Source organism: Calypte anna, chromosome 14 (genome assembly GCF_003957555.1).
Source record: "Calypte anna isolate BGI_N300 chromosome 14, bCalAnn1_v1.p, whole genome shotgun sequence".
Classification (NCBI taxonomy): Eukaryota; Metazoa; Chordata; class Aves; order Apodiformes; family Trochilidae; genus Calypte; species Calypte anna.
In genome coordinates this window covers 581010-719459 of record NC_044260.1, presented here as the reverse complement: position 1 = coordinate 719459, position 138450 = coordinate 581010, and the positions used below count along the sequence as shown (strand labels likewise).

At 52.8% G+C, this 138450-nt stretch overlaps 5 protein-coding genes and 3 long non-coding RNA genes across 16 annotated transcripts in view; 3 read left to right on the top strand and 5 right to left on the bottom strand.

Annotated features, from left to right (window-relative positions):
• RAI1 (retinoic acid induced 1) overlaps nucleotides 1–34213 on the bottom strand; it is a 72043-nt gene extending 37830 nt beyond the window's left edge. For 3 of the 5 annotated variants that reach the window (XM_030460157.1, XM_030460160.1, XM_030460161.1), the window contains exon 1: nucleotides 34134–34213. The gene's annotated coding sequence lies outside the window, so the exon portion shown is untranslated. Of the gene's footprint in view, nucleotides 1–82; nucleotides 147–34133 lie in introns of those variants that run through there. The other 2 variants (XM_030460159.1, XM_030460158.1) reach the window with 2 other exon arrangements.
• A 19898-nt stretch (nucleotides 34214–54111) lies between these two features.
• Nucleotides 54112–94442, top strand: PEMT (phosphatidylethanolamine N-methyltransferase). Of its 4 annotated transcripts, none has more exons than XM_030460235.1 (8): nucleotides 54112–54209; nucleotides 56911–57018; nucleotides 76255–76370; nucleotides 83571–83716; nucleotides 87564–87675; nucleotides 91470–91544; nucleotides 92327–92387; nucleotides 93069–94440. In XM_030460235.1, the coding sequence occupies exons 2-7, from the start codon at nucleotides 56926–56928 to the stop codon at nucleotides 92379–92381; spliced, it is 597 nt and encodes a 198-aa protein (XP_030316095.1). In that variant the 5' UTR covers nucleotides 54112–54209; nucleotides 56911–56925; the 3' UTR covers nucleotides 92382–92387; nucleotides 93069–94440. The 4 variants fall into 4 exon arrangements, with proteins under 4 accessions (XP_030316095.1, XP_030316093.1, XP_030316094.1 ...); XM_030460233.1 differs by lacking the exon at nucleotides 54112–54209 and adding an exon at nucleotides 54388–54565 and having other exon boundaries at nucleotides 93069–94442; XM_030460234.1 differs by lacking the exon at nucleotides 54112–54209 and adding an exon at nucleotides 54414–54565 and having other exon boundaries at nucleotides 93744–94442.
• On the bottom strand, nucleotides 71871–89598 carry LOC115599190. The gene is made up of 4 exons (XR_003988198.1): nucleotides 89523–89598; nucleotides 88370–88376; nucleotides 83391–83394; nucleotides 71871–71881 (listed from the first exon to the last, which is right to left on the bottom strand). It is a non-coding gene; the product is annotated as an uncharacterized LOC115599190 (long non-coding RNA).
• Nucleotides 94443–97115: 2673 nt separating the features above from the next.
• Nucleotides 97116–97553, bottom strand: LOC115599191. The gene is made up of 2 exons (XR_003988199.1): nucleotides 97462–97553; nucleotides 97116–97374 (listed from the first exon to the last, which is right to left on the bottom strand). It is a non-coding gene; the product is annotated as an uncharacterized LOC115599191 (long non-coding RNA).
• Nucleotides 97554–102205: 4652 nt separating this feature from the next.
• Nucleotides 102206–103463, top strand: RASD1 (ras related dexamethasone induced 1). The gene is made up of 2 exons (XM_008498886.2): nucleotides 102206–102591; nucleotides 102885–103463. Exons 1-2 carry the CDS (start codon nucleotides 102306–102308, stop codon nucleotides 103433–103435), a joined length of 837 nt encoding a protein of 278 aa, XP_008497108.1. The 5' UTR covers nucleotides 102206–102305; the 3' UTR covers nucleotides 103436–103463.
• Nucleotides 103464–106051: 2588 nt separating this feature from the next.
• Nucleotides 106052–110416, bottom strand: MED9 (mediator complex subunit 9). The gene is made up of 2 exons (XM_030459912.1): nucleotides 110238–110416; nucleotides 106052–106872 (listed from the first exon to the last, which is right to left on the bottom strand). Exons 1-2 carry the CDS (start codon nucleotides 110399–110401, stop codon nucleotides 106656–106658), a joined length of 381 nt encoding a protein of 126 aa, XP_030315772.1. The 5' UTR covers nucleotides 110402–110416; the 3' UTR covers nucleotides 106052–106655.
• Nucleotides 110417–110621: 205 nt separating this feature from the next.
• On the top strand, nucleotides 110622–129648 carry LOC115599161. Of its 2 annotated transcripts, XR_003988178.1 has the most exons (4): nucleotides 110622–111034; nucleotides 128031–128310; nucleotides 128883–128958; nucleotides 129270–129648. It is a non-coding gene; the product is annotated as an uncharacterized LOC115599161 (long non-coding RNA). The 2 variants fall into 2 exon arrangements; XR_003988177.1 differs by having other exon boundaries at nucleotides 128883–129648.
• Nucleotides 129649–131371: 1723 nt separating this feature from the next.
• NT5M (5',3'-nucleotidase, mitochondrial) lies at nucleotides 131372–137921 on the bottom strand. Its single transcript, XM_030459792.1, has 5 exons — nucleotides 137340–137921; nucleotides 135042–135142; nucleotides 134556–134616; nucleotides 133941–134055; nucleotides 131372–133741 (listed from the first exon to the last, which is right to left on the bottom strand). Exons 1-5 carry the CDS (start codon nucleotides 137601–137603, stop codon nucleotides 133584–133586), a joined length of 699 nt encoding a protein of 232 aa, XP_030315652.1. The 5' UTR covers nucleotides 137604–137921; the 3' UTR covers nucleotides 131372–133583.
• Nucleotides 137922–138450: the final 529 nt, after the last annotated feature.

Genomic DNA, 138450 nt, shown 5'->3' with positions numbered 1-138450 from the left:
GCCTGGGTGTGCAAACGCCCATCCCTACCTCCTCCCACCACTCTGCTCTGAGCTGCTCTTTAATTGAACTAAAGCTGTTCACCTTGATAACGCAGCACGGCAGCAAGTTTCCAAGCCGTATGCGGGGGGCTGGAGAGCTATTTGATCCACTTCCAAGGTGCTGCCTTTCAATTCAACCCCCTTGCTCTTGAAGGATGGATAACCAGGCCCTCTCTTTTCCCTGTTAATTACTCCAGATAGTAGGCATCGAGCTGCAAAACAGAGCAACCCTCAGAAGGGGACCCAGCGTCTGCCAAAGCAAACTGCTTGCATCTCCCCTGTCCCCTTTCTCCTCATCCTCATCCCTGACCCCATCCCAACCCCAGCCTGGATGTTTCTAGCTAATACACCACAGCAAGCTTGCAACCACCTCCCAACTTCACAACGTGCTTCTCTGCAGAATGGTAAACTGGGCCAGGACCTCACAGCTCTCCTGGGACTCAGTATTTATCCCCATAACCATATATTCCCCCTGTCCTTCATGAGGAAAAGCTCCTTCACCATTTGGCACCACAGGCTGTGACTGCCACCCTAGGGAATCCAACTGGGCATCAGCCCCAGCTTCTCCTCTGGACCTGAGAGAACACTAAAATATTTGTTATTTTTACACTACAATACCATAAATTCATTGATCTGGTCCATCTGGGTCATTTCAAAGCTCTGGTATGTTTGAAATCCCCACCTTCAGGAGTGCTGTGATTTAAGGAGAACCTCAGCCCTGCTCTCCTTAAACCCTGACCTCACCCTGACGAGGAGGAAGGTTGAAGCCACAAGCCCCAAGAGCCCCATATGCAAATTAAATCACTACCTGACACTTTGTATTTTAAATGCTGTGATTCTTCCCGCAGCTTCATAGATCTGGGACTCCCATTTGTGAGTTCACAAAGGCCAATTTCAGTGACTTCTGAGGTGCCAGCACCCACGTCACCTCCATTTGAGTAACATGGCTTTATCTGTCTCAGCCCAAGCACCAGCTGGGTGGGAGACCATCACCTACCCCAGAAATTAACTTCAAAGCCTCTGAGCATGTAAGAGGTGGTGATGCACACTTGTGTGGATGGGAAAGTTTCCATCCTCTTGCTGAAGTCCAGCTCTGTGTGGCCCACAGCCCCCACCAGAGATGCAGATACAGCCACATACCCAATGTGTTCTCCAGCTGCAGAGCAGATCTCACCCACACCTACCACAAACCCAGTGGGACCAGCATCAAAAAGCCTCTTCCCTGTCATGAAGGCAGAGCTCACCTTGCTGATCAAAGTCATAATCATAGATTCCCAGATCGGTTTGGGCTGGAACAGACTTTAAAGATCACCCAGTTCCAACTCCCTGCCATGGTCAGGGACACCTCCCACCAGCGCAGGGTGCTCCAAGCCCCATCCAACCTGGAGCAACACTGCCAGGGATGGGGCAGCCACAGCTTCTCTGGGCAACCTGGGACAGGGTCTCACCACCCTCACAGGGAAGATTTTCTCCCTCAGATTGCACCTCAATCTCCCCTCTTTCAGCTTGAAACCATTCCCCTTTGTCCCATCCCTCCCTGCCCTTGTCCCAAGTCCCCTCCCAGCTTTCCTGGAGCCCCTTCAGGCACTGAAACTTGGAGCCTTCTCCAGGCTGAACAACCCCAACTCTATCAGCCTGACTCCAGAGCTGCTCCAGCCTCTGATCAGTCAGAGGCTTCCCTGGAAATACTCACACACACTCCACCAACCTCCTGCCCTGGGGAGGGGGGAACTAAAAAACAATGATTCATTGCAATGTCATTTCTGGAGCTGCTAAAACAAAGGCACTCCAGCTCCCTCAGTGTCTCACCACTGCAACCTACAAAGATAAAGCTTCTTCCTCTGTGCTGACAAGAATAAGCTTTCCAAACCCAGCCTCCCTTTTTGCCTGGCCTGGGATCCCAGGGACATCCCTGGCACCTATGTGGGATGCTGTGAACTGGCTGTTTCTCCTTCCTCATCTCTCATTCCTCTTTTTGGATAATTTTCCCCCAACCCTTCTCCCTATGATCCTGATGGATTGCTCTGGTGACATGGCCCAGGAGACAATCTGGGACTCTGTGCAGGCAGGGAGCAGGCAGCTCTGTCCCAGCTCCCATTAAACTCTGCGCACCGGCTCCAAGCGGATCGGATGGATTTTCATTTTCTAACTTTGCCCTTCAGGCTATTTCTAACAAGCTTCCTTGTGCTTTAAAAAAAAAACAAAAACAAAAACAGAAAAAAACCCAGAAAAAAAAGAAATCCTTCATCTCGCAGTGCTGGAGCAACACTTGGGACAATTGTGCCTGTGAGGAAGCTCAAAATTAATTATATTGCGGTCACTTCAGGTAGGAGGGTCATGGCACTGACCCGACTCCCATGTGGGCACAGCCAGAACCCCCTGTCCCAGAGCAAACAGGCTTTATTTGGCCTTGAGAAATGTATTTGCTTGGTGTCATGTTTGGCTGGTGCAGCACAACCCCGGGCAAGGAGCCACCGATGTCCTCCCACAACCCCGTCCCCTCCTCGCACCCCATGTGTCCCCCCCCCCCAGAGCCTCTGCCTGCAGCACTGGGTCCATCCAACCTCCTGGACTCATCTCTCCCATCAAGAGAGAGGAATCAGTCCTGGTCGCCTTCATTTCCACTAATCAGATGTTTTAATGAGTTTCTCAACACTCAGCACATCACTGCCACCCCCGAGGCTGGCCCCGCTCCCGTGGCGTGCCCAGGCCCCCGCCATCTCAGAGGCTTTCCTTGGTGGGAGAGCAGTGATTATTTCTCTCAAAAGGTCTCTTATAATGGAAACCATCTCTCCATCCCTCCTTGGTCTCCTCCTGCCGTGACCCAGGCTCCGTCGAGAGGAGCTCTGCTCCGAGGCAGCGCCGTGTTTCCATGGAAAGAGTGAATAGCTGAGTCTTCCCAGCGGTTTATTAGAATTCCTTTTACTTCGATGGAGAGTTTTAGAGCAAAGTAAAAAGGCTTTAATGTGGGGCTAATGGAGCCCCTGGGAAGTCCAGGAAGGAAATCTCCCCTGGAGAAGAGGAGGCGTGAGGAGAGGGAGGGCAACTTCCAAGACAAATTCCTGGACAGGTTGAAATTTTTTTGCAGAAGCCATCTCAGGCAGCGAGAAATGGAAATGAATGTTTGTTTTAGTTTTAACAGATGTTACAAAAGACCTGCCAGGAATTCAGCATACGATGCAAAACCTAAATCCCACTCACTTTTCCTGCATCCCCTCCTTCTCCTGCTTGGTAAGAAATGCTTATTTGCATTTAGCATATCATATTTTAAAAAATAAATAAATAACACAATAAAATAACAATTGCAAGCCACTTCATTTCCTCCCTCCCTAAGGCTTTGGTTTCAGTTTAAATCCTTGCTTGTAGCAGCTATTAATTGTTTTTAATAAACTCTTCTGTCTCCTCACATTTCCCAAGCCTATCTACTTGCCTGCTTTGGGGTTCCCCCCTTTTCCCATCCCCCCATCCAGATCTCCCCCTGCTGTTCCCCCAAGGGACAAGGCAGCTCTTGACTCTGCTAAATGTTTGGAACTCAACGATGGCTGCTCTCTGCCTGGGGATGCCCTGGTGTGAAGCACAGCCTGCAGCCTCCCCTTTGGGGGAAAATACGGGAATATGGCTGCACTTACGAGATGGAGAAACAGAAAGGGGAGAAGGTACGATGGAGGGGTCTTAAAACCAGTCAGCCTGAAACAGGAGTTAAGAGTCTGGTCCTCTGAAAAATGAGATGCAGAGGTAGTACCTGGCCAATCAGTGGGCAACATCGAAGTCAACCTAAAACTGACCCTGATGCCAGAGAGGTATTTGGGGTGAGACGTGACACTTGGGAGTGTCACACACAAAAACCAGACCTGGGAGGCTGATGACATCCTGGGCAGAGGAACCCTGAGGCCCACAGAAGCCAGACCTCCTGAAAATGAGCAAGTTTGGCAATTCTTGGTTTAACCCTTGCTGGCAAAACACAAGTCACAATGGCTCCCCCTCTTCACATCTAACCACGGAAAACCACTGTTATCCTCCTGATACTCAGCTTTCCAAACAGCAAGGTCCCACACAAACCTGGACCAGCCGAATCAACGTGCAAGTCCCAAACAAGAGCACCTGGGTGAGGCCACGGCTTTTTTTTGTGCAAAGGAAGATGCCCTTCTTAGCTCAGACTGATGAGATGGAGGGCAGGAAATACAGGGGGATTTTCTGCCTCTTTTCTTGTTAGCACCGCTGCATGCACAGCCCCAAGCAGGGCACGCTCTGCAGCCCATCATCCCACACATGAGCACAGCTTGTGCCAGACTCATGCTGCATCCCTGCCTTGTTTGCTGGATCCCCAGCTGGAAAGGAAGGGACGGGTTCTGGAGAGCAGCTGCAGGGCAGCACTGCTACAAACGGGGTGTCCCCATGCCCTGTAGAATTCCTAAGCCCTGTCTGAATTTCAGGCAGAAAATGGCATCCGCGTGCGTTTCCAGGTGATGGAGGAAAACTGGCTGTTTCCACCCAGCTTTCTCCTCTTCCTGTTGCAATCCTGCACCTGGTTAGCAACTGTCGGAAAGAGGTTAATCACAGTCCTTAAATCAGGAACCTCATTGCAGTATGCTCGGGATGCACATCTGTGCTCTCTACAGCTCATCTCCAGCGGCATTTGGGAGCAGGCACTACGCCAAAATAAAACAAACAACAATCCCCAAGAAGCCAAATTCCACCCCCGGAATGAGCAATAAGCATCCCAGGGTGGTGGGACCCCGCTAATTCCTTCGGTGAGTCCTGTGCCATATGTGAAACACTCATTGTGCCCCCCACCCAGCCATGGCATCTTGGTTAAGGTAGTGTTGGCACAGCTGTTACATTGCAGAAAAGGGGCTTTAAGGGTTCAGCTTTTGCTTGCTGGCCAACCTTGTGATGGAGGGGAGAAGGTGTCACCTCGAAACACCTGGGGAACAGGAAGCAATCTGCAGGGACAATTATTTTTCTCAGCCCCTGACCCTGACACAGAGCTCAGCTCCAGCACTGGGTCAGCCCTTGGCAGAGGAAAGGTTGGAGCTCCAGCAACCAACTGTGCAGCTTTGTTTCTGTTTTTCAAGCACTGCAAAGCTTGGCCTTGCTATTTCTAGGCTTATCCCAGGTGATCACCCTTCTTCCCCTATTTTGGGAAAAAGAAGCATTTCAGAGCACTGGAGCTCTTTGGGGAAGGGCCTGGTTGGTGCTCAGTGGGGTATCCTGGGCTGCTCATGCTGCAGAGCTGGTAGCACAGAAGGAGGCTGTTAGGCGTGTGCATGCACAGGCAGCCCAGAAAATGGAGAGGAATTGATCCCGGAGGCAATTCTCTTTTGTTCTAACCCCGTTGCTGTAACTGGATCTCCCCAGGTTCTCAGCTCAGGAGGCGCAGTGGATCACATCCCTTTCATGCCTTCTCCCACTGCCAGCTTGTCACATCCTCCCGTCGCCGACGGCGGGGAGAGGATGAGGGAGAAGGGGAGGCATCACTCACAGCACTTGTTTACCTCACTGCCACGCACGAGGGGTGTGTGGCAGCAACAAGCAAAAAACCTGAGCGGGAGCAGATTGCAGAACCACCCCACGAGACCACCCTGGACTCACAGGCTGCCCCTTTTTAACCAGGTCCCCTCTCCATCCTCCTCCCTGTGCCCCAGCAGCCTCCTGCCTCTCCCCGCCGTTGCCTTTCGGCTGCAGAAATGCTGATTCACAGAGCCCAGCGCGGGAGGGGATGGGGAGGCAGAGAGAGGAGTGAGTGAGCTGCGCTGCCTCTGTGCATCGCTACCCCAAAGCACCCGACCTCCCCGGGCGCTCTGACGGTGGTGATGAGAGGCAACCCAGTGGCTGCTTAATCCACTCTCTGTGCTTATTCCAGCATCTCTTTACCCAGAGACTCCCTCACCTCTCAGCAAGGTGAATTCATCCCTCCCCGCTTCCCCGGGAGAGCTCGCACGCTGGTTTTTTTCCTCCCCTTTCCACGCAGGGGAAAGCAAGGTGAAAGATTTCACACTGTGTGCCCAGCACCAGGCAGTGGGATGTGGAGAGAGCCAGGATGGCAGGGATGGAGAGGGAGGTGGGTGGGTGGCACATGTGTCCCCAAGGAAGCACTTGGCTTTCCAAGCCATGGAGCAAAGCAAAGAGCACCCTGACCTGCTGCTGTGTCAGAGCCCTTGCTCACGGATGCTTTATTAAATCCCAGTGATCCCTTCTTCCCACTGGAAGAAGGGAAATCCCAGTGATCCCCAGTGTCTCTTCTAGGACAGCAAAACCTGCCTGCCTGGAATAGCCTTGCCTCCTCTCTCCTGCTAGTGTGGTGCATCTGGTGTGGTTCCACTTCTTCAAAGTCGAGGTCCCTTCTCCCTGGGAGAACCACTCAGGTAAATACATCTGACCATCTGACCTGTTTTACTCCACCCTGCATGTTCAGTGACCCCCCTCACTTCTCTTCCCTGAGGCCACCCTTTACCCCAAAGCCACCTGCAGTGCCACAGTGGATACAAACGCTCTGGGATCTCACAAGCACATAAGACACACATCTTCCCATCACCCTCACATTACTCCCTGGGCCATATTCTTCTGGACAGATTAAACCAGGTAGGATCCATCCTAGACTGGGCCTGGGGACACCATCAGCAGAACATTCCTCACCACCACCATGCTGCTGCACCTACAACCTTTGAAGCTCAAAAAACAAACCCACCTTTTACTTTATTCCTCTAATTTTTCTTGCAGGGCTGTATCTAAGTGGTGCTGGTCTCCTGATCCCTTCTGTCTGCCTGCAGCTCGTGGGGTGAGGAGCTGGGCCTGTTCATCTGGGCTCACTGAAAAAGCCACGGGGCATCTGAATATCTGCCCACCATGCAAATATAACAGCCCCAGCAGGGTTGAATAGGAGCTCTTGGGGTATTATCTTAGCAGTGCCTCGAGGCAACCACCTGAATCCTTCTGTGACTGCTGCATAAGCCCAGAATGTCTCCAGCAGCTGGGGATGAAGGACAGACCATGCAGAGGAGCACCCAGGTCACTGCAGCCTGCAGTGTCACTTCTCAGATGTCCCCACGTGTGCCCAACCCTCAAAAAACAAGGCACGGTGATGCTAAGATGACTGAGGCCCAGATGCTAAGGCAGGAAACCAAGCTAAAGTTTTCACATTAATCATATCAAGCTCTATTCTTTTTCATCTATTTCAAGGCAAGTCAAAAAGAGGTTCACACTCTCCCCTGGCAAGCCACAGAGGATGACGTGAGCCTGTCTCCTGCATTGCAAGTAGAGTGTGTCAAGCAATTAGCAAGTAATCAGGAATTCAGATAGGGTGGGCAGGATATGATCCCTCAAAGCTCTGGCAGGAGCAAAACCAATCCTGGAGTTTCCCATCAGGCAGGGAAGGCAGCAGAGGGAGCAGGGGCTGCTGGTGAGCTCTGGGTGAGCAGAGTTGAGCAGCTCCTGTGCCAGCAGAGCCCAGAGCCATAAACCATCCTGCATTTAGTGTGTGCTGTAGCTAAAAGGCCCCAGGCGTTCAAGTACAGATTTTCCTTCATTCATCCCCAACCTCAGCGAGGTGATCAGAGCAATTCAAAGCACTGGTCTTCAGGGATCCTGCAGAACTGCAGGGTCACCTGAGCACCCTGGTGCAGTCCTGTCTGTCCCTGGGTGTTCTGGCATTGCATTAACTCTTGCTGCTGTTACCCGTTTTACTCCCTGACCATGCCGGTTTCTGCTCAGCATCCTCCCAGCAGCCCAGACCCTCTTCTCCTGGAAGTCAGTGGGCAAAAGTCATATGGGAGCAGGAGCCAACCTCTGTGCTCACTTTGGGAAGCCATTTCCACTTTGGTCCCCTGGCTCTGCCAAAACCATGTCACACAAAGCCCTGGCACAGCACACAAGCACTACAGAACCATCTCACTGCGGTGGGCTCTGTCGGTGTGGTGGCAGAGCACCTTGGAGGGGGGACAGGCCTGCTCGTAGACCCTCCAGACACCTTGCTGGTCCCCAGCTCTGCAAGAAGGGAAGGGGGGGATTACCCCTTGGGGTAACCAACCTGGGTGCACACCTCTCTCCAGAAATGGGGCCTGGGTCGCAGAAGGAGTGGGCGCGACGGGTGGGTTGCAAAGGGGATGCCTAATGTGCCACCCGCCCTTTCTCCTCTCCATTGCCAAGGTAGCAGCAGACAATGCTATCTGCTGGGTTGTCAGCCATCCCTCCTCCCGCCGTCTCTTTAGCCAGAAAACTCTCCATCTGTCTCCAGATGGGGTGTTTCTACCACTCCAGTCAAACTGATTCAGAGTGGAACAATGATGCTTTGTTAACAAAACAATTTTTGTGTGTCAAGCCCTCCTTCTTGCGTTTCTTTCCCCCCCCACAAGTCCCCAGTGGGTCAGCTTTGTGTGGCGTCCTACATTTTGTTGTTTCTTTCACATTTTAAAGGCTCCGTATTTTAGTACAAAAGGTGCCTGCGGAGCAGCTTTTATCTGCAAGGCAAGATTTGACACATACGCAGATCACAATTGCGACAGGAGGTTCGTGATGTGGTGGTTAAGGATGGTGTCAGGACCTTCATAGTGATGAAGTGTTATTTCCAGTGATTTTTGCCTCCAGGATAAAAAGCTGGTCCTGTGCTGCTTATAGGACTTCTGTAAGATGGAATCCCCCAAGAGTTCATGGAGGGAGCAGTGAGAGAAACTTTGAGGTCATTTTGGTGCAGGGCAGACATCAGCCGTGTCCACCTGTCCTTCTCGCATCCTCCTGTCCTTCTCCCGTCCTCCCGTGCAGGACACAGCATCTCTCTCAGCTTGTGAGGGGAAGGGACAAGCACACAGAGCAAATCTGAGTGCCTGTGAGTAAACCACATCCCTCTCCCCAGCACAAACTTCAGGGTGGTCAGGAAGGCAAAACCTGCCGTGCTCAACCATGCTGTAGCCAGAGCATTTTGAGCCAAGATCCTGGGATGTGTTTGACTTCCCCCCAGCTACCTGGGCTTGGATTATCTCCCTCAACCCATTCCCTCAGCCAGCAGAGGAAGGAGATCTCTCTTTTCTCTTCCAAAGCCACCTCCACTGCACAGACCTCCAAGAAAATCAGCTCTTCCTTTTTTTTTTTTTATTTTTTTTTTCCCCTGAAGCAACAAGCACACAAACCACCTTCTGCTCTGCACATAACCAGCAACTCGCAGCAAATAACCAACTCGCTGGCTCCAAAGCAAACAGCTTTGTGTTCCTAAGCAGGCTGGCAATTTCTACACAAGTGGGACTTCTTCTTCCAGCTCCCCCCACGTTTGCAGGGAAGTTCCCTCCTCCCTCCTGTCCTCAGGTAACAGCGTCTTCATGGAAACACCAATATTTTTATGAGTCACCCTCTTTCTTTCCCCCCGCCTCCTGCTCCGTGGCCAACACCCCTTTGCTTTCGGGATCAAAGCCGAAGGGGACCAGCTGTGTCGTGTCCTTTCCTCTCCAGCCCTTTTCCATCTCCATTTGCAGCCGTTGCCAGCGTGAGCCCCTGCTGTTCTGACAGCGCCGCAGCTCCGTGCCCACCGTCTGCTCCCCCTCCATCCCACTCCTGCCATCCCTGCTCCAGCCACATCGGGAACATCGGGAACAATCCAGAGCTCTGGGATCAGTGCCCTCCAGGGCACAAGGGAGCTGCCCCACCGGCCACTTTGGCTGCTTCCCTGCCTTGTTATGCGCTGCTTGGGAGGAAGAGATGTGCTCAGAGAAGGGAGAAACGGGATAATCCACTTCCACTCAAATCTCATCCTAATTCCTCACATTTGGAAACTCTTCTGCAGACCAGAGCCTGTGTCTCCCTTCCAAAACAGTTCTGCGAGGACCTCTGATCCAGGCTTGTATCAGCCCGGGTGCAACTTCAGCTGGAAAAGTCCAGGAGCCTCTGAGCAAACAGCCAAGAGAACAGAAATCTCCCTCCATCTTCAAATGCTGTTGAACATCTCACACAGCCCTCCAAGCTGCAGCAGGGATTTGCAATGCAACGGGGGATAATTAGTGCCAGAGATGTGCTTCTTGCTGTGTCCAGGAAAACCTGCCCATTTTTGGCCTCTGAGGGAGCGCAGCTTGTGCATGCTTGATGGAATCATTGAATAATTCTGGTTGGAAAAGACCCTTAAGATCATCAAGTCCAACCGCTAACCCAGCACTGCCAAGTCCACCACTAAACCATGTCCCTCAGCACCACATCTACACGGCTTTTAAATACCTCCAGGGATGATGATGACTCAAAGCTACTTCCAAACAGCTTGGAAGCCACTTTCGTCGCCAACGACTCACAGGTCTGATGGGTCCACCTAAGGGCAGAGCACCCTGACCTTTGTGGCTTCTCATTTTGAGCACACCACCTGCATCCCCCAGGTGCTGTGATCATACGGTGAGCAGTGTTGCAGTCCTCACTTCCCAACACCTCGCTGTAACTCTTAGCCAAAATCCAACTTGGAGTTGTCTCTTCTCCAAGGACTACACAGAAAGCATCGTGCAGAATTAAGTCTCAGTGCTTTTTATATGTAAAATGCTGAATTTAGCTTCTAATGGCAATTCCCAGCAGAAAAGGATGGTTAGCAGTGGAGGGTGTATTTATGAAGACTTCTTAAGTAAATGCTACAAGGCGGGAAATCTTATCAGTCCTTGTGGTAAGCTCCCTGGTTTGCTGCTGCATCTAAATGCAAAGTTTCAACATGGCTTTTGTGTATTGTGCTCTGCTACACACAGCCCTCTCGAATCCCTTCTCTCAGGAACAGTTTCTCAGCCTCTCTCCCACGGTCATGCGTGTGTCACCGTGACCTGCCCGGCTCAAGGAGGGAGGCAGCATCTCTGTCCCTCACTCCACTGATTTGTTGGTAGATAAAAGTCAGGGGATCTACTTGACTGGTCTCCTCAGCTGCTCTCTCCAAAGTGGTAAAGGGCTGACACATAAAATACCCATGTCCTGGATTTCTGGGAGGTTTTCACTAAGAGTTCATTGTTTTTCCCCAGCAAAGCCAGGGAAGAATTTACAATCGGTCAGCACAGCGAGGCTGCTCTGCTTTCTCTTCCCTGGGACAGAAACCCAGTTTGAAACACATTGCTAGCAGCTAGATGCAAGTTCCTTAGCAGCTTCCAGGGTGAAAATATTCCCTCTCCAGATCTCCATTTATGTCCACAACACATTATTCCGGTGGAGGGCTCTCTTGCTAAGAAAAGCTCTGAAAACTCCCAGCCCGGTCTCCAAAGTGCTTCAGGTACGGGAGCCAGATCCCTGCCACGCATCTCTTGGTCCTACTGCCCAGCTGAGATGTCCTTAATTCCTCCATCTGTCCCCTCCAGGCTGTGGCTGGCTCAGCTCTCAGACAGTGAATACATACAGCAGGCTGCAGGGCTGTTTCTCCTAAATATACTATGCTTTTCCAGACGTTTCAGAAGAAACCATGTCTGCTGTGTCCCCCAGACCACTCCTGGGTGCTCCTGGAGCTTTCCATGCTAAGCTGCCTTTGTCCCGCACACCTCATGTGGACAGACAGGAGGTTCACACCAACATCCACCTCTCCTCTCTGCTTTTAACTGAACCAAAACAAAAAACAGATGGAAAAAGCAAATGCTGGCAGCATGAAGCATGTGGGCTGCACTTGCATCAGCTCTCCTGGAGCTGTGGAGTGTATTCCCTCCTGCTCCAGGGTCCCAGGGCAAAGTCAGCCTTCCCAAAAAGGTTACTGCTGGGGGGAGGGTCCCACTACTCCCCCCTGCCAACCACCGAGCAGCACAGAGGTGGAGGAGACAGAGGGAAGGAAGGAAAAGCAAGAGCCAAGAGAAGACTTAGAATTTTGGTATAGTCCAGGAGGAACAATTTTGTCCTCCAAGCAGAATTTGCACGATGCCCAGTGAGTGGGGCACCGGGGCTGCCCCAAAGTGTCACCAAGCTCCATCCATCCCACACGCTCCAGAAGGAGTTTGTGGCCACAGAATTAAGCCTACACCCTACTGAAAACATACTGCTCTGCCAGGCACAAGCCCCTCACGTGTCTTTAATACTGGGATTTCTTACAGGGTCAGCACCTAACTTTGTAACTTTACTCATGTATTTTTTCAGTGCCATTTTTGTTTACAGGAGCTTATCATCTTTTACCGCAGCCTCTTTCCATCTTTCCATGGATGGCCTTTTTCCATCACCATCTTCCTAAGTGCAAACAACACCCACTCTTCCATGTCTCTCCCTGGGAGCACATCAGTGCCCCAAAAACTCCCTGAGCACTCCCTCAACTTTGTGATTGCCCCTCGGAACCGGGGTGAGCCGTGCAGTGTGGGCAACAGGGATGTCTCAGACTCAACTCCAGCTCCTGCTGGAGCCTTTCTGGTCCACTGATGCTGGGAGGTCTGTGCTACACGTGGATACGTGCTCGATAACCCCCTTGCCACCCCAACACTGGTCGAGCGGCACGGCGGCAGGAAGAGGGGGAGTGGAGAGAGGCTGTGGTGGGGGCAGGGGCTGACAGCAGTGTTTGTGGAGAAACGCTCAAACTGCCGTAACTGATTGCCTTGTTTACACTGGGCCCAGGGAAAACCACTCTGGGGATGGAGATGGAGAAGCATCCAGAAGCCCCTGAGAGCAGAAGAAGCTCCGCAGCCTCCCGCCTCTCACTTTGGCTTTCAAAACCAACCCTCTTGCGTCGCTGTCAAGGCGCAGAAGCTTTAAAATCACTGTCACAAGCACAAAAGGGACGAGGGGAGGAAAGGAAAAAGAGTCTGATGGGAATGTGGCTCCTCTGTGGCAGCACAGGTTTCTCCTTGCTATGAGGAGCTTTTGGTACCCAAGGATGCACCAAGAAGAGTTGCTGAACCGGGAGGTGCCACGAGGAGTTACCATGACATGCTGGGAGAGAGGGAGAAGGAGAAATAGGAACCACCTTAAGGGAGGGGAGCCACCGTCAAAACAGTTAAAAATGACTAAATACTTTCCCAATATCACTTCTCCACGTAAGCACTGCTGTAATTGCCCTTGGGATGTTGCACAATTGTGAGAGGGAGGGGCAGGTGCTGGCAGGGCCAGCCACAGGACCAAAAAGCATGCAAACATCCATCCCGGAGCTGCTGTCATTGAGGAGAGATGCTCAGAATTGCCATAAGGATATCTCTGACACCCCGGGGCCCTGCTGCTGGATTTAGCCCCCCTGAGGGGCCATTCCTCACAGGAGCTGGAGGACTCCTGGGAGGACTCACTCCTCACGCCTCTGAGACACAGCGGGGCTGCCCCAGGGAGCAAGAGCAAAAGAGGAGGAAGAACAGAGCCCAGGCAGCACTGTGTGGCAAAGAAAAAAAAAAAAAGGCAAAAGAAAAAGAGGGAGATATAAGGGCTTCATTCAAGCACTCTCTCTCTCTCTAGAAGTCTCACACAGAGCAGCTGGTCTTTCAGACAGTCGCAAGCACGACATGCAAGCACAGAGCGGTTACATTTCTGGGTGCTTTCATTAGTGGCACTCAGACAGGGGCATCCACTCGACCCCCATGAGAAGGAAAACAGCTGACTCATTCCTCCAGCGAGGCTGGAGAGCAGGACACAGAGCTCTGCAGCAGCAGAATGGGTCCTCTCCAGCTTCCCAAGCCAGATCACCAGATCCGAGCTGGGACACCAGGCATGCACACACACACACCAATCTGAGGCCTGGTCCCTGGATAGAGCAGCCGCAGCAGTTGCTTCCAAGAGCAGCCCACTGATGCTCAAGTCAAAAGGGAAACCTCGGAGAGCTTTAAAACCTGAGGTTTAAAACATCTATGGGCCACCAGCCATTAAATAGGATGCTATGCAGGTTTGCTGCTATCAGGTCTTACGCCAGGTTGATCGCTGTGCTGGCTGGGTACCGTCCAGCAATGCATTAAGTGATGTGACTATTTCTGTTCTCATCACATGTTTGTTCTCATCCTCTCCAGGGTGTGCGTGGAGGGAAAAAAACACATATTCATTATGGAGTGTCTTATTTTGGTAAGGCTTTTCCTTTCCCAGTTGTTGGCAAAGGAGAATATCCACGCTAATATCCATGTACTCAGGTATTTTTGTTAGAGGAGGCAAAGTCAAAGAAATGCTAATCAAATATCCAGGAGTGCACAGTGCTGACATCTGCACCTTGCTACTATATGGCCTTTCATTAGCATTACCTAAATGTACAACCATACAAAGAGCAGATTTCCTTAGCAACAGGGCTGCCTTCATATTTCCTCCCCACTACCCCCTGCCCTTAGAAGAAAAATGACTTCAGCTCTTTTGCAGAGCAGTGCTTGCAGCCACTCTGCGATGCAGCAGTGCTGTACAGCACTGCCTGGCTTACTATATGCTGCATCTGGGACATTTCCCTCCCTACACTGGGATCCGCCAGCCATAAAGCAACCTCTTGACTTAGCTCTTCCTTACAGCCACAATAAAACTCCTTTCCTAACAGAGCGTATGCAAAACAGCCCCATAACAGCAGAGCAGGGGATCCTCTCCTCCAGATGACTTACAGCTCCCCTCTCTGAGGGCATCCAGCATGCGTGGCAGTGCTGGCATCACCAGCCTCCCTGCCACCTGGTCACAGCGTGCCAGCTTGTCCCCAAACCTAAGCCACCTTTGCTTTGGGTAGGGAACTGCCAGCCCTCCTTCTCTCTGAATCTGGGACAGAAAGACTGGATGCTTCATCCTCTGCGCTCTCCCCTGGTGCCACAGCGTGCTGGGCTATTTTAAGAGCTCGGCTGGGAGACTGGCACACGCACCGTGCTGCCGGGAACTCCCTGCTTCTGTTTCATAAAAAAAAAAAAAAAGCTGGAGGCTGGAAGCCTGCTGGGACTCACCCCTGTGATTCCCAAGGTCTGACCCTCCTCTCGCTGGGACTGGCGCTAACGCTGCTGAGTCAAATGGAATTAGTCCCAATTAGCACGGGTGAAATGGGAGAAGAGTCGTGCCCTCCCTGGCATCTCAACACCCCCCGGCCAGAGGCTGTGCCCGCAAAAACCTTCCCTTCCAGCTATGCCCCTGCTTTTCATCTCCCTGCTCCCAAACCCGTTCATTGCCTGTCGCCATTCCACACAGATCCTCTCTCCCTTTCCCATTCTGATAGGTTCTTTGATTGCACGATCGCATAACTATAATGAGACAAATATTTATTTTGCAGATATGGGTTAATCAGACCGAAGGTATAGAAATATTTCATGCGCTAATCAGAGTACCTTCAGCAATCAGTATAGTAAATAACTCAGGTAAATTAACATAGGAGAGTTCCCTTATCAGGTTTTAGTCTAAGATATATGTGCATTAAGGACTAATTTGCCCTCCCCCCTCAGATTTGGGCTGGAGCCCAGGATGAGGTTCAAACCAAGGTTCCCTCCCACCAGCTTTCACAGGAGCTGTGGCGGGCTTTGCTCCCGGCAGGATCAGACACTGGGACTGAATATTCAGCAGAGCGACCGCCTCGCCTTTTGTTTTCTGTGCTCTGCACCTTTAAATTTCCAAGGGCTCTGCTGTTTCCAGCCCAGACAGCCTTTTTGCATTCAGTTCGCTGCAAGCTGACACAGAAGACACGATGGAGCAGGTTGTGTCTCCGTCTCTGAGCCCTTCACGCTGCTCTGGCAGTATTCAGGGGCCATATTAAGAGTCGTGAGTAATTAGTGAATTCCCCCTGCCCCGGCGCGGTGCGAAGCGGCCGCCAGCAGCACCCTGTGGCAGGCTGGCGATGGCCAGTGAGCCATTCGTGGTGCCAAGAGTGATGTACGGTGATGGCTGTGGGGACACTGGGTTCCCGTGTGGGTCAACAGGGACCAAGAGTGGGACAAGCCAAGGGAGAGGCCAAGAAGGGCTCTTTGCTGCACCCAGCCTTCCCGGAGTGCTTGCCCAAATCAGTGGTTCCAGGAGGTACCTTATGTGTGAGCCAGAGCTGCCTAGATCCCTTGGTGTCAGTGTCTCTTGCTCCAGCATCCCCAAACCAGAAGTGGCTGCACTCCTGCCCCAAAGCAGCTCCTACAATAGCATTTTCTCAGTTTTTCCCCCCCCAAAAAAGCTCTCGCCTGAGGAAACACGGCAGACCTGGGGATTCTGCCCTTGCTCCTGTTGTGTTTTGGGATCCCTGAGAACAAAAAAGCACTGGAGGAATGGCAGGCATTATAGTAACGATGGTGACAAATTTAATTAGAGCAGGAAGCTCTGGAGTGGATTTCAAATGGCAACACAGCATTTTTGTGTGAAAGCATTGCCTTGCTCCCCCCCGGGTCCCCTCCCCGCCTCCACCCCGCGGCTCCATCCAAACCCACCCCACCCCGCGGGATGCATCCCTTTAATTTTCCCACATGTCATCCCCTTCATCCCCCCCTCACCCCAAAGGACCGCCACACATTCCCGCGGTCTGGAAAACGCAACCGTAGAGCAATTCAATAATCCAGCGGCCAGATGTGCAACAGTATATCCAACGTGTCATTCAAAGGACCCCTTCAGTGGAGCCGAGACATGCTATCCCGCAATCTTAACCAATACATCCTGGGGCCCTGGAGGAGTTGATGGATGTATACAATTCCCTTTCCTACAGCTGTGGTCCCTTTTAGAGGGGGCATCCAGACTCAACAATAGGCCCGCTGTTGCTTTCAAGACAGAACCCCTTCAGATAAACCAGGGGCTTAATCCTGACCCCTTCTTACGCCCGCCTGGACTCTGCTGGGGTTGGGAAGGGGGAGGGGGGTTCAGAACCAAGGGCTGGGGGCAGGATCCAGCCTCACGGAGATGCTGTCTGCAGTTTCACCTTGTGCTACAGCCTCTGAGATACCTTGGTAACTGGTTGGAATATAACCACCTTGGGGAAAAGGCAAGCGGAGAGGAGCAGGTAATAAGATTTCTAACTGGTGCTGGTAGAAAGAAGGAAGTAATATAACAGTTTAATTAATCTATGCCTATTAGCGTTATTAAAGAAAACAGGGAGCTATTGGAGATTTACCTCAGAGAATATCATCAAACGGGGACCTTCTGCAGGGAATTTTATGTCTCTGTGCCCAATTTATAACCAGCACGGAGGTGTGGTGTTAGTGACAGCCAGTGCTGAAATGTCACAGTGCTTAGAAGTCATTAGCTGGGGACACAGGGAGAGAGAAAGAGAGGATGGAGGAGGGGACAAGGGAGAAATGGGGAAGGAAGGAAAAGGAATTAATTTAATTAAAAATATCTTTAGAGCCTGTCTCTTGATTTGTGTGGTTTTGGGGCTTGGCAGAGCTGCTGAGAACGGTGTGGAAGGAAAATCAAGGTTGCTGGGGCTTTTTGAAGCTGATAAAAAAAAATAAGCACACTTTTCATGTTCAGGAAGATAAATCCCCATTTTCTCAGTCTCAAGACAATCCAGTTATTTACTGACAGTTTTACTGTGAAATAAAAAGGGCTTTAAGCTTCTTTCTACTTGATGTCTCCATAGCCTGAATATTATTAGATCCCAGCCTGGTGCAGCTGGAGTTTTGGTTAATAAATTTAACGTCATTAGACAGAAAAGCCTTCTACTGAATGTTGCAATTCTTTTTTTTTTTTCCTTTTTTTTTTTTTTTTTTTTTTTTTTGTCATTGCAGTCAGACTGTATGTAGGTGGTAAGAATCAAAAGAAAGGAAGTACACTTGGCAAATAGGGGAATGCTAAAAAAAGGTTTCACTTGGGCTTGGGTTCGGCACGAGGGTGTTTCAGACACAGCAGGGCTGACCCCCCCTGGGCAGATGCACCCCACCACCCCAGGGTGACAGTCTCACAGCATCTCTCTACAAAACACTCCTGTTTTCACAGCAATGGGGTGTCCCGGGGTGTTCAGCCCACCCGAGGGGACGGCACAGGTCTCCGGTGGCCGCTTTACACTGGGGCAGGGAGCAGCAATGCCACAACGCTCAGAGGCTGCCTTGGTATGGCCACCACGGGTTTGTGCTCGGGGTGGCTTTTTTGAGAGAAAAAGTCTTCTTTTCTGCCTGCAGTCTGCCTTGGGGCCATAACGAAACCAAGGGCTGGCACTGCCCACCATGCCTGGGTGGGACACGGGGGGGAACAGCGGTGATGGAGCGGGTGAGGAGCAGGCAGATGGTGGTGGGGCCTCCATCTTCCCCCATGGGGAAGACCCAGGCAGCTGCAGCCCCTCAGAGTGGGGCTCACTCCCATGGAGGGAGAGCTGCCACCCCGCAGCAGGCAGGGCCCCGTTCTACCCTCAGGGTAAGCCACCATCTTGTGTCTCCCTCTGCCACCCTCTCTCCTCAGCTGCTGTCCTCCTGCTGCCACCCCCGCCATGGCCGCATGCCTTCTCCTGCCAGGAAACACACTGACTGGGAGGAAGACACTGAGGGAGATGCTGAGGAAGACATCGCAGCACTCTCATTCCCCTTCTACACACCTACCCTGCTTCTTCCCCAGATCCTGCCCTGTTGCTATCCCACCAGAAGCTGAAGGGTGCCACAGTCAGGCTCTCCTTCCCCGCCAACCAGCCTGAAGCATGGCAGGGGTGGGGGGATGCTTAATTTGGGGGAATTGGTCCCTGAGGGTTGGCTTAAAACATGTTCCATGTAGTGGGTTTCTACCCCGTGGGTGTTGTGGACACCAGGAGAGGGCTCTGGTGGCTGGAACAGAGCTGTGAGTCACCTCCCACCCCTTCACCCCATGCAGAAAGAACCTCCTCGTTTGAGATAAGCCCTTTTACAAAATAAATAGTGGTGGCTGTAAGTGGAGAAGCAGAAGAGGAGGCTCAGGGAGATAGTGAGGGGCCAGGGCTGGTCAGGGCCGGGAAGGAGTTGTGGAGCCAGGGGCTGCCGGGACGGGAAGGAAGTGGTTGTTGTGGGAGTAACGTCAGGAAGAGCCTCTGCTGGGGCCCGGGTGGGCAGGGAGAGGAGAAGAGCAGAGAGTTCATGGGACCGGGATGGGGAGGAAGCACTCGAGGGAGAGGATGATGGAGGCGAGCTCCCGGACAAAGGAGGGATGGAGGACGCCTGTCCCGGGAGCCCAACCAACCCCAAAGTGCTACTGGGTTGGGTTTAGTCCCCTCCCCAAACTGATTACTGGTGAAGAAAAGCAAAACCAATAACGGCAAGAAGCGAGGCAGGGTCATGAGCAGCAGATGGCTGGCAGTGACAGGCACCTTGGTACCTGCATACCCCTACTCAACAGCCTTGGCACTTGGAGGTGCTCCCAGAACCCCTTCTCCCACCATCTGAACAATCCCAGCCCGGCTCCAGGCACCGGTACCGGAGCGCAGAGAGCAGTGCCCTGAGCTGCTTTAGGGAAATCCAGTTTCGAGCCAAGGCAATGCATGCAGAGTCATTAATCTAGGTCTAGTGCCAATAGGGATGGCTTTGCATTAGCACCGGGGCCCCTTTGTAGTTCAGACAATCAGTCGTATTCAAACAGCACGAGATAATACTGCAGAAAGCTGAGACCATCGCAGCTCATTCCTCCTGTAAGGGGCGGGGGGAGAGGATTTACAGGCAAAATAGCATTGCATTAATGGGACTGCTCAGTATTCTGCACAGACGCTGGCGGATAATGTCTTTGCAAACTAACTGCAATAAATTAATTAAATTAATCTACTATGCCGTGCTTGTCCCCACCCAACATCAAATTCAAGGATGATCAGGGCTTGCCTGATCCTCCATAGCCTACGAAAGAATCTGATCTCACTTGCTCTAGAGTTTCTGAGGCACTGAATTGCAAAGTACCACCTGCCTCACTAAACTAATCACCAGCCTGGTGGTTTAGATCACATCAGTTTTACATGTAATTAAGACTGTCCAGGAGGGCATGCAGCTGCTTACATGGTCGTTCCCTCTTATACAGCAACGTGCCTCCTGCTCAGATAGGTGCAATTAAACAAGCCTGTTCACAGTCATTAAGCATTAATGCACCTCATTAGCATAAGAACTGGAAGAAGCTTTGATGCAGGGAACCCCGCAGGAGAAGGAGATAGAGAGAGATGTACATACAGACAGGAAGGCAAAGGGCTGGGCCACCACCTCCTCCTGGCCCCATCCAACCGTTCCAGCTCCATTTCTCCAAAGCAATGAGCCATGCCATGCCCTCCTCCCCAGAAATGGGACTGGGTTATCTTTCTCTCCTCCCTTCCCCCTCACCCCCCTTTCTAAATTATGCTGGTGGAAAAAAAATAAAAAAACAAAACAAAAACGCACACACACACAAAAAAAACACCCAACCCAAACTGTTGGGATATTAACCTAGCCAATCCATTAATAAGCTGCACTCTCTGTTGGCTTTGACACAGCACACTAAAGCTTTAAAGAGACAGGGCCCCAGACACTGGAGATAGGGGCAGAGACAACAGCGCTAACAAAGAGCCACTGTTGCCACGGCCGTGGCCATCTCGGGTAGGTCCAGCTGTCTTTGGTGTTCTGTTTTCCAGACACAAAGAGCAGACTGAACCGTTTTGGTCTGAATGGCTTTCATTTGATGGTAGAGAAAATGAGAGGGAAGAAAGAACCTAAGTAAAGTGTCCAGGAGAGAGGGGGAGGAAAAAAAATAAAATAAATAAAAAAAAAACAAAACACACACACACACACACAAAAAAAAAAAACCTGCCTGGTGTGCTGTGCTGCAGGTCTTCAGTGAGAAAGGAGCACAAAATGGGGCTGTTTCAGGGTGTAAAGACGTCGTGATTTTGGAGCAGCACACACCACCACCAGCGAGGAACTGTGGGAAAGCAGGGATGCAAGCTCCAGGAAAGCTGGGACAGACACTCCTGTGAGCTTGCCCAATGCTCTGCACAGGTCTCTCAGCACTGTCAGAGCACAGACAATAAACAGCTTGTCTAACTTGGTTTTAATCTCAAGGGAACAACCTGTGTTTGTCCAGCTCCTGGCACCACCACACTCAGAGCCTCTTAGGAGTCTCCAGCACGGACCACTGTGAGTTTGTGTGCAGTGCTCCAGCCAGCTTTCCTCTCAGCACAGCAAGAAATGGGCTTGCATCAGGAACATGAATCAGCTGGAAAAAGTGAACCTTCCAGTGAAATGGCTTCAAGGAATTGCCAGGCTCCCGTGGTACCACAAAGCTGCTCCAAATCCACACCCCAGCCCAAAATGTACCCCAGGGTTCCATCCCAGGGTGGGAAGGGGATATGTGCACCCCAAACAACTCTTCTGCTGCAGTCTCAGGATGCCCAAGTCATGCCCTTGCATCTCTGCCAGAAGCCAAACCTGCATCCCATAAGAAAAAAAAAAACAAAAGAAGGTCTGAAACGTCCAGCCCAGATTCCTCTATGATAAAGCACAGCTCTGAAAGACAGAAATGGAAGCTGAGACCTCTTAAATCCATAGAGCCACCCACTGGAGAGCCATGCAAGCTCATCCCTACAGCCCACACTCTGGCCCTCCACCTAAGTCCAGTTCACAAGTGATAAAAGTGTCCATGAATGCAGCTCTCATCTGGGAAGCAGAACAAACAACCCAAGCAGATCTTAACCACTGGGAAATGGTTTCTAAGGGTCTCCAGAGATACCCTCTCTCCTATGCTCATTCCATTAGTGCTGTGCATGCTCCATTGTCCCATTCTTTCCCTCCTTAGTGGTTACATCCTCCAAATACAAACAGATTTCAAATCCCCTGTAGCTATTTGGCCCACGTTGCCAATAATTTTCCCTCCTTGAGCACCTTTTATCTAGAGATCTGGAAGCATCTCCCTGGCATGAACAGTTACTAGCTTCTCCACCATCACAAAACACAGGTTTAGCACCATCACGTTTTACAGCTGAGGGGAACTCGGGCACGGCATGATCTGAGACTCAGCCCTGCCAAGTGGTGCATCCTCTTGTGCCCTATCAAATGGCACAGGGGTGGCAATGTTCCACCCCTTGCTGAATTGGGCCCTAAATGGTTTGCCAACAGCATCAGAGAGGGGGAAGAGATCCTAGGTTTGCACCCGAGTCACCAAGCCCTCTGTTTTCCTTTCTGCACTTGGAGAAGCCACTGGAAAGTCTCCCATGGATGGTGATGGGATATTCATGTTTTTGGAGTCAGATAAAACAGCTATTTTTTAACGTTTTTCTTTTTCTTTTGGGGGGTGGGGGGAAGAGGCTTTTTACCATGCAGCCATTTTGATAAACCACAGAGCTGGGCTTTTACCCAGCAACAGGCTGGGAGAATGACTGATGGAGACCATGACCCCAGTGAACCGCAGCCCTGCTCCCCCAGTCCCTTCCCATTTGCCTTTTGTGATTACAATTAGCAGTGGGGGCTGGTAGGTGGGGGGTATAAAATAAAATAAAAATCCCCCCCACACACACACCCTGCTCCTGCCCTGCTCCCACCCCCCCATTGTCTGGATGAAGCTGGCTGAGCCTCTGCACACTGCAGTCCTCTGCCCATTGTACTGCTGAGAACATGCGAACAGACGCTCTCGGGCGATGGGTTTTATTGAACGCAACTTCAATGGCAAATGGAGAGAGAAGGAGGGGGGGGAAAAAGAGAGAGGGGAGAAAAAAAAAAAAAAAAAGAAAAGGAAAAGAAAAAAAGCCTTGAAAATCCATGCCAAAAAAAAAAAAAAAAAAAAAAAGAGAGAGGTGGGGAGGGTGTTTTTTAATGCAATCAATGGCTCCTTCCTATAACTCTGCCTGTTGTGAGGAAATTTCTTTCCAGTAGCAGCCAGCAGCAGTCCCAAGGCTGTGACATTGCTGTAACGCTTGGAGCTCAGCTCTCTATCTCTGGCAGCAGCCCCGTCTTTTTTGTCATTATTGGCTGTGATTGCAGGGGGTGCACGCCAGCTCGCTGAGTGCTGAGATATTGCTGTCTTCCCCTCCCTCTGGACAACCTACCCTCGGAGAGGAGTTTGGGAGGGCGGTGGGGAGGAGATGGGGGTGAAAGAGGGAGCTGGATTCTCACTGCCTCCCCTGGGTAAGCTCCTATCCAAACCCACATGGATAGGTAGGGGTCCCCAAGGTCCTTTCGGAAAGCTCATTAGGAAAGTAGTGACAGATGCATTAGCTATTAAATAAAAGGGGGGGGGGGGAAAGCTATCATAGAACTTAGAAAAAAAAGAAGCAGCAGCAGCCGCCCGACAGTTTTATTGCTGTCAGATCCTTTTTTCTGCTGGGCACACTGCAAACCAAGAGAGGTTTGGGGAAATATCTGACACATGCACGCTCTCTCAGTGCATGGACTGTCAATAATCCAACAAGGGTACTTCTCACACCCAGGAGGGAACTGCCAGCTCTGCCCAATGCCACTGCAGCCACTCACCCTCTTTATCCACCCCAGCACCTCCCAGAGAGGAGTTTTTGGAACGGGCTTGTCTGGCTGCGGGAAGAATCTGCCAGGATTCCACAGGGGGCCAAAAAACCTGGGAGTCAGCTGCTGCCATCGCCAGCTACAAGCTGCAGCCTGGGGAGGACAGGTCTTGGCATGAGATGTTCCCTCCTGATCTAAGCAGAGGCCGCTGAGACGAGGATGGAGTCCTGCATGCTGGGACCTGCTGTCCCTGCAAGCTCCAGCAAGGCACTCAGTGGAAGGATGGGCACAGGTCACATTGTGCAACTCCAGGGGATGAGCAGGAAGGCTCCCAGCCCTGGTTCCTCATCACAAGGTTGCCACTTGAAGCCCTCAGAGCTTGGGGAAGGAGTGTGCGCAGCTGCTAGCAGGGTGCACATCGCAGGAGCAGTCACCTCGCCACAGGGAGGGTGAGCAACACATCTGGCAACAGCTGGAAGCCACAGGGTCCCCCAGACAAGGGGCAGGGTGGGAGATGGGGGATGAAGACTGACTGGATGGTCTGGATGGTGAGCTGGGCTGGTGAGCTGTGGTGGGCAGCTGATGGGAAGGCAGGATCAAGGTGATGGTGTGGGGGGTTTGGTCCCACCTCCCACCCTATGAGCCGAAAAGGCCACCAGTGCTCTTCCACCTGCCTGACGAGCAGAGCCCAGGTAATAACAGGAGCACAACAGATGTTGCACCTGCGTGACGGCTCCCGAACAGTGCCAGATGAGCTGGAATTCACATCTGAGCCACAACAGCAAAGCTCTTCCCACAGACAACAGCGGGAAGCAGGGATCAAAACACCACTTCCACAACCACGCTCCCAGCACCAGGTCCTGCCTCCGTGCACCATCCCCATCACTACAGCATGCTTGTGCCAGGCATGAGCTGGCCCCCTCCGAGACCTCCGCACCCCTCAAGAAGGGGGATTCAGCTAATTCAAAAGCAACCAGGGGGGTACTGGAGGCAGCCATCAGCCTGTGCCTCCCCAGCTCCCCTCCCTCTGCCTCCCGACCGCAGTCAGGAGGCAGAAACCTCACCAGAGAAAAACAACAGCAGGAGAAACCGTCCCCCTCGGTCGAGTTTTAAATGGCTCTTGGATCCCTTCAAACAAATCTAAATGCACCGATCCTATTGTGTGCATAAATCTTTGCACCGGGCCTGCACGCCTCCACACTATTGATAAAGAGAAACGAGTCTTAAATATTTAATGAGCGAATAAACCCGTTAAGAGGATATGATTAACTGCACGCCACAGCTCTGCATTTAAGGTGTCCCTGCTGTACCTTTAGAGGGGTTTTATTTTTAAGGGAAATCGGCAGCAGCAGCTGGTGGAAGCCAACAGCCGGGGCGTGCGGGTGCTGCACCAACAGGAACACCGGCGCAACGCTCCACTTCGGAGGCATAAATATGCCCTGGGAGCCCGGGGTATTACAGGGGTGGGGGGGGCCCCACTGCCTCAGCCTGATGGCAGGGAGCAGCAAATAGAGCCCAGGAGGTTTTACAAGAGGTGGCAGGAGCCAAGCTGTCGGTTAAAGAAAACATGTGAACTCTGCACCTTTCTGTCTCGCCTCGCAGCAGGAGGGGGCTGCTGGGGGGGGAATCAGGAGACCTTGGAGCTATTTCCAGCTGAACCAGGGAGCTGGAGTGCGACCTTGGGCAAGTCACTTACGGTCACCCTCTACCTGGAGTCGAGCTCTGAGCAGACAACCGGAGTCTTGTCTGCTGCAGGTGAGGATCAAGGCAGTACATGGAGCCAGGCTGGTGGCACATTCCTTCCCTCCACCTCCACTGAGCCAGCTGCAGGCTCAAGCAGAACCATGGTACCGACTCACTGCTGCACACCAGCCAGCCCACAGGATGTTTCTCAGGCAGGCAGAGAGCCATTGATGGAAGATTTTATGAAACCAAATGCTATAAATGTCCCCTCGCTATGTGACTTTTTATGTTTCTAAATTATTTTGATCATTATTTTTACCAGAGTGAGGCGAATAATACAAAACAAACCACTGTGAATCATCACTTCAGTTTTTAGATACGTTAAATTTAGCTGTTTTGGTGCCACCTTTTTGTTTATATTCTCCAAGTGTTTCTTGCCAACAAGTTACCGGCAGGGATTTTTGGCCAGGAAGGAGGGGAAAAAAAAACCAGACAAGACAGACGGTTAATTTTAAGCAGCAACTGAAGATATTGGAAGAAAGTGAATTTCAAATTCTTAATTGTAACCGTTCCCTCCCCAAACCTCAAGTCTAAAAATTAATCCTGCCCAATGGGGAAGCCAAAATCCATCATGTGATGGAAGATCCCAATTAAAACGACTCTCATTCTGGAGACTGAGTATTCACAAAAGAGCAAAGACCGAGAATTATTTGCAGAAATTACCTGGAGAACAATTTTGAATAATGAATACGATGGGGGGAATCGCAGCCGCTTTGAATACTTAATGCCAGCTACAAAAAAAACAAAAACCAAAAAAACCACAAACAACCAAACCAAAAAACAAAAAATCGTGAACAATTTGTGAACAGTAAAGAGGTGAAACGCGTGGAATAGATCATTTATCACAGTCCTGCCACCATCAGTGATCATTACACCCGAACAATGCCCCTGGTAAGGCTGTAAGTGCTGCAGAAATTAGCTATAGCGACTGACAGACAGATGGAAGTCATGCTTGGAAATACACCTAATCGAAGAGGCTGTGCTACCATGGCCAAGTAAGGGACCACATCAGTGACCTGGTATAAATCAGAGGGAAATAACTTGGGCAACAGGATGTACAAAGCAACCCCGGGCAGGAGGAAAGGATGTTCTGGGTGCAGGGAGCAGCTGGAGAGGAAGAGGTGCCTGGTCCTGACACACACTGGCCAAATCCCAAGAGGTACCTGTGCAGAGGAACACCGAGGATGAGCTTCTGGATTGTGTGACTGAAACTGGTAGAAGGGGTGGGAGATGCCTGCTCCTCTCCTGGGCATGCTGCTGCCAGGATGGACTGTGAGGAGGGAAAGGAGGGGCTCCAGGGAGGTCTGGATAAAACACGGGTGGATGCTGCTTCACCAAACGCTGGCTCTGCAATGAAAAATTAACACCCCACCAACTAAAGACTGTGAGCATCCAGGCATCTGCAGGGTCTGAAGCTGAAAGCCAGAGCTTCATCAGATTCCACCCTGTCTCAGCCAGCTCTCCTCAAGCCCTAGGCTGAGCCAAACTCTGGCTTCACCTGAAGAGCTGTTCCTATGGCCACCTTTGATGCTCAAGAGTATACAGGGCCAGGGAAGCAGGTGTATGCTAAAAACTGAATGGTCTTTCTTCCCTGGGAGCCAAACCTCACATCTTTGTTAGATTTACTTTATCCCAGCATTAGATTTGCATTGCATCTACCACCACTGGGAGTGGAGGACAAATCCTCACTGGGCTTTTTCTGCCAGTGGGGTTCAGCTGAGAAGAGATGCTGAAGGAAGAAAGCAACAGGAGTTTTGGGAGGCAGGAGGAAGTAAAGAAGGAGAGAGGATTCTGGGGGATTTTGGGGGAACCACAGCAAAGCAGGGAGGTGCTGGGAGAAGGCACCATGGCAGGTGGCTGCAGAGGACACAGCATGATGGTGACACTGCTGAGATGGAAGGGAACAAGTGCCCCCAAGCAGCAGTGTCTTCAATACCTTCAGTACTTCAATAACACTGGGGTTTTTTTTCCTCTCTGGTGCACAAACTTTCTTCAAACTGCCCATGGCAGCAAAGACCTCTTCCTCCTAGGCTGGGAACCCACCCTGAAGGGTGCTTCCACCCCCTCCAACAAGGGCAAAACCTGCTCTTGCAATCACTGCCTTGCTCTTCCCTGCAGAGCACGAACTGCCCTCACACTGGGCAAAGTCAACATCGCTGAGGCGAGGAGATGCTGGGCCTCTTCCTGCCCAAATCATGTGTGCAAGGCAGTGCAGCAACGGTCTGGTAGAGATGGAGGTTTTTTAACATCCCAGCCTGGTCCGCTGACGTTTATCAGGGTAACAAAAGGTTACAGCCCGATCACAAGACAGGCTGACAATGCATCTTCCCCTTCTGGGGAGGAAAGTCAAGAGACAAAGTTGTGAAAGGAGTCCAGACATCTTGTGTCTCTTCTTCTGCCTGCAGTTTGAGGTGTGGGGAGATGGTTCCTAGCACCTTCCTTTGAAAGAGGGAAGGAAAATGCTGCATTTAGATGCAGGAATTAAAAAAAAAATAATAATAAAAAGTAAATCAAATTATTCTAATGTTCCAAGTCAAATATTCCCCAAAGCTTCTGTTGTGATACTCTAAGAAAGCAGAGGCTGGATTCTTGAATTCAGGATGTTGCTATCAATTCATTCCAGCACTTCAAGGAGCCTGGCTGCATATGCAGAGGAAAGCCTGGCTGTTATATGTCTGGAATGAGGCATTGAGAGAGAATCACTTGGGAATGGAGAGTAATTATTTGTAATTAATTCACCTGGAATCTATGTTTTCTTACACATTATTTCTCTGCTGGGCAGCAGAGTGAAACAACTCAAAATAAACCCAAACAACAACCCAGCAAGATAAATCAAATCATCCACCAATGCAGGACCATCTTCCCAGGGCACTCCAGCAGGTCACCAGCAACCTGGATCAAAAGCAATTCAGACTGTTCAGGGCTTTCTTCTTCTGCCCCTTTACTGTAGATTCCCTCTGTGGCAACACTAACCATCTCCTGCAGAGATCACCCTGCTCCAGCCTCCTGCTTTTCCAAGCTTCAGGCAGGTGCTGGGTATTGCACTCATCTGTTTTTGGAGTGTGGGTGTTTGCTTCACGTGTTCCCACTGAGCAGAGTCCCCTTGGAAGGCTTTTCCAAGCAGGAAACTGCTGCTGCTTCTGGCCAGGGAATTGCATTGGAAAAATGAGTTGCTCTTTCTTTTAAAAAAGCCTCCTAGTGAGGAGTTTGTTCTGGTAAGATGGAGAACTGCTGAGATCCCATGGGCTCTGCTCCTGCCTGTCTGATGGATTCCCCCCAGCACCAATTTGGCGAGTGCGGTGGTTGCCGTAATGATTTTTTTAAGGAATAACGATTTGTTGGGATAACAACTTGCTGGGATAATGACTTAAGGTGCACAGGGCACTTCTATGCCCCAGCTCTCTTCCAGCACTTGCCTGTTATCTTGCTGACTTTGCAGATTGGGAAACCAAGGCAAGGAGCTGACTTTGGAGATGGCCAAGGTTCCAGCAGTATCTCCAGTTGCAGCTCTTGGGGGCTCCAACGATGCTGTCCATGTCCTGCAACATCAGCTTTTTGCCCACAACCCAACAAAACTTCCCCACAGTTCCCTGACAAGGGATCCCCTGCATCCCTAACTCAGCCACCACAAGCCACCAGCCTTGGTTCCTCTCTCCTGAGCACCAATTTTTGTCTCTGACACCCAGCAGGGACCTCTTCCAGCCCCACTGATGCTCAGGGTACCACCTTTCCCCCTACCATCCCCAGGAGGGCATCATGGCAGGGCTTGTGCATCTCCACCACAGCTGGTGACAGCAGGGCAGACAATGACATTTGCTGCAGGAGCTTGACATTGAACCCAGCCAGTCAGAACGGTGGGTGTTTGCTGGCAAGGGCAGCAGCTCCACTCCAACACCATCAGCAAGGGGACAGGAGAGGGAGGGGAAAGGAAAAAAACAGAAGCAGCAGCCAGACAGCTGCCTCTTCCTCCTCCTCCTTTTGTGCAGAAATGTGTTTTTGTTTGTCAGTCAAACAGATTGTTTTCTCCTTCTTTGCAGGCCAATTGTTTCTGCTCCTGCAAGATAAGGGATTGAAAAGGGCTATATTTTTATGGCACTGAATCTAGGCCCTCTGAATTGGAGGGGAGACATCAAGTGGGAGGAGATTCCTGTTCAAACCAACACTCCTCTCCCCAGTTCCACTCTCCAATCCTATTTCCACCCCCATTTTCCTTTTTTCTCCTTCCTTCTCCTGCCTGGAGCTGCTTCTCAGCCCTCTCGCTATTTAATCTCCATCTCTCTGGTGGACTCAGGAGGTTTATGCAGCTTCGTCCTCTTTGTACCATCTGCTGAAAAGAATCCAGCTGTCCAGTGGCTTCTCCTGCCATCCTCCCCCCTAAAAAAGGAAGAACAGAGCTTGTACCACTGCATGGATATGTCCAGATGAACAAAACTCCCCCAGAGGGGATTTTCCTTTTCTGTGAAGGTGTTGGCCAGAAAGCACCGTGGAGAGCCAAATCCCAGCATGGGGCAGGAGTAGGAAGCAAAGACAAGGAAAGAAAAGGATAAATAAGAGCAAGATACAATAGCAGGTTCCTTTCCTGGCTTCCAGATCAAGTTCAAGGAGCCTGTGACCAACCTTCTTCCTTTCTCACGTTGGACTCCCCCCAAATCTACAATCCAGGTGGGATGCCATGACTGATGGAGATGGTGGAGAGCAGAAACGCCGGAGCAGTGACCACTGAGCGATGGTCAGTGTCATATCTGTGCCATCAGAGCAGGCCCTCACACCAAGGGATCTAGGAATGTCCTTGCTCTGGGAGCCCTCAGGGCTGGAGGCAATCCCAGCCTCTCAAGCAATGGGGATGCCTGTATCCCAAGCATGAGTCCTTTTGCTCCTTGGCTGTGATCACATCAGCACCGAGGACCGGAGGGAGGTTTTGCCTCACCCCCTTAGGGAAGAAGAGCCTGGAAGGGGACAGCGTGGTTCATATCCAACTCATAAGCCTCTCAGAGCTCAGGCTTGAGGACTGAGATTCACTCAATTAATTTTGCTTTGGCAAAAAGTCCATTTTTATTGCTATTTCATGCCTTCAGTATAGATTTTCCCTGCTCGTCTCAAAGGGATAATAAAACCCGACTCGTTCTTTTTATAAAAGTCTCACACTCCTTCTCTCACCAGGCTCTGTGTTCCCCAGCTAGAGATGTAAATTTAAAGGGGAAACGCTGTCATTTAAAACAAAACAAAACCAAAAAAAGCAACTCAGAAAGCCCATCTTTGAGCATATTCCAGCTCTCAAAACTAGGCCGTGCAACCCAAGCAAAAAATCCAAGCATCTGCCTTCCCGCAGCCATGCCCACCTTCCCACCAGGGACAGGGTGTGACCTCAGCCCTGGGAAGTCACTCTCCATTTTGCATGTCTGGTGGTGGCCCTGGATTTGCTGGGATGTGTAGTTTTTGCTGGCTGGGTGCTGGCGAGTGCAGGTGGCAACTGCTGCTTGGAGGTGGCTCCTTGTGCTTGGCCGTGACACCGGCTCCCCAGCGCCTGCACCTGCCTCCCTCCTCCTCCTCTTTCTCCACAAGCCCAGGGTGAAAGCCTCGCTGCTGCCAGCCCCCAGCAGCTGTATGAACTCTTCTGGGGCAAATCCCAAATCCAAGCAAATGATGAGCAGGTGGGATTTGGTGACGTTTCCACGCGGGCAGCGGGGCAGGACACCAGCAGGATGATGCGCAGGATCTACTCCCTACACCCCAGTTGGGATGCATCCGTATCCATCTCTGGAAGGGCTGCAGCTGCAGAGTATCCCTCTGGGAGGTAAAGAAGGGAAAGGGAAACTGCCTTTCCTCTGCCTCGTGCCCTGCAGCTGCGTTGCATGAGGCCTGTAATTAGCGAGTGGCAGAAAACGCTGGGGGACAGGGTGGGGACCCCAGCACCCGCGGTTTTTAGGAGTGCCTTAGACCCAGGTATCCGCCAGGCACGGCCTGAGGATGACCTCAAGACCGTTTCCTCCTGCCCAGGCCACGTGTCTGATTGGTTGATGTGTATAAATCCGCTGTCACTGAGGCTTCTCCCTGCCTCGACAGAAACCAGGAGCAAATCCAAAGCAGAGCGAAGCCGCGCGAGGCAAGAGGAGGCGTGCGTGTGGCTGTGCGGTGCCAGCCCGCGTGCTGCTGCCCACCAGCCCAGTGCTCAGCCCCAAACCACAGCACCACACCAGCCAGGAACAGGCCAAGGGGTGACAGATGAGCCCTTTGTGTGCAAATATTTTTTCTTCTCCCCATCCTTTTCCCTTTGCCCCACTGCGAGGCTGCCTGCACACCTCGGCTGCCAGGAACTCAAAGCCCTGCCTGCATGTGGCAGGGCAGGCAGAGCCCAGGGTGAGAGGAAACCCAGTTCCTGCAGGCAGGCCTCCAACAGACCAAAGTTTTAGGGCAACTCGCACTGGGATAGGCAGGAGAGCAAAGATGAGGGTGAGGAAACCCCCTGTGACACCATGGGTTAACCAGTGGCCCGTCACCTCCTGGCTCAGCTCACAGTGCCCCCGGTGAGGCTCCATCGGTTAAACCCAAGTTGTGCCGTTTCCTCTGATGGCAGAACAAACCCTCCTTCCCCACCACCAGCTGCCAAGCCTGAGGGATGCTACAGGAAAGAATTCTGCAGCTCCCCCATTTCTGAAGAAATCAGTTGGGGTCCCTAGATTTTCCTGCAGAGCCCTCACAAGACCCGACCCTCCGGGCTGGAAAATCCCTAGCGAGCTGTGACAACCTCTGCAGTTCAGGCAGAGGCGAGAGATGATTAAGACTGGCTGAAATCTCACAGGACTCTGACGTCTGAAGAGGCCCCAAGTAAGGCAGAGAAACGCCCTGGGCTGCTCCTCGCAACCCGCGACTCCCCTAACCTTAGAACTGGGCCGAAGTGAGAGCAGAGACTGAACAAGGCCAGGAACCAGGTCACTGCTGCTGGTTTCCAGGCAGCAAAGATTTGGAAGAGCAGAGGATCATTTAGCAGAGCAACAGTGAAGGTTCAGAGCAGAGCCTTCAAATTACACGCTACAGAGCACTTTTCCTGCCTAAAAGGTCCCTGAAATGACGGTGGCGGCTCTGAAACGAAGCACTCTGTATGCAATTGTTCCCTGGGGCTTGCAGAGGAGACAGAGCTGGGAGAGGTGGGTCTGCGGTCCCTGGCATGTGCAGCTCCCCCTCAGAAAAGGATACATGCTTCTTCAGCTGTGCTGTTTTCCTAAATCTCCCCAGCAGTTTCTGTCAGTCGTGGTATTTGTTTTGTTTGGTTTGGTTTTTTGCTTTTTTTTTACTTTCGCACTTCCTGCCTTGAACTTCACACACACAGCTGCCAGCCCCAGGCTGCAGAGCTGTTGCTCAGGGTGCTGCTGCTCTGAACCCCATACACAGACCCACACTGAACCTCCCATCATCATCACGCTCGTCGTGTCTCAAAGGAACACCTCGATCCCACTGGGAACACGGAGGGAAGAGTGCTCGAGAGGAACGTGTCCCTTTCTCCATCTCATTTAGCTCCTTCCCATCCTTCTCCACTCCATAACCCAGCAGCTCGAGGTCCATTTTCATCAGCCAGTGACAGACACCAGGAGACATGGTCTCCACACCAGCTGGGCACCTCTGCCTCACCCCCTGAGGGTCCCCCCACCCCTCTCCCGCCAACACACAGGTGACAGCACCAGTATCAGAGCCACTGCTCACCCATGTGAGGGACACAAGCTGCCACCTCAGGAAAGGTGGCTGCACCATTCTGGAAGCCGTGGGATAGAAGAAAGTCCTGGCATCCATCAGAAAACCACTTCTGGAACCTGCAGGAGGCTCTGGTGATGCTCAAGAGCTGGGGCATCCGGAGTTAAGCTGTGAGAACACTCTAAAGGTGTTGGCACCATCAGAGATGCCTCTCCTCCAGCTTGCATAGAGCTGTGGGAGCCATCCCCCATGCAAATCCCTTCCTGATAGTTTTGTTCCTCCAGTACATCACTTTGGGAGGTCACCTGAGGGCAGTCACCCCAGGGCGCTGCTCGCAAGCCAAAAGGAGAGCAGGCAGGTGGCCACAAGAGCTTTTGCAAAGCCAAATATGCACACATCCAAGGGACAAAGCACCATGCTCCCACAAAGGTGGATGGGGAACAAACACCAGCAGCCCAGCAGCTCCCCGCTCTGACGTCAATAACAACGTCCGGCAAGCCTGTGACGTCAACCACGATGTTTCACCACCGGCTGGAGAGCCCTTGGGATGCCGACCCCCGGGATGCCGACCCCCGCGGTCCGGAGGGAAGAGGCCGGTCGGCATCTCCCCGTGGATCCCCGGTGGTGCAGACACCAGCGTGCTAAGACTGCTGTTCCAGCTGCACATTGCCAGGGGGGGTGGGAATGGGACACACACACACTGGGATTTAGCTGGAATTTAGCAGCTTAAAAGCAGCTGCACCAGAAGGGCCGGGGGGGAGGGGGCGAAAGGGAAGAGGCAAAGAGTTTCAAGCCCAGCGTCCTCCAGGGCGGCTTCGAATGCTCCAAGTGCCTCCTGCGCATCCCCACGGCCACCCCTGGGGCCGGGGAGCTCCCGGATGTCCCCCCGTGATGTCACCGAGGGGGGGACCAGACCCGTGGGGGGTTTTGTTGTTTAGGAGGGGGTCAAGGCGGGGGGGGTCGAGCGGAACCGGCTGTGGTTGCAAATGGGAGTGCGGTGGGAGCGCGGGTGGAATGCAGCGGGGAGGGAAGAGGGGAAGGGAAGGGAAGGGAAGGGAAGGGAAGGGAAGGAAGGGAAGGGAAGGGAAGGGAAGGGAAGGGAAGGGAAGGGAAGGGAAGGGAAGGGAAGGGAAGGGAAGGGAAGGGAAGATGCCGGGGAACGCGGTGCCACCGCCACTCCAGAGTGGAACGCAATGGGCTCGGCGGGAGCTGCGGCTGCCGCCGCCGTTGCGACGCGAAGCCAGCGGGACGGTAAGGCCGGGGGAAAAGCAGCGAGCAGCCCCCCACCCCCCCCAGCCCCGCACACCGGCACCGCACCGGGGCTACGGCCCCCGCCCGCCCGGCCCCTCTCCCTCATCCACACCAAACAACAGCCGCCTCCACACATCCCCTCCTCCGCCCTCCCCGGGCCCGCCTGGGCGGCGGGGCAGAGCCCGAGGCCCGCCCGGACTCTTCCCCCCCCCACCACCCCCCTTCGTCCCCCCGCCCGTAGCCGCAGCCGTTCCTTACCTGCCGGGCCGTGGCCCCGCTGAGTCTCAGCAGCGGCGGCGCTGGGCGGGGGCGGCCCCGGCGGCCATCCCCGGGCGGCCCCGCCGCTCTCGGCCGCGCCGTGCGAGCCGCCTCAGCGGTGTCAGCGGGCGGGAGCCCCGCGCGGCGCCGGGAGGGAGCGGGGGGGGAGCGGGGGGGGAGGGAGGGAAGCCGGGGGCATGACCGAGCGCCGCCGGGAGTGCACGCGCGCCCGCCGCCCTGCCCGCGACGGTGGCGACACCTACCGGCCGCGCGGGGGAACGCCGGGCACCGGCAGCGCGCGGCGCCGGTAGCGGCGGGCGGGGCGGCCCGGGGAGGAGGCGATGGGGGGCGATGGGCGCTGAGCGCGGCGCCCCGGGGAACACACGGCAGGCGCTGGGCACGGTGAGCCGGGTACCGGGACTCGGCACCGGGCAGCTGTTAGTGTGCACCGGGTGGTAGCAGCAAGCATCGTACGGCTGCTACTAGCAGCGGGTACCGGGCACGGGGTGGTGGGCACCGGTACTGGGTACAGGGCACCCCCCCGCGCTTGGCGGAACCCGCCGCGGGATGGTGCTGGGCACTGCGGGTTGCGTGGCGGGGTGAGGTCCCGGCACCGCGCGATGGCACCGGGGACCTCGCACTGGGGACCGCACGCCAGACCCTGGGACAGGGCTGAGACCCGGATTCGGCTGCGGGTCTTTGTCTGGGTTTGAGTCCCCATTTTGGATCAGGCTTGGGCCACATGTAGGGCTGCGCTTGGATCTAGGGCTGGGTTTGGATCAAGGGTTTGGATCAGGATTCGGATACACATCTGCATCCGCATTTGGAGACGGATTCAGATCCCTGTCTGGATCCGGATCCTCGTCTGAATGTGGAACTCCTCTCCTTTGCAAAGGATGGAGGTGACGTGTCTGAGCATCCCACAGCAACCCCAGCGGGTGCAGCGGCACGGCACGGGGTGTTCTTCCCCCCGAGGGTGCTCCCCCCTCAAGGGTGCTCCCCACTCACCCTGCCCCAGGCAGCCTGGGGAGCCCCAGGGGGGACAGTGGGGTCTGCAGCAGCCCTGGCCACCCAGCCGAGGAGAGGGACAAAATGGCAGCAATCCCGCTGGCCTTGGCTGTGGCTCAGCGGTGCGTCGGGGGCTGAACGTGCTCCAAGGAGGAGCTGAGGTCAGGGAGGGGAACGAGTGCAGGAAACATATTAAGCGAGGAAAATTGGCTGCAGCCAGCGCTGCTGCCTGACGCTTGCTTGGGATTTTCCTCGCCCTCAGTTATCTGCTTGTAAGCTCTGGCTGTTCAGCCGTCGCAGCTGGTTAAGCGCTTTGCAGCTCAGATGTGCCACCACCACCCCGCTCTGCACCAAGAGAGGTGACACTCAGGACCCCTCTTTGCTCGTGTCCCCGGTGCAGACACCCGGCTTTTGGCCACGTGCAGGTATTTTTAACGGGAAGACTCCCGGGCTCTCGCAGCCTGGCTGCTCATTTATAATCTTGTTTTCCTATTAAAATAAAAGCTTCTCTCTTATTCCTGAACGTGAGAGCCAAAGCGAAGCTCTGAGGAAGTGCCCTGTCTGCAGAACACGCTGTGAAAGGCACAAAGGAAACGAGGCGAAAACAGCATTTTGCACGTTTTTAGCCTCATTTTAGCTGGGACTTGGAACTGCAGAAGGGAAATTTTTCCAGCAGGATGTGCACAGCAGGGAGGAAGAGGGGATGCATCCAGCTGCTGATGTCCCTACGGAGCAGGGCCACTTATCTGCCGAGGAACAGCCACCTCCGTGGGTCCCTGCTGCGTCCCCGAGGGCTGTGGGGTCCCCTGGGGGTCTCAGGGATGTGGGCTGGAGCAGCGTATCCCTCGTGGGGGTGGCCAGGCGGGGGTGGCGGCCGATGGCAGGAAATACCTGCTGCTCCACCACTTCCCCGGCCAAAGTGAACAAGAGGGAAAGTGTTCAGAGGGTGGCTGCGGCCGCCTGGGGCAGGAGGAGCCTCCGAGGGACACATGGGCCATTGTTCCTTGAGAGCACAGGGCGGAAATTTGGATGGACTCGTTGTGTGCCACCCTCCCAGCAATGCTGGGGGGCTCATCCTGGGCTGGGACTCAGAAGCTGAAGCGGGTCAGGTTGGGAATTCATCAAACCCAACCTCCGGTGCCAGCAGTGGGACAGCCAGTTTGAGAGGGCCCTCCTGGTCCTCAGGGCTGGAGTGTGGCACTTTGAGCCTTTCCAGAGCTCTTACTGACATCTATCATGGTCCTGCTCTCTGCTCCTGCTCCCACCCTTCAGCAGCCTTCCAGTCACCTGGAAAGACATTTAATGTGGTCTAGGTTTGACCCGTACTTTGCCATTTCTTTAAGCACTCCCTGGTGTTTTCCTTTTACTTTCACAGTGCCTTTTACCACCAGCGCTCCCCCGCATCTTAAAAAAAAGAATAAAAAAAGAAAAAAAAAAAGGAAAAAAAGGAAGAAAAACACTAAGAGAATATGACTAGCTTTGCAAATCCCTAATTACCCTCTGCATGTCCTAGCAAAGGGGCTGCAGTCCTCCCCCTTGTCTTCACACAGAGCAGAGAGAGTTTAGTTTCCAGAGCTGAAGAGGAGGGTTTTTGTTTGGTGTTTTTTTTTTGGGGGGGGAGGAGGTGGAAAGCTGAAAAAGGGAGGAGAGAAGAAATCATGCTGCTCTCCTTCCTGGCCTCCATGCTTTGCCCTTCCTCAGGAACCAAGCAGATTGTTTCCATTAGGAGAAGCTGAGGATCCAAGTATTTGTCAATGGCTGGGAGAAGATTTGCTGATCGCGACTGCCGTGCCTGAGAATAATGTTGAGTGAGGTGCTTGGCGTGTAACCATCCTTTTATGGTAAAATTAGGGAGAAACGCTTGGTGGATTTGCATTTGAAGTTGATGGATCCATGGCATTAGTGCACGCGGGGATAATTTTGTATTTCGAGCTTGCTGAGCAAGGAATAATTTTTATTTTGGGTCGAAGATAAGGGCATTGTGTTGTGATGAAATATGCAGGGGTTTTGATCAGTGTCACAGGCGGTGCATTTCTCTGCTGGGTGAGGTGATGGCAGGCCTGCATTTGCCTGTCCTGCCCTTGATTTTAAGTGCTTTGGGTCTGTGCCTGATGCAAAGAGTTATCCCCTGCTGTCACTTAACACTAGGACATGGTTCCAACTTTCTGAGCTTTGGAGTTTCCCATTATTAAAAAAAAACAACAACCCACAAAAAACCACCAACAGCAAAGAAACAGAAGAAACCTCTGGTTTATTTATTTTTGTGCAGGCAGAAGGCTGTGCCCCTGAGAAACATTACAGCTGTACAGCTCCATCATTATGGGAAAGGTGCAGACAGGGTTATTTCCAAGCTGGCAATGCCTTTCAAACCCACCTTGGGCAACCTGGGCTGATGCCATCAATAGCCCCCTAGCCCTCCCAGCTGCCCAGTGCCAGTCCCTGCCCTTGTGCCAGCCCTCACGGCAGGAACTGGCTCAAGTAGCATGACCAGTGTGTGCCAGGAGATGCATGGGGCTGTTCATCCTCTCACATTGCTTGAGTTCTCCCAGTTGCTGCATGCTGAATGCCATCAGACTTTTGAGGAGCTGGAGGCTGGGATCTGCACATCCCAGCCAGGCACCTCTTCCCTTTGTAGTAAGGACACGAGCACTTGGTGGAAGAGGAGAGGGGTTCCCCTTTGGTCCCCAAGCTGTGAGGGACAAAGAACTAGGGGCTGCTTTGTTATCTGTCAAATCTGGGTATCACCTCCAGACATAAGAGGTCATCCATCCATCAATCATTCTTCCATCCATCCATCCATCCATCCATCCATCCATCCATCCATCCATCCATCTCCCAGGAGGGTGGCTTCCAGCTGGAGCACATGGGCTGTTTCAGCAGGAGGAAGCAGCAGGAGGCAATGCCGAGGAGGAGCCTTGCCGACATTAATTAGGCAGGCAGAGAGATCCTCAGGTGCAGATAACTCAGCAAAAGCACTGAGCCATTTGCATGCAGAAGATGGCAAACGATCTCATCACACAGATATGAAACAAATCCCCCAGCATCCCTCCCAGCCCCTTTGGTTGGGTGCCAGGACCCCCACAGCCAGTGCGGCAGGGGCTGGTGGTGGGGGGCTGCGTGGCAAACCCTCTCGTCCTCCCCCAGATGTGGTGGGAGTCAAAAAAGGAAGGGGAAGGAGGAGGGAACAAAGCTGTAGAGCAGAATAAGCTGTTACAAAGTGCTCGGAGCAGGTACTTGTGCTTGGGGCCATCTGTGGCCAAGTGGCATTTTCCAGGCCTGTCAGGAGAAGCCTGGAGGGGTGGAAAGGGGGACGAGGGTGAGGGAAGGGGATGGCCCTGGCGGAGTCGATGTGCATTCCAGCCTCAGTGGATTTCAGAGGCCACGGCATGTTCCGGGGATGAAAGCTGCCCTGGGGCCCCTCCCAGCGAGCAGCAACGCCGCAAGTCAGCTGCGGGCATCGCATTTGTCTGGCTGGTGACTGCCTTGTTCCGCCGCAAATGGTATTAAGAAAGAAAAAAAGGAAAAAGGAAAAAAAAGGCAAAACCTACAACAACAAAATATATAGCCCCAGTCATCGTTCCCCCCCCCCCCTCCGTCCGTCTCCACCCCCCAACAACAACCAAGAAAGGCAAAATCTTTCATAAGCCCGGAAGATGTCACCATAGAAACAGAAATCAGACCCACTCCAAGGATCCTGCCGCCTGGGAAGGCGATAAAATGTTTTCTATCGATTGCTGTCGGGAAAGTCACTGCTGATAAGCCATCCGAGGAGAAATGGAGCAGGGAAGCAGGGACGCTGGAGCTCTTCAAATGAGCTTCCAGATGGTCCCTCGGCTGCCCCCATGCCATGGTTGGGGACCAGGCTGTCCCGGGGGTGGCTGCTCTGCCCCACGCTGCTGCCTGTGTCTGTGTGCTTAGAAGAGGAGGTGCAAGTGTTTGATGTTTGCTGGGGCGACGTGTGCCTGCCCTGGCTGGTGTAAAGCACCAAGTGGAAAGCCCTCTCTCTGCTTTCCCCTTCACTTTTCCAGCCCAGCAGCTGATCCCGGAGAAAATGCTTTGTCCTGGAGTGCCACTGCCAGGGTTTGGGGTTCTCTTGCCTTCCCTCAGTACCAGTAGTAGTGCGGGCATGACTGGGCAGCACTGTACCACCAGCTTTGTGCCTTCGCAGGGTCCCCTGTTCCCATTTGCAGGCAGCTGGGAGCATCCCTGAGATGCGGGATCTTCCCGGCAGCTCTTCCCAGGGTGCTACAGAGCGCTGGGGCCCGGCTCCCTCGCCCTTTGAAGAGACAGCAAATCCTATTATCTGCTCATTCTTCTCGCAGCGTGAAGCCTCAGAGCATTCAGCAGCAGCCGAGGGTGGGCTGCTGCCCGCAGCCCTGCCATGCCTTTGCTCCCACCCGCATGGAAAGGTCTCCAGGTCATGGGCACCACCCTTGCAGCCCTGATTCCTAAATTTCCCACCCCCACCCCAGTGGCCATCACCCTCGCACCCCTGATCCCCTGACCTCCCAGTCCGTGCCCAGCAGGCAGCTCTCCTTGCAGTAACATTCCCATTATCCAGCGGTGGGGAGCAGAGGAGGGGTGTGCTGGGGAAGCAGGGTGGGGGCTGATCCCTTATCCTCCTTCTTAGGGAGCTGAGGCTGCCTCTGCCGCCTGCAAAGCCTCACGTTATTTGGGCTGGAGAGGTGGTTAACCCATCCCCCGGGCTCCGTCCCTGCCACATCCTTGCAGCCAGTAACTGGCAGCAATAAAAGATGTGGTTAATCCCAGGAAGTGTGGGACACAGGCACACGGATGGCTGCGGTGAAAATCACCCTGGCATAGAGGAGGTGGGGAAAAATACGCTCCTGGGCACGATTTGCAGCCCTGGAGAGGTGGTTGGATGCCACAGGGAGCATTTGCTGGGGATTTTGTTAATGATGCAGGCACAGGCTTCCCAGCTTGGCCTGTGCTGAAGCCCTGGCTCAGGCAAGCTGAGGCTGTTTGGCTTGAACTTAGACCAGCTGCTTTCCACTGCCTGGTGGATTTTTCTCTTGTTACTGGGTGGTTCCGAGTGGGAGATGAACAAAGGAGCAGTTAGTGGGTGATTTCACCTTGGGGTAAGGGGAGTTTAAAGGGGGAAGGAAGAGTTAAACCAGGTCTTGCGACTCAGTTGTTTTAAGATGGCAGCGCTGCAGAGGATTTCTCTTCACAGGAGAAGGTGGAATTTAATCAATATTGACAAAAGCCACTCACCAAAACAGGCTCATTCACTAATGAAAGCCAGATCTGGTGACTCCCTAGGGCAGGACAGCTTTGGGAAAAAGGGGAAGGAGGTTCTGGGAAAGCCAGGGCTCTCTCTCCCATGCTTCTGGTTCTCATTAAATCAGGCAGTGCATTTGAGGTTGGTTTTCCCAGCTTGGAAAATCTTTGGCTTGTCTGTCTCGTAGGTGCAGGATGCTCAGGAGCAGCCCTCACAGGAGCAAAGGCATGGCCCCATCCCCACCTGGGGACCTGGGTCTGTGTCACCCCACGGGCACCCACATCCCAGTGTCAGGCAGAGGCTGCAACACTTGCGGTGACAGCAAAGCCACCCCACAGCGGTGCCATGGTGTGGGGTACAGCAGGGCAGGATGGTGGCATGGGGCTTTGTCCTCCAGCTCAGACCACAGCCAGTGTCCCTGTGCAGTGACGTCTCCTCCTGCAAGCAGAGATGTTTCTATCCAAGCCGTGTCATCTGCTGGGTTTTCAACTCAAACATCCACTGATGCGGTGCCAGAAGAATCAGAGTTCTGTCTTTTCCCCTCCATCCTTGCAATTAAAAGTAGAAAACAGCCAGGACACCTCTGAGACCAGCCCCTTCTGACAACACAGGACATGGAGAAGCAGCCTAATTTCTGTGGCTGGCAGCTGGTGTTTCCCAGGGCTGCTGGCTCCATGCCCCGGAGCCAAACTGAGCTCCTGATCAGCTGGGGGCTGCCCAAAACCCTGCAGGCACAGCTGGGGGCTCGGGCATTGCCCAGGGACAGCAGGGACAGCAGGGACAGCAGGGACAGGACCTGCCTGGGGATTTCCATGGGCACCCAGGGGACTGCCACAGGGCTAAGCCAGCTGGCAAGAGTTACCCTGCAGGCACCCTGGTACCTGTAGCTGCCTCCAGAATCACTGGTCTGGGTTTATCAGGCTTTAAACATGGCTCTGAGGTTTAGAGTTGGACAAAAAAGTCCAGCTGCTTACCACCAGTGTCTACCCCATGGTGGAAAGCCATGGCAGCTGCTGAGCCTGAGCATCTTCCTGCTCCATCACTTCATGGGTGCAGCACAGTGACCCATCCCCACCCTAGCGAGGGGTCAGCTTAATTTGGCTTAATTTGTTGGGTGTTTGTTTTTTTTTTTATATTTCCTTCTCAAAAAACAGCACCATGTCCCTGAGCCTTCTGGTGTGGCCATGGGGCTGTTCCCGGAGTTGGGGGGGAGCTGAGCAGGATGGAATTGGAAAGAAGGAAGATTTTGATCCCCTGCCAAGCCTGCACAATCCCATCCAAGATCACACTGGCAGATAATGAGCTTTAATAAGCAGGCCACACTAATTGGTAAGTGATCCCAGAACTGTCTGTGGGAGAGGCGAGGGAAGAGCAGTGGCAGCTTCGGGTGAGGAGGGGGATGAGGCTGTGCAGCTCCCAGTGATCCAGAGGGCAGGGGCTGATGGAGCAAGGGATGCCTGAAGCAAGGGCTCTGGAGCTGCCTGGAGAAAGGGCTCTGCCCAACTGCTGGGCTGCAGTTGGAGGTTGCAAGCAGGACCATGAGTGGGGCTTGCAAGCAAGAGCTTGAGCAGGATTTGGAAGCAGCACCATGAAAAGATTTGGAAACGAGACCATGAGGGTCTGGAAGGGTTTGGAAGCAGAACCATGAGCAGGAACTGGAAGCAGGGCCACAAGTGGGATTTGGAAGCAGGACTATGATCAGGATTTGGAAGCAGAACTATCATCAGGATTTGGAAGCAGGACCACAAACAGTGTTTGCAATATCTCACCCCTGGTGCCCAGCTGGCTTTGCCAACATCACCTGGGTGAGATGCGTGGGCAAAACCAGCCATGAGAACATGTGGGTTTTGGGACTCTTCAGCAGGTGAAAAATGGGGCCCAGAGAAACGGAGGCTTTTCACTGCAGGGTGATGGGTGGCTGGAAACCTTTTTGCACCCACAGCCTTTGAAGCTGGAGCTGGGCAGGGTGGGCTGGGGTGGCCATCCTGAGCAGGCAGCTGTATGCTGCTGCCAAGGCAGTCCTAATCGGAGATCATTGTAAATTCCCCTCTCAAATGGAGTGGAAAAATGCTATTAAGCTAATAGAACATCACAGCGGAAGGAAGTTCTGCTGCCACAGTCTCCAGGGAATTGGGGTGTAATGAGGGGAAGGAGCAGGAGGTGACAGCAGCCCGTGTGCTCAGGGTGGTGGGAGACCCAACCAGCTCAGCACCAGCCAGCCCCTGTTTTCCTGTGCCCTGCCTCAGTTTCTCCATGTGGCCAAGGGACAGGAAGCTCCGCTGCCAGGAGACCCTGGGAGCTGGGCGTAACTTGCCATTACAGCTTGGGGAAACTGAGGCACAGGCAAGCTTGCCAGAATCACCCAGGCACTCGAAACCAGCAGCAGGATCCTGCATTCCCTGAGTGCCTCGGTGCCACCTTTCCTAGGAAAAAGCTATAGGAGGCACCTTGTTTAAACATGACCAACCCTGGGCATCCCGTAAGAAGCAGAGCCCCAGCCACAGCTGCTCTGCCAGGTCCCTGCAGCAGCCGTGCTCCCTTCCCAACACTAAGTGGCAGCCTCTGCCTGGCTTTGGGGCATCCTTCCCGAGGGGGTATCAGGGCCAGGGCAGCAGCATCCTGGGTTTTTGGGGGGCTGCAGCATCCTCCAGGTCTCAGGACTCCCAGCCTGGCTGCAAACAACACTGAAGGTCCTGCCAGGGGATTGTCCTCACCCAAAGAGCCATGGATATCAGGCTGAGCTCCATTTGGGGTTAGATGGGGTCAATTCTGCCTGCTAGGAAGGAGATAAGAAGCAGGGTTGGCAGCTGTTGGTACCATCTGCTGAATTAGAATGGCAACGTGCTAAAAAAGCCAGTATCTTGGGATGAAAATGGGCTGCTTAAGGCAAGGAGGTGTTTCTGCTGCAGGTATTGCTGGGAGCTGCTCTGCCCAGTGTGGGGATTTGCAGTGCCCTAAAGAAATGTAAAGGAGTTCTGGAATTGTCCTGTCTGGGTCTTGTGATGACAGTTTGGAGAATTGCTGCTCTGGATTTTCTGCAGCAAAGGATGGGGAAAAAAAAACCAAAAAAACCCCACCTGTAAAATCATAGAATGGTTTGGGTGGGAAGGGACCTTAAAGACCATCGAGTCCCAACCCCCTGCCATGGGCAGGGACACCTCCCACCAGACCAGGTTGCTCCAAGCCCCATCCAACCTGGCAAATGTCATTAAAAATAAACACCAAGCCCCTAAAACCACACCTTAATATTTGGTCAGCCCTGAAGTGGCCTGGCACATGGACTAGATGAACCTTGTAGAGCCCTTCCATCTGTAAATACTCTATTTATTCTATTCTAATTTTGGAACTCACTCCCACAGCCACCTCAGAACCTCTTTGGCTTTACATATCTCCTCATCCCCACACCCAAACTTGGGCTGCTGAGTTATTTTCAGCACCACCAGATGATTTGTGGCCACTTCTCAGAGGACAGGGATGCTCAGATGAACCATCCAGCATCTCCCTTCTCCTCCCTGGTGTAAATCAGCTGCTGATTTACGCCAGCAGAAGGACACTCCAAAGCACTGCTGTGATTTAGCGATCCCACGAGGACCTTGCCACTTCTGCAGAAGAGGTACAGTGGGTCTGTTTGTTTTCTCCTCCCAAGGAGAAAGCTTCAGTGATGAGAGGTGATGGCTGTGGCAGCTGACTGTGCTTCTCCTCCTGGCCAGGATGGGAGCTCCAAGAGCACAGCTTCATCCCAGGAAGGGAAAACATCCGCTGTGATTTATAGGAGGCAGGAGGAACCAGTCCCATCTGCTACCCCAGGCACCTACTCCTTTTTATTGGTTTTTTTAGAGCATGAAAACTAACTGAGAGAGACAACAGAGCTGCAGGGAAAGTGGCTTTCATGGTCATGGTTCTTGGGGAGGGAAAAGCTGCGACGCAGCTGGAGCTCAATTTACCTCCATGGGAGCCCTGGAGAAGATGAGCAACGTTTTGCAACCAGGAGAGTGAGGCAGACAAGCCAAAAAAGTCTCCCAGAGAAATGAGAACCTTCCCTCGGGGCTTTCTCACCCTCATTTCCTGACCCTTCCTCTCACCCTGCACACACTAAAGACATTTTCCCCTGTGTGGAGCTCTGCAGTGGTCCTGGTGCCCACCAGCAGAGCGTGGCCATGCAAACCACCCCTTGGCCAGGCTAACAAATGGCTAAACAACTGCAAAAGCACTTTGCAGCATCATTTTTTTTTTCAACAGACTTCGCAGCAGATTGGCTTTTACAGCACAGCTCTCCCTTCAGTCTCTTTATCCATCCTCCATCATGTACCACCCCCTCAAGAAAGGAAAAAAAAAAAAAAGGAGAAAAGCAGTTTAAAAACCCAGGCCATTTCAGAGAAACAGCACCCACGTACAAAATGGCTCCACAAGGGCTGCAGCAGCCCTCCATGCACTGATTTAAAGGCCAAGGAATCAACAGAACAAGCTGGGAAAGCTCGTGGGCTGGAGGTTTGCTGCTATTTTGGGGTGCTGAAGCTAGCAGCAGGCAGTGCTCAGGTTGGTGTGAGGGTCAGGAGGAGGTTTGCAGGTCCCACCAGTGTGAAAGTGTTGCTGAAGATGAGGAAGACCTGTCTGGTGGATGAAGCTGGAGGAGATGAGCAGAGGTCCTGGGCAGTCTGGTTGAAGCAGCACCTTCTGGGTGCAGGGTGGTGAGGGCTGGCACAGGTAACACCAGCCCAGTGAGCAGAAGGGTGTTGTTAGGCTTCCCACAGGTAAAATCTCTCTCTTTTCTGGCTCTGACAGTTTTCTGCTTGTTCCTTGGTCATCTCAGTGGTGGCCTCAGCGTTCTGGGTTTCTCCACACATTTGTATGGGAAGGTTAGAACCAGACAATTGTTTTTCTTGGAGAAGATCTTTAAGATCATTGAGTCCAACCATTAATCCCAGGGAAAAAGGCTTTCCCATGGAAGTGTTAATTGAGACTAATTGAGCCGTGGGGAAATCATTTGCATCCTCCAAGTCCATCACTTGCTGCTCATCACCCCTGCTTGCATTTTGCTCATGAGCCATTACTGGACCCGGGCAAATGGCCAACATTGAGTTACACCCCAAAACACGATCCCATTCCCCTCCCTGTGGCTGTCACCCCGTCCCAAACACCCCCAGGACCTCTGCTGGGCAGATGTTTCAGTTCCTGGCTGGAGCTGTTTGCTTTCCCAGCCCTCCCCTTGGCTTCTGCCCGCAGTGCCTTGTGGCTTTGGGGTCCCCCTCACCCCCATCCCCCTTCCTCAGGAACTCATTGGCGTTACTGCCAAATCCCTGCCATAGGTTGGGGTGGCCATGGTGCTGCCTCCTGTCAATCTCTTTTTGGGGCAATTTAGCAAAATGTTGGTTCATTGTGGCAAATGTCCTTTTAAGTGCTTTTTTTTTTTTTTTTTTTTTTTTAATAGCTTAAACACGTTCTATATGTGCTGGCATGCTGGGGTAATGCTGTGCCTGCAACCACAGCCTTGGAGAGCTGAGGACGTGCTGTTCCTCCGGGTAAACTCCTGGAAAAGTCAAGGGCAGGCTGGCACCGTGTCCCGTGTCCTCGAAGGGGACTGGGTCTGCTTCTGGCCATGATCATCATCTAACGCCACAGCCTTGCTGGGTGCCCTTGGTCACATCCCTCGGTGCCGGTGTTCCCCAGCCAGGATGATGCTGTTGGTGGCAGTGGGTGAAAATCCGAGGGGGCTGGAGGAGGGAGGGAGCAGGAGGCTGCTGGCCACACGCTGTGCTCTGGCAGGGCTGGGAGCTTCTCCCTGGGCTGTCCCTAGGATTAGTTTAATAGCGCGGGGAAATAACAGGATAAGGAAAAAAAAAATCACTCCCCTCCGAGCACTAAAAGCCAAGTCTCAAGGTTAATTGTCTGCCCTGTAGGAATCGCTTTTGCGTGCGGCTTCATTAGCATCCTTACAGCCAAGCAGAGAGAGCAAGCCCGGGCCCCGGACCCCACGGCCCCCCCGCCTGCTTCCCTCTCCACGTGTGGGGTGCAGGAATGATGGATCGCAGGAAGCTTTTCCCCACCAGCGGGGCCGGATTCGGGGCTGATGATGAACCCCTGAGCTGCTCCTTGGCAGCTGCTGCTGTGGCCTCAAGCCCCATCCCTGCGCCCTGGGTCCTTGCTGGGGTTGTCCCATCGCACTGTGAGCTGATGGAGCAGGGGGAAAGCATCCAGAAATGGGAATTCCCACCATGGGGCGGATAAAAAGCAGTTGCATGTCCTGCCGTGGGGCTGTGACTGAGGGGTGCAGGGTCTCCCCTGTGCGCCCAGCCTTCCTCCAGCCTCTGTTCCTTCCTCTTCTGCCCTTGGGATTTAGTTTCTCCCTCAGCAGCCAACATCCCCAGGGGCTCCCCACCAGCAACAACAAACCTTCTCCTTCTTCCTATAAATCACAGAGGAGGTTTCCTTTCCCATCCTGATGGCTGGGAGTATGAAGCCTGCCCAGGAAGTGAGCTGCAACCCAGCTGCTTGCCCTTTTATGGGGATCTACAAAAAAATCCCATATTTTGGCAAGTGGGAGATGCAGTGGGCAGGCACTCTGGCAAAGGGGGTGTCTGGGTTTGGGTGCTTCCAGGTGGTTTCTGGCTTCTACAGGTGTGGGAAGGAGGAGGGATGTGTGGAGGAGGGAGAGGAGACAGCAACTTGACTTCAGCAATAAGGGGATTAAACATCTTAAACCCCAAACAAGGTAAACAGTCTGCTTTGGTTTAGGTGGGGAAACCTCAGGCTTTTAGTTTCAGGCTGTGTTTTCTACAAAGCAAGGTCAGCTTGTGCTCCAGGTTCTTCATCTTGCTGAAAAGGTAAAGGCTGCAGCCAAATAAGTTGGCTCCAGCTGCTTCTTTCTGCTGAAACAACCCGAATCCTCACCCAGCAGTAGCACCCAGCTCCCAGTCTGCCTGCGAGGAGGATTGTGGCAGCAAAACCTTGTTGCTTGATTTTTCAGGGTCCAAGTGCCAAGGCAGGAGCCCCCTGACCCATTGCTGGGTGGGGAAGGGGTTGGTGGGGCTGCCCTCCCCTTCCTGCCACTGCCATTCAGGGCTTGGGGCTCCTGGTGGAGAGGAGTAATGGATTTTTAATTTGTTTAAGGGAATTAAGCTCTTGTCTGACTACTCACATCACTTCCACTTTCATTAATTTCTGAGCTGCTTGCCTGGTTTCCTTTGGCTCTGGCAGGGGGGTGGCATGGCAGGGAGGGCAATTCCCTGCAAATCCAACAAATGCTGGTGGCTGAGGAGAAGCAGGACACCCCCTTAGCCCCATCCCCGTGGTGGGGGATGCTTTTGGTCACCCACTGCATTAGTCTCATGGGCACTGGTGAGCAGCAGGGACTGATGGAGATAGGGCATGGGGAGCTGGCAGAGCTTGGGACCCATCTGCAGCTGAGCAGGGCCATTTCATCCTGATAGAGGAAAGTGTCTGCCCAAAGGATGGGTGGAAGTAGAGCAGAAAGTCCCTGGGATGCACCAGGGAGAAGGTGGGAAAGGCTCTGCTGGGCTTCCACACCCCTCCAGCTTTTAATATCAGTTCAGCCTGGGGTGAGTGGGATGCCTGGTGCTTGCTGGCCATGGGCTGTCCTGGGGTTCCCAACCTTCTTTCCAGGGTTCTTGACTTTCTTCCAGGGGTCCCTGACCATCTTTGCATCTTCCTTTTGAGATGCTTCTGCAATATAGCTCATAAACAACTGCAAAAGCAGAGGGTAAAACAGAGAAGACAAAAATAACAGCAGCAGGAGTGGGCTTGAAGTAAATAACAGCAAAACATCAAAGAGGAGGAGGAGTGAGGCTCTGAGGAGGTATTTATAGCCAGGTTCTGTGGTTCCTCTGGATAAATCTGCATGCCCCCCATGGAATCTTCTTCCCTGGCCTCCAGAAGGATGTGTTTGTGTCTGAGACATCAGCCCTTCCCTGGGGGGGTTAAGCCCAGCAGAGCAAATCCCTGCAGCTTCCAGAGACTGCCTGGGGAAGAGCTGATGCCCTCAACAAGCTCTGAGCCCAGCTCTCTGCAGTGCTGAGCACTGGGGCTGTTACACATGACACAAAGCAGCCCCCACCACCAGGCTCTGCCTCCTGATGAGGCCTTAACAAGATTGGGTTTTTTTTCTCTCTGTATCCCTCCTGGGTCTCACATCTGGAGCAAGGCTGATAGCCTGGGAAAACCTGGCTGCCAGCAGAGAGAGGGATGAGAGGTGGCTGTGGAGGTGATGCTGAGTGCTGGGGTCGTTGGACTTGATGAGCTTAAAAGTTCTTTCCAACCCAAATGACCCTGTGATTCCTCAGCTGCCTCCTTCATCCCTGCTGCGGTGAGCATTAGGTGCTGGCAGCCAAAATGTGGCTGCTTGGCTAATGGGGACACCCTCATCATACCTGTCTGGAGCTGATGATCTGCAGGGAAGGTTTTTGGAAGCTGGTTGTGTCCTCTGCAGCTTGCACCCTATGGGGAAAGGTTTGTAGGTGCAGAAAGGACTGGGAAGAATAGGCAGCCTTAGGAAAAGTTGCTCAGTCTCCTTGGGTGGACCCTGGGGGGCAGTGGGGGCTGTTTCCCCCCTTAAAAGTGGGACATGTTTGTGGCCAGGGGATGTGGGGGCAGTGACCTTTCCAGCTGCCTCCTGCTTTGTGAAGCTTCTGCTTCTCTTAAAGCATCTGTTCCCATGAAAGGCACTTTGGAAGGATTTAAAGGGTTTTGGGGGATTTAGGACTTTGGAACAGAGCAGACAGGCAATAAACCCTTCAGCCAGCTGTGCAGCCAGGACCTTTTGGAGAAGAGAAAGCTGGGGGCATTTCCACCTGCCTGGAGCCCCAAAATATCCTCCCTCCTTGCAGCCATCTCCCAAGCTGTGGGAGCAGGAGGGGCTGGTGACTTCTGCATGCCTGGGCTGCTGCTGCTCTCTAATGAGACATGGGGTTTGCAATTAAGCATTAGGGAGTACCCTGGGGACAGAGTCTGCTGTTGGAGCCCAGCTCAGATGAGTTCAGGGAGGGAGAGACCTGATCTCCCACTTAGCAGATGGGTCACGAACAGGAGATTCATTGATCCCTAGAAAAGTAAAGCCTCTGCTTCATTATTGACATGCTGGGGATGAACATGGCCACGGGGAGCAGGGAAGCTGCTGTGAATCCTTCCCTAAATGTTGTCTGTGGCAGACTCAGAGAGCAGATGATCATCTCCACCAGCACGGATTCAATGGGAAGGAACCTGCTCCTTCCCCCAGTGCCCATCACACCCACGGCTCCTGGGGCACTGGAAATAGGCTGGGGGCTGGAAAGCTGCAGCTTGGTGCTGCTGTGTCCATCCCCTCCTTCTGCAGGTTGAGGCACAGCTGCATGATGAGGACACGATGCTCTGGGTTAAAGCAAAGAGAGGGCCAGGGCAGAGCACCCAGGCAGGAGCCATGGGGCTGCTCCCCAGCTCTGGGCTGCCCACGGAGGAGGTAGCTGGGGGTGATGCCAGGCTCTGGGGTGCTCACCAGGGCTGTTTGTGCAGAAGCATAGACTTGGTGAGTCCCCAGAGAGCTGGTTTGGGTGCAGGGAAGGTAGAGAAGAGGCAGCCTCAGGCAACAGGAGCACAAGACCTTTGTGCAAGGTCTTGGACACTCTGCTCCCCAAAGAGGACCTTGAGTACATCAAATGTTTTGACTGTAAAAGCCATGGGGCTGCTGTTCCTCCCCTCTGCCTGCAGGAAGGACAGATCCTGCTCTGTCCTCTGCTGCATTTCTGATTTGCCCTCCCCAGATCTGCTCTCCCTGGGGGGAGGTTTTCCTCACTGGCTCCTGCCAAGAGTTGCTGGCAATAACTTCCCGGTGCCCTTCAATGCAGCTGCTCGGCACAGCAGATGGGGACGTGGGCTGTAGCTGTGCCAGGCCAGTTGCACTGCAAGCCTGGTTCAGGTTAAGCTGTGCCTATGCAAGTAGCTCCTTTTACACCCAAAGTTCCCACTCCTTCCTGAAGATACCTACTGAGATCCTGGTGTGGTTATTGGGAGCATAACCCACGAGCTGGAGCACGACTGCACAGAAGCCAGCATGGTAACAACACCCACAGGAGAAAAAGCAAGAGAAGGACTGTCTGTCCCCCACGTGGAAATCCTGGAGGTTTTCCTGGCTCTCTACATGAGCAGAGCCATGCAGGGGACGTGGCTTTTGAGGTTCCTTCTCCAGGGAATCACACTGAGCTTCTTCTGGTTCAGGGCAGGGATGTGTCATCCTGCTCAAGTGGGTGTTGGAACTTCTGGGTGCTGATTCTTTCTTTCAGGAAAGCATCTCCTGCGGGCAAACCTGCCTGGCAGGGTGCCCCTGACGCCAACACAGACATCCTCAGCTTTCAGCAGTGAACAAACCTGCCCCGTGACACGGCCCCTTTGCTCAACAGCTGCTCCAGGGGCAGATTTTGAGCTCCCAAAAGCCTTTGGCTGAGATTTCTGGGTGCTGCCAACACATGGAGGAGCTGGGAGCAAAGCATCCTCCTCCCAGCCTGGCTTTCAGTTTGGGATCACCTGAGGCTTTTGGAGAGTTCAGGAAGAAGGTGTCGATCCTTGCTTGGTTGCTGCACCCCTGGGCCTTTAAGGGAATGCCAGGAGCAGTTGGGACACGGGAAGAAGGAAAGGAGCAGCTGCTTCCCTGGATTTAAAGGGATCAGCAGCCGAGCGAGTCCCCGGCGTTACCCAGGGTGTAACGGGGAGCAGAGTCTGACTCACATTCCATATGTTCCCAATCCACCACATTCAATCAAGCCTAATAAAATTGATAGGGGAGCATTGAAAATCTCGTGATTAATTCTTTATGATCTGTAATAGGGGAGCTGTGTGCCAATTACTCGAGTAAATCATTCATCAGAATATAAATAGAGCTAACCTCCAGCACAAACACCAGAGGATTTCCACTCGGATTGCAGGGCTGGATTGCAGCACTGCATGGCTGGTGACAATGTGTTATCTGATGGAGGACAGAAGAGGTTCTGCAACTTTGCTGCTTCTGCCCAAGGTTTTAGCTCCGTGCTCCAGTGTTCTTTGCTTCTCCCCAGGCTTGCAATGCCATCCTTTCCAATGTGTTTTGATGCTCCATCCTTGATCTCCAGCACACATCAATCCCTGAGGGATTTGCCAAGGTTAAACCCACGGGGGTCAGCTTGATTTCAGGGCAGGTTTGGAGATGTGGACAGTGACACAGCCCTTGGGGAAGGGGACACAAAGGATTGGGAAGAAAGGCCCAGCCCCACGCTGCACCCATGGGACCTCTATCAGCAAGGGAGGTGGCTGAGGTGGGGCCAGGTGGATTGCAAGCTCAGATACGAGAAAGCAAGGTCACTGGCAGAAAGCAACCTCTCCTGGTGACCACCAAGGCTCACGGAGGACAACCATAAGGTCTGGTTCACACAGCAGGAGCAATGGGAAAGAGGGGGTTAGGGGAGCTGTGGGCAAGCAGTGGAGTTGAAGAGCTTGTCCTGCTTCACAGAGGGTGGCAGCAAGAGTCACCTGTGGAGAGCAGAAGTGCTGAGTGCCTTACATCTCCTTTTTCTCAACAAGAAAACCCATCTTTTGGCCCCAAAACTTTCTCCTGGACTCATAAGGAGAGATGTCCCTTTTTGCTGAGGTTGACCTGGCTGCAGCTTCCCAACTCATGTCCTGTTTCTAAGGGAAACCTGCAGGACAGCACCCCCTGCCCTGGACCTCCACGTGCTGGGAGTCTCCTGGTGCTTGAAACACCCCAGAGCAACCCCCTGCTTCCAGTGAGCATCCCTCACAGGGCTGGGGCTCTTACAAGTGACTCTGTTCCAGTGCCTCCTGCCCACGCAGGCGTCTGCAGCTCCACATCCATCTGTGACCTCTCGGGGCTGTGGTGGGATTTCAAAGGGCATCGAGGGGGCTTCAAGCTGAGAAGGGAGTTGGGAAAGCAGAGAGCAGTGTGCTTGGAAACGGAGAGCTGGATCAAAGGCATGCCACGGGGAGAAGGGGAGGGATGGGGACACAAAGAAAAATCCAGCCCTGCAGAAAGCCCTCTTTGTCTCCCTCACAGCTGCAGGGATGTGTCTGAGGCAGGATGGAGGCCGATGCAAAGGGGCCCCACTGCCACAAACACCTCCCGACCCTCCTGTGTGGAAAATGTTCCCTAGACAGGAAAATGGTCAGCAGGAGCAGCGTGGGGGCTCCAGTGTGATTCCCTGCCCCAGACACAGCTGAGCTGGTGGAAGAGCAGCAGGTCCTGCAGCACAAACCTTCCCTGGGTGCCCCCCCAGTGTGAAGTGACAGGACAGCCATGTCCTCAAGCAAGAAGCCAGCAGGACAGCTCAACCCTCTGCACATCCTCACTGTCCATCCCTCCCCAGACCCACTGCTCCTCCAAGCCTGCCACAGCATCCTTGTCCTGTCCCAGCTGGCAGTGATGGCAGCATTGGAATGGGCCCCCCCTTGCAGCAGGGAGGATGGTTGGGAGGTTTCTCCTCCCTAATTCCCCCCTCTGGGGGGACATTTGCTCCTCTCTGAACACAGCCACCACTGCTTTCCCCACCTCATCCCCTTCCCTGCTGCCCCCAGCACCCAGCTGGTGGGACTTGCAAAATAAACATCTTCCCATCTGCTCCTGCACCCCAGCCTGGGAGATGAGAGAGGTGATAATCACACACACAGCCCAGCAAAATTACCCTGCGTGAGGGAGAAGCTGGAAGCAGCTGGAGATCACCCCTGAGGAATGCTGCTCCCACCCACGGTGCCTTCCTGCACGCCTCACCCCAAACCATCCCAGTGCTGCAATTTGTACTGTGAATCCTAAAATGGTTTGGGTTGGAAGGGACCTTGAAGACCAACTCGTTCCAACTCCCTGCCATGGGGACACCTCCCAGTAGACTCCAAGCCCCAGCCAGCCGGGTCTTGAACGCTTCCAGCCACAGCTTCTCTGGGCAACCTGGGCCAGGGTCTCACCAACCTCAATGTAAAAACCAAAAATTTCTTCCTAATCTCCAGTCTAAATGCAGCCTCTAGATCTGCTCGTCCCTGAGGACCCTGAGAGTAGAAGCTGCCCCTGGAGGTGGGCAGGGGAGGACATGCTGCTGCAGCGAGGGGTTTAGAGCAGCAGAACTGAGGAACTTGGGTTTCCTCTGGGACCCAGACTCATAGCTGGGGTCCCCTGGGTCTCCCAAAGCGATTCCATTTTTCCAGGGAGGGTTTAACGTGAGCCATCATCACTCGTGCACATGTGAGGCACAAGTGCTTGGACATCCTGTCCCTTCCCCACTCCTGTGAGAGCTCCAGGAAGGACACTCATGAGGCTTCCTCCACATTTGAACTCCTTCTTGAAGAACATTTATTTCCCCTCACAGGAGGGTCTGCAAAAGAGGTTGATCCACACAGAGGGTCTTCAAATGACATTATTCCCGTTGCCAGAGGCAGGTGCAGGACTGCAGTTCTTGAGGCTGCAACAACCCGAAACATCCTAGAGAGAAGAAAAACAACATTAGCAGGAATAATAACAGCAATACAAACACTACACCTGCTGCAAGGAGCAAGCTGCAATCAACTGTTATGCAGTGCCCTTAAAATACACCCAGCCTCCATGGCTTTACATTTTGCTCTGGAAATGCGTAATATTGAGCATGTAATACTTAATGTTCACATTTTTTTTATTTTTTTTTCAGCAGCAGCCACAACCCGGGAGGGGTGGGGAGGGTGATGGGGGGGCCGACCCTGTGCCTCGGGTTGCTTCACCGAGGTCGAAGTCCAGACGCCCGCAGGCTACGAGCTCCCGCCCTCCACACCGCAGCCACGGCCGGACACAACTCTTCGCAAGCCACGACAGAGGCGGCCGAGCCCGCGGCGAGGTCAGTGATTCCCCGGCGCCATAGCCCGCGCCGCTAGGCCGCACTAGGCCGCACCGCTAGGCCCCACTAGGCCGCGCTCCTAGGCCCAACTAGGCCTCGGCGCTCGTAGTCCCGCCTCCGCCGCCGACAGCGGCAAGGCCCCGGCACGGCGTACCCGCCGTGCCGGGGCCTTGCCGCTGTCGGCGGCGGAGGCGGGACTAAACGCTCGTCCAGCCCTGGGCGGAGGGGGGAGCCGACCCCATCCCCGCGGCATGGCGGGGCCTGGCAGTGGGAAGCGTGCGGCCACAGCGGCGGGCGGGGAGCGGCCTTTCCCGCGGGAGTGCTGCGAAGGGCTGGGAGGGCTGGATTACGGGCAGGTACCGGCGGGGCTGGGGGTGGAGGGGAGAGAGGGCGGGGAAGGGACTGGTGTGAGGCGGTGAGGACCGCCCCGCAGCCATCCGCGGAGATGGTGGCAATAACCCCCCCGGGTGGTGGCTGCGGCTCCGGCCCCTGTGTCCGTGCAGCTGTCACAGCGCTTGTCAGGTATTTATTTATACGCTTAGGAAGAGAAACTGCTTTTCCTCAGTGCTGTGAGGGAGTGACTTAAGAGGTCTGGTGGTGGCTCTCGTGCTTAACACTTGTAGCAGGAAACACTGAAAGGTCGCTGACAAGTGGCAGAGGTTTTAGCTGAGCTGTCCTCCAGCTTGGTTTTATGCAAAATAATTTCTTGCTGTGTTTACTTGATGTTGGCTATGTCATGTTTTACCCACAGTCTACCTGGCTGTGGCTGAGCTGTCAAACACGACTCCAAAGCGAGCTCATTCAGTTACTTCATGAAGACGTTTTACCTATAGCAGTAGTGCTGATTTACAAGCGGTGATGATTTAAAAACCAGAGCGGTTCTGGCCGAGGTGCAGCTCTCACCCCATTGCCCCTGCAGCCCTCACCTTCCCTGACTTTTGGGCTGTGGGTAAGTGGGCAACGTTTGCCACCATCACCACCCGTTGGGGATGAAGAAGCAAAGCTGGACGTTCTGTGCCCATGAGATGGGCACAGCCCTGAGCCTGCAAGGACAGCTCCTGGGCTCCCCTTTTATCCTTAAAAGCACACGCCAGGCACAGGGCAATCTGCCTCCCACTGGCAGCGGTGAATTTGGTTGCTGAGGAAGAGAAAAGAAGGTGAGTGAGATGTTCAGGATGTTGCCAGCCAGGAGTTTGTAGGTCAAGAAGCTTTTGTTCAGGCTGTTTGCTCTGGGCCGTACCAGACAAGAGGAAAGAAGCTGTCCTGGTCCCACAGGTTTGCAACTGAAGAGGGAGCAGACCATTCCCCAGTGGCTGCCTGGGTGTGAGGGTTGCAGCTTCACAGCTCTCAGCCTGCAGGGACTGATGGTGAAGGGCTGCTCAGGCATGAGGGGAAGCGAGGTGGGAATAAGGGGAGATGGGTCAGGATCAGGCCCTGGGGGCTCTTTGCCATCATTCCTTGGCAGCACTCCTGTCCCAAGGGTGGAGGAGCCCAGGGGGAGCTGGGGTGGTTTGAAGGCAGCCACGGACCCCAAGGATCCCCCTGTTTTCCTGGAGGGATAAGGGGCTTTGCTTGTGCACTTTGCAGCACGAGTGGGCATGGCTGTGCAGGAGGCAGCTGGGTGTGCTGTGAGCTGTTCCCAGGGCCTTTTTATCTTGGCTACAAGCTGTGGCAGGTTTAGCAGCCCCTTTCCATGAATCCCACTGCAGCCCTGGTGCCTTCGAAGAACCCATGAGGAGCCGGTGGGATTCTCTCTCCTGGATGGGCAAGGTGGAGCTGTTGCCTTTTTAAGCCTTTCCTGTCCCCAGGCGTCTGAAGGACTTGCAAACACAGCTGTGTTTGGGAAGCAAAAACCTTCCACATCTCCTTGTCCTGATTTTGATTCAAGTGAGGGAAGGGCTTGGGCTGGGCTATTTTGTCTTTTGTTTTCAAAGTTTTTTTGGGGGGAAGAAAAAAAAAAAAAAGGTGGCACTGGATGTTTTTCATCCAAATACCACTGCAGGGAGAAGGGGTGGGGAGGGAGAAGCAGCGTGATGTGGTGCACGTAGAAATGCTGACAATGTCAGGGAGATGTCCTGGGAAAAATGTGTCTTTCTTAAGGGTTTTGTTGTCATTAAGTAGACCAGGAAGGTCTTCTGCAGCTTCTTCCCATCCAAACTCAACCCTCCTTGCTGTGGAGGGGATTTGCATCACTCTTACTTTATGGAAAGCAAGTTTGAGGCTGACACAGTGACACAGTCCATTGCTTGGAATTCCCAGATCCCTGGGGCAGTCTCCCACCCCTGGGGATGCCGGGGGCTGTGACACGCTGCTCCTCTTCCTCCAGCTTGGAGAGACACTTGGGTTGTCTGGTGCTCATCCTCACAGTGCCTGTGTCCTTCTGGGCCCAGCTGCAGTTGTGGGGCTCCTGAGAGGCCATTGCCCACCGGGTGTTGGGGTGTTGGGGTGGGGGTGGACTGGAAGCCCCCCCATCCCTCCTCTTGGCCTTTACACCCTGACACAGCACTTGACAAAGCAGAACAGCACCTTGCTTGGGGCTGTTGAAAAATTCATCCAGTTTTGCAGGGCAGCTGATGGCATTTGTTTTCAGGTGAAGTGCCCCATGTTTGGGTGCAAGGCCCAGTGCCCCCCAAAAGAATCTGCACCCCCAAAAGGAATCTGCACCCCCAGTAACTGGCTCTCCCCCCCTCCTCCTCCCCAGGTGGATGTGACAGCCATGGCGCGGCTCTTCGGCTACGTGGACGTGACTGACTCTGGCTTCATTGCTGCTGCCCTCTCCATCGCCTTCAATCCACTCTTCTGGAATGTGGTAAGAGCCACCCACGTGCTGGGCACCCCCATACCTTTAGCCTTCCTTTGCCTGCTACAGGGGGATGGCCTTTGAGCCACACTGGAGGAAAAAACACTTTTGGGGAGGACTGCTGAGCCAGGGGAGTGAATGGTGCTCAGTTACTGGGTGTTAGAAGTGGGTGAGCAGGGAGCTGTGCTGCAGGGAAAGCTCCTGGGGCTGAGGGTGGCTCTGATGAGTGTCACAGAGGAGCTGGAGTCAGTGTGAAGTGCAGAAAGAGTCTGGAACTGAGCTTGGGAGAGGGGAGCAGAGCAATCAGACCTGTCCTTCAGACACTTTCCACCCCAGCAGCTAGGCACTGGTTACTACTGGGACTGAGCACAAATGGCTTTAACCCCCAGTGTGGGAGTTGCACTGGAGACACTGCCCTCTGCTTTCCCCTTGGAATACGTTGGCAGTGGGTTGTGTGGATGGCAGGAAGCAAAACCAGTCAGCCAGAAGTTAACCTGAAGAAAAACTCCCTCTATCATACTGCAAAATCTTGGCAAAGAGCTGCAGAACTGGCAGCAGGAGAGGGGGATACCTGTGCACAGGGGATGCTCAGTGTCACTGTGGGTGCCATAGCATTTCAGGAGCTGAGACTGGTAGAGTCTCCACTGCCCTTTACCACTGCAGTTCACTCCTCCCTTCAAGAGCATCAGGAATCATTGCCAGCCCCACTGTGGAGTGTTGCAGAGCCAGTGTGCCAAGAGGGGGGCCCAGGTGGGCTGTGAGATGACTCCCACCCCACAGCACCCTCAGCAGCACAGGAGAGGTGTGGGGTGAAACCTTCTCCCCACGAGCCCTCGTGGGAACAGGATGTCATCTCAGCCAACATTCCCCAAACTCCCTGCAGGGGTTCTCACCCTGGGGAAGTCTTCTGAAAAAGGTCTTATTTTTCCAGAGAGGGAGGACTCAGCTCTCTCTGAGCATGGGGGCTCTTGAGATTGTCTCATGCTGGGCTTTGGAAATGTGAGGCTCTCCTGGCTGTGAGTCACTTTGGAAACCTCCATTGGAGCTCTTTGTTGCAGCCTCCCTAATTTTTCATGCAACTCCTTATTAAAAAGCCTCACGGTGTCTGAAATCCGAACTGGAATATGCCACGTTTATTTCCACTGTGGAGTCATCATGTAGCATAAAAGAATCAATGAACAAGAAGATTCAGGATGTGGTCTCTGGGGGGAGAGCCCAGCTCCAGCGAGAAGCTGCATAAAAGGCAACGAAAAAAGTATTTTTTTTAGCAGCTGCTGCTATGCCTGCGACTCGTGGAACGCCCACAGCTTGGGAAATAGCGTTGCTTTGTGGATCAAGAGTTTGGCTGCTGTTAAAGGACAGGGAAAGCTGATGTAACAGCGGGAAATTCACTGCTCTGCGTTGCTGTTGTCCCCTTTCAGTGTCTGAAGAACGTTGCCGTTGGCAGCAGGTGGCACTGCAAGCAAGACCTGCAGGGCCAGCGCCTGGGAGCAGAAGGCATCTCTGCATGGGTGTGCAGGGAGCAACCTGAGCTGGTGTGTTGGTGGAAAGCTCTGGGGAGGTGAGCCTGGCTCTGGATGTTTCCCCGGCTGGAATGGCTCTCGCAGTCCGTCTGCCCCTATCCATACGCTTGCTCAGCCCGGGTCCCCAAGCATCTCCCTGGTGTTTTCAGGCTCTGCCCATCCCAGTGTAGGGCTCACACCAGGCACTGCTGGAAGGCTTCTGCAGGGAGGCTGTGGGACCTGTAGCCACGAGCAGGCCCCCTCTCTCAGGTGCATTTTAGCAAGACTGGCCCCAGCCATCCCTGGATTTTCCCTGACCTGCTTCCTTTACCTCCTGCCCATCCTCTTTTCCATGTGATCAGTGCCTGCACTTAGCCAGCAGCTCTTCTTTCTTTCTCTGCACCCCTGCACAGGCTCCTTTTGTCTTTTGCTGTTTGGGTTCCTTCCCAGAAGCAGAAATGACTCCTGCATCTGAATTACTTTGGGCTCACAGGAGCTTTAGTGGAAAGGCTGGGCTTCCACACAGTGCCAGGCGCTCTCTGTGCTTAAAAAGTAACGTGGGACCCTGATCAAATCCCCTCCTGTGCATGAAATTCCTGATTTGGGTAGAAATTGGGTGGGGAGGCATTGATTTAGTTCAGTGTCTTAATTTCCCCTTTCTGCTGAGCTCTGGCCAGCTCTGCCTCTTGCAAAGTTTGGCGCCGGGTTGTCCTTGTCATGCGGCGCCTCTGAATAAATCTGTGATGGAGGAAGCCCAGCTCCATGCAGTGCTCAGCTGGTGGAGAGGCACATCTCCAGGCCTTGAAGCATTTACCTTGGTAAGCACCAGACATGTTTCTTTAGAGCAAAATCTGCAGGGTTTGGGGATGAAGAACAAGCTCCAAAGGCTGTCAGGGAGAGTGGCTCTGGAGAAAACCCTGATGCTTGCTGAGTCGATTTCTGTCCTTTGGTTAAGAGAGAGCAATTTGAAGGACCAGAGCCTAAGTGGAGCAATTTGCAGGACTCCAACTGGGCTGTGCTGATGCTCCCTCTGGTTCTCCACAGGGGAGAAAAACTCTCCAAAACCAGCCCCAGGACTCCCAGTTCCCACTCTCCTCCCTGCAGGCATGTGCTGGGGGTTCAATTATTGTTACCCCAGCATCTCTCCCTGTGTTACCCCATCAAACCCCAGGCTCACACTCCATCTTGTGCTTCCCTCCCTTGGTGCAAATTAAAATCCCACTCCTTCCCAGACAACCTCCAGTTTATGTTATCAATGGCACAGCTTAGATGTGTTCCTGCACTATTCTCTGCCTTTTTTTTTTTTTTTTTTCTATTTTTTTCCTCTCTCCTCTTTGTGCTGTCTCTGCTTTCCCACCCGCTGTGGCTGTTATGAAAGGCACTGCTGGGAGCCGTGGTCCCACACGAGGCAGGTGAAGTTTTGAGAGGCAGCAGCAGAACTGTTTTGGGGATAAAGTCACTTAAAATTTCCCAAGAGTGTTCAAGGTGGCTGAGAGACCCGAGTTGCAGCAGGGCTGCCGAGGGGCACCTGGCGAGGAGGAGGCGTGGCACTGGAGCCCTGCTGTAAAGTGTTAATGAGGTCAGAGCAGCAGAAACTTCAATAAATCCCATCTGTGTTTGGAAACTGCAGAACGAGGGGAGAAACTTCCCATCCCTCGGTAACTAGGGAAAGTATTAAATAACAACTCCTCTGGGACAAACACTTTCAAGCCAGGAGAAGGAGATGACCTGCAGGCAGGAGGCTTTAAAGAGCTCGCTGAGGCTTGGCACACAAGGAGTTTCTAGAAAGCTGGACAGTTTCTGTCACTTTCAGTAGCAAACAGGCAAGTGGCATAGCCCTGAGCCAGGTAGTCTGACGTCTGTCACCACGCAAGTGAGTTTCAAGTGGGGACCATATCCATCAGCAATCCTTTCCTTGATTTGAGCCTCTTAAAAATTTATGGCTGGCGTCATGGCCAGATTTAGAAATGGCACATCTTCAACTGCCACTCAAGAGCTTCCTTCTCCTGTCACCTCCTCTGACCCCCTCAGGACACTCCTGCATCTCACAGGAATCTGCAGGGCAAAACCTCAGATGTCACAGGTAGGAACAGGCTCAGTGTGATTTGGCATGATTTTAAAGAAAATAGAGGCCGTTAGACAAGTGTGATTTTATTCTTCAAGGTTGCAGCTTTGCCTGCTGAGGGTAACCAGATCTCTGTTCTAGACTTCTGTCAAGTGTTTGAACTTCATGAGGTTTTGATTAAAGAAGCAGTTGCACAGGGACCTGGGCTAACAACGCCTGGCTCCTGATGGATGTGTATCTCTTGGTTCATTTATTTTTAATTTCCCATCCTCTTATCCTTTGGAGACTGGAATAATCTGCCAAGTGGATAAGAAGTGCTTGTGCCAGCTGTGAGGGGGGTGTTTTGCAGGCACTGGCAGCCCCGTTTCACCTACCTCTGACCACTTCTTGCTAAACTCGGAGGAAGGTGCCTGGCCCAAAACCTCCCCACACTGCTGGGAAGCAGCCAGGAGCTCGGGAGCTGTCAGGATACAGAACTCAATGAGCCAAGCTTCCAGAAACCTTCTGGGGGCAGGAGAAAAACGCCTGGTGCTGGGGGTTTTCAGCAGCTCTCACTGCCTTTTTTTATTTTTAACAAAAGGCAAGGAGTGAGCCGCGGCTGGAGGGCAGTGTGTGTTAGCACCTGGGTGGGGAGAGGGAACTGCAGAGTGTGAAATGGCTGTGCCAGGGCTGGAGAAGAGGCAGAGCAGGGAGTGCACCTCCAGGTAGCTGAAGTTTGCAGGGGTGGGAGATGAACGAGTCAGAGTGATTTAATGGTCTTTTCTGACCCTCAGATTGTACAAACCTGCGAGAGCTTTCCTGGGCTCCCCCGTGAACCTCTGCCTGCCTGGAGCTGCGGGCGAGAGCAGACAAAACAGCCCTCAACCATCTTCTGAAAAGTGCTTTTAGATCCCGTTGTGGAAGCCAGGGCACAGCAACGATGATTATCTGCTTATAACAGATGCTAGATCAATAGCGGGGCTTCAAGCGACGCTGCAAGGCAATTGACTGCACAAAGTGTTTCTTTCTTGAGGTAAAGCTGGGCTTGCAGCGAGGCTTGGATTTGCTCTTACATCTCTGGTCTTAAAATGTCACCACCAGCTCTGATGCCTTTCATCCTTTGTGCGGGGAGAGAACACACATTATTCGTAATTGGACTCTCTACCAGGCAGCAATAGCCGTTTTCGTTTCCTACAATGCCTGAGAAAGAGCGAGAATTTGCTTTTCTTTTCTTTTTCTCCCCCATTTAGTGGCAATTTTATTCCGAGTGACTTGGTAACGCCTCCCGCTCCCCGGGCTTCGCGGCGATGCTGTAACAGTGAGCGGATGGCATCGATTCTCCAGCTGTCTCCTAATGGAGTGAGTGCTGGCTGGGTCTGTAACACTCTGCCTGTTTGCTTCCTAAATTTACCTTTTCCAGCACTGCTGGGAGACTCGTAACAGGCACCAAAACTGGGTCACCTCCTCTGGCCTGCTGGCTGGAGTGACACAATTAGGAGCGCTGTCACCTTGAGGGAGAGCCACATCCTTCATCCCAACACCACTTCCCTGCAGCCTCCCAGCTAGGGGTGGTGGTGTTTTTATCTAAATCCTCTTTAAGAAGCTGTGCAGTGTCTTTTTACCACGTCCTTGCAGGCTGAGCTGCCTGAAGCACTGGGGATCGTGGAGCCCAGCCTGGCATCTGTGAGCTGAGATGTTTCATCTCTGTGTCAAGCCAGGCAAGGTCTCAGCCCTTGGGGGTTCCCAGCAACTGCCCAGTCCCTGTGCACAGGTACCTGCCAAGGCAGGGTGTGCTGGGGTGGCTGAGCCCTTTGTGTGCCCATTCCTAGAGTGAATTTGGGACCCAGCTAGTGTGCAGCCTGCCTGCTCAGCACTTCTCTCAGCCGAGGTCAGAATCTCTCACTTCACAGTCCCCTGTGGATCATGGCCAAGATGACCTAAAAAACAACCTCCTTTTTTTAGCTTCTGTAGAATGCCTCTAGAAACCCAGGGGTTTTGTTGTCTATACTGGACTTTTCTTGTTTAGTGTTTTAAAAATAAACTGCAAGCTGCTGGCAGCCCTGCTGGAAGAAGTCTGCACACACACAAAAGATGAAAAAAAATATTTAAGCCAATAGTCTTGTTTCCATATGCATCAGAGGATGGTCTGCAGGCCCTGGAAGTTGGGAGAGGCCTTTTCCTCTCTGGCTCACTCCATCCTATCCTGATAAACATTTTCTCCTGCTTGTAAGGTTCTGCTCAGATGTTAATCTGTATTAATATAAGTTACTCTACAACCACCTACATCCAATGGGACAAGGCAAAAAATGCAGCTGGATTCAAGAAATAAAGTAGTATGACCTAAACAGGCAGGGAGGCATGGAAGATGGAGGGTCCTGGGTTGTGGCAGCATCTGTGCCTAGGGCTGGGATCTGCTGGAGCCCTGAGTAGGGGAAGCTGTTGCCTCCCCTGGGAGGTGGATGGAGGCTTCCAGTGTTGCCTCTCCCTGCCACAAGCCCAGATGTGAGCTGGGTGTTTTCTTGCTGGTCCATGGCACAGTCTGTTTAGCAGAAGCCTGCCCAGTTCCCAGAAGGATGGGATCTCCCAAAATAGGGCTGCTTTGACGAAGAAATGCAGAGACACAGAGTCTGCTTGGTGCTCTGGGGAGGGCATTTCTGTGAGATCTGCTGCCCAGTTTCCATCACGATGCACTTACGTCTCCTGTGTCCCTGGAGGTTCATGTTGGGGAAGGAAGTGTTGGGGTGTCATCAGGGGGGTGCTGGATCTGGCTTGTGTCAGGCTGGTGGCACGCAGAGTTGGCACCCCAAAGAAAATGCTTCCTTGTTTTATTTCATAGAATCATAGAATTGGCTGGGTTGGAAGGGACCTCAGAGATCATCAAGTCCAACCAATTTTCTCCTTGATGAGCTCCCAGGGGACACTTGTCTCCGGTTGCTCACGTGGGAGTAGCAAATGGGTAGTAAAGTAGGTTAGTAAATCAGTAAAGCAAAATCTTCCTTCTCTTTTACATCCATATTGTGTCCCAGATGACATGAGTAGCTGGGAATGGCTCTCAGGAGGAGCATCCCACATCCCTGCTCTCCTGAGTGTGAAACCAGATAGTTCAGCACCCAGCACAGCAGTGCTTGGTGGGCACCAGTTCCTGGTAGGTATTAGGAGCCTCATCTCAGTTACAGCAATGAGTATCTGCACTCCCCTGGAGTTGCCCACCTGCCTTGACTCCCTTCCATTCCCCTTTCTAAGGCATCCTGACACAGCTTTAAACCCCTTCCCAAGAAGAAGGAGTTGGTGTTTGGAAGCTGGTGTTGATGTATGACATTGATGGGCAGCATGAACTACGGACACAGAGCGTACCTGGGTGGTGGCTTTGGTTGGAGTGTTGCAGAGGGACTATCTGAGCAGGGGGCTCTGATGGCTGAGGGTGGCCCCAGCACTCAGGGCACGGTTTTCCTTTTCCTCACCAAGCCATGTGCAGAGAAAGAGCAAGAAAATTAAATACTTGGTTGTCAGAGAAGCTGGAAGCCCCAAGGCTTGTCCGCCTGCATGAGGCTTCATCAAACTTCCCTCATCTCCCAGCAAACATCGGGGTCAGGGAGAGGAAGGCTGTCAGGAGCTCTTGATTTTCTCAAGTGTCATTGAAATCACAAACCTTTGTGGTTCATTACCACGTCCTTTGGATGTGTCAATATCTTTTTCCCCCTTTTTATTTCCCTTTCCCATTTTGTTCCTCCTCTTTACTCCAGACCAGGGATGATGCAGCCATGGACTTGTTCTGCAGGTCACAACGTGGGAGCTGCTGCATTGTCTGGCTGAAGGCTTTTCACTCACTGTCTGTGTAGGCACAATCATTTTTTTTTAATGTGATCCTTTTTTTTTTTTTTTTTTGTGCTTTTGGGAAGAAAAAAGCAGTCTGTGAGCAGCTCACACCCCTGAAGTGGGCAAAATGGAGATGGGTTTGGGCAATTTTCTTTCAGTGGTGTTGGGGAAGCCTGACCGTCAGGGCTGACAGAACACCTTCATTGCCTCCTTTGTGCAGTGGGAGGTTTGCTCATTATCTGGCTTGTGCTCTGCTCATAAAAGTAAGCTGCTTTTACAGCAAGGAGCTGCCATAAAAGCACAAAGATATTTTCAGGGAAGGAAAATGTACGTGTGCTTTTATGATCCTTTCAGTACTCCTTCTGCCTACTTTTCTCACCTCCTGCCCTTTCTGCAGCATCAGCTCTGTGCCTCTCTGGTCCTCAGCGTGACCACCTCTGGCTCCAGCCTCTCCTTTGCTATAGAAATGCCCGTTTTAGAAACAAGAAGTTGAACATGTTCCTTGTCAGTCTTGTTGGGTGAAGAGAGGCCCCAAATCCTCCCCGTGTAGTCAGATGTTCCTATTGCTGCCTCCTCCCTCAGAGCTGTGTTTTCTGCAGTGAATCCCACAGCAGATACTGAGTCTGCAAAAGAATCCCTGTCCATCCTCCAGTGTGTGCCCGTGACAGGGCTGGAGTGATCCCAGATCCGATCACCTCGGGGCACACGTGCTGTTCCTGTTAAAAACCAGATGACCTCAGGCGGGATACCATATTTTTAACTACGAAGCATTCCTCTTAAGTGCCCTTTCCTGTTTATTTTTACCAGGATATTGTTCTAATGACTGTGGAGTTACTCATCTGGTTCCCAAGGCTGGAGAGCAGCAATGAATTAGTTTCATTCTGAGACTTTGTCGTGCAATCATTTTCCAGAGATTGATGCACTCGGAAGCCATTGCCCAACAGAGGACCATTTCTTTCTGGTCTGTACCCGTCAGGCTTTGGTCCCTGATGCAAATGTGTGGGAATTCTTGGCTGGAAGGACTTGCTCAGCCTCCTCCATCCACCTCCATGCAGGGCTCAGAGGCAAATCCATGGAGCAAAAGGCTGTGAGAGGGTTTGAGTGCTGCGTGCCAGGCTGGTCTGTGCATTGCAGCATTGTGCTTTGAGGCTGCAGAAGAGGGAAGGAGCTCCTCTGGTGTGCAGATCACTGGCTCTGGGGATGACTGATTCTTCACTGAGTTTTTGGGCTACTTTTCTTGCATTGAACAAATACCATAGGACATGTGGTTACACCCATCAGCACCTACAGTGCTAACAACCCCGAGGGGGTTTGATGATGGTATTTAACCCTTCCGACTGTTGTTACTCCCTGTGCCGGTTGGGTTGAACATCTCATCCCTGAGCAGAGGGGAACAGAGCAGCCAGCTGCCTGCCTTTCATAAAGATCAAATTGTCCCTCTCTATTGTTGGCCTCTGGGATGACAGCAGCATCACAAACATGCGTGTCCTCGGCGCCGTGGGAAATGTTCCCAGGGGAGGCTTAACACAGAACATGATCCAGAGGGGATGGGAGGCCCTACAGCCGAAACTGGTGCTCTGCTGAGTGCAGCCAGTGCATCCAGTACCTCTTTTCCAAGGAACTCTCACTCCTCTGTGAAGGGGTGTTGGGTTTCTCTTGCATTTTGTGCTCCACAAGGCGCATTTGGTTTTTTTTTCCCTCCCCCCCTTCCTCTCACAGCCCCTGAGGGAGCGATGAGCGAGTACACGCTGTCCAGAGGATGGGTGTGTTGGGAGTCTTTGTTAGCAGACTTATTCCAGAGAATTAAACCCTAATTTCACAAAAGGGCAGCAAGAGAGCATCTACAGCTCTGAGAGCAGCCGAGCTGGCTTTGTGTATGGTTTGCAAATGGCACAAGAAGTCCTGGTCTGACTGAGGCTGTCAGTCCTGGTCACTGGGGTATTAGGACCAAAAGAATGATTGTTGTGTCTCTTCACTATTTAAAACAAAAATGATAAAGTAGTGTACAAGGAAACCAGCCATGTCTCCTCCACCATGCTGTCAGTTGTGCCTCCACTTGTTTTGTTTTCAGTTTTAGGCAAGCCTTTAAAATGTTCCTAATCATCTTCCACTTCACTTTTTCACAACCCCACTGCAAAATGTGCCTCTGCAACACCCGTCATTGTTTCTCCCTGAATTAATTGTTGTGTGTAATTACGACCTGCCGCAGGATGCTGTCTTTGCTCTATTTAAAAGAGAGATGCTAATGAAGAACATTGGGTACCATATTACAGGAGAGCAAGGCTCGACTCGCTGGGACGTGTACTTGGTGTACTGTTATTGCCAGCCCGGGCAGAAATGGTGCTTCTGTCTCTCATCAGTCACTGGCTAATGATTGTAATTTTTACTTGCTGAGAAACTCTGGATATAATGGACTTCATTAACAGATACATGAGATGCTACCAGACCTGCATTAGGTGAAGAGAGGAAGAAAACAACCCCTGCGTGGAGGCAATTTTATTATTTATTTGTAGCAATAAGAGTGATCCACAATTAGTGTTGGGTTCGGCGGTGTGGCTAATGAGCTGGGCTGAGCTGGAATCCAAGCAAACCTATTAACAAGAGCAAATGGCATGGACCATGCTTGGGTCTGAAAAGTTATGTTTGATGTGATCAAATACAAACTCCCAGACAGTGCCAGGGTGGCTCAGCTGCCCCTCTGCGCGGGGCTGAGTGGTTGTGTCTTGGTGTCTTTGGGTCTCGAGAAGCTTCTGCTTGTTGATCACCCCCAGCCTTTGCCTGTTCCCTTCACTCCTGCCAGCTCCTTCTTGCCCATAAGAACTGGAGTTTCTGATTTAATCTTTAAGACAAGAAAGTCAAAGCATTTCCACTGCCGTGGGTCTGACCAGCTTAAGGAATTGCCTGATGTGAAATACCTCAGCATCCAGCCCCAGTTTTCGGTGGCACAGCTGCGAGGTCAGGGTGTCTGGGGACAGAGTGACAGAGCTGGGTGCTCACACGAATGTGTATCAGAGCTGCAACTAAATGTGGGTGATAAGGGAGAGCAAGAAAAAGCACTTGAATTAGCTGATATCTTCGGTAGAGCTTTGCAATGAATCAAAGGCAGCAAGAAATGTCAGAGTCGTTAGGTGACCTCAATCTCCTTTTACCTGGAGCCAGTGAAGACTTGTCTCTGCTCAGTAAGAGCATATTTCTTACATAGGATGCCCTCACTGAAGGTTGCCCATTTTTATTCCAGCTAGAATAACTGTTTTTTAATCAGCCTGACCTTATTTCAACAGCGAGAGCAATTTGAACCAGAGGTTTTCAGCAGTTGTTGGAAAGCTTTGAAGAACAGGAGAGATGCTTTGTGAGGAAGACAGAAAGCTTTGTCCCTGCATTTAAAACCAAACTCAAGGCATTGAAGTAAAATTCAGAGGGACTTGACCTCAGAACTGTGAATCTGCTGGGGATCCAGGGCCTGATTTGGAAATAAGACAACAGAGCAGAGGCACGAAAATAGAAGGGAAGAGTTTAAAAAAAGGAGAGAGGTGTTTTGTGTGTTTTGTCTTGTAACGTGGCATTTGTACTGAGTGCTGGCTGACAGCGTGCTGCAGCAAAGAGCTTGCCTGTCTAAATAGATGCCAGTTCAAACATCATCAGTGCTATTGTTGGATCACTTTGTCTAAAGATGGGTCTTTTGGGTAGATGGCCTGTTTTGGTAGAGCGGCTGTGAGTGGAACACTTGAGGCACTTTCCCCAGCTTTGCTTCATTCAGTAGTGGATGAGTAACAGGGTAAAAAAACCCAACTATCAACAAATACAGGATATGAGATGGGTGAGAACAGTCTCATTCACCTGAGAGATTGACAAACACCTTTGCCTGCTGTGGACTGCCAGAGCAAAATCAGACCTCTTTCCCTCTGAGAAAATGTTCCAAGCGTCAGAAAAGTCTAGAAAACACGAGGTTTGGGGTTTTCTGCATGGGAGCTGGGTGCAGTGGGAAGCTGAGTGTGAGCCAAGTCATCCGGGCATGGAAGATGAGGAAGAGAAGTCCAGCAAAACACTGGGGAAAACGCTTTCCTGTCCTGTGCATGAGTTGCTCAGATGGCAGCACTTGCCTTCTCTGTGGGCTTTGCACAGGGGCAGGCTCTGCCTTTCCCTGATTTTGTCAGATGATGTTGTTAGGTTTTGTTACTGGATTAGGGGAGCTGGGTGGGTCCTGGCTGCTCCCCATCCCCCCACACAGCCTGTGCTTGGCTGTCCCCACCACGTCCCAGCCTGGGGCTGGAAAGATCCTTCCCCATCCCGTGCTGCGATCTGGAGAAATCATTATTTCACAAATCCATTTTCCGTGGGTTTTGTTGGCTGGGAGATTCAGTTTGGGCTGTGCAGGCTGATTCCCTGTAGCTGGAGCTTGTCTCCCTTCCCCTGCTCAGTCCTGGGCAGCTTATGAAAGCTCCCATTGCCCACTCTCAAAATTAATTAACACACTTTGTTCTGGGTGACTCAAAAAATCACCTGCCTTCAGCTTCCAGCTTTTCGGGCATAAATCATGAGCTCCTTGCCTTTAGGAGAAGCTGTTCAGATTTTGTGTTGGAAATTGCTAGCAAATCCAGCCCATATTCCATGTCATTTTTGTTTTTATTGAAGAGGAGAGGATGTGGCTCATGGAACATCACAGACCCGGGCTGCCTTGGCGTATGTTAAGCAGGGGCTTGTTGTTTTTTTTGCAACCAGCTATTGAGATGGTACTTTGACAAATCACATAAACACTATTAGAGAAATGAAATTTATTATCTAACTGTTTATCATGAGTGGATTCAAGGTAAAGACCTGTGTGGAGGTAATCTCAAGGGATGGCCTTGAGGCAAAGTGTACCTGGTCCTTATGAAACCCTTATCTGTTTACCTGCCAGCTTGCCTTGTTTCCCCAACTCAAGGCTGTTATCTGAGGTGACCTGTGCCATTTCAGTCCAATTACTTTCCCTGGGGATGGATTTGAGGAGATTTAGGTTTTTTAGGCTAAACTGGTACACATGGTGGAGGCAAGCTGGGTTTCTTTAACAGTAATCTTTCCGCTTCTTAAGAAGTGAAGCGACCTCATTATTCTCACTCTGTTGAGGTGCTCAGACTGGACCCTGTTGACCCCTTTGGTGGTGGTGTTTGTCAGGAAGAGTCACTAGAAGAGGCATTCCAGCTTGGGTTTTGTCCTCTTACCCTGCTCTTTTGGGCAGTGCAGGCAGTGAGGGTTTGTGGTGCCGGCTCATCTCAGCACGGCAGCTCCACAACCAGCCCTTTGGTTTGGGAGAGGAGCCCACCCTGCTTTCTACTTGTAGATAGTTCTCTTCTTCAACCCCTTGGATATTCTGGGGTTTTTGCAGCCTTTTGTGCTTTCCAAGCCTTTGGTTCCACTGCGTGAGCCTGCAGACGTGTTTTTTTCCCTCCATGAGGTCTCTGTTCCAGCTGGCTGTTCCATGCTGCAGCAGCCTTGCCTTGCCAGTCTGCAAACTCTCCCATCTCTCCCAATCCCCACTGCTGTTTCTTTTGGCTGGAAAGAACAACAAACCCCTGATGCACAGCCCGTGGAAGGCAATGGAAAACTCTTCCTTGAGTCAAATCAATGCCTTCCTTTCCAAACTGAAAGCCCTTGGCAGACACGGATGAGCTAAGCTGTCCCTCTTGGCTGAAGCTTGCTGGCAGCTGCTTTTGCCATCGTACCACTGGGGAGATAGGAAAAACTAACTGGTGTAGCCTCCTGGGGAGACCTTTCGTGGCTGAGCCAGCCCTTCCCCATCTCTTGGGACATGTGTCAGGACTCTGCCCATCAGGTTGAGGTGCCCAGAGTCTCCAGGCTTCAACAGGAGTCTTTGTCTTGCTCTGGTTCCAGGCTGGCACCTATTGTCCCCAGTGCCCATTGATCATCAGCAGTCCCTCTCTGGGTGCATCTTTTCTTGGTGCATTAACATAAAAAAGACCTTTATAAGCACAGTCTATCCTGCATTGCCTTACAGCTCATGTGAAGCCACTAGGACAGTGCCTGTCTCTTCCAATATCTCTTCAGTGCTTTTAATTGCATGAACTTGAAGCTGCTGCTCCAGTACTTAGTGGGAGAATTTTGCAGGGCTTTAATAATTTGCTAAAAAGCTTTCAGGCTCCATTACTGTCTCGTGGCTCTCAGTAATTGAGTGCTGGTGAGTTGAGAAGCCTTCAGAGGAGTAACTCCATCTCTAGATTGCATAGTCCAGAGCCACTGTGGCTTTCTCCAGTGCAGGCAGGGGGCAATTAAACACAGTTGAGCTTTTTGGGGTGCTGGCAGGAGCTCCCTTGGGAGCTGGGCTGGCAGGAGGGACAGAAGGTGGTTTCATGGTCACCCCAAGTGTCAGCTTCTTCTCCTTCCTCTGGAAAATGTCTGGTGGGACAGAGGGGCTGCAGTGGCCAGGGCTGGGTGGTATGAGGGCTGGAGGAAGGCTGGGTGACAGCTCTGATGGGCAGAGGTGATGCTCCCACCCTGCCAAAGGGATGGCAGGCAATGGCACATGGGATTCAGGCTGCTGCATGGTCAGCCAGCCCTGGTGGTGGTGTGCAGCTGAGAACTGGTGGCTCACAGCTTGTGTGAGATGGCAGATGCACGAGGGACTGGTCAGCTAAAGGCTGGAGGATGGAAGACATCCATGGGCTGCCCTGTGCTGGGAATCCCCATGGATGCACGTGCCCTGGGAAGGTGACAGGTACCACGGCGGGTGTGAGGATGTCACCACATCCCAGAACACTGCTGTCTGTCTGCCAAGCCACAGCCACAGGTTAATCCCTCTGGGTTTAGGGCACCCTCCAGGGCAGCTCTGCTTCCAAATGGTGGCCTCGTGCTCACTGGTGGTGCAGGGAAGGAGTTGTGCTGGGAGACACTTCCTATGGCTGCTGCACGGGGAGGGTGACTGTGGGGAGGTGATGGCTAATTGCTGCAGCGAGTCAAGGACTGTTTAAGCAGCTAATTAATTCCTCCTAATCAGCCCTTGATCTGTTGAAAACTGCATGGCATTATCTGCTCTGCTGCAACACCTTGATAATTCCTGTCTGAATGGCCTTCACGGAGAACATATTTAAATAAACTCAATAGAGATTTCAGACAGATAGCAACCATAATTACCAGCTTGTACAAATTAAACCGTGGTTTGTTCTGTTCTTTTTCTCCTGCCTTGCTGCCCAGAGCTCCTGCTAATCATGTTCCTGCTGCCAGTGGCACACTGGTCCCTGGGGTGTTTTCTGCACATGCCTTTGGAAAGCCTGTGCTGGTTTCCAGTGCTGGGCTGATGCTTCAGATGAGGCTGCACATGGGCTGCTGGTGCTGTTCCTGTCCCGTACCAGCGAGCTGTGGTACCAGCTCCAGCACACAGTTGTCCTCAGGACCAGCCCTCCTCACTGTCCCCCCACTTCAGTCTCTCCTGACATTTGCAGTCTCCTGGAAAAGCAGATTTTTTCTCACCTAGAAGCAGCATGAGCACTCAGATACTTGCCTGGAGCAGCCACTGGAGCTCTCAGCCTGGCCACGGTGTTCAACCAGCACCATCAGCACTGCTCCACTGGCACTGCTGCTGCAGAGGGGCTTGGTCAGTGTTCTTTAGAAGGGATAATGTCAGGCTACACTGATTTCCTCCACAATCACTCAAGGCAGCTATAGAGCCTGGTTTCTCTGGCATTCAGCAAAGCCCATCTCACAGCTGGCCGGTGGATTTGCATTTCCATCACAGCCTGCTCTGCTGTGGCTCCTCTGCCTTGGCTCTGCTCACCCCTGGGAGAGCCACAGGCAGAGTGGGGGTGCTCAGGTGTATCTTTTTCCTCCTTGGCTTTTAGATAAACGTAGTAGCTGCAAGCAGGGTTGTTTTCCAGCATGCAGGCAGTGACAGAGAGCAGAGAATGTCATTACCCTTTAACAAGGATTCCAGAAAGGAAAAATGGATTTTTCAGAGCAGGGTAATTGGTCGATTCCTCTGGTCTCCATAGGTGAAATTAGGGTAGCATCAGGTTTCCTGCACTTTCATCACATTATGAGCCATCTGAGGCACTTCTGCAGTGGGAGATGTTCGCATTGAGCCGCCTAAACCCAGAGTTGGGTTTTCTCCAGCCCCAGTATCCAGAGGAGGATGCATGCCCACAGCTGGCCCAGGAGAGACCAGACTGAAGGATTAGTTTTAAAACTTTGCTCAGGTCAGTTTTGTGTGAAGAGGCTTTTTTTGAGTTAGAGTTGAACCATCTGTGCATCCAGGGCTCACCCTTTTGCATGTGCATCCTCTCAGGACCAGTGTGCAGGCGTGCCCTGGGAGTTGATTGTTCTTTCTCTGGGATTTCCATGGAATCTCTGACTTCTGGGTTCCTCAGCAGGCTGCTTCCTAAAACCCACACGATGGGGCAGAATCCTTCTTGCTGGCAGATACTGTCTTCTTCAGATACTAAGGCAATGGGGCTATGTGAGGACATAAACCAGCTGATTAGCATTGAGATGCAAAATGTCCCTTAGACCTCAGGCTTTGGGCTATCTGGTTTCGTTCCACAGCTCTGGGACAAGCCAGATATAGAACTGGAATCATGCAAAACAGCACCAGAACAGCACAGTCTCTATTTCAGAGCTGAGGCTGAGCAAATTAAAATGTAGAGTGCTCAGAAGTCAGCTTCCCTGGGTGGCTGACAAAAATAATCAATTTCCTTGAAACAAACACTAAATATTAATGAGGAGCAATGGTCTGCCATGCACACAGAGCTGGAAAGAGCATTTCCCGTTGTTCAGCTGTGGGGACAGGTCTGTGAGATGAAATTGCTTTTCAAATGGTTAATTGTGGTGCTTCCCGAGGTGGCTGGGAGAGGTTTGCCTGTCCAAAAAAAAAAAAAAAAGAAGAAGAAAACTCAGAGCATTTCCATTTTTCATCAGGGCAGCCACTGAGGATGAGTGTTGGTGCTTTGATTTTTGTTTACACACTTACCCAAGCGGCTGGGGAGGTGGCTCAGTTCAGTTATGTAGAAATCAGCCCTGAATTTATGTTGAGAAGGAGACAATTCCTTGGGAACGTCAGCTGGCTGTGCCTGCCCCCATCGAGCACCAAAACAGCTGCCAAAAGCAGAACATTGGACCCCAGAGCACTCCTGGGCGTTGCAGCCACATCCGCTCGTTGATTTATTTCAAATAACGAGCATTGGGGGAAACATCAGGAGATTTACAGCCCTCACCAAGTACCCTGCACTGAAAGCAGACGTCTGGGAGCTTTGGAAAAAGAGTCTTGAATTTTGCTATTGCTTTGACCCTTGGGTGAGTCAGGAAGCTTTGTATTAACTCTGTTTCCAAACTCGGAGGTTGGAAGGAAAATAAACATGCTCCTTTCCCTCCCTCTCCGGGACAAACAGCCATAGCCTGGGGCTTCTTCCCTCCCATGCCGTGCTTACCTGTGGGCAGTATGGTACCAGCCTTGGCTGGAAGAGCAAACAGCACACCAGGAATAGCCACAACCCTCCCCAGGAGGCTGCTGGTCTCAGCCCCGCTGTGTCCCTCCACATGGCTGTGGAGGATGCTGGAAGCATTTTGCTTCCCTCATGCAGTAAATAATAACCCTTCAGCTCATGATTTTATAAAATCATTAAGCCAGTTGCGTAGCCATGGGTCAAACCAGAGCTAATAGTAGCTAGAAACCACTAAAATTAGAAAATTTGAACCATGCCAGAACTAATTAGCTGTTCAAGGAATAGAACCAGAACCGGAACAAATTAATTGTTGCAGAAAGATTGTGGTGGGGCTTGGTGGGTGCTGCCACTTCCAGCCCCATGCTGGCTCAGGATGACTCTGTCGGGCTCAGGAAGGAGCCCAGAGTCCCATCTGAAGGCTGTGACAGCTAAATAAAAGTTGGCATCTCTGTCCCAGGTGGGGAGTCAGCAGCAGCAGGAGCTGGGGCGGTGCTGGGAGTGATCCCAACCTCAGCCAAACCAGCTGCTGCCTTGAAGGGCTCAGAAATGTGTCCCCTGGCCCCCTAAATGTGGCTTTTTCTAAAGGTGATGGTAACTCCAAGGCTGCCTCAATGTCTCTCCTCTGATCCCAGCAGTGCTGCCTTCCCTTTCAGCTTCAGCTCTGCCTGATGTGTTTGGTGAAGCTCTCCAAAGGAGCCAGGAGTTGCCATCCGTGCAAATGCCACCAGAAAAATGTGAATTAGGAAGGGAATTAGGAGTTGGTACAGTAACTGCCACATGGCTGGTTTTTTCCATCCGTGACTCAGTCACCTATGTGGTCACTTCTTTCAACTTCCCAAAGGTGGTAACTCACCCTATACATTTCTTTCTCTCCCAGCACTCAACCAGCAGCTCCCATTTTAGCAGCAGCATGACGCAGAGTGTTTTAAATTCAATTTCGAATACAAACTATTTATACCAGCCAGAAAAAAAGGCAGTGAAGCAGCTCTTTCTGTCATGAGTGGATTTGTAATTTCAGAGCAATCATTGCATAACTAATTGAATCAGCTCTCAGCATGTGAAATCAGTGCCCTGCTTATCAGAGTTTTCCATCTCTCTCCCCTCCCCAAGCCAGCAATCCCCCTCTGCCAGCAGTGCTTTGTGCTTCTCCAGCAGCCTCAGGAAGAAAGCAGGACCTGCAAAGCTGCCTTTTGCTCCTCTAATCAAACCAATAAATGACCAAATGCATCCAGAGCAGATGAAGAGCTGAGCTGCAGGTGCCTCCCCAAACCTGCCCAGGTTCCATGTGAGGGAGTGAAGTGCACTCAGAGCTAATGAAGTGCCAGCCATGTCTGAGAAGCAAATTAGTGGCGAGATGTTCTGCTGACTCCCACCCACCTCATTGCCCAGGCGTGCTCTGCATGGCTTGAATTTAGGGTCTGATCCAAACCCCAAGCTTGGCACCTGAAAATAAAGCCTAAAAGAGGTGATGAACACAGTGACAGCTTTCTGAGGGATAGAAGGAAGGTAGGAGATAGAGTAGCTCTAAGGGTTTTCATTGGCTTGGGAGTGAAGATCCTGGGGTAGATGTGTCCTGCAGATTTTGGGAGTATCTCCATCCTGTGAGGTGTTTTGGGCAGGGGCCCATCAGGTTCTAAGGAACATGGAGTTTCAGACTACACCCAGAGAAAAGTGTGCTGTAGAGGATGCTGATGGTTTTCTGGAGATGCTGTCTGTGCCCATGGGAGACCTGAGCTGTCTGACATGCTGGATGGCCTTGAGATAGCTGTGCAGAGATGGGTGAGGACTGCAGATGAGCCCTTAATGACTGTAATTGCTGAGTGCTAATGAAGGCTGGCTGGTTCAGCCTACATAAGTGGAAGCAGTTCTCTAGGCCCAGCTGGTAGGGCTGAGCTGAGGGGACTTGGGAGGACCACTTGCAAACCTTTCTGGAAGTGAGCATAGAAGGACTTCTCCTGCCAGGTATGATCCCTGTGGCTGGATGTAGGACATGACAGAGTCCAGAAAATTACAGAAACATAGAATAGATTGGGTTGGAAGGGACCTGTAAAGATCATCTAGCCCAACCTCCCAACAATAGGCAGGGGCATCTTCAACTAGATCAGGTTGCTCAGAGCCCCCACCAAACCTTGAATGTTTCCAGGGAAGGGACACTTATGACCTCTCTGGGCAACCTAGGCAGTGTCCCACCAGCCTCATTGTAAAACATTTCTTTTTCTCTAATCTCAATCTCCCCTCTTTTAGTTTAGAACCATTAGCCCTTGTCCCATCACTACAGACTAAGAAGTTTGTCCATCTCTGTTACTGAGAGCTGGGGGTCCCCATGGCCTGTCTCCTACTCAGGGATTTGTTTTCCTTCCAGGAGAGCAACACTAGAGTGCAACGTGCAGGGGTTGTGTGGGCTGTGGTGGCTTGGGGACCACCAAATGAGCTGCTTTGTTTTCTGTTGTCTCTTCAGGTAGCCAGATGGGAGCACAAAACCCAAGCCCTCAGCCAAATCTTCGGCTCTCCACGTGCTGCCTGCTACTGTCTGGGTGCCATTATCCTGTTCCTTAATGGTGTGAGGAGTCACTGGTAAGGAGCAAACCCCTCTGCTATGCAGCCATGCAAAGAAATGCCCCTGCAGGCTGGGGGGGGGTGAGGGATATTTACTCTGCAGCACTGGATCCAGCCCCAGCCTCTTGTTTCTATGTGGCTGGATAACTTCAGCCAGCAGCAGGTTTAGTCCTGAAGTTGCCACAAAGATGAGGGACAGAGCAGCCTGGCCAAAATCATCAGAGCTGATTGCCATTGAGTGTGGCATCTTTCCTTGCTCTGCTTCTTGGGGGTGCTTGCCAGCCCAGGGGAAGGGAGGGCTGTTTGCACAGGATGGATCATAAGCAACAGCAGACTTTAAAAAAAAAATTATTTTCTCTTTATAGTTATAAACACAATTAAACCTATTTTTAAGAAGCTGCAGCTTCCTGTGTGGAAGAGGAGGATTATATGTGCACTTAGCAAGCAGTCTCTCTAAACTCTTATCTGTAATCTCTTTAAATACCACCTGTGCTAGCTAATAGTATTGTCTGCCTGATACATCATACACCACGGGAATATGTCCTTTGACATTCTGAGTGCTGCAGAGAGGTTTACAGCAGCAGATTTCCTCAATGCCAGCAATTTATCTGTGATCTGGTAGGCTTTATCTTCAGTGCTGCTTGGAGAGAGACTCTCTTACTGAATTCCCAGATTCAATTATGCCAGGGTCAGAGCTAATGGGTTGTTTAGTACTTGGGGTAATTTCCCAGGTGCAGAGATCTCAGGTTGGAATTCACACATGTATTTAAGAGCTTTGCCTTCCTGGAAGTGACACCAAGATCTGCCCTCGTCCTTCTGTGTTTCTCCCAGCTGCTGCTTATTGCAGAAACTGTAAGAAAACTTGCAATGAATGGGGCTGTAATTGAATGCAGGCAATGCAGAGGGCATGAGCATGCTCTGCTGATGTCTCAGTGACACAGCAGGCTTGAATTTCACTTGGGAATGTCTCGACAGCCTCTTGCACAAATGACACAGTCACTTGTTGTCTGGGAAGCAGTGCATAGCCTTGTCTCTGTCTTTAATTAAAGCCACAGCTGATGGAGGGATAGTCTCTGTTCCTAGTGGTCCTGTTGGCTTCTGGTTCAGTGAAGCAGGGATAGGGAACTGCTGGGAGCACCACGGAGACCTCATCTGCCCCAGCACTGTGATTTTCCCCTGCCAGTGCTGGCATAGCTGGCTGTGCTGGCTCTGCCCTATGTCATGAGTTTCAGTGCTGTGGGGCTTGAGGATGGCTCTGCCTGCAAAGTCTGTGAGCTGGGCCCTGAAGGAAACAGTAAAGTCAAGCCCAGTAAGGGCTGGAAAAGCCCTGTTTGGACCTTGGATTTAGAGGAGAGGCTCCTAGAAGATAGGGCAGCATGCCCCCAGCAGAACACAGATGAGAGATCAGCCCGCCCTGATGGGAAAAGGCCCTTTCAGATGCTTGCAGTGTGAAGCTTATTTTGCCCAGGTGTTTCAATGTGGTTGGCTTATTCCCTTGCCTTTCCTTGGGGATGAATTTGGCTTGAGTGATGGCCGGCAGGCTCTGGAGGCTGTTAAGCAAGAAAAGCTCCTACCTGTGGGAGTGATGAGATGATTTCAGGGTGGTCATCAGAGCAGCAACTGCTGGAGAGACTGTTTGCCTCCATTCCCAGCTCAGTGTACTCTCCAGGGCTGCCTGGGGCTTATTGCTCAAGCCTGGCGAGGTATTAATGTTTCTGAAGGATTCATCCTGCCCCTTGCATAAAAATATTGGCCAGGTCCAAGCTGGGGTTTGGTTGGTTGTGTGAGTCACACAACATGGGAACTAATCAGAGTGGCCAGCGATGTCGGGAGGAACATGTCTCATCTGCTCTGGCTGTTTTGCTTTTATCTTGATTTTATTTTCTGAGTCACACCTGCCCAAGTGTTGGGGTGAAAGCAGACTTCTCACTCCCCAGCCCTGCAGAGGCAATCCAGCAGCAGAGCCTGAGCTGTGCTTCGTGCTGGGGTCACTTGGGCAGGGCGTGCAAGCTGCTGATAGAGAGGGGAAAGGCAGCCTCGGGGGTCCTTCCACCTCCAGTGCTGTAATCCAGCCTTTAAAACTCCTCTCTGCATTCTTTGGGGACTTTCTCTGTGGGCGTGGGGGAGCGATTGAAGAGCCCACGGGATGTCTCTTTTGTTTTTTAAAAACCCTCCTTCCTTTTTCCCAGCTGGGCTTTTGAAAGGCTCCAAGCTGGGGGCGGAAGAGGGGAGGGCAGATCAGACAGAAACTCTGGGAGTGGGTTGGGATTTTGGTTGAAAGGAGACAGGAGCTGAGCTGTGAGGCTGCTCCACCACCCACCCCATGCAGGGCTCTGCCATGGTCCTGTTCCTAGCTCAGCACCATGATGTCCTCATGCAAACTTTGCTCTGAAGGGACACCTTGGGTGGAAAAAGAGGAATGTCTCTACTCATATTAGCAATCAGGTGCTTCCCAACTCTGAGCTTCATTGTAAGCCTTGTTTGGCTTTTGAGAAGCAACCCAGAGTGACCTGTGACCAGGGGGGGACCTGCTTAGTTGACTGCACAAGACAAGCATCCTTAATCTCTTTGGTGCAGTGATTATTTTCATTACAGCCCTGTTCTTTCTGCAAGAAGCAGGGAAGTTCCATCACTGAGGCTCTTATCTGCCAAAAACAATTCCTGAACCTTTGAACTGTCAGCACTCTGTGGGTTACCCCAATGGTTTATGACTGTTATCTGTGTGACACGGGACATGACAACCTTGGCTGTCCTCCAGGCTTCCAGCCAGTGTCACTTTCTCCTGCCCTGCCTTGTTGCTGAGATCTTTCCCTCCTTGCAGCAGCTCTACAGTGAGCCATCTGTGCTGCTTCCAAGCCCTCCTGCCCTCCCTTTTGCACAGCCTGGCAAACTTCCCCCTGCCCTGAGATGGGTTTTGTATATGAGGAGCTTCTGAATTTCCCACCTTAAGGGACTTGGAGTGTTTGAGCAGTAAAGGTAACACCCAGATGCACATCCTGCATGGGAGGGCTTGCATATCACAGGATGATGAATGGTTTGGATTGGAAGGGACCTTCAGAGGTCATCTAATCCACCATGAGGGTGCCCAGGGCTGTGGTGCTTCGGGTGGAAGTGAGCCCTGGAGATGCTGAGGGAGAGCAGCACCTTTGGCAATGTGCTCCTACTGCTGTGAAGTCCTTTATGGATGCCACCTGCTGGGTATTGCCTCCAGCATAGCTGGGCTTCTGGCTTGGAGCTGATGCTTCCAAGAAAATCCACCCTGGGATGGGATTTTGCACAGGGAAGGGATTGATTGTCATTGCCTGGGAGTTCTTCTTGCCTTTATGCTCAGTGCTCTTTATTTTTGTGAGCTTGTGCCATGAACAAGCATGGTGTGAATGATATCAGTCTGACAACCACGTAGCCTTTTGTGCAGAAACGGCCAATTTTGATGCTGGGAATTGAGACTGTCCTGAAGGAGCCACTGACCCCTCTAAGCTGCCAGGAATCTGATGGCTGGCTGGGAAAAGCCCCAGGCAGCCCCAGCACCTCCTGTCCCTGCTGGCGTGGCTGCTGGGCATTGGGATGAGAAAACCAGGTAGCTGAGATGCAAGGCAGGGGGAGAGCCAGCCACAGCCCCCAGCTGACCTAAATAACACCTACTCTGTAGCTGGCAGAAAAGCAAAGTCATTATTGGCAGAAGAAGCTGTGAAGATGATGATTGGGCTAACAACTGCTGGTGGTCTCGGCAGGATGGTTTTAGTGTCATTGCTGGAGCTTTTTTCAAAAGAACAAGATCTTTTGTTGTAATATGTGCTGCTGGGCACCCCCAAACAGTTTTAGCCCCGTTGCCTCCTTTTGCTGTAGAGGAACAAAACCTCAGGTGTGTGAAGGACAGACGGATGTCCCCTATGGGACAGCAATCCCAGGCCCTGGCTGCCTGCCCCACTGCTGCTTGCCCAGCTGCTGGCCCAATTCTCCCCCATTTGCATTTGCCAGCCCCAATTTCTGGGCTAGTATTTGGGATCAGGTGAAGGGAGCACTGCTGGGCTGCTCCCAGCAGTGACCCAGTTTGCTGGATGAGTTCTTTGCCCTCCTTTGTGAAAAAGGGATTACAAAATACTCTTGCTGTGGACCTCTGAGACAGTCCCAGAGACCTAAAAATCTCAGTTTTTGCTTAGTACGATGTTTTCAAGTTTGCTTCATGCAGCCTTTGGGGGTATGTTTTGGGGTTGGTAAGTTTTCTGGTGTTGCAATCACTGTTGTCTGGTTGAATGAATCAGTGCCTGTTTGTGCCAGCTTGGTCCTGTGTCCCTGTGGGAGGACCAGCAGCTGATTTCCCCCACTCCTGGTGTTCTTCTGCAAGCCCACTTCATGACATCTCCATCCCCATGCTTCATTAGCAGTTTGAGTAGTTTTCCAGTTCATGTTGTAGACCAAGAGAGAGTGGATTCAGATTCTAAGGGAGCAGTTTTTACCATGAGTGTGGTGAAACACTGGCTCAGGTTGTCCAGAGGGCTTTGAGATGCCCTATCCCTTGAAATATTCAAGGTGAGGTTAGAGCAGCTGGAGCTAGTTGAAAATGTCCCTGCTCTCTGCAGGGATGTTGGACGTGATGCTCTTCAAAGGTCCTTTCCATTCCAAACCATTCCAAGATCCCCATAAAGAAGTGCAGTGGGAGCTGAGTGTCTGAGCAAGCACATCTCTGCTCTGGGAAGGATGAAGCAGAATGTGACCCCCTGCCTTGGCCTCCCCATGCAAAACCCCCCCGTGGCTGCTCCCCAGAAGCTGGCCAGATTGGCAGAACCCAGAGCATGGATGGATTGGGTTCTTTTTCCCAGCTGAGATGGAAAACTAGGTGCCTGTAGTGTCATGTTTCACCCTGGCATGTCTGGAAAAATATCTGGGGAGGTCCCATTTTCTCAGTTCCCATTTGCCAAAACTGGGGGCACCTTCCAGGCCCCCCTGATGGCCAACATCCTTGTGATAGCAGCTGGCTATGTGGGTAAAGTAGGTCGCAGCCCACCCAGCCCTCCCCTGCACTGGTACAAGGGATGCTCCTCACCATGGCAATCGCTCTGCTCAGCACATAAAAGCAGTTCCAGGTACTGGGACAAAGAGTGGCTTTAATTGGTGTCCTCTTGGGTGTCGAGCTGGGCCACTGCCTTGTTGTGCAGCCAGAAATAAATTCTGTAACCAACGTGATTTGAGAGCACATGGTGGAAGGGACTGGTTTCATGACAGACTGGTTGTACAATGAGCTCCCTTAGCAAGGGAGATGGAAGACACCTTGTCCTCCCTCTGCCAGGGAGGAGGAGGAGGAGGCTCCCCCCATCACTAAGGAGCAGTCACGGGTGCCAGAATAATTGATGACTTTGTGCTGCTTGTCATGGCCCAGCATCATAAATGCTTAAAAGGTTTATTTACCAATTCTGAAAACTCCTGTGTGCATCATGTTTAATGCAAATAGAGAGTGTGTTTAGGAAGATATAAAACATTACTAGAGGGAAAGGCAGTCCATTATCTCCGTGCAAACACCTCCTTTTCTAGCTGTAAGCCAAACAGCAGGGGACCAAGTGAGACATGCTGATGAGGATAACTAATGCTGGCCTATCCAACCATGAAAAGGAAGGATGGGATCATCTGGAACAGGGGAGATGGCTTTGCCAAAACAAACCACATCAGGTGCCAGTTGAAAACTTGGAGGCTGTTTCACAGTCAGCCAGTTCATATTCTTGAAGCCACCTTTGTTGTTCTCCTGCTCCAAGGCCAAGTCAGGTCACTCAGCGTAGGATAGAGGAGCCTCAAGGACATAAGAGATCATGAACACAGTTTATCTGGAGCAGGCAGCAGCTTCTGTGCTTCAGCTGTCCCTCTCTGCTCTCCTGCCCCTTTGCTGAGTGCTGGGATCCAGGCAGGTTCCAGCTCAGTGCAGTTCTCCCAGCCCAGTGGAAATCTTATTAAAACAGGCTCCAAGGAAAACAAAATATCATCCAGGTCTCTCAACTATGGGGTTTCAGAATCCTGGACTTTCCTTGCTGCACGTAACTTGCCATCTCATCTTTGAGCCTTTGAAAGGTGTGTTTCCAGCTGCTTGTCCATCAGCCAGCCAGGCTGGATTGTCTCTCACAGCTTTCATTTGGGCAACAGAGAAAATTCAGGGATTTGCAGAGCTTGGGCAAACTGGACATCAGGGGATAAAAAAACTACCCCAAGCCCTGCAGGTGATGTCATGGAAGCACTTTCCTAGATGAGGAGCCTGGGAGTATGGGCAGGAGCAGCTCTTCTGGCCTGGCCCTGGCAGGCAGCATGGCTGGGGGTGCAGGAGAGCTGTTATTCTACTTGAATTCCAGCCTCCAGGGTGCTCATTAAAAAAAGTCTCCAAGTTTCCTACCTCATGTGTCAGCAGCATGTGGAGAAGCAGTGTGTACGGCTCTGCGGGTGTGTTATCTCCTCTTGCTTTTATTAATGGGGATTTTTTTTTTTTAATCGTGGTGTTGTCCCCTTCACAGTCATACATTTGTGTCAGAGATATTCAAGATGCTGAGCATGCCAATCCCTGCTCTGGGCAAAGTGCAGGGGGCTGGAGGGAGAGGTCACAATCATTCCACTGCCAAACAAGTATTTGGAAAGTCATATCTGAAATGCCTGAACAAGCCCAGAGTAGAGAAGCTGAGTTCTCACTTGAAAATATGTGTCCCTAGTATTTTCCTTTCAGCCTCCTAATCCTCCCCCTGGCTGTCAGGCTTCAGCCAGGAATCACTCCTGGGCACGTGGCTAACACATGAAAGCTGCAAAATATTTTGATGGAGAATAAGGGGGGTGGGCACAGGAGAACCCAGCTGATTGTTCCCAGCCCTCCAAGTCCTGTGTTGAGGCATTGCAGCCTCCAGCATTTCCAAAGGCATCTTTCCCAGACCTCCAGGTCATGATGAAACCTGAGGTTTGGTGAGCAGGGCCAGGCTTTTGATATTGCAGTTTAGTGGGGTTGTTTTTTCCAGCAGTGGGCAAGGGTTGCACATAGAAGTAGCTGCTCCAGGTCAAGCCCTGGCTGCTCACAAGGCTTTGGCTCCTTGCTTCTTCTGCTGGCAGGTTGAGTAGTTCCAGGTGGAAAAAGGGACCCAGTGGAGGGTCCTCCTCAGCAGCATTCTTTCCCAGAGCTCCGAATCTCCCCGGGAGAGTTGGGTGATGTTGGTAATGAGTCACTGCTTTTAACAGCCTTTGTTTTTTCTCTGACAGCTTCACAGAAGCCATGAAGAGCCAGCCAAAGCTGGAGGGTTTGGACTGCCACTGGGCCTATTATTCAGGTTTGGCCATCTTGGCTGTAGGGACCTTGTTTGTCGTCTCCAGCTTCTTAGCACTGGGATTCATTGGAACATTCCTAGGTAAGCACCAGAAATTCAACAGCTTAACCAGAAAGTGCATTTAATCCTTGCAGGGGTCCTTTGTTAGGGCAAAGTCCTCATCCTTGTCTTCAGGGCTGTTAGATTTGGTCTTGGTTTTCTGATACTAAAGTGTGACTTAACCATGCTTTTACCTCTCAAGGAGAAGATGGTGCAGTGGTTTTAGAGTCTCATCCCCTTCAGCTTCAAGCCTGAAGTTTTGGAAGGCAGTTGATCCATGTGAAAGTCCAAATGCCCTCCAGCAAAGGGACCCCAAGTGCAGACCCCACAAGCAGGTTGGCACCAGGTGCAAGCTGTCTGGCAGCCTTGCTCTGAGCCCCCCACCCATGCACTGATATCTCCTTTTCTCCTCCCTCTGCAATAAACCTGATGTTCGTTGACAGATTCTTTTATTTGCTGCTTTATGGCAGAAGGCATTTTCCACTGTGCCTGCTTTCACATTTAGAGAGTAATTCTGTTAGCCCTGTTGGCTTTAAAAACATGCTGGTATGCATGGAATTCATAAAAATAAAATAGAGACAGAAACAATAAATAACTAAGGAAAGGGGCAGCTCCTGCTGGCTGGAATAATCACAGCCCCAGCTCTGACACTCTGTTTAGGCTGTGCTTTTGCAAGGGCTTTACAAACCAAATTCAATTAGTTCCTGCAGTGTCAGGAGGAAGAAGAGAGGGAGGTAATAAGCCTTCCTGGTTTCAAGTGGAGTTGCAAAGAAACGTGTTGAGTTGGCCAAGATCCTGCCACCAGAAATAGAGCTCAGCACTCCTGAATGTGTGCCCCCAACCTTCATCTCTACACCCCCAGTTCCTGACCTCCTGGCACACCCCTGGCATCCTCCAAAATCACCTGCAGCCCCCAGAAAGGATGCAGTGCCTGGGGAGGTGTGTCTGGGGAGGCTGGGCAGAGCAGCACCCGCCAGCAAGAGCTGCTTGAATGCTCCTGAAGTTGAGCCAGGTCGGGGGTTGATTACGTAAAGCCTGATTCATCCCACCAGGAGGATCCACTGGGCTTGAACCACTGGGGAACAGCAAACAAGTGAGTCAGGCTGAGCGTAAGGACTGTGAGTGGCCCTGTCCCCCTCCTGCATCCCCCGGGGCTGGGGAGAGGCAGGTGTTAGTGGTCCTTGTTGGGCTCTTCTGCTCCATCTTCTCTGCCAGCAGAGGCTCTTGGCTTGATGCAGCAGTGAGTGCAGCCAGCTCTCTGCTGGGCACCAGGGCAGAGCTCAGGGTGGGAGATGCCAAGCCCATGTGCTGGTGCAACCAGACTGGCTTGGGACCACTGCTGCCACACAGGCATGGTCCAGTTGGAGCCCAGCAGAGCATCCATCCTTGCTTCTCAGCTTCATGTGTCCAAGTGATGGAGAATACTGTTCAGCATGGTTTCTTTCCCAGCTGTGGGGAAGATGAAGGGTCCGCAGGTCTCTGAGATTCTCACCTGAGATGTTCTCTAGCTCAGGGCTCACTGGGGACTTCCAGCACTGTCCTACAGGGTTGTAGTGAGGTGCTGACTCTGTGATGGGAAGGGTCCCCAGGAATGACTGCACTTCTGACTGCAGGCAGCAAAGGGCTGCACTGCTTTGGCAAGAAGGGGGGCATTCAGCTTCTTCTCAGTGTCAGTATCTGACCTCAAGAGAAGTTTTGAGAGAGCCTCTGACACCTGAGCACTTCAAAAACTTCCTGGAATGGTGTTTGGCTCTTCCCTTTTGGGTTTTCCTACAGCTGTGAGGGATGAACCAGCCTGTTAGCTTCCTCTTTAGCATCACATTGAAGCTCTGGAGCAGCTGCAGAGCACTTTGTCTCTTGAAGATGGACTAAACAGTGTAGCAGCAGCCTCTCTGTGCCACCCCACCTCCTGCCCAGCAGCACCCACCCCACCCCAGCCTCTGTGTGCAGCAGCAGGATGCAGCCCCACACCCTGCCAGCCTCCTCCCCTGCCCAGTGATCCTCCCTGAGCCCTCCCAGGGATCCAGGCATTGGCTCAGCACCATCTGCCTGCCCTGTTTGTCCTATTTCCCCAGAAGTGAGGGCTCGAGGGCACCAAGCAGTGGCTTTGCCTGTCTGAGCCCATCTCTCTGGTACCCGAGCGCAGCCGCTTCCAGCACTGACCAAGATTTCAAGTAAATCTGATGTGACTGGAGCCTGTTAGTGGGCTGTGGGGTGAAGCTGGTGGCACAGGAGATGCCCAGGCTGGTGCTGTGCAAACCAGTGGACGGGCCCTTCCCTCAATGCCTGCTTGAACTTGAAGTGTTGCAGGTCCTCTCCGGTGGTCATCTTTTATCTGCCTGTGTTTAGAGGTAGTGTTTACATCACCAAAGCTGTCTGCTCCCCCAGCTGCTCTGTGCTCCTGCTTGCTGAGAGCCTTCCTGGAGGGTCCCACAGCCCCCACCAGTGCCAGGCACAGATAGACCCCTGCCAGCCCCATGGAGCCAGGACTTCGTGTGAACCTCCGGTGCCCTTTGGGGAGCGAAGTGTTCCTCTCCCAAAGGCCAGCAGGGTATAATGAAGCATTTTGACACGTAAGAAATCACAGAAATGGGTTGTGGTGGGGGGTGATGTGTTCTTTCTACCAGAACAATCTCGGAGATGTATTGCCAAGTAACTCTGAGAACATATAGTGTGAATACCAGGCAATTATCTCACTTAGTGGCCTGTAGTTAAAGCCCAAAAGCATTGTCTAATTGGGCAGGCACTATTTATCCATAGAAATAAATGTTATTGCACCATGTGAGGTCAAAGAAATTATGCTACGATCCAGGTAATAATAATAACCTTGAATAGTTTGCACTCCTGTAATGCCTTTTATCTGGATTTCCAAGCACTTTCTCACCATACATTATTCCTCACCACCCTCTGCGCTATAAGAAAGACTGATATGGTTGGTGCACAATAACACTGGGAGGGATGGAGGAGACTTGCCCAAGGTCAGGGAACAGGCTGGCAGCAAAGCTGGGAACACAACCTAGGGTGGTGGCAGCTCCTGGGGCCAGTGGACCGTTAACTGCTCCCTGATGATTGATGCTGAGTCCTCTGCAGTGGATGTGGAGCAAAATCCTTGCTGGGCTTCGTGATCTTGCAAGTAAGACCATCAGGAATCAGAACTTGGCATCTCAGCCCTTTCCCCCTCCCCGCCCCCTTGAAATGCAGCTGACAAGCTGCACAACATCTCCTTGCTTGTCATTTCTCTTCCTTGCAGGAGGGTGGAAGGGTTACTTGGAGGTAGATAGGAAGCTGGTTGGATGCTGACAGTTCTGAAAGCTTTCCTCGTTACAGATGACAATCACCTGTTATCATCATGATGCTGATAATTGAGTGTTTTGTAGGCAGAGGTGCTATTTTCTGAAATGCTGAGAAATTCTCTGAACTATGAGTTAAGGGTGACACTGAAAGAGCATTTGGTGGTGGCAGTCGTGATAATAACATCTCGACAACACCATTATGGTGCACTGAGCTTATTTCCCCATTAAATGGATTTCATCCTATGCACTTGCATTCTCCACACATGGCATTAGACAGGCATTTTTCAATTGAAAAGCCAGTCAGGACCTCAAGAGCTGCCTGCTGATGAGGGACGTGGCTGCTGTAGCTTCATTGCAATGCATAAACCTTCCTTGTGGGCAAAGAGCCATGCCCGGAAAAACTGCTTGATATGGAGTAAACAGCCAACTAATTGTTGCTGTTTTCTCAGTGTGGAAGTCAAAGGGAAACCCTTCATTTGCCTTTGCTCTGCCTCCCTGGCAGAGGTGCCCCTGGGAGGGAAGGTGCCAGCGTGCCAAAGCCCCTGCAAACCCCAGCTTCGTGGACTTCAAGCAAAAACCTTCTGTTTGCTTTGCAGGTGATTACTTTGGTATCCTGATGGAGGCAAAAGTGACCAGCTTCCCCTTCAATGTCCTGGATAATCCCATGTACTGGGGCAGTACAGCTGTCTACCTGGGCTGGTCCCTCATGTGAGTACATGGTCCTGCCAACAGCACTGGTGTGGGGCAAGTGGAAGGTGCCAGGCTACATCAGGGCCCAAAAAAACCCTCTTGGTGATGGCAGCCAGGAAAAAAAAAAAAAAAGAAAAAAAGAAAGAAGGGAATGGTTTCTTGCTTCCTGACTATTTTTATGCATGCAAAATCTTCAGCATTAATGGTAGAAAAATAACAGCCAAGTGCTGGGGAGATGGAGCATCAGCAAATGCTCTGCAGCTGAATGAGGTCCTTGGCAGGCTCCACATGTGGAAAAATCAACAGTCAAGGCTGAATTCATGCTGGGTGTCACTCAGCAGGAGTGGGACACTGATATTGGGGATCAGTGTGACCCTGTAATTACCTCTGAAAAAATCAAAACAAAGCAACACACCCTTTCCCCCACTGCAGGGTGATAACACTTCCGAAACACTCCTGTGTGATACAATACAGCTTAATAGCCTGCTTAGGAGGAAATGAATAGGCTGTAATTTAGCAGTAAATGAGCAATATACTCCATTCCATGTAACAAATTTTATGTGGTTTTCATTTAATATCACAACTTATTTATTCACCCAAGAGGTGAATAAATAAGGAGGAAAAATAAAGCTGGCTGTGTTACACCAGGAGCCTGTAGGGTATTGTGAGCCTTTACCACTGGGGATTTTGCACTTATGCTCCTGAGTGTGACCACCTCTCTTCTACTTAGTGGGTGAAATTAAGTGCTTTGCCACTTTCTGATCACTTCTTCAGCCATTTGTGCAGCACTTCATGGACCCTGGTAATAAGTAAAGCCTGTCTCCATTGAGCTAACTGCATGTTGCCATTCACCTGCCTGGCAGGTACACAGCACTGAATCAGGTGCAGCTCCTGGGAAAAGGTTCACAAGAGATGGGGAGAGTTCCTGCAGCAATGCCAGGCAGGAGAACCAGCCACAGGTTTGTCGGGGACATGGTGACAGTGTGAGGCAGAGCTGGGGCAGGATGAGCCCTTCTGGACCACAATTGCCCAGCACCACCACACTACAGAAGGAAGAATTTGACCCAGATGAATTATAAGGAGATTTTTATTTAATTAAGGTCAGCATCCAACTATTTCCTGGAACCTTTTGGAGAACCCTCCTGAGCTGTTTCTGTCACAGAAGTCCTTCTTTGCCCCCACGGGGCAGCAACCTTGCACTGGGTACATGTCTTTTGGCCTTTTACCTCCATCCTGAGCAAAAGCAGCTCGAGGAGGCTCCAGACAACATTATGATTGCCTCCTTTTTCTTGTTAAAGGGTTTGCCACCATAAAGGGCAGTGAGGCATGACAAATAATTGCTGTTAACAAATTGCTGGAGCTGTGCAAAGCGGCACCAGGACACCGCCTGCCTGCCCTGGGGAAGCTCTGCACAACCCTTTCCATCAGGATTTTGACTGTTTTTCTTCCCTGAGGTCTCAGCTCAGGTTGCTGAGGTTTTTTGGGGAGGTCCCAAGGCTTTCAGAAGATATTGAGTGTCTGCCCTTTGAGGCCAGAGTGAAGGTCCCAGCTCCATGGCGGCGAGATGGATGCCGCAGGAATGTGTCTGCTGTCTGCTTCTGATTTCAGACCAAAAATGTAGAGCATATTTCTGTCCTCCCTTGGTGATGTATCACGCTCCATATCATGGCATCAGAGCCTGAAGGACTGATTCATTTTCATCTCTAAGGGCACATACCACGTCACGTAAGTGAGCCTGGCAGCACTCCAGCCAGCTTGCCTCCTGACTCCAGCCCGACCGTGACAGCATCGTGCAGGGCCAGAGCTGCTTTCTCCCTTGCAGGATAGTGCAGCTGTCCCCAGCTCAACTAATGGCAGCCAAAGACACTGGTCACCATGAAAACAGGAGCTCCAGGAGGAAAGGGCAAAGCAGGTGTCCCAGCACCGTGAGGCTGGCGGGGAAGGACGTGAGTCCCCAGCCATGGGGAGCTGCAGTGAGGGTTGGGGACAGACAGACTTCCTAGCCCAAAAAAGTCCTGCCAGGACTACAAAATCCTTCTGGCTGACTCATTGTCAGCCCTGCAACAGCATGAACCAAATAAGTTGGTCAGGCTCACAAGAGGAGAGAAACAACTCACCCAAATGCTTCTCATCACCTCGAGCAGCCACGTTTCTCCTAGAAGACAAATGGGGCATTAGTTATTTGGGGACAGCTTTGTCTGTCTCTGGTAGGGAAGTGTTTTAACTCAAGGCAACAGGCTGTGTAAATCAGAGCTGGAGCTGCAGCCAAATGATGCAATTAGAGGTCTTGCTGTCAACAAACAATCATGCAAATTTGTTCTCTCTGATAGGAATCAAGGAGGAGACATGACTAAGCATGTAATAGCAGGGGGCTGGGAAAGGAAGAAGTTGCCTGATGCTTCCTAATGAGGGAAAAACTTATTGCAAAATGTAAAGAGTGAAAAGGTGAAGATATGTGTGTGTCTCTCCAGGAACTGATTAGGCCAGGCAGTACCTGAAATTGGCTTCAGCACCAGGTTTAGGTAGTGTATCTCTCCTCTGAAGGCATGTTCTCCCAACAGCCCAAGGCTTGAGGGATGTTAATCCTCACCAAGGACCAGTTAAGTACTTTTTTTTTTGCTGACAGCCAGCTCCTACCCCTCTCAGAGCTGAGCTTCGACCAGCAATTACAGGTGATCAGCAGTGTCCTAATTAAGGGCAACACTTAAAGCCATGGGGAAAGAGGGGGCCAGACCTCCTGGATGCTGGCTTAGCAGGTGGGAAGTGGCTGCTGGTGTGGCCACTCTCACCTGGGGGAATTTTCACACAATGGGATGGTGTTGACACCTGGGTTAAGGTCTGTGACCCACTGGCTGAAATCCTGGTGTCTTAGCAATGCCCCTGCTGCCTTGGCCAGCATCTGCTTCAGATGCTTTTGAGCCAAACATCAAAGAACTGTTCTTACACGAGCAGTGCAGATTTGCAGCCTATGTTGGCAGTTTTCTTTAGAGCAGAAGATTTGGGGGATTTTTTGGCCCTAATTCTTTAGCCTTAGAGCAGTAAGGCCATCCCCATTGTATTCACAGTCCTCAGGCAGCTCTGCCCTTAACCAGACAATGCAGTGAGTGGCACTGGTCCCCTGTGCTGTGCCTGGTGACCCCTTACTGAAGGACAGTGTTCAGTTGGGCTGTGGAAGGTGAAAAGATTTGGACCAGAAACATCTTGAAATGGGTTTAAATGTGAACTGAACCCCCAGCACCCAGCCCTAGTGTAGTATTCATCCACCTGACACCCTTTGCAGGGCAGGCATGGGCTTCTCCATCCCTCTCCTTTCTTCCCCATCCCTCCCTATCCCCATCCTGCATGGCTCAGCCCCTGTTTTCATCTCTCTGGTACCATCCACTGCTCCATCTGCTAGGTCTTCTTCACCCTGGTGGCCCATCTCTCCATGCACATCAGGCATTTCCTGGGAGCCATGGCTGTACCTCAGCAGCTGCTCAGCAGCTATTGAGCAACTTTATAATCTCAGGACTTAGCATCAAAGCAGCAGCTCTCTGAGCAGAGACGTGCAGGGATCAGACTTAAAAGAAGTCACCGAAGTAGGTTGGGGAAGAATCTTTGCCAAGTAACATCTGTCTAAGACAGTTAACACTAAGTACAAAAAAAAAAAAAAAAGAAAAGCAAAAAAACCCCAAACCCAAGCCCTTTTGTTGGCTTCTGTCTAATGAGCAAGAAAGTGCTCTTGTGGAGCCCAGCGTCTCATTTCACTTTCTAAATCAGGTCTTGCATAAGCCCATGTACTTACCTGCTCTTTTCCTTCTCTTTCAAAACAGGCATGCAAGCCCAGCTGGCCTTTTGCTGACAGCAGTAGTGGCAATTTCCTACACAATTGCAATGCTTTATGAAGGGTGAGTAGCTCTGCAAAATTGGAGAGCTTCTAATTATTTCTAGCAGCTTTAATTCCCGAGGTTTCAGGGAACTGCAGAAGTAGATGGTTTTTCCAATTAATTCAGCAGGGAAGAAGGAAAACAGAGGATTGTTTTTTAGGTGTTTTGATAATGGGCAGATTCCTCTCTGAAACTATTTGCTGAGTTCTAGGAACATTTATGCATTTGTTTATTTTTATCAAAATGAGATTATTTTTCTTTCCTCTTTCCATTTGTTCTGTCTATACAAGAGTAATAAGGAAGTCAGTGAGAGGACATAGTGTATCACCTAAAGAGACCCTTCAGGAAGAGCTTGCATTTTGTCATTTCTTGGATGGGCTTCTCTGGTGTTTTGCACCTGGCAGCCTGGGACAGAACAGCCCAGGATTATTCCCAGAAGGAGCAGTTACACTTCAGCAGTGGAAGGACTTTTGTGTTTGCACGGGAGGAGGAGATGCAAGGAGAGCTGAGGCTGGCCTGTGTGCAGGGAAAGTCTGAGCATGTCTTGAGCCTCATCCTGCTCAGCATAGGGATGGTCCTGAGTGGGAGCAGCTTGGTTGGAGCTGCTCCATGGTCCAGAGAGACCAAGCCAAGGGCTATCATGGCACAGGAATAGCCAGGTTGTGCCAGCCTGGGAAGGACAGAGTTTCTGGGCCCAAAGGAGAGCACACAATAGTCTTGATTTTAATCCTTCCCCCCTTCTTTTGCTCCTCTCTTATGTCTCTGCCCCATCTCTCCCCAAATTCCCATCCTCCCAACCACAGGCCTTTCACAGAGGAAATCTATCGGCAGAAACAGAAGGGAGTGAAGAAGAAGTAGCCACAGGTATGTTTGCCTGTGGGTGTTTTGGCAAGAGGGGCTGCTTTGCTGGGCTCCCCCACCTCTAAGCACGTTAGATGGAGCTGGGAGCACCACCTGCCCCTGCCTGTCCCTGCTCCTCCTCCAGAGCCCTTCCTGCACTTCTCAAGTGATTTGAGCTTCAAATCTCTACAAAAACCCAGGCAGGAAGGCTTCATACAGCAGCAGTTTTGTCTTGGCACAACCCCCAAATTGTTTTGAACGTCAGTGCGAGGGAAGATTGCTGGGGAGCTTCAAGCCTCCAGGCTTGGCCTAAAGTGGGCAGAAAAAAAGCAGCTATTAGCCATGGCAGGTGCTCCAGTGAGTGGCAGGGATGATGCAGGAGGCTGTGTGTGCCCCACCAACCCTCAGGGAAATGGGACATCCCTGCTCCAGGCAGCTGCATGCCCCAGCCACGAGCATACTGCACATGGGCTTGTGCCCGCTCACCCCCAGCCTGGTATGGCTTTTTGGAACCAAAGGTTTCTGCAGAAGTGTATGTTCCTGCCCAGGCTCCTTTCCTTGGGGGTAAATGCTCCCCTGGAATCCCCCAGAGCATCGGTTGGAGAGGCTGGAGGAGCAGACAGTGCTGAGGAGGCTTTGGCAGCACAACGATGCTGTGACCCCCGTGAGGTCCCCAGCAGGCTCATGTCTCTTTGTCTTTTGCAGAGCAGTGTCTTGGCTCCCTTGGCACGGTGTCTTTCCAGTCCCCACACTGCCCAAATTGCCCCTTTTCCTACTGAGATGTATCCTACTAATTAGCCTGGCAACCCTTAATGAGCCAACTGAGCACCATGCAGGACTGGAAGCAATCAGAGAACCAACCCAAGTGTGGTGGCACCTCCTCACTGCAACCTGCAGGAGCTGGAGGTCCCTGTCCCCAGGTTTCTGTCCCCATTGCCCAGGTTACTGCAGCTCCTGCCATGAAGGCAATGGTGTCCCAAGAGCCACATGGCACGGGACCTCTCAACCTCTTCTTGGCCACCAATTATTAGAAATCTGCAGTAATTCAATGCCAGCCCTGGACTGGCAGGTAAACAGAGTAACAATTGAGACACCGGGGGCCTTTTGTAAGCAAGCTCTGAACACAGGGAAGCTCCAGCTGGTCCTGAAGATCACCTAAAATGCTGCTGAAGAGCCACAAGAAGCAAACAAAAACCTGGAGAAGGCAAAGGAGCCCCTGAAGTCTTTGGACACAGCTAGAGAAGGAGGAAAGGAAACTACTGCAAACTCAAAAACAACAAAACCTGCTGTGAACCCAACACTACCCTTCCTCTTTTCCAGAAGAATGAAACTTTCCCAAGCCAGAGCTGTGGTTTCTCACCTGTGCATGTTTCCCTGCAGCCTCTCTGTACTGTTTGCAAAGACTCCAAGAAAGGTGCCTGAAACCTAAACCACCACCTGATGGGATGGAGGGGTGGCAGCTGTCCCGTGGAGGAACCCCATCATGGAGAAGACCAAGGAGAAGACTCAGTCCTCATCCTCACCCTGCAGCTAGCCCATCCTTGGCCATATCAATGTCCCAGCCCCCTCCACACCCACCCAGCCCCTTCTTTTCCCCAGGAGCCACGTGAGTGTCCTACTTTCCCCACCACCCGGTGCCTTCCAGCTATTTTTCACTGCCTGACAGGGTGGTGGGTGGGAAGGAGGGAAAGGGGCTGCTCCTGCTTTCTGCACTTGGCAGCAGCCAGGTACAGATCTGCCCCCCTGCCACCAGCTTTGGAGAGTCCCAGTGCTGGATCCTGCCCCAAACGGGAAGATCCCAAGGATGATGCTTCAAACCCAGGCTCAGTGTTTATGGATTCCCAGACAGTTTTGAGAAATAAACTGCAAAGGCCCCCCCAAAAAAGGCAGTGTGGAGCCCCTGGAACGCGGCTCCACATCTCAGCATCGCATCATCCCCTCCACAGGAAAGGATCCTCCCTTTTCTCAGTGTCACCTCCACGAAACGGTTCAATTTCCTTTTACTTTTGCATGTTGTAATTCACCCTTGGAGCTTTGCTCACCAGGAATTAAAAGTGTTGGTTTCTTTTCAGTCCAACCTCCCCCTGTCCTTCGTCTGGGCTCACAGATGCCATGTTTGTGTTTCCCTTCTTCAGAACCACTGCATGAGGATTTTTTTTTTTTTTATTGCCATCTCAACTACCTTTTTCTTAAAGTCTTGGGCATCGTATTTTATTTTTAGATAAGTTTCCACATCCCCTTCACAGTTAATGTTTAGAGAAGGAGGCTAAAACAGTCCAGTACCCATAGCAACCGCCAAGGAGAGGATACATTGCATTATTCAGTTTATGTCAGAGTTGCCAGTCCTGGCTCAAAGTCTCTGATGTCAATAAATTCAGATTTGTTGATAGATGAAATCAGTATTTACCAAAGAGACACGTGCTTCTTTGGGAAGCATTACTCTTAACAGGAACGCAGCGTGGGCTTTATTAGTGCCATCTTGTTCCCAGTCTGGGGAACATGTACCCTTTTCCCTGTCCCCACCACGAGGCTGGGGGGACCTCAGTTGTATCACACCCATCCCCACCATCAGCCCCCCCAAAATGGGTGTACAGAGCTGCTTCCCCTCCTGCAGCATCCCAGAAGCCCAGGGGTTTGGTGCTGTTGCCAAGACCACCTTCCCAAACTTTCCCCCTGGATCCTCCATTTCAAACCTGACCTTTCTCACTTCCCCACTGCTCCATGTCCCCTTTGTACTGCACAAGGGGTTTTCTGGGGCCATGCCAGATTTATCCCCAGTTTTAGCAGCTCTTCCTGCAGCAGCCAGCACAGATTAACGTGTGGCTGTGTTCACAGAGCTGGTTCTGGCTGCCTTAAAGCTGCATTTTGACGTTTCTGAGGTGTCTGCTCTGTTCCCTAAAGCAAAGCTGAGAGCTGGAAGGGGATGTTCAAGGCAATCTCATGAGGCCCAAGCCTTCCTTTCTCCCTCTGGCAGGAGGGTTGGCCCTGGACAGGACCAGTTCCCAGCAGTGCTGTGCTGCTCACCGGAGCTGCAGGGGGAACATGGAGAGACAATTATTTATATTGGTTTTTTTAGTGTTTAACAACAAGGGATTAAGAGATCCTGACTGGCTGTAAGGAAAAAAAATTGGATTCCTCTCCAGTTACCTAATATTTCTAAGAATTTGAGATTATAGAGAGTGGGGACAGGACCTTCAGGCTGAGCACAAAGCATTGGTGATGTTGGAGCTATTTCTCCTCATCCCCAGGGCCAGCTCCTGGCTGTGGATGGGTCTTATCCTGCACTGATGCAGGAATGGATCCCATGGGCTCCAGGTCAGGACATGGGACTTGTGCTGTCTCCAAAGGAGAGACCTGCACCCTCAGACCCCCAGCCAGTTGCAGCCCCAGCACTGTGCCCATGTGGATAGGCACATCTCTCTGGCTCTCAGAGGGAGGCTCAGCACCAAGTGGCATCCCTGGAAATGTGGTCATGGGTCCACTTTCAGAACTTCATGACTTCAAAATCCAGTGTGGGGCTTGCTGGGCCCATCTGAGCTTGGCAGGGGGGTTTGTTTGCAGCCTTGGGAAATGCCTCACATTAGGCTGAGTGCAGATGCCACAGATAACACCTCCCTTGATGTTCTGGATGGGTCTCCAGAGCAAACACCAGGAAAGGAGAAACTGGTTAAATCTCAACCCCTGGCTGGTAGGGACAGCCAGGTCACCAAGTCCATTGCACCCTGCTGCCTCTGGTCACCCTGTCCTTCCACACAGCCCCCAGCAGTGCCTGTGCCAACCCTCATTCTCCACATGGGATTTCTCCGTGTGGCCTCATCTGGATTCCCAGCACATGGATCTCCCCCCCTGAAGCTGCACAGGACTTTTTTTGGAGGTGGGGGAGTCATCCATACAAACCCAAACTGCTCCAGCGATGGGCACAGGACATGGGATCAGCTCCATACCCATGGGAGGCTTCATCTAGAGAATTGCCTAAGTTCCCTGATGGCAATGGGATGTCGGGGACATCAGGGCCAAGAACACATCCCCAGAGGCTTTGCCTTCCATTTTGACCATCTGTAACCCCACACCCATGTTTGCTTTGGCCCAGCAAAGCTGCCCTGCCTTCCCCCAGGGGCAGGACAGCCACCAGCCCTTACGTGGCAAACAAACACTGTTAACCAGGAACAGAGAATAAACACACAATCCAGGCAATGGTGGAGTCACAGTTCCCGTTGGGATCCTGCCAGGTCCAGCTTGCTGAGTCTGCACTTTTCCAGTTTGGGAATAGGGAGAGAAACGGGGCTTGGGGCTTTGGTGGCTTTCAGTGGTCACAAAGAAATGAAAGTGCTGGAGCCCAAGGCAGGAGCAGGATCCATCCCATCCCTGCAGAGCCCTTTGAGCTGCATGAGAACTGCTGGGAGGCTCCTGTCGGGCACGGGGGGTTGGGGACCTGTGTGTGCAGATAGCCCCTTCTTGGGGTTGCCCAGGAAATGCCCCAAAATTACCCCAGGGCTGGGAGATCAGCAGCCCCCCTGTCCCACCGTGTCCCCTGCCCTTCACATCACCTCTGCCGGGGACAGCAAGGAGACGGCATCCAACCCACCCCGTCCCTCCCACCGGCGGGGGGGCTTTACGCACGGAGCCCCCGCCATGTGCCAGAGGACAAAGCGACGAGGCTGTTTCCTTTCATCTCCGTGCTAAAAAATTAAAAACTAAAAAAAATAAAATAATTTAAAAAATGCCCCGGGACAGCCCGGAGTGTTGGCCACGCAGCACTGCATCCTCCTTGGATCTTATTTCCAAAACAAACAAACAAAAACATCAATTAAAGGCTGGTAGGAATGTGCTGCTTCTTTCCATGTTGCGTTCTCCTCGGAGGGGAACTGTTCCCTGATGGATGGCTCCTGGCTGAACCGGGATGGCAGGAGAGGGGCGGAGCTGCCAGAGCTCCCCGGGAAGGCGCTGCCGGAGCCGGGCTCTGCTCTGCTTCTGCGCCGGGGACTCAGCATCCTCCGGAACCTCCGGGAGCCTGGGTTCGGGCACCGAGCGGGGCTCAGCCCTTGCCTACCCCAACCCTCCCAACACCCCTCAGCCCATGCCTCAGCCCCCTCCCCACCTCGCGGCCGAAGCAGCCGGGACGGGTGCAGGATCCAAACACAAAACGTCTCCGGGCTCCAAGCCCTGACACCGGCTGCAATTCCCTCTGCCAGCTCCGGCTCCCCGTCTCCTCTTGGGTTCGTATTTTTGTCCTACAGCCCCGTCGGCTGCCGCTATTTCCATGGGAACCCTCCTGAAATCTGTCGCGGTGTCCGCTGGGGTCACCCCGCTTCCCTCTCCCCCGTGCCCTATATTCCAAGCCCCGTCGCTCTCCGGTTACAGGTGACATTTGTCTCTAATCCCAGCGACGCTGCCGCTCTATGGAAAGGAGCAGAAAGTGCTGGACTTCGGGGACACGTCCAGGACAAGTAAATAAATTATTTTGTCCATGCAGGTTGCTGGCTGCTGCCTCTGAGCCAGCCGCAGGCAAGAGGATGGTGTGAGGTGGGATGGAAACCGGGAGTGGAGGATTACCAAGGTGCCCTCATCTTGGGGAACCCCAGTTCTACACAGACTTCCTGGCCCAGATACACCTTGGGGTTATCTCTGATGGGTTCATGTCACCTTGGCCCATCCAACACATGTTTTTGCTACCAGTAAGGAAAGCAACAGCACTGAGCAAATCTCCACTTCCCCAGCTTTGATCCACGATCCAGGTGCTCAGCCCTGTTCCTCTTTATTTGGCAAGTTTATTCCAGCAATCAAACACCAAAGATGGGAAAAGGAACAGATGGAGGAGGTTTGGAGGCCACGGCATGGCACAAGGCTGCCCCTGGAGCTGCATCCAGGGTTTGGGGATGGCATCACCAAGGGAACTCTCACCATCCCTTGCCTGGATGTCTCAAGGAACTGGGGATTTGAGACATTTCTCAGGCTTTCAAAGTCTCTGTTAATCAAATCCCAAATGCTAAAAGGAATCAAGACATTAAAAGTGTTGCAAAAGAAGTAGGGGGTGGAGGAAGGAAACAAATAAACCCACCCCCTCTGCTCCCCAGTGACAGAGCAGCCGCTTCTGCATCACATCTCATCTGGGAAAAATTATACGTTGTGAATTATGTGCTCCTTTTGAAAAGCCTTAAAGGGGATTTAATAAAATGAGACAAGCTAATAATATAGAGAATGAATAGCAACCCTGGATGCTGCATCTTGATTTAATCAGATACTTTCCCCCCAGGGGACAAGCAAGAGCTATATCTGAAGCCTCCGTTCCCTACCTAATGCTCCCCTCTTCCTCCAGCCCCTTGATCCTTCTCCCACTCCAGAGGAGCAGTCAGGGCAGGATTTGGGGTCTCACAAGACCCCAGCAGCTGCTGGAAAAGGCAGAGTCCTCACTGCTTATTAGTGAGAGGGGCTAACGAGCAGCACCCAGGGGGCTGTTTCGCTGTCAGAAGAACAGGTCCCTATTCTGGGGTAGAAAAGTAGGAATTGGGGAGCCAGGAAAGCCAGGCTGGGGAGCAGACTTGGCTCCCTGTGTGTAGTTGCTCCAGAGCCAGGGAATGCTGCATGCAGCTGAGCAGGGAACAAGCCCTTGGTGAGACACAAAGCATTTTAGTGGCAAAGATAAGGAGCTGGTGTTGGGTGTGCTCCTCTCCGTGGCCTGGGACATGCCGTGGGGTCTGTGTGTGCTGGGCAGGTGTGGAAAGGCACAAATGGCTCTTCCAGTCTTGGCTTTTTTACCACTTGGACCCGGAGCACCCAGCTGTGAACTGAGACCAGCTCAGCCCTGGGGGGATGATGCTTCCCAGCTCCACAGCATGCTCAGAAATCAAAGACATGTTCTGATGTAATTGTTCTTTTCCAAGTACCCCCCAGATCACCTGTCCCCAGGCTGGGTGGCACCGTGCACCCTCCTGCCTCCTGGTACATTTTGCTTCCTACATTTTTGCAGAGGCTGATGCTGCTGTGAGCTTTATTTTGCTGCTTGCACAGTTCGTCCAAGGCAAACCCTGGGGAGCTGCATGTTCTGTTGCCGGGATGTTTGTGTGACTTTCGTGGAATTTCTTTTTCCTCAGACACTTGCTCATGGCCGCTGAGTGGGTTTTGTTCCTTGGCAGGTGGCTGGTAAGATGGGGAGGGGGGCAAATAGGGAGTGAAATAGCAAGAAATGGGAGATGAATCTGTGCTGAAGACATTCGATTTCCATTAAAGGTGTCTGTGGTCACTGTATTTCGTGCACAGCAGCCTGCCTGGGGCTCTGACTGTGCTGAGCAGCTGCATGAGCAAGAGGCTGTATCCTCCAAAATTGGGAGGATCCATGGCAGGGTCAAACCCTGCGCAGGCGGAACGACAGCCATGGGGGGAAATGCTGATTTACCTGCCCCTGCTCCAGACTCAGGCTATTCTGAGTCAGGTCAGAAATAGATGGTGATTTTTCACAGAGTCATAACCGTGGGAAGGCTTTGCCTTGGAGTGAGGTGGATCCTTTATCATCCATCACTGGCAGCCGCAAACGTGCTCTTCTTTTGCCAGAAGGTGACTTTCCTGAGGGGTCTCAGCCTAATGCCTCATCACGCTCCACTCCGGAGACTCTGTGACTCTGTGAGGAGCTGAGACAGCTCAGGCAGCACCCACATCCTCACCCCGGAGCTTCTGTAGCCATCAGCTCTCCTCCACCCACCCCAGGATCCCCGTCTTTGCTCCTTGGGGGTGGCTCCCCCACACCCCTGAACCAAGCCACAGGATCACAGCATCATCTGCCTCATGGTCTGCTCTGCCTTCACTGTCACCAACAATCCTTTTGGAGGGAGCAAATGGCTTTACCTGCTCACCAGGCTTCAAGCTGGCTATTTTTACCCATTCCTGGCACTATTAATAGTCTTATGGTTAACAATAAACACCAGTCGGGATACTTGATTTTTCTGTCCCCTAGAGGTTGGTGCTTCCCATTCTTGCTGTTGTTTTCCGTCAAACGCTCTGATTAAATGATCTTTTTTGTTTTGTTTTGTTTCATTATTTTGGGGTGATACATTTGTGCTTTGTAACCTGCTGTTCAGCCTCTTCACCATCTCGCACACACAGATCAATAGATACGGGAAACTGTCCCACTTTCTCTCCCTGAAGTGTCCTTGTGTCTCCGTTGCTGGGAAAGATGCTTTCCTGCAGAGGCAGGGATGTTTAAACCCCTGCTCCCTCCTGCCCCACAGCTGCAATCCCTCCATAAACCTTTGGGAAGTGTTTAAATTGATGTCCAAGGGTGACACCACACTTGGGGGGAGACAAAAAGTTCAGCAGGACCCGTTTCCTAAGCAGTGCTGACAAAACACTCCACGCTGCACCAGTCTGTGTGCCCAGGCTGGCCCCGTGGTGCCTCTGGGTGCTGCAGGTGAAGCTTCAGCTCCCCTGAACCTTATTCAAGCATCACCTTGATCCAAGTTGTGTTATATTTTCCTAGTAAATCCTCAGAGGCTTTTTTTTGATTCAGACTTTCTCATCAGCATCTGAAGTGGCACCATGAACCCTGCCTGCCCCAGAAGCAGCCCTGCTGCCTGTGCTGCTGCCTGCATCCCTGCTCAGCATCCTTCCTCCTCCTCCTGTGGGCAGCCCCAACAGGGGCATGAGGGTCCTGAGCTGCCCCTCATGCCCCCAGGCCCGGAGTCCCCATGGTGGTTTTGCAGGTGTCCTGCCTCTCCCTGCCTCTCCCTGCTTCTCCCTGCCCATCCCTGCCTCTTCCTGCCTCTCCCTGCCCATCCCTGCCCGACCCTCCGGCTGTGCCCTCGCCTGCCCCCTTGCGGAGAGCCCCCCGAGGCTGAGGTCGGGGCTGGGGGTCCTGCCTGGTTTGGGGTCGGGGCTGGTGGCCCTGCCTGGTCTGGGTTTGGGGTAGGGGCTTGAATGGGGTCAGGGCTGATGTGGAGTCGGGTCATGCCCGGGCTGGGGTCGGGGTCAGGGCTGGAGCTGGGCTGGGGTCTTGCCTAAACTGGGGTCTGTGCTCGGCTGGGGCTGGGGTCGTGGCTGGGGTTAAGGGACAAGCATCCCCCCCTTCAAGGGGGAACCGAGCAGCCCCCAGCCCGCTCTGCAGAGCCCGGTGGTACCGGGATTTCTCTCTATTCTCCCCTGCCCCGCGTACGGCTGCACCCATTGTCCTGTTCTCGGGGTCTTTCTGCGGGACGGGCGCCCGCACAGCCGCTCCCGCACAGGCAGTTAGTGTAAAACAGAGCACAAAACACACCGGGACGCGGGCTGGGACAGCGGCCGCAGCACCGGGAGTACAAACGGGGCTGCGAACGGGACCGCGAACGGGACCGGGAGCCCGACCCGGGCTGTGGACGGGACGAACCAGCTGCAGGCGACCGCAGCCCCGGAGCCCCGAACCCGCCTGCTGAGGAAAGGGTACAAAGCACCGGGAGCCCGGGCTGAACCGCAGAGCGGCCGGATCGGGAACGGGACCGGGAGCCCGAACAGGGCTGTAAATGTAAGCGGGCTGTGCAGCACCAGGAGTACAAACTGGGCTGCTAACGGGACCGGACTGCCAAGCGCTAGAACTGCGAAACGGGCTGCAAGGGGCACCGAGCTGCGGAGCCCCGGAGGCGCGAACGGGACTGCGAACGGAACCGGGAGCCCGAGCCAGGCTGTGAAGGGGACCGGGCTGCGAAGGAGAGCGGGCTGTGCAGCCCCGGGAACCCGACTCGGGCTGCGGAGGGTGGGTCCGGCAGCGCCGGGAGCGGGGCCGGGCCCTGACTCAGCCGCCGCCGCTGCCGCCCCGGGCCGTGACGCGCCGAAGGGGCGGTCGCTGCCGCCTCCATATAACGCGGCGTCGGCCGTGCAGAGCTTACACGGACTTTTCCTGCCGGGCGAGAAGGGCTGAGCAGCCGGGCAGACATCTCCTTTGCTGTCCTCTGGGTGCCAGCTGCCCCTTCGCCGGCTTCAATGAAACTGGCAGCGATGATCAAGAAGATGTGTCCCAGCGAGGCCGAGCTGAGCATCCCCGCCAAGAACTGCTACCGCATGGTCATCCTGGGCTCCTCCAAGGTGGGCAAGACCGCCATCGTCTCCCGCTTCCTCACCGGCCGCTTCGAGGAGCAGTACACGCCCACCATCGAGGACTTCCACCGCAAGTTCTACAGCATCCGTGGCGAGGTCTACCAGCTCGACATCCTGGACACCTCGGGCAACCACCCTTTCCCAGCCATGCGCCGGCTCTCCATCCTCACAGGTACTTGTCTTGGGAGAACCAGGAGGAAGTGGTGGTGTGGGGGGGTGTTCCTTGGCAGGTTTCAGGCTTTCTTAGCCAGTTTGGAGATGTTTCTCCAGTCCTTAAAGGAGGGAGATGGGATTATGTGTGTGCACGGAGTGGGCAACTTTCCTCCCTGCACGGGGTGGACAGGAGGATGCAGGACCCTGGTGCTGCCTGGTCCATTCTCTCCCCGGGGCTCTTTATGACTTAGGCAGTGGGTCTTTGTGTGTCCCCATCCCTGCAGCCATCTCACGGTCCCTCTTTGTCCCCAGGAGATGTATTCATCCTTGTGTTCAGCCTGGACAACCGAGACTCCTTTGAGGAGGTGCAGCGCCTCAAGCAGCAAATCCTGGAGACTAAGTCGTGCCTGAAGAACAAAACCAAGGAGAACATAGAGGTTCCCCTGGTCATCTGCGGCAACAAAGGTGACCGAGACTTTTACCGAGAGGTGCAACCCCGGGAGATCGAGCAGCTGGTGGGAGGGGACCCCAAAAAATGTGCCTACTTCGAGATCTCAGCCAAGAAGAACAGCAGCCTGGACCAGATGTTCCAAGCGCTCTTCGCCATGGCCAAGCTGCCCAGCGAGATGAGCCCTGACCTGCACCGCAAGGTCTCGGTCCAGTACTGTGACATCCTGCACAAGAAGGCACTGAAAGGCAAAAAGCTGCTGAAAGATGGGGGCAGGGGCAGCACGGAGGAGGCGTACGGCATCGTGGCCCCCTTCGCCCGGCGACCCAGCGTTCACAGTGACCTCATGTACATCCGTCAGAAAGCCATCGGCGGTGGCCACGGCAAGGAGAAGGATCGCTGTGTGATCAGCTAGAAGCCCCCCACCAGGAAGGGGGGAAGGACAGAAGGAAGGAAGGAAAGAAGGGAGGGGGGAAAGATGCTCGTTTCTGAACTGACTTTGGGCAGGTGGCCACCTGGGCAGAGAGGGGGTCACCTCTTCCCCAGCCTCCCTCCTCCTGAGGGATCACTTTCACAGGCTTCACCCCTCCAGAGGGAGAACTTTGGGAGGGAGGGATGTGAAGGGGGAGGATTTAGAGCGGGTGTTGCTGGGCCCAACCTCCTCCAGGCAGAGAGACAGGGGAACAGTGAGCTGCTGGGCAGCCAGGTGGGAGGATGAGCATGAAAGGCAACAGACCTTGGTGTTGCTGTCCCTCCCAAAACACCCAGCTTTGGGCATTGCCTTCAGGAGGAAGGGCAGAGGCCTGCCAGCACCTGCTTTGGGGTTGGTTTTTGTTTGGTTTGCTTCATTTTAACTTGAGAAGCTGTGCACGGGCTCTGGTTCTGTGTTGTGTGTTCATCTGTGTCTGCAAACCACGTGCAGAAGACACTCCTGTTGCAAAGACATTGCAGAGTTACAGCCCCAATGGACCAAAAAACTGATTCTTGTTTACATTTGTCTTGTCTGACTTGCAAGATTTGGGGAAGGTGGGAGGGAGTGGGAAGGGTTTTTTAAATAAGAAAACAATAGGCACTTTATGTAGGTATCGTTTGTCATCGACATGAACAACAACAAAAAAAATCTTCAAGTGTTTCTACCGTGGGTGAAACTTGATGTTTTATTTTTTCTACAAATAAATAAAATCTTTTTAAAACAACACCTCTGGCTTTGCCTTCACTTCCTCCCCTGACCCTGCAGCCAAATCGAATCCCATTAAAACAAGACTCAAGCCCAGCTCTGAGGTGCTAAAAACATCCTCCAGACTCAGCCCCCTCGTTACCCCATCCTCCCCGACTCCTGGTGCAAAGGTTTCTGTCTCTGCAAGCAGCCGACCCCTTGCCACACGGGGTAAAGCAGGGGCCACGCTCAGAGTTACTCAAACTGCTCACCCAGCCAAGACTCTTTCCTCACTCCAGTGACACTGAGTGACGATCCTGCCAGCCCCATGACACGCTGGGCACTGGCTTGTCACTCCCAGCAGAAACCCAGCAAACTGACATCATTTCGTTATAAAAGGGGCTGATTGTGTTTTGTGCTTTCTTCCTGATGAGCTAAGCAGATTCTAGTGATGTCAACAGAGAGTGATTCACTGGGGGTCTGGCTGGGATATTGTTTTTATTTTGCAATATGAGTAGAGGAAGTACTTTGCTTGAAAGGTCACCTATGCATTTGATGGTTTTTAATCTCTGCCTCATAACAAGCTGCAGTAACCACTGCCAGAAGTGAAAGGGAAAGGGCAAAGCTCTTCAAAGAACAGCTCACCCTGGCTCCAGCTTCTGTTTCGGTTCAGTTTCAGCCCCTGTTCCCTCCTCCCTTCCCACGTGGCAGAACAAATCTCCTTTTGATATGTATTAATGGAGAAAAAAAAAAAAAGCCTCTATCAAAGCTACAAAACTAAGGTGGGTGAGTGAGTGAGGCAGCAAACCAAACCACTTTGGTTTTATTTGAAACTTGGATTCAAGCTGAGAGTTAACTTCTTCCTCTACTAAGTGCCAGACATTTCTCTGGAAAAACACTGTTTCTTCCAACTCCACATATGCCCTGATTTCACAGGAACAGCAACTGGCAAAACAAAACCAAAAAAAAAGGGAAACAAGCATCCAGACATGAGACACAGGAATTTATTGAGCTGGGATAGGCAATGGCTGGCAGAAAGGTAATTTCAGTAATAAAAAGAGTGCACATTGTGCTTTGTTTATCTTGGTGCTCTGCTTTATTCAGTTTACACACTGGCACCTTCCCAAAGAAAGTACTAGTAACGTATTCCAGTCAGGAGAGAGCACTCTCCAGGTTACAGGTGAGTCACAGCCAGCCTAGCACCCAACAAGCAGAATCATTTGGGTTAGGAAAGGGAAATCCTACCCAAACAGACCTTGCTTCTCTCCTTTTGAAGGCACAAATGCTGCCTGCCCTTGGATGTTGGTTTTCTGAGGATATTGTGTTTCACTGACTGGTTTTCACCTCTCCCACCACTTACCTGCACAATCTTTCAGCCCAGTGCAGACAACCATGAGACTCAAGGTCCCATCCCAGCAGGACAGAGGACAGGGAGTCCCTGGATCCCTCTGAATGCCACACAACATTCAAGACCCTTCCAGCAGACAAATGTTCAAGCCAGCCAAATGCTTGTGCTTGTGGGAAGCACCCAGAGGACTTTGGATGTGGAAACATCCCATCCTGTTGAGCCTGACTTGTCACGTATGGGAGAACTAAAAGCTTTTTTTATTTATGCCCTGGGATTCTGCTTGCCCTTCCTTTCTTTTAAGAACAAGACACCCAACATACTGCTCAGAAGCTGCACTCATCTGAAGAGAGTTATGCACCCAAAGCCTACAGAAATCCACACCCCTCACAGCCCCTGCTTTGCTCTCCCAAGTCCCCCTGTTTCAAAAAAGGCCACGGAGCTGGGCCCAGGCTGCACAAATCCCCTGTGCTGCCAACATCCCACTCCTGCTCAACCCACATCCACCAGGGAATACACAAGAGGGACGATTTAAGTCTCAAAATCTTTACTCGTCTCAGACACAACCATCACTTGGTTAAAACGAGGGAGAGAAATACAAAAGTAATTGAAAACAAGCATTCCTCTTTTGACACACACAGACTGGAAATTGCCCCAGAGACCCTTCCCAGGAGAAGGCCAAACAGCTCGTGCTTCCCTCTTATGTTCCCTTTTGATGTCTGGGCAGTTTTCAGTGAAAAAAATTGCAGAAAAGCCCCCCCCCCCCTTTTGTTGCTGAAGATAACCAGCTGGTACTTTGACCCTTAGCAAGGAGAAAACACAACGTCTCCTGCTTGCTTGAACATGAAAAAAACCCAAACCACCCCACCCTGAGAAAACAGAAGAGATGCATACATTAATGCAGAGTCCTACAGCAGATTGAAGGGAACCACTGCTGTAACCATCCTATGTCAAGCACACGGTGTCCTGGTTCAGTGCCACGTGCCTGCAGTCCCACACAGACACCGTTTCAGAGCAAACACTACCAAAAAAAAAAAAAAAAAGCATAAAAGTAAACTTCTGCCACCTTTTTTTCTCTCCTGTTCAGCCAAGAGAGGAGGTATGTCAGACCCAGAGAGCAGAGCTGCTCCCTTCCTACTCCTTGGGGATTTCAAACATGCAAAGGCTCTTGTATTTCTGCAGCAGTTCATTTTTGGTCCTGACCTGCTCCCGCAGGTTCTGCAGCTGCTGCTGCTGCTGTTCTGGGCTCACACTGATGCCAGGCATGGAGCTGATCAGCTTCCTCATCTCCTGGAACTTGTTCTTGAGCTCATTCAGCACCTGGTGAACATCTTGGCTGTCCTTGTCCATGCTGCAGAGGAGAAAAAATGGAGACACTGTTCAGTTCTCCTGCTGGGAAGTCAACAATCTGCTGGGGTAATCGTCATTTCCAGTGCAACCAGAGCTTTAACTGGAATTCAGTGGGAAGTTTTTCCTCGCTATCTAACTACCTATTCTGATAAAACAGGCACAGAGAGATATACAGACTGAGCAGTCTCTGGGGCAAACTGGTTTCCAACATACAACCTAGTCACCTCAGGACACATCAATCATGCTAGGAGACAGTCTACAGCTCTAAAACACAACCATGGAGCAGGCTGAATTCTCCCTCTGTTTGAACTGCCATATCTCTCCTTGGGGAAGGTAAGATTACATATGTGTGTTGTGTGGAGAAACCTGGGGAAAAGGATGTCAGATTCACCCGTGACCTGTTGCTGCTGCTGTAATACAAAAACTCAATGCAGTCAAAAGAGTCTGACAGAGGAAAATAGAAACTGCTCCCCAAAGTCTCAGAGAGTATCCGATGGAAGAGAAAATGGCACTTTGGAGCTTTACAGTGACACTCTGGGGATATATAGCTAATAAAAGAGAGGCGACAGCTTTTTTTCTTTTTCCTTTTCTTTTTTTTTCTTTTTTTTTTTAAGAGCAGCACAATTGGTTCTGCAGCCAGCTCTGTGCTTGTCAAGGATCAGTGTTGTCTGAGGCAGTGTCTGACCTCAAATCCTCATTAGTATCTGCCTCAGCTTTGTTAGTACCAGCAAGAAGTTTTACTGATTCCAGGCAAAAGCAAATCCTGGCTTCCAGGGTGCCTGATAATAACAAGAGCAGGATTCTAATGGTCTTTGAAAACCAGGAGCCCGTTCAATAGCCAGACCTAAAAATAAATCTCCTTGGCATGACCATGGCACAGAGGTGCTTGATTATAACTTTGGGGAATCGTGACACATCTCAGAGCAAAACTTTTAACCAGATGGTCAGCAACGTTTCAAAAACCTGTTGGAACAAAATATTCATTATTTCCCTCTAAATAAAACTGCAGCTGGTTCTATAATGTATCCCCATTATGCAGGCATTCAGTCAGGTCATCAGTGGAAAAACACAGGGACTCACACAACCCCATGAAATCTGGAGAAGGAAAGGCTGACACTGCCTGTAATGCAGCCAGCAGGATGGCTTTGGAGAGGGACATCCTCCCCACTCCAGATCCCCCCAAGTCTTGTTCCCTTCCCCACACAGAGAGCTGACAGCTGCCTGTCCAGCTGGTTGATCCAAAGGAGTCATTACGTCAGGTTTGGGCTCGTTGTTTTTTGGTATTTTTTTTTATGTGTGGTTTTCCTGCTGGATGGAGCCACTCAAGCTGCTCTGTTTTGTGAGGGCACAGACAGGCAGGGGTGAGGAGGCCTTGGGACAGCAACACAGGACCCAACCCAAGGTCCAGCCCCAGCCCATGCTGATGGACTCCACAGAAGAGCTCTCTTCAGGCCCAGCACTCCTCATCCCACCAGCAAAACCCACTATGGGTGGAGGCCATGCACTGGGACAGCAACCCTGTACCAGGGGGAGAATATGAGCAAGCCCAGCCTGGGAAAACTTTCTTGGGAAGGGGAAGTGCACGTAACGCTCTTGGATGTAAACAAATATACACACTGCATCCCTGCCCCTGAGCAGAGTCACCTTGGAGAAGTGTCTGCATGGCTGAGTCAGTGTCAAAACAGCAGGGCTGGGCTCTGTGAGCAGCAGCTGTGTTAGAGGACAATGTGCTTCCCATCTGGCAGGAACAGGAGGCAACAGATCCCACTGCCTGCCTCGGTGGTCCTACCCACCTGCAGCACTGCTCAGAGTACCCACGTCTGCTCCAGCCACCCAGGAAATGCCATGTGTGAAGCTGAGGGAGGTGGCTGGGTGGTGGGAGTGGGTGGCTCAGTGGGACAGGGCACAAGATATCCTAGGACTGTCATCTGTGGGTCACCATGACCTGCTTGGTGGCATAAAGGAATCTGGGAGGTCTCAGCCTGTGGTCACTGCCCACTTTGCTGATGTAGATGTATGAACCTGGCAATGGGCTCAGCCTCACATCTGTGGTCTGGACAGATCAGGCAGAACCAAGGCTGGGGACAGCTGCCCACCTCCAGCACAACGGGGACACTGAGGGACACCCCAAGGGTTGTGTTCTCATCCTGTTCTGTGCCCAGACTGGTGTGTCAGGGGGTGTTCAGTCCTCCTGTGCCAGGCTGCAGAAGGTGAAGGGTGAACCTCTCTCACCTTCCAGATGTGTTTGATATGAGTGAAACATCAGCAGGACACAAACCTAAGCAAGCACATAGGGAAAGGGCAGCCAGGACTACACCCACAACAAGGGAGTTCTGCTTCCCATGCCCTCTGCCTCACCACACAGCATACCCAGGTGAAAGGATGGACCTGGTCTGGATGGATGTTCACGGACCAGGACCTCAGACAAGCATCTCTGAACAGTTTATCCTGGGACAGAAACATCCCAGCTCTCAGGACACTTGTACAATTACCTTTTACCCCTATGGTACTGATCTTGAACTGGGAAAAGAGACAGTTAATCCATACCACTGCAGAAGCCATCCCTCCTTTTGACAGCTCCCCAGAAATGAGCTGCATTCCTGCCCCAGCACTGCCTGTGTTTTCTGAGGCTGTTATCAGCCAAATGAATGAGTTATTGGGAGCAATTACCCAGCACAAGTACAATGCTCCTGCTCCTGGGTGTGAATGGTGAGTAGGGCAGTGTACCCAGGCCATGGCAGCACCTGCACTGCCTGGGACACCCAAACACCACCCAGATATTGGTGTGACCCCGAGTGCAGATGCACTTGGGGCTGTGCCAGCTTCCTCTGACACTCCTCCCACGAACTGCCTCTGGGAGAAAAAAGGCAAAGGAGATGCTGGGGAGCTGGAGAGCATCACTACAGGGGCAACCCCATTGCCCTCCTGCCCCATCCAGAGCACTCCAGGGATGCTGGTGGTTGGAGAACATCATTAGGAGGCCCCTTCTGTCCTGCTCCCCATCCAGGCATGTTGGGAGTGGGAGAGCATCCTTAGGAGGGGATCCCAGTGCCCCACTCCCCATCCAGAGCACCCCTGGGGATGCTGAGGGTGGGTGAGCACCATTTGACGGGGTCCCTGCTCCCCACCCAGGGCTCCCTGAAGGTGCTGCGGGACGGACAACAACGTTAGAGGGGGATCCCACTTCCCCTTCCCTGACCGAGGCCACGCTGAGGGTGGGCCCTCAGCCCTGCTCCGCACCCGGGGCACTCCGGGGAGGCCGCGGTCAGGCGGCAGCACCGGGAGGAGGAGGACGGAGCCGGGATGAGGTACCGGGGCCGGCGGGGCGGCGGTTCGGGACACACGGGGGTCGGTGCCCGCCGTTACCATTTGATGATGTCGTGGACGAGCGGCAGGAAGGAAAACTCCTCCTGGGCGGGCAGCGGCGGCGGCGGAGGAGGCGGCAGCAGCGGCGGCGGCTTCTGCTCGGCGGGAGGCTCCGGCGCCGCCGGTTCCTCGGCGGGGCGGGCGGCAGCGGCCCCCGAGGCCATGGCGGACCCCGGCGCCGCTCAGTGACGGAGCGGGGCGGAGCAGTGACGGAGCTCGGCCGCCTGACACCACCTGACACCGCCCCGCCTGACACCTCCCCGCACCGCCTGACACCGCACCGCCCCGCACCGCCTGACACCTCCCCGCACCGCCTGACACCGCCCCGCCCCACACCGCCTGACACCGCCCCGCACCGCCTGACACCGCACCGCCCCGCACCGCCTGACACCGCTCCGCACCGCCTGACACCTCCCCGAACAGCCTGATACCGCCCCGCCCCGCACCGCCTGACACCGCACCGCACCGCCTGACACCGCACCGCCCCGCACCGCCCCTCAGCCTGAGCCCCCTGAGCTTAGCGCTGGGTCTGGGCTTTTCTCCGCGCTGGGGCCCGGCCTGGGCTTTTCCTGGAGCTTGTGCCCGGGCCCTGCGCTGCCCCTGCGGCAGGGCTGGGGTTGGGTCTGCGCTGGGGCCTGGGCTGGGGATTTCTCCTAAATCTGGGTCTGAGCTAAGCCTGAGATTCAGCCCTGGGTTGGGCCATGCCCTGCACCCCTCAGTAATCCCCGGAGCCTCCGCAGCCGCTGGTGGTTGGGGCAGGGAGGGCAGAGTGTGGGGTCCCGCAAGCGAAGGGCAGGGTAAGGAGAAAGTGTCCCAGGAATCATCCTGCACTGGTTCCCACCCCCTGGGAGAACTCAGGCTCTGTGTCCCATGGCTGTGTGTATCCCTCCCTCTTTATGAGCCAACACGAGGGGGAAAACGGGGAATATTATCCTGCGTTAAATCGGTGACCACAGCAGGGTTTCACAGTCTCTCAGATCCCAGCTTCCCACCATGGTTTTTTCATTAGTTGGATTCCGTAGTTTGGACTTTACTCAGCTGAGGACAATTGTCAAGGGGGCTGAGTGAGTGTCATGGTATCTGTAACACCTTAGAGACAGGATGCTTACACAGGACCAGGCTTTCTGCCCGAGGGAGGAAGCGTGGCTGACATCAGCCTCAGCTGGAGCTGGGAGCCTGGGCTGGGAACTGGAGGAATCCAGAGGAAGAAAGACAGAAAGCTGGTGCCAGGGTTGGGAAACTGGGAGAGAGGAAGACACGGGGTCTGAGGTGCAGGTGGAAGGTGGTTCAGGATGGCACCTGGTCGAGGCAGGGAGATGGGCAGTGATGTCCTCCTGTACCAAGGGGCCTAAGAGTTTGGTTCAGCTGTGTTTCAACCCCTCTATCTGCACAAAGGATGGTGGTGCTGATACTACAGGGGAGGTTTAGGTTAGATATTAGGAAGAATTTCTTCATGGAGAGGGTGATCAGGCTATGGAATGGACTGCCCAGTGAGGTGGTAGATTCTCCGTCCCTGGAGACATTTAAAAAAAGACTGGATGTGGCACTCAGTGCCATGGTCTAGCAACTGCTCCGGTGGGTCAAGGGTTGGACTAGGTGATCTCTGAGGTCCCTTCCAACCCGGCTAATTCTATGATTCTATGATTCTATACCAGCCACAGAAAAACCTCTAAGGTTTTTTCTTCCTGGGTTGGCTTACAGAAAATGTGTAATTTAATTTTTCATTGGAAATAGGCTCCCTTACTCAGCAGTTACGGGATGAGGATAACTGGGAAGGCAGTTATTTCTTTTTTAAATCAATTTTTTTCAAAAGGCAGACAGTGCCTACTGATATATCCATGGAGAGTGCTGGTAACCATTTAAACGTGGAGTATTGACTGTTTGTTCTAAATACAGCAGATGCAATCACTCATTTTGTTCCTACTGTCAGGAATAGGTCCTGGCTTGGGCGCCAATGCCGGAATGTGCAAAGGAGCACAGGGGAGCCCAAGGTCCCATCGAGCAGATCCTGGTGGGGAGGAGGCTGATGGTATTTATGGTCCTTGACTGAGTCAAGCAGGAGGTACAAGATGGTCCTTTGAGTGGAGCTGACCCCAGAGGTTCATTTCTGTCACTTTTTATGGGCTCTTTCTAAAGTGTGGCAATGCAGGCTCCATGGGGGACACTTCCCTCTGTGCTCACCTGGTTTTAACTCTCCATTTGATGGAGGGGGATGGCTAATTGCCAGGCTGCTGGACCCCTGCCTCTGATGGGTGAGTCAAGCAGTAGTTAGAGCAGGTGACAATATACAGGTGCCATCCAGCCATACCAGAAGTGCTGTCCATCTGCATTTCTGGGTGCCATGTAGCTCCCACAGCAGCTGGAACACACAGCTTTATCTCCTTGGTGTTCCTCCCTCTCCCTGCCTCTCCCCTTCCTTGTGGGAACAGCTCCTCCAGCTCCCTCAGGTGACCCACTTCTGTCTTCTGGGGCTTGTCCTGTTTCTCCAGGGGACAGCAAAGATGTTTTGTGGTTTCAGAGGCTCCTCCAGCACTGCAGATGCTGGTGAACTGGTTGGATGAGACTGTGGTCACCCTTTGAGTGTCAGCCCATGTGAGGGGCACAGCAGAGATGCCCCTCACCTTAAAGCCATCACATACATTCATTGCTCACCCATTATCCTAAAAAGCAGCTGATCAAATAATCCCTATCCAGAGCCTCTTCTGTTACTGCCTGTTTCCTTTACAATACCAATGTTATTTTCCCCCCTGTCATTTCTATACAAATTGCACTTTGTAGAGAAACAAGATAAACCAGGTGCCTCGAGTTGCCAAAGAGTGGGTGTGAGTCCACCTGTGCCTGGTTAGGACAGGCCCCTATTGGGCATGAGCAAGACCAGGGGGCCAATAAAGGTGGGACACACACCCACAGAGCAGAGCTCACTCTTGTGTGAGGCAATGGAGAAGCTAGCAGCTTGTTGAGCCTCAGGAGCAAGAAAGGCTCTTCCCACTACAGCACTTCTTGTCTGCTTCCAAAGGTAACTTTTGAGGTATTCACCACCAGTTATTTAATTCAGCACCTGGTGACTCTTTGCCTTTCACTGCTCCCTTACAATGACTTGATGTTTTCATATAGATGGTCTGGCATTTCACCAGGCTCTGCTTCTTTGCTGGACCATCTGGAACCTGTTGTGCTGTTGCCACCAGCTCTGTTATCATTTTTTACTATGTGGCTATCACCAGGTTGAGCTTTATCTCTTCCTCTGGCTCCTGCACTGCATTGTCAGCCTGAATTTTCTATTTGAGTCCTGCTAAGCTGCCATGGTAGGATAAGTCTGTATTGCTAAGTCAGGAAGGTGTTGTCAGGGTTGTGGCCACCTGGCATGGAGTGATAGGAATGAGAAATCACAGCTCCAGCCCTTGGCTGTGGTCAGCAGCACTGGAACCTTGTCCCTTTTCATTTAGCCATGTCTGTGATCCTGTAACTGCTCAGCTCCCCGGCCAAGATCCCCCCTAATTTTGACCAGATGGGAATTTGATCTCAGGCTCTGTCCTGTCTTCAGTTCTGGTGTCATTCCGGGACCATTTCAGGGCCCTGATATCCCTGGCTTCTCAGAGCTGCTGCTGGGAATGGGAAGGGGTTAAGCTGAGCTTCATTCTTTGAAGCAGTGTTTTAGCCAGAGGGATTTTGGAGGTCTGGCTGCCCCCAGCCCTGCACCACCCTGTGCTCCCAAAGCTGCTGGTGCTCTGGGTACCCTCAGGGTTTAGGATCCAGTTGGAGTTCAGTCCATGGTTCCATACCCCAGGAGATGCCAGCCCCAAGGAGAGAGGCTCCTGTCTCACCAGGGAGTCTGGCATCAGGGGCAGAGCTCGGGACAAGAGGTGGCACAGGAGGTTTGGCCACGGTGTTTGTAGCTCTGGGCTGGGTGCTGGAGCCACAGAGCTTCAGTGCACTGAGCCTGGAGAATGGGGATGACTGAAGGGCACAGGGAGCATCCGGTGATAGAGTGATGTTCATTGATGCCACCCAACCACTGAGCAAACACAGGGGCTGTCCTGGGCTCCCTGCCACTCCCGGGGAGGCACCCGAGCCAGTGCGTAGGCAAGGGGAGCAGGGAGGGCTTCTTGCACAAGGGCAGCTACGCAGAAACATAGATCCAGGAAAACACGCAGCTGAGCAGTGGCAACCACCAGCCTGGCCCTTCTCCAGGCTCACTGCTTCCATCAGGCAGTGCTGTGCCCTTGGGGCATCCCGGGATGGTGGGTTCTGGGAGCTGCTGGTCCCCACAGGAGCCCACTGGGAAAGAGCCCTCCCCAGCCTCAGTTTCCACCCAAGGCAAAGGGGTGAAACTCACCTCACAGGAACAAGGAGCTCGGCATGTGACTTTGGGGTGTCCCTAAGGAACACCTGCCCCTGCAGAGGGACGTGCCCTTGTTAGAGCTGGGCCAGCCCAGCCCCGGATCCCTGCTGGCTCTGGCTCGGAGCGAGGTGACTCAGCTACAGCCCCACCATTACTTACAAAAAATGAGTTAGCCAGAAAACACGTGCCACCAGACTCATGAGGCAGCAGAGATTGCCCTCTCAGTGTGCAATCACAGCCTTGAAGCAATGCTGCAGGAGCCTGCACCAGGGCCCAGCTTCCAGCCCAGGCAAGGATTTGCTTCCCTCATCCCCCTGGAGACAGATCCTGCACGTCAGGAAGGTGATGGAGTGGGACAGCATCCCCCTCTGTGTGTGCATCCCCCTCTGTGTGTGCATCCCCCTCTGTGTGTGCATCCCCCTCTGTGTGTGCATCCCCCTCTGTGTGTGCATCCCCCTCTGTGTGTGCATCCCCCTCTGTGTGTGCATCCCCCTCTGTGTGTGCATCCCTTGTGCTCCTGCATCCATGGATCCTGGAGCAGCACTGCCCTGGGTGTGGGCAGGGTGCAGGTTTCACCCCTTGCTCTGTTCAGGACAGAGCTGTCCACATAATTTTTCTAGATGGGAAGCAGGGACTTGCTAATTGGGCTCCATTAGGACTCCCATGAAATCCCTGCTCCCTTTCTTGGTTTTGTTCTTTCTGCCAATGTGGGTCAGGCTTTGTTTGTGTGGCCGTGAGGTTCCCTTCAAGTGGGGCAGGAAAAGCCATTACCTGATGTTGGAGTACTTCAAAATGTTGCTCTTTGGTTACTTATCACAGGGGGAGAGGAAAGGAGCTTCGCTTGGACTTTGTTTTGGCACTGCTGAAAAGATGTCAGGTTAAGATTTTAGCCTTTTGCTGGAGTTGCAAATACCATTGGCCTGATTACAGAAAACAGACAAATTTTACATGAGCTGTGCAAGATGAATCAGGTGTCCTTGAAGAATACAGTGCCACAGCAGTGGGTTTCTGGGGCAGAGTTGCCGTGGTGGGAGACACAGCTCTCGCAAACCAAGGTTCTGGAAAGTGGAGAAGTCTCCATCCAGCTACAGTGAGAAACCAGTCAGAAATTTCATCCTTCTCCTGAGCTGGGAAAGGTGCCTTTCTGCAGGGCCACAGCCACTCTGAAAGCAGCATTAGGGTCAGCCTTCTGTCTTTCCCCTGCCCTAGGCTCCCTTTGGCAACCATAGCTGAGCCCAGGGCCTTGGGGTGCTGCTGTCCCCACACCTGGAGCAGCCTGTCCCCCCTTCTTGCTCTGTCAGCTCTCAGTTTGGGTGCTTGGAACCCACAAAGAGGCTTTTCACAGTCCCTTGTCCCTGGCCCCCAGGAGCCCTGTTTGCCAGGGGTTTAATGTTTAGCCACTAATAAACAAAGCATATCAGAGAGGTTTTGCTGAACTTTGCTGGGAATTTTTCTGGCTCTTCCAGCACAAAGAGGGCCAAGATGGGGTGGCATGTTTGCCTCAGATAAAGCTGAACATGGGCTGGGTTTTCCTAGAGCAGGTTTCCCACATCCCTCCAGCTCTTGCTTCCTTGCTCCTGGCTGCTCCTTGGCCACGGCTGTTGATCAGGTGCTCAGCCACATCCCATCCAAAAACCTTTTATCATTTATCAGGCTGGGACTGGTTTGGGGCTTTGGCTCCCAGCAGGGCTTGCTTCATTCTAGCAGCATCAAAATAAGGTTTTCAAACAATGCCAAGGGGGAAAAAACCCCTCTTAGTTCAGACTTGAGGCACGAGTGAAGTTGTCTTTTATGCGTTTCCCCCATGGGTATTTCTCAGCCAGAAGCCTGACTTTTTCCCCCAAAATAATATGCCCTAAAGCCCAGCTCAGCAGCCACTGCCCAATGTAGTGATCATTGGGTCCTCATGACTCGATCCAACCTGGAGCCAGCTTTGGCCCATTCCAACCTTCCAGATAAAGCTGAGCCCAGCCTGGCTTCTCCTGCAATGGCATCCGGCAGAGCATCCCGGGAAGCATTTGGGTCTGTAACAGCATCTTCTTAACCCAGCGTGCCTCAGTCCGTTTCATCATTACCCTGAATGCAAACAAATGGCATCAGAGAGGGGCATTTGGCTCTCAGAGAAGCATTTGCCTGTCCTTGCTCTTGGTCCTGCACAAACCCAGCACTGTGGGTGCTCCTGCTGCCTTTTGCTCTTCCTCCATGGCAATGGCAGCTCCTGGTGAGGCCACATCTCTCCTGCCTGGGGATTACAGTGGGAGCTGGCTGCTGGCTGGCCCGTTCCAGCAACTCTCAGCAACAGCAGAGATAATTGCCATAAGTCTAATTGCTCCTGCTGGATAACGAGCATTCTGCATCATCATCCGCAGCAGCTGAGAGCATCATCTGAGCTGCTATTTCAGGGGTGGAAAGCAGATCCTCCAGGACAGAAGAGGCTGGTCCAGGCTGGATCTGGCCACTCGGATCTCTGAGGTCCCTCTTTGCCTCCTGTTACTAAGTCTTGTAATGTTTTAAACTAACAATTGCAGGAGGGAGCTGGCAGATGAGCAGACAGAAACCTTCTCCCTTTATAAACGAAGCTGGGAAGGAGCCACCTTTGCAGTGCAGAGTTGCTGCTCGGTGTAACAAGCTGTGTGTGTTCTCTAACACCCCACAATGCTCTCAGGCCAGTTGGTGCCCCTCATTTGGGGCGATGCCATTGCAGACAGGAGGGCTTGCTGCAGCCCCCCCCAGGTGTCACCCTCCTTCCCCCTGAGTGGGGGTGGATGAACAAACCATGCAGCAGAAACCCTGACTGGGCATTGGTTTCTTCTCCACAAACAAACACTCTGCAAGACCTGGGGACTTGACACCTCTTGGGGCTGCTCTGATGCAGGAGGCTCACTTGGCAGCAGGAGTGAGTGTTTGAGCAAGCTGAGAGCACAGAGCTTTGCTCCTCACACCCTGACAGTGTGCAGCATGGCTGCTGGGAGCTGCTGGGTGCCCCAGGGTGGGCTGAGCTGCAGGATCCCTGCTCCACTCATGCTTACAAATGTGGGGTTTTGGGGCTGTGTCAGTGGAGGCTGTCCAGCCTGTTTGTCCCATCCCATCCAACTCCCAGCCCAGCCTTGGGCTCCACACCTCACTTGTGTTTTCATGATTCTCCACAAACCAGGAGGCTGCAGCCCACGGTCAAGTTCAAAGTCTGTTCCCAGAGCAGCATGCCTCAAATTAACCCTCTGGGCTCCTCAAGCTTGCAGAAACTTTCAAACACTGTTTTTCCTTCCCCTGCTCTGGAGGTTTGCATGGTCCAAGCAACATGGAGGCAATGCTGGATGTTGGGGTCCACGTTCTGCTGCCTATGCCCTGTGGCTGCTGCCAAGCTGCCTGTGCCAATCCCTGCCTTGGCTCTTGGAAGGGGTTTAGGGACAGCAACCTGGCATGAAGACTTGGGGCAAAAGGGTTTTCCAGCCTTATTATCTCTTGTGTCGTTAATGCCACAGATGAGCTTCTGGAAATGCATTTGCAATGGATGTTGCTGGGCATGCCTTGGGAAAGGGTGATTCGGAGCTTGAGATAAGTCCTATGAGCTGGGTGGGAAATGAGAGAGAGGGAAAAAATGTCTCAGGGCAAGAGAGGGAAGAGATAAGTGGGACATCTGTGCTGGGAGCATGAAGCCATCAGCCTCCCTGGTGCCGTGGGATGGCCAGATCCAGGTCAAGACAGCCTTGGATGGAGCTGGCCATGAGGCAGTGCCTGCCTGCTGGCAGAGCTTGGGGACAGCCCTCTGCCAAAACCCACCCCAGCATTACTGCCTGGGGACCTGCTGCAGCTCCCAGGGAAGGGGAGATGGGGATGGATCCCCCCGATTCTGTGTATCCCACACACTGTTCCCTGCCCCACAGGCTGCTGGGGTTGCCATCCCATGGCACAGGGTTTGGTGCCATGACACAGGTGACATTTGGGGGAGGAAGATGCCAATTTAGCAGCATGAGCTTGTTGTGATGTTACACCTGTGGGACCTGCAACCCCTCTGCCTTTCTGACCAGCTGGAGCTTTTGGGGCTGGGGTTAGTTTTGTACTGAAACAGCCTCTGCCCAGAGGGGGTGTCTGGGGGGCCAGGAGGGAAGGCCCCATCCCTGTGATCCAGCTGGGCCCTCCTGGCAGGTTTGTGCATATTGCTTCCTAATTGCAGTTCTTCATGTTCTCTGGGAGCAAAAGGCATAATTAGCCAGTGGATGGGAAATGTGGGGAGCTGGGAGCAGCTTCCAGAGCTGGAGGGGAGTGGGAGGCTGCTGGAGGGCTGGGCAAGTCCCCCTCACCAAACCATTGGCATTTCTCCTGCCACCATCCCTCTCCTTGTCTCTTGGTGTGTGGCATCCACTCGGGCACCCTGGCAGGGAAACCAGGGGCTGGCAAGAGCTCCTCACCCTCATCCCACCACTGCCACACCCCTGCAAGCACACAAACACACTTCTCTTTTGCCAGCTTCGTATTTGCAGCCGCTGTATATACAGTATAATCCACCCACAGGGTATCCAGGCTGTACTTGGCCAGGAAGGACAGAACATCCTTGTGATTTGAAAGGTCAAAGCGAATGTCAATACACTGTTGGCTTGAGTCGGGGAGAATGCCAAAGCTGCCTTGGGGACACCAGGTCCTCGGAGGGAGAGGGACAGCTGTCAGGCACAGGGTCCCCCAAAGTGCTCTGCTTGCTGTCTGGAAAGGCAGGGCAAGTGTCCATAGTAACAATAATAATAATAATAATAATAATAATAATATCTTGGTGTGCAAACAGCTTTGCCTACTCAGCCCAGAGGTCCCTGTGCCCCTTCTCCACTCCTGAAGACTGAGGGGGTGAACAGGTCGTGATGTCTCCCCACAGCATCCACCCAGCCTCCAGTTTCTGGCTCTGAAGCCCAGCTCTGCCTCTTCCGATGCAGAATTTTCTCCCTAGAGCTCAGCCAACTCCCAGCTGGTCCTGGTCCATGGACAAAACACAGCTGTTTGCTCTGGGATCCAGAGGGCAGTGAATCCTGCAGAGCAGGAGCAGCCACCCAGGGCTCAAGGCTGGAGCAGAACCAGCATCTGTCCCATCGGACCTTCTCCTCTTCCCCAGTGGTGAGCTTCAAGCTGGGCTGGAGGAAACTTGGCTTGAATGAAAGGCTGGGGTTGATTTCCAAGGGACAGAGGAGCTTGCGTGTCCCTTGAGCTCCCAGCACTCTGCATAATGATTTTTTCTGCTAATAATCTCTGCTGAGCAGGCAGCAGCACACGCAGACACGGAGCACGGGGACGAGGGGGATAGTTCAGAGCCTGGCATGGCCACAGCAGGGTCACTGCTGTCCCTGCCATGGGGACTCTTTGCATCATTCCCTCACCCATCCCTCTAATGATGGTCCTGTCTAATGAGAGTGAGACTTCTTGGAGCAGGTTTGGAGGTGTGTTAGGAAATCCTTTCACAGTGGCAGGGGAGATCCAGGGAGCTGATGGGGTTTTGGGGCCATGCTGGGCAAAGGGGGTCAAACACCACATTCCCCTGTGTATCCCTTCCCTCCAGCACACCTGGGCCGTGTGGGGAGCAGGAATGAGAGCAAGATTCTCCAAAGCTGGGTTGTTGGGGAAACTTCTGGCTCTCTCCAGCCCAGCACTGGTGGCAGGGAGCTGGGTGGCTGGGCTGGAGCAGCAGCACGCGTTGGTCCCCGCATGTGTCGAGGAGCTGGCAGGAGCTGGCAGTGCTGCCCAGCCTGGCAGGGCTCTTGCAGCCCTGACCTTTCCAGCTTTGAAAGCAGGACGAGAACAAGACGCACTTTTGTTTTCACTTTGGGAGCTGGAACGGGACCTTCGGGCTGTTCCTGGGAAGTTACAGCATCCCAGAGGATTGGGGGGGGGCCATATGAACACAGCTCTGACACCCTGGGGCTCTGTTCCTATTTTGTCCTTCAGTGGCAGATCCCAAAGCTCTCCCTGACCTCTCCTGATGCCAGGCAGGCTGGGAGTGCTCCCCCAGGGCCACCAGGGAAGGGACAGCCTTCAGCTGCAAACCCCACGGGCTCTCATCACAGCTGGGTGAGCCCCGGGGAGGTCAGGGAGTTTGTGTTTGATGCAAAACGTGACTGTTGCCCTCAGTGGCACAGAGCACTCAACTAGAAAACCAAAGTATGAGGAATGCGGGTGCCCCTACCTTGTCTTACCCCTAAAACTCAACCTGTGGCCACCAAGCAGCCCCTGGCTGGTGACCTCAGCCCGTGCTGTGAGTGCTTAGCCAGGGACAGAGGAGCAGGGAGCAGCTGTGGCTTGCAGCAGGATCTATTGTAAGGGAAAAAATGGGGTTGAGCCCCACATCCAGCCATGAACAGAGTCAGCTGGTCCTTACCAGGGGACATGGAGACTTCTAAGTCACAGAAATCAGGAACATGATAATCCTGCCCCAGCAAAATCTGGGGAGCATCTCCTTGCACTGGGCTGGCACCAGTTTGCTTCTTGATTTATCGGCCACAAGGTGAGCAGGCAGCTGATGATATTTTTTTCCTCTGGTGTGGAAAGGGCTATTCCTAGAAGAGAAAATCCAATGACCACATCCCCCCCATAGCCAGAGAGGACCTGGCACCTCACTGTCACACCCACCACCTGCCCTGGAGCAGCTCCAAGGACAAAAAAACCTCAGCAGCTCCCTGATTCCTGTCCCAGCTCCTTATCAATGTCCCACACCCATAAATGGAGAAATAACCTGCTGGGTTCCTTCCTGTATACGTGGTTGTGGAGTTGGTGATGAGAAGTGACACAGGCCCTGCCAGGTCACTTGCCTGGGGCAGTCACTGCCAGCACAGAGCCTCCTCTAGCACTTCCAGCACATCCCTGGGATGTGTCCAGGGATTCCCTGGGAGCCACTTGTGCTCTCCCACCAGGGTCTCCTGCCCCTCTTGTGTGCCAAGATCCCATTTAATCACTTTGGGTGTCAAACTCACAGCACCCTTCACAGCCTCAGGCTTCTTGTGACAGCAATCACAGCAGGAAAACATGGGGTTTTTCCAAGAAAATAATGATTTCCAGGTAATCTCAGCACTGGGAGGGGATAACCTGGATAACCTTAGGAGTTATCCAGGAAAAAACGAAGCCTGTGTCACAGAAAGCTGATGTGAGGCTTTTTGAGTGTCCTCAGGGATTTGGTCCAAAATCTCCCCAAATCTCCCCAGATTCTTCTGCTGTCAGAGCTCAGCCAGGGCTGGGTAAGGATGGGTTCCCATGGGTTTAGAGCCACTATAGGGCTGAAAGCAGGAGGGTTTGTAAAGCAAAGGGCTGGAAAAGGTGCTGGGGAAGGAGCAGGGACCCTCTGGGGCAGCTCTGGCCCTGTCTCCTTTGGCCACAGCCCCTCAGCAGCACAGTGACCCCCAGAATCCCTTCAAACCCCCCAACACTGCGTGTTCCTGCCCCACGTGTTCCCTGAGTTTTCCTTTTCCCTCGTGCTGGCACGAGGGTTCACCCAGGGTCAGGGACTGGATCCAGCTGGAAGCATCTGCCCTGCCAAAGGCTTTGTGCCCCCCAGTCCTTGCACTGCTCCAGCAGGATGGGTGCTGTCCCAAGGTGCTGTGCTGCCAACACCTCCTGTCTCTGGGCTCTTGTTTGTGCTGGTGGGTAATGCTGTCCTCTTGAAAAACATGATCTTTGTGTTTTGCTGTCTCAGGGCTGAACCATTGCCCTCCCCGGGGATGGGTCCCTGGAGGCTGGTAGGGATTTATAGCTTGCCATGATTTATGCCAGAGGTGGAGCTGGCGCAGAAGGGAGCCAGCAGCAGGACTGTCCTGGTGTGACCATCAGGGGCAAAGCCCTGGGGACAGCAGACAAGCATCCTCTAAGGACAGAGGTAGCATCCACAGGATGGTGCACATGTTCAGTCACCTCTCCCCCTCCTGGGAAAAAACCCACAGAGTTGTTAAGGTGGGAGATTTCAAAAATGGAAATTTTTTTTTTTGCCTCTCTTTCAGGGTTTTGCTCTTCTGTCCCTGTCCAGGAGGGGCAAGGTGGGAGCTGGCAATGCCAGGAGTGATACCAGGTGACCTGAAGTCAACGTTAAGTGAGAGGAGTGGTGGCTGAAGTGGTGCTGATTGCAGGAAAATCATCTGAGCAACAAAGCAAAGCAAAAGGGCTGTGGAAATAAGGGGCTACTGAGTAACCATGGCCTGGGGACCTTGCCTGGCACCTCTTCTCCCTCCTCTGCAGAGGCTGCGAGGGGGAGCGGGGAGGGAAGAGGGCAAAGAAGCCCAAGAGCCGACCCCAAACCCCAACCACTGCCCCTCAGCCTTGGCTACTGCTGCCCCTTCCCTCCCAGCCCCTCCTGATCAGCCCAGGGCTCAGGGGACAGACCCCCAGCACCCGTCTGGGCTGCACGTGGGGAGCATTGGAGCCCAGACGATTCACCAGAAGCATCTTGTCTTCTGCAGGGTGTTGAAATCCAACCCTGGGTGCCCCCGGGTGTCTCAGCTTCCCCTCCTCTCCTGGGTGAGAGGTCTGCAGTTGCTCAGCTCTGTTTACTGACCATGGATTTTTCCCCCCTCCAGCTGTTTCTCTATTTTCCCTGCAAAGTGATGCAGAACCACCTTGGGCAAGAGCAGGTGAAAGCCCAGCACTGATGCCTGTGCCAGTTCAGACCAGCATGGAGCTGGGCATCCTGCCAGGGGTGGGAAAGGGATGTGAGGGGACATGGGGACGTCCCTGCAGCAGGATCTGAGCACAGGTTTGGGGCTGCCATGAGCTGGGGGACACCTGAGGTGTTGGGGCATGTGCAGTCACCCCCAAACCAGTGCTGGCTGGGGGACAGCTTGGGGACCATCATCCTCCAGGGCATCTCATGAGGGTCCTGGAATCATCAGGACAGGGCTGTCCCCCTTCTAAACTAGGGTGAAGGTGTCCCCCTGCCTCCTGCATCACCAGTATCCCTCCTGGGACAGATGGGGACAGTGGCTGGCTGTCCAGACAGAGGCTTTGGTGATGAAATGCCTCTCGAGCAGCTCTGTGCCTGTGTGGCCAGACACACAACCAGCCTGCACCAAGGTTTTGCTCTTCCTGCTTGTTTTTTAACAACCAGTGAGTTTTTGCAGGAGAAAAAAGATGATTTAGCCTTCATTTATCTCTGCTGCTAAAAGCTGGGCATCTTTCCTCATGGACTCAAGCCTGAACATGTCCAGGGAGGTGGTGCCCATCCCCTGTTCCCCTGTGCACTCCTTGCTCCCAGCTGCAAACTGCTTCCAACAAACTTCCCACTCACTGGAACCTTTCAGGGACTTGGGCAGACCCCAGACCAGCCCTGTTTTGGGTCCTCCTTAGGTCTCCACCTGTCCCTGGTGCCCAGCCTGCCCTAGAGAGAAGGAAAGCAAAGAGTTCCAGCATCTGAGACCTCAATGCTGAGAAACACCCCGGTGAACCCTCACGGTTGTACTCCCAGGAGTATTACCCAATCACTGCTGTTGGTAACAACCTTTTACAGCTCTACCTGGGCTCTCCAGGAGAGGTGAATGGGTTCAGCCTCCCACAGCCTGAAGAAGAGGGCAAGGAGGCACGAAGAGGTAAAAATGAGTTTTTGGGGAGAGCCAGGGCCAGGTGGTACCAAGCTCTTTTGCCTTCCCAGTGGGTATTGAGGCAGGCATCACGCCCTGGGAGAGCCCATTTACCTGCCACTCACCCCCTGCCAAGATTTTCCAGCTCTGGTGCTCATTTTCACCCCAATTGCACACAGGGGTACAAGTCTAGAGGCTGTTTCTGTGCACGGCAGGAGAATTGCTGATGGAGAGAACAGGCAGCTCCTGCTGAGAAAAACGCTGCAGCGGGAGCCCAGCCCTTTACTAGACATCAGAGCAGCCACCAAGTGGCAAAACTTCAGGGGAAATTTTGGCTTTTCTTGGGCTGGCTGCTTGCGGCGTGGCTGGGTTTGTTTTGTTCTGGGCTTGAAATACTGGTCTGGCAAAAAGAATGCTTTGTAAGTGTTGAATTAAAAGCCTGATGCAAAAGCTGCAGGGTGCTGGGGCTGGAAAACGTGAGCGGTTTGCAGTCGGCCCCGGCGAGGCTCAGGCTGTTTGGAGAACGTGGGGTTCCTGTGATTAGCCTGCTCATGTGACTCAATATATAACCACCAGTTACACAGTAGATTTAATCTTGGGTCAGAAGTCATGGATAATTCAAACCATGCAGAAAATGTCCATCGCATGCCTGCCGGAGCTGTTTGGGGTTTTCTTCTGCTACGCTTTGTTCGGCCCAAACAACCTCTGCAAAACACGGGGTGGTGTTACCTGTCCTGGCTTCTGCCCTGGCTGGAGGGAGTTCTGCTCTTCCTGCATCCCACATCCCACTTTCTGAGCCTCGTTTCATCTCTGGGACTTGCTATGGTCAAAAAATCCCAGAGGCTGATGCTCTAAACCTCCTATCTGAAGCACAGCATCCTTCCTCAGTCCGGGTATTTTGCAGGTGCCTGCAGAGGGGGTGCCCCTCATCACCCCAAACTGGCAGGGCTCTGGATACTTCCCCTTGCCCCTCTGGTAGGTTTGGTACCCAGCTCAGCATCTTCTCTATTTCCATCACTCCCTCTTGAGAGCTGCCTCAGATTCTTCTCTCAGGCAGTTTCTTTCCTGACTGAGTCATCAAAACCACTCTGGTATCAGGAAGATGCCATGGGGATGCTGAGGACTGTCCTGCCTGGTTATGGTAATTGAGCAAAGGATTTCAAAGCAGTGCCTTGGAAATACTGATCAGGGGAAAGAGCTTTTGCTCTGAAGTTTGAGCACAGGCAGTGGGGAGCACTGACTGCTCCTTGCCCCCACCAGCAGATTGTTGCCCCCTCGCTGCCTTCTGGAGGCAGCAGCCACGGTTTCTTGTGAGCTGCTTCTCTGACAAAGGCTTCACTGGAGGGAGAAGCCAGGCTGCAGTTTGGCAGAATCCTGTATTGCAAGGGTGGGTATCCATAGGGGCTGCGTTGTTCCATCTGCTGGTGGCAGCAGACGTCACTGCCCCCTTGTTGCATGGGGACAATGGCCTGTCATGGGCCATGGCTGAGCTCATCCATCACTGCACCTCCTCTGTGCCTCCCTCTCCTCACAGGTCATTAGGAAGGATGAGTGATCCCTCCCTTCTCTTGCAGCTCAGAGACAGAGAGGAGGATGCAAATGGTCCCTGTGAGCACAGCAAAGCTTTTCCCTGCAGGAACACGGAGCAGCCTCATGTCTGCTTTGCAGTCAGGAGAGGCAGCAGGACAGCAAACTCATGCCCACGGGTGGGTGTGACAATGCTAAGCCCCATCTCCAGGCAGCCCCTCCTGCCCTGCTCCAGCCCCAGGGTGACAGCACAGCTGGAGAGTTTGGCAGAAAAACTGAGGATCTGAGCCTGGGCTACAGCCAGACAGAACCTGAGAGGGCTGATTCCTCTTCCCAGCCTTGGTACATCTGTACAGGGAAGAGGAAAAGCCCTTTGGGACAAGGAAGAGAAAGCACTGGAACAGGCATAAATAGCTTAGTAATAATACTAATGATAGCACTTAGCACGTAGGCAGCAGTTTGCAGAGCAGAGCGCTTTGCAAACATTAATTAGTGCTGGTAGACAGTTCAGTGATATGGTTCCCATTTTGCCAACTACAAAGAGCAGAGAACCAACCATCTGTTTAAATCCCTTTTAATTTAATCTTGGGGCATTCATAGGAAAATCCTGAGCCTATTTCAGCATCAGATGAAACCTCCCGAGCACCCTTGGACCCTTCAGACCCTTTCGGGGGGGCAGCAGGCACCAAGCATCTTGGGAGAGGGATGTTTTGAAAGGTGTTGGTGGTACAGAGGGGGAAAACAGGGTGGCTGTTTCCCCTGTCAATAAATACACACGGTGTGGCCAGGGCACTGGTGGTTTCCCTGCAGACCGGTTGTGTTCCTGGAGCCTTTGGGGTTTTCCAGCTGGGGATGGAGGGCTTGATGGGCTCCTCTCCTCCTGTTGCTGGTCTCTGCTTGACCTCTGGCAGTTTTTATGACCTCTCGGGACACCCAGTTCACCAGCAAAAATCCCAGCAGCTGCCACGAACAAATGGAAGAGTTGGTTAAAGCTGTACCCGGGGCTCAGCCCTGTGGGGTGGCTGTGCTGGCCTTGGGGACATGTGTGGCTGACACTGCAGGCACCAGACACTGCAGCTGAGGATGCCTGGTACTGGGATAAGCTAAAACTGCTTCAGTTAGGGTATTCAGGGCTTTTTTTTTTTTTCTTTAAACATACCTGCTTTGTATTGCACAGCAAGAAACACCCCTGCAACACGCTCTGCAAGGAGGGTTTGCTAAGGCTGGGGGCTCAGACAAAGGGCTGGAAACAAGTTGAATATCACCACTAGCCAGAAAGAGGAGCAGCACCCCCAAAAGTTCTGCAGGAAATGCAGATATTGCCAAGGGCAGAGCCAGGAGGGTGAGTGGCTGCAGGCAGCAGCCAGCCAGGGCTGGCACAGCCAGGTTGGAAGCAAAGCTGCTCTCACACCTTGAGCCCTGCCTGGTGTTTTCCTGCAGCTTTTCCTCTCCCCATGAATAATTTGCAGGCAGGGAAAGGAGTGGATTGAAAACACGGGGGAGAGGAAAGGCCAACCCTCCTGCAAGGAGATTCCCCTTCCACTTCAGCAACAGAAAACATGTTTCCCTGCTCTTTAAGCTCCTATTGAAACCCCCAGCCCTTTCCCAAACGTTGCGTTCTCAATTTCTGACTGCATCTGAACTCATCAACCCTACAGATGGAAAACCAGGCTTGGCTACAGCACTGGCTAGTTTCCTCAGGCTGATTTATAAGGATTAGTGGTTTTTAAAAATTATTATCAGGTATGGATTTTAAAGCCTGGAACGATGGAATTTTTCTTCCTCAGGTAGACGGCTTCTAACACAGAGCATAGAGGAAAGGGTCAAGCAGAGCTTACAATGAATTTTATTTCCTCTCCACACAAAAGTGCTCCCAAATAACTTTGTCCCTGACTGAGCACACCGAGCAGCTCGCTGAAATCCCTTGCTGAGCTGAGCTGGACTTCCAGCTACATTGCAATTATGCAGCTGCTTAAGTGCTTGGCTAAATCAGAGCCTCCCACCCACTCCTCATCTCCAGGGCATTTCCGAATTATCCCCCAGCCTGGCCACATTTTGGGGCTGGGAGGGTGCAAACAACCCAGATTAGTCTGATTTCAGCAAGATCCTCCAGGCTCAGGCTCAAGTTGGCCCCGCACAGCTCCAGCTCTTGCTGGGTTTTGCCTTGTGGATGCCTTCCCCAGGCACCTCCCAGGTCCCCTCTCCACACCAGGTTGCCTCGTTAAGTGTCTGCTTTTAATTTCTCTCAGTCAAGAGCTGGGCCCAAGCAATTACATAATAACGAGCTATTCATCCAGAGGGAGAGCACGGATCTAGGTTAATTGGTCTGACAATTGAACCCAATCCTTTCTGGTTTTGCCCAGTTTTCCTTGTTTTTTTTCTCTCCTTCTGCAGGGTATCCGCAAAGCTCCCAGCCTCGTTAATTAAGAAGGTGATTTCACCCCGAGGGCTGTGTTGTTCTCCTCTCCTTCCTTCAAAAGCAAGACTAGAATAAAAGCAGCAAGAATTAGCTCGTTTGGGATGAAGCAACCACCTCTGAGCAGGACTAAGCTGGTTGGGTCTGACTGGGGTCAGATGGCATTGAGCTGCTGCCTTTCTCCTGGGGCTTGGGGACACAATGCTGCCCGGTGAAAGCAGGTGCTGGACCAGAAATGCTGCTCCTGGCATGTTCAAGGTATTCGATAGACACATTGCAAAGCTGGAGCTGGGAAGCACAGAGAAACTGCAGAGTCCCAAGGGCTGGTTGGGTGCTGGGTCATGGCTGGGGCTGCAAAGCTGCAAATTTGAGGGGGAGAAATGAAAAAGGATTTATGGCTGCTTGGGAATATACAGCCCTAAAGGTTTGGGTGCTTCTGAAACCCTTTTAACCAACAAGCACTGCTGCAAACCCCCAGGCACAGGGTCTGATGACAGAGGGATGCTGCAGCCTGGCATTGTGCCCCACGCCAGGCGGAGCAGAAATGAAGCTTTGCCCTTTTTTTCTGGGCCCTTTGTGGTCTCTATATATGAGCATCCAAAAGCAGGGACCCCAGACCTTAACCCATGCTGACCAGGGTGTGATGTTCTCCCAGGTTTCCTATCACCCAGAAGTGTGGGCAGTCCCAGCCTCACTGTATGTGAAGGCAATGTAATGTATTTCATTCCTCTGTTTTCATAATCTGAAAAGTCCTGGGTAACCCAGCGATCAGTTTTGGACCAAGGAGATGCTGGAGTGGCAAGCTGATAGTCAAATGTGTTTTCTTGCAGGCTGGCATGTTTTGCAGAGGAAGAACCTGTCTGGTATGAGCTGGTCCCTATCCTGGTGGAACCCCCAGTTCACAAGGTGAGGATCCCCCTCACCTCCCCATTGCTGGGCAGAAGGCAGATTCCAGCATCCACAGCTGCCCCTGCTGCATCTCTCAGCAGCTTTGGGAGTTTTCCTGAGTCTGCTGGCACTTTGAGGCCATTCCTGGGAGCTGCTGGGTGACTGCCCACCACTAGCAGACAATCAGGTGCTTCCCAACTGGGGTTTCCACGGGGTTGGCATGATGGAAATGCACCATGGGCACCAAGCAGAGTTCCTGTGGGGCTTGGGGACAGCCAGCTATGTTTCCACAGCCCCTCAAGTGCTCTCATCTGATGCCCCACCAACAGCCTTTCAGTTGCTGCTGTTAATCTCCCTTTTCTGGATCTTGAGAGACAAACTGTGGTTCCAGCCCTGCTGCCTGGGGATGCTGAACACTGACTCTGGGACGTGGAGGACTGGGTTGAGCTTGACCCAGGTGCAGCCAAGGCAAGTTTCCCCCCAAAATCTGGCAAGTTCAAGTGGTATATATTGAGGGTGGGTCAGTTCTGGGAGAGGAACAGCACCATGTTCCCATGGCACCCTCTCCATCCTGGGAGCATCACCAACATCCAGCAGCCAAGGAGAGACAGGCAGGTGAGGGAGGTGGGGATGAGCTCAGACCCATCGAGGTGTCCATGGAAGTGGGGTGTGCAAGCTCAGCACCACAGGTGTCTGCCCAAAGAGGGTTCTGAGACCAGTGGCCTCTTCTATGGTGTATATTTATGGAGCTGGAGTCCTTGTGTCTGGGTCAGTGGCTACAGGACACCAGGGCTGTAGGAGGTTGTGGTCAGACCCTTCCCCTGGCTCCAGGACCATGAGCTTGGAACCTCCAGGAAAGAGTTGCAGGAGGGGCATTGGAGGTTTGGGGTTTGGTGGGAAGAGCAGGCAAGGCAGCCTCATGCTGGGGGTTGCCAGTCCCAGTGGTGCAGCAGCAGCAGCATCTGTGAGCCCTGGCCCAGTAGCACCCATGGGCCTGGCCCCAAGGAGGGAGGCAGGGAGAGGGTGGCACACTCACGTCTAAACACAACATGTTCCTTAAGCATGTTTGTTGTTAACAGTCACAAACATTTTGTGGGATCTCTGCCAGGAGGATGGGCTTAATGTGTGTGGAGGACACGAGAAAGCTCATTCAGCCCATCACCGTGGGCTCTGATCTGGCCACCCCAGCACTGCTGGGGCAAGGGAAGCTTTATTGCTCTCAGGGGGCTGCATTACGGATGTCCTTGGGTAGAAACAGAGAAGCAAAGCCAGGAGAGAAACCATTTTATGGTGCTGGGGCAGAAGGGAAGGGCGAGAGGAAAGCACCAGAACTGGCCCAGTTCTGCCCCCTTTCTGCCTCCTGTAACTGCCTCCAACTTCAGGGTGAGTGGGAACAAAAACCACAGTAATGGCACAGGTCCTTGGGGGATTTGGGGTTTGCAGGGACAGGAGGAAATGTCCCAGCCGTGGGAGAGCTGAGGGGTCTCAGGAGGGAGCAGGGCAGAGCTGAGCAGGGAGCCACGGAGGGGGAATGCCCTGGGCTGCTGGGGGTCTGCAGCCTGCATTTTTTCCAGGGATATTTTTTATGGGGACCCTACAGATCCCCAGCTCATCTTATGACTCAGAAGCTTCTTATCCTTTTGCTGATTCTCTGCCCCATCCCTTGGGGGGGGGGGAGTGAGCAGCTGGGTGAGCACGTTGCATTTCCCCAGCACCTGCAGCTGCTTTCTTGGTACCCCGGGGTGCTCCGGGTGGCCCTGGGCAATCTCGGTCCCCCCGACACTGCTGTGCCCGGTGGGAGGGATGCGGAGGGAGGTGAGAGCCCAGGATGGGTTACCCAGGAGGGCTGAGGGCTGGAGGGAGGCTTTGGAGGAGCCGAATCTCGCTCTGCAGCCGGGCTGGTTGCTGGGCTCTCACAGACGATCGCACAGTCCCCTCTAGTGGATATTTCTCCTTCATCGACACGGACTGTCCTGTGCTGTGCTCCAGAGCCTGGCCCTGAGCGATGAGCCCCAAGCACCATCCTGCTCCTCCTCCCAAATCAAGCAGCCCTGCCCAAAGGAAATGTCCGTCCAGCTGCACCGTGGGCTGAGCCATTGCTGCCTCCACTCCTTCCCCTCCTGTGGATTTGGGTGACATCTTCCCCCAGTCCTTTCCAGCCCATGACAGCCCCAGGCCCTTCTATTGTTTCTCCTAATGGGAGACATACTTTATGCCTTTACTTATTAGAAGAGATCTTTAGGAAGCCAATACCTAAACCCACCCCTATTTCTGCCCTCAGGGACTCTGTCACTGGGGGTAATGGCACTGCTGGGGGCTGGTTTCAGGCTTTTTGGACACTGGGAACCCCTCCTCCCCCTCCATCCCCATGCAGAGGGCAGAGCAAAACTGCAAAACCCAAATGCTATTTTGCTATTTTTAGGAAGCTGGGTGCCAATAAAACCCAGTGTTTATTCCAGTGCTCCTCATTGGCCTCAGTTTTATAGATGTGCATTTAAAAATCAAAGCATCTTCGCAGGCCACAGAAGGGCTCAAAGGTTGAAAGGACTGATCCACAGGGTGATGGAAGCCACCTTCCAGCCATGAGCTTGGCAGGTGCAAAGAGACCACCAACCTACATGGGATTTCTGTGCGTCGAGTCAGAGCCTTATGCATGAGAATCTCTAGCTCTGCTTTCAAGTATATGTGGAGTGAGGCCACACGGTCATTCCAGCATCATACATCCCACCAAAGAGGAAAGATCTGACCTCTGGGGAGCCACGTCCACCCCAGCTTTGGGAGAAGATGGTTGGTTTGAGGAGCTGCTGTACTGATGTGCTGGCTCCAGTTTGGGCTTGAGGATGGGCTGCAAGAAGGCTCTGGAGAACTTGGGCAACGGATGTTTAAATGGTGCTGCTGGGAATGAAAACAGCTTGGACCCCATGAAGCCACCCTGGCTGCATGAAGGGGCTGGCACTGGGGGGGGCCAAGGGGTATAGGGTGCTCTGCAGCCACAGCAGCTGCCCCTGGTGCTCACTCACTGTCCCAGCTCCTCACCTGCAAACTCTCCAGCCAAGGAGGCTCCTGGCCAGGTTGCTGCATCCCCAGTGGTTGTACATTGGAAATGGCTCCTCCAAATGCACCCCACCAACCCAACCCACCACCAAAGAAGCACACAGTGATATCAACAGGAAAAAACCACATCCTTGTGGTGTGTAACACCCCCAAACCATGCTGTCTTTGTGCAGTCAAGCCAGTCCAAGTGATGGGGAAGCTTTCAGAAAGACCCCAGGAGACCTGGGCTACATCCCTGGCTCTGCAGCAGCCGGGGAAGGCACAAGTTCAAAAGCAGCAACTTCAGAAGCCCCTCCAGGTTCTGGACACAGCAGAGGGACAGCTGCTGCTGCTGCTGCAATGGATTATTTGTTGGCTGTGTAGCTGTGAGCTCACATTATTTTTTTTTTTGCTGATGGGGGAGAGAGGGAAGGTAAGTCAAAGGCATGAACACGCCATGCAGAGTGGCTGACACTGGCCAAGCCCTGGCTACCACCCCTGGCCATGGGGCTACATGTCCCAGTGGGGAATTACTCCTGCAGCCAGCAAGTCCTCAGGCTCAGAGAGCAAGTGCTGGGACACTGGACAGTGTGGGAGCAGGCAGGGGCCAGGGCTGGTCAGCAATGGCTCTGCTGAAGGCAGGGAGGGATGTCCAGCTCTCCCCAGCAGCTGGGATGTCTCTTCAGACAGAGATGTTCTGGTGCTGCTGCTGGTGACAGATGGGTCACTGCAGTTCAAGGTTGGGGCTGGTGCAGGGTCCAGGCAGTAGGAACGAGCCAAGCAGGGGAGAAAGAGTTTGTGGGCACATCCATGCAAAAGGCATTATCCCTCTTGGAGCTGGGCCTGGGCCCAAACGCTCCCTTTTTGGGTGCCCGGGTGCAGGTTCCCAGCAGCACTGGCCACTGGCAGAGCTCAGCAACCCCATCAGGGTTGTCTGGTTACAACCAAACTAAACCTGTGGTACAGCCTCTTGGGCAATTCTGGTGGGCTCCAACAGTCTTTAACAGCAACATTCCCCCCAGCTTCCTCCCCTGTGGTATGTGAGGATGGAAAACAGCATCCATGGCTGCAGCCGTGTCAATCCTTCACCAACACAACCCTCAGCATGACCTTGGGACACCTGTGGTGCTTTACCCACTTCTCAGCAGTGCTGTAGCTTCTCCACCCAGCAGCATCTTCATGGGCAGCTGTGCACTGAAGGTTTTAGGATGCTCTGTGGCATCGACCATTCCAGTGCCTGACCATGGTGGGATCCAGCACCTAGGATCTGTGTGGAAGCAGGGTGTCTGGCAGATGAACACTCAGAGCTTTCCCAGCAGGCTGATGTCAGACACTACAAAGAGGGAGATGGGGTGCCAGGCTGGCCTCACAGTGGGTGCAGACACAGCAGAGATGGTGGGAATTGTCCCCAGTCCTGCTTCTTGTCCCTTGTGGGCTGGGAGCAGCTCCCTGGGTCCAAGTGGCTGTTGCACTCTAGGTCCCCCTCTTCTTCCTCTCTCCAGTAGGAACAGCATCTGTCTGTTTGTCCATCCATGGTTTCAGCCTTCAGGAGGACTCTGCAGGGACACAGGCAGGTGGCCACAGCCCTGGTGGCCTCAGGAGAGCAGGGTTTAGGTGTCCTGGCTGGGTGGCAGGCGTTTGCTGTCCAGAATGGCTTTCCAGTCATCAGTCCAGGACTGCAGCCGGCGGCTGGGGGGCTTCAGCTGCAGGTGCTTGTTGTGGCAGGCTGTGAAGAGCACATGCTCCCAGGTGGGGTTCAACTCAGCCCCTGCAAAGCAAGGAGAGAGGTCGGCTCTCAGCACAACATCTCGAGATGCAGAGGTTGACTTTACTCCAACCCGAGCACCCTGCAGACACAAACGCCCTGACCAGAGCGTAATCATCTGGGCAGGGACCAGCAGCCACCACCCCTGATGCCATCTGCCCCTTGGGGCTGTGTCTGGTCACTCCTGCCATGCTGCACTTACCAACTATATCAGGTCTGTCATCTATGAGCAGATCAGCAGAAACCACTGTCTTGTCTCGTGTCAAAACGATCTGCTCGAGAAACTCGGGGCCAAAATGCTTCTCCACCCAGGCATACTGGAAGGTGAGAGACAAGTGGTGAGCACGGGCACGGAAGGGTGATGGATGGGGGCAGGAGCCCTGACCCTCACACAGGGAGGACACCTCACTCAGTAGGTTCATCACTGGGAAGGATTTGGGTGCTGCTGGAGCACGAGCTCTCTAAAAGCCGAAAAAGCTTTTGACATCATGATGTAAGTTTAAGGCATCAATTTTAAGCACCACAGTGCGAAGCTGGGGCTTTAGAGCTGATTTGGGATGAAGAGTGGGGGGCTCTTCTCCCACCTGCTTATTCCTGGTGGGTTGCTTGTCCAGGGCATCTCAGGAGCAGTGAGCAGGGCAGCTCCAAGCACCGCAGCTCCATTGGTGGCAGAGCTACAGCTCTGTGGAGATGCTCAGGAGCAGAATTTTGGAGCAAGGCAGTATCTCTGCTGTTTTACAGCTGGAGGCATGCATCAGGCAGCTGTCAGCAGGCAGTGTGGTGTGGGAGGGGGAGCTGGGGCTTCGGACCTGCTCACCTTCTCATAGGGGCAGTACCGGTACTTCTTGATGGGGCTTGTGCAGATGAACACATCGGTGCTGCCAGGAGGAGAGAAAGAGGGGCAGAGTGTCATGCCATGGCCAAACACACTGACCAGACCCTCAAGATGCCCCTGGCTGTCTGCAAGACCCAGCTCAGTGCCTGAGCAGACTCCCAGCCACACACAGGTCAAGCCAGGCTGATTTATGGTATTAATCCCTCATCTTGCAGGACCCCCCACCCACAGCACACGCCTGTCCCCCCTGCCTGGCTGCAGAGAGCTGAAGGGAAGGGGCTGAACATGGCTGATTTCTTTGGAAACTGCTCTGGGAGTCAAAGCCCTCTCTTTCCTCCCATGCTTGGTGGGCTGGTAGGTATTTTTACCACTGATGCTGTATTCAGCATTTCTGAAGAGAGGAGGATAAGCAAAGCCACTGCTGCTCCCCTGTTCATTCCCCAGTGCCACGAGCAGGTTCCTACTCACTCTGCCAAATTTGCCATTTGCTTCACAGCTTCCACAGCCCCAGGGAGTGGGTCCAGCTCGATGAAGAAGTTTTTGGATTCCCAGATGCTGATGGCTTTCTCCTGTAAGGAGAAAGAGAGCAGTTACTGCACAGAGCTTCTGGCTACTCTTCCCCTTTGCATCTGCATCTTCCCCTTGCTTTGCTTATCTTTGCTGGATTGAAGGCAAAACCCAAGAGGTTTTCCAGAACTGAATCAAACTCATCAAACTGATGCACATCTAGCACTTCCACATGGATCTAGCTGACACGGCCTGGCAGAGCCCTGCTGTAACAGGCTGCTCTGCAGCCACGGATGCTGCCTGGCCTATTTGTCTCAATCAGATCACTTAAAATAGCAGCTGGGATGCTCTCACAGGAGACAATGTATTATAGGATGAAGTACACGTCAGGATGAATGCAGATGATCTTCCTCAGGGATACCTGGGCAAGGTCTGCCAGGTAAATAGAGCATCTCCTCCAGGCAAGGGTTTGAAATACTGAGCATCCAGGTCAACAGCCAGGGTGCACTGGGAATGCAGAGGGAGCAAAACCCTGGGACAGGGGCCGAGTCCAGGAGCTGCCTGTGAAGGGTCCAGCACTGCTTTAAGGAACAGCATCCCCTGCACTCCCTCCAACAGGTAACACTTCTCAGCCACTAAGGAAAGAAATTGTTTTGCATGGCTGGCTTTCCAGAGGATAAGGGAAACATTCCAGCTCCAGCTGCTCTGCCTCACATCAGTGGGCAATGATGTTTTATTTTTAAGGTACTGACTGTAGTTGCACAAGAGGCATCTGAGAAAGGTGGCCTGATGCAGCAAAGCACTTGAAACTCTGCTGAAGTGTTTTCTTCCAGCAAGGACTTCCGTAGCTATTCTGCTTCCACTTATGTCAAAAAGCATTTTGCAATCAAGCTCAATGGGAGAAGAACTGAGCTCATCTGGAAGCTCCCAGCACCAGAATAACTCCCTGCAGCTCTGCAGCCAGCACGATCTGCCCAGCAGATAGAAAAATCCCCCACCCCAGGAATCCCATGTGCCAGGCAAGACAGACCCTCGACTTCTCTCTTCATATCTCTCCCCATGAGCAATTTCCTTGCCCATCCTGGGTTCCCCATCCTTCCAGGTCTGTGTGCTTGCCATATTGCTGAGCAGTTGTTCTCTCTTTCAGAGCTGGGAGCTTCAGCTTCTTGGACTCTTTGGCTCCTATTTTCTGGTGTGCTGCAGCAGGCTGCTGGTGCTCTCTGACTAAGGGACAATGCCCATGTGGCCACTGTCACAGAGTGACTCCTACTCTCTGTCCCTGGGCTGAAACCATGGGTGAAATTGGGGCTGCCCTGAGGTCAGTTTGTGAAAGTTTTGCTACTTGTTCAGCCCAAGTTTGTGGTGGGTTTATGTGATGGCTGCAGAGAAGATGAGCTCACTCAATTTAACCCATCCAAAAACCTGTCATGCATCACCCCTGCCAGACTGTGAGCAGGAATAACATCCTCCATTTCCCTTTCATCAGCCCCAGCTGGAGAGGACACATTGTTCCTTCAGTGGGAAGCCCCTGGACATTCTTCACTCTGACTTCCTTGTTGCCATCATATCACTAATGACAAGAGTGCTTTTATTTGCTGTAACACCTTTCACCTAGCACAACTGCAACCCCCAGATAAGACCACAGGCATCCCAGCAAGATGGGAAACTTGTAGAAGCAGAAACTGACTTTCTGCAGCACTCAGCCTTTTGCTGAATGATAAAGTACAACAGAAAGGGAGCTTCTGGTTTTTTTGGCTTTAATTTTAAAATTAATACTATAGTTTTCAGGCATGGGAGGGCTTGGGGTTGTTTCAGTTTTAAGTAAGCCTTTCCATGAACCATCAATTGCAACTTCTCTGCTGCATCCCACCCCTCAAGTTGCTGCTGAGGAAGGAACAACATCAATCCATGCAGCTTGGCTAAACTCGAGCTAGAAAAACCCAGATATGCAATTTGGGGTATTTTAAAAAAGATGTTCTGAAAGATCCCCTTTCCTTACATCTATCCCCATCCATGCATGCAGGGAAAAAGAGATGTGCATGGAAAATGATGGATTTCTGGGGGGTGAAACACGGCTTGGAAGCCCTCCTGCATGCAGACCTCCACCTGGGTTTTGGTGGGAGCTCCAGCCAGCACCCACAGCCCTCCCCAGCGCTGCACCCACGAGCTCAGGGGCCAGTGGGTCCCTCAGGGCCGGATGGAGGTCCGGCTGCAGGGTTCCGAGTGAATGAGCCCCACGGGGGATGCGGACAGACTCACACGCAGCTCGGGTCCCAGGCGCCCGTATTGCTCCGACACCCAGAAGCCCCTCCGGTCCTCCAGGGCAATGTAGGGTTTGTCTGGGTACCTGGCCCTGAACTTCTTGAGGAAGCCTCCCTCGAAGTCAGCCAGCACCCCGTCCATGTCCACCAGCACCCGCAAAGCCCTGCGGGACCCCGCCGGGGGGCTGCCCACCCTGCCCAGCCCTGCCAAGGGGCTGCAGCGCCGAGGCCGGAGGTGCAAGAAGCAGCTCAGGAAAATCATGGTGGAGGGGGGACCAGGGGATGGATTGGGGGGGGGTTTGGGAGGGGGGATGTCTGAAGGCTTGCGAGGGGTAGGGGGGGGCTTTATTTCAAGCAGGCAAGCGCGTCCCCTGGCAGCAGCGGGAAGGAGCTGGGGGGGATGCAAAGGGGATGCAAAGGGGGGCAGGGGGGATGCAAAGACCCTTCCTCGTCCCCAGCGCCTCCTCCCCCTCCCCGCCCCATCCCTCCCTTGCAGCGAGCGCGGAGCGAAGCGGCGGCAGCAGCGAGAGGGAAAGGGGGAACCGGAGCTGGCCGGGACACGGCGGTTCGCTCGCCCCGACCCGGCAGTGCAAAGCCCAGTTCCTCTTCCCGGTGCCTGAGAGAGCCCGGAACGGCGGCACCGCCTTAAAGCGGCACAAACACCCTGAGACAAGGCTGGGTGGGGGATGCTCCGTGTCCGCTCCATCCCCGCAGCTGGGGGCTCCGAGCCCCTGCCTCAGTTTCCCTGGTTCCCCCCTCCTGCTGGCCCCGTCTCTGCCTGGAGCAGGGTGGGGTTTTGGGGGTGCAGATGTAAGAGGGTGATTTTTGGCGTCATATCCCCCCATTTCCAGCCGTTCGCGGGGAAGGGGAACGCTCAGCGCGGGGGTGTTTTCACTCCCAGGTGACAGCTCGGTCCCCACGGGTGATGGGAACCCTTAGAAGACAATTCCCGGAGTCAAAAGAAGCGCTGAGAGCACGGGGTGAAGGTCTGCACGTTCAGACAGGATCAAAGAGCCCTCGGGTCAACAAAGGATGCGGGGATTAAAGCAATGGAAGGGAGGCCCCCGAGGGGGGGAACTAACGGGATTAACCAAGAGCCGAGCTGGGAG

What these genes read in the sequence shown, in the direction of transcription:
- PEMT (XM_030460233.1), top strand. Translation starts at nt 54,461, where the DNA reads ATGGCGGGGCCTGGCAGTGGGAAGCGTGCGGCCACAGCGGCGGGCGGG. An exon ending in TACCTGGGCTGGTCCCTCAT is followed by an intron (nt 87,676 to 91,469) that starts GTGAGTACATGG and finishes CTTTCAAAACAG; the next exon opens with GCATGCAAGCCCAGCTGGCC. An exon ending in ATTGCAATGCTTTATGAAGG is followed by an intron (nt 91,545 to 92,326) that starts GTGAGTAGCTCT and finishes TCCCAACCACAG; the next exon opens with GCCTTTCACAGAGGAAATCT.
- RASD1 (XM_008498886.2), top strand. Translation starts at nt 102,306, where the DNA reads ATGAAACTGGCAGCGATGATCAAGAAGATGTGTCCCAGCGAGGCCGAG. An exon ending in CCGGCTCTCCATCCTCACAG is followed by an intron (nt 102,592 to 102,884) that starts GTACTTGTCTTG and finishes CTTTGTCCCCAG; the next exon opens with GAGATGTATTCATCCTTGTG.
- MED9 (XM_030459912.1), bottom strand. Translation starts at nt 110,401, where the DNA reads ATGGCCTCGGGGGCCGCTGCCGCCCGCCCCGCCGAGGAACCGGCGGCG. An exon ending in GTCCACGACATCATCAAATG is followed by an intron (nt 106,873 to 110,237) that starts GTAACGGCGGGC and finishes TCTCCTCTGCAG; the next exon opens with CATGGACAAGGACAGCCAAG.
- NT5M (XM_030459792.1), bottom strand. Translation starts at nt 137,603, where the DNA reads ATGATTTTCCTGAGCTGCTTCTTGCACCTCCGGCCTCGGCGCTGCAGC. An exon ending in GCCTGGGACCCGAGCTGCGT is followed by an intron (nt 135,143 to 137,339) that starts GTGAGTCTGTCC and finishes TTCTCCTTACAG; the next exon opens with GAGAAAGCCATCAGCATCTG. An exon ending in CAAATGGCAAATTTGGCAGA is followed by an intron (nt 134,617 to 135,041) that starts GTGAGTAGGAAC and finishes TCCTCCTGGCAG; the next exon opens with CACCGATGTGTTCATCTGCA.